Below are 114845 nucleotides of genomic sequence, written 5' to 3' on the forward strand. Positions count from 1 at the left end.
GTAAGTATAATAAAGTGTATATGCCTTGGAGCCTCAGCTTCTTCATTTCTATACAGAATGTGATAGTAATGAACTACTTTAGGTTGCTAAGAGGAAAATAAACAGTCTGATCGTAAAGGATTGGCTAAATATTAAATGCTATACAAATACCTTTGGAGTGCTATTCAGGAAGGACTCATGACCTTCTAGATAAAGTTTATTAAATTTCCAAGGGAAGAAAATAAATGAATAACAAAGCAGGCATTGCAGTTGGAAATCAGTCCCCTGATACTTTCCTGATAAGTAGACTAGTTTTCAGTCAGACTTTCCTTTTGAAGAAATGCAATCACTTTAGTAACGTGAGCTTGCAAATAGTTCTAGACTCATGAAGCAAGGGGCCATTTTTTCCAAAGAAGGAAGCTTGAGCCAGTAATATAAGTGACTTGATAAGGATCAGCAATATGGCAGGAGAGAGGGGAAACTTACATCAGCACCTGCTTCGGTAGGTAGAGTCACATACCCCATGATTCAGCCAGAGCTGCACTAAGAACACCTTCTGGAACCTAATAGGTGCTCCATGAATGTTTGTTGCTTTATAGAATGTTGTTTCCAGAATGTACAGCCTGCTAATCTGCTGTACAGTCTGCTAATCGGTGTGAAATATGCTCTGATTTCCTCTCCAGCAGATTTGTTCATGACTCTGAGTTTCATATGGGTTTGAGGACTGGATTCTGAGGTTACATCCCAGAAACATGGTGAGCAGGGACCTAAATAGAATGGCAAGCAGTCCCCTCCTGAGTGCTCCATGTTACCATTTGCAGAGTACTTATTTTTTACAAATATTTTTTGATTTGGACCATTTTTGAAGTCTTTATTGTTACAGCATTGGTTCTGTGTCATGTTTTAGTCTTTGGACCAGGAGCCGTGTGGAACCTTAGATCCCTACTCAGGGATGGAATCTGTGCCCCCTGCATTGGAAGGTGAAGGTAACCCCTGCACCCCCGGGAAGTTCCTGCAGAATACTTTTATATTCATTTTCTCTTGATTCCATGAGGTAAGGAGGGTAAGCATTTGTCCCATTCAGTTTCTCTCAAGGAGAAACTGAAACCTCACAGATTATGCCCTGACCTAATATGTTATGATTAGTACTTTGCTAGAAATTAGTTTGGCCAGAAATGAGGTCTCCTGATTCATATCTTTGTGTTCTTTTTTTCCCCTCAAAAGATCGTCTGATAAAAACAAATAAGTACATAAATAAAATTTGAGGGTCAGTCCTTTCTTAAAACTTTGGATTAAAACACTGAGAGCTTCTGTTAAGTAAAAATAAATTCCCTAGAAGAGGTCTATTATTAATACTCATAGAATATTATGTTATAGTAGCCAAAATAATAAAAATAGCAAATACTCTGCCAGACAGCCTCAAAATGCCTTACAGATATTAACTGATTTAGTCTGCACAATGACTCTGTGATGTGGGTACCACAAATACTCCTTAGTCTCACATCTATTTAATTTAGCAAGTGTGGATAGCAAAGTTGGATAACAAGGGATATTACACTGTTTAAAACAATTTGGTTCCTGATTTTCAGACGGCAGGTAGTGGGAGTTTCCATGTGTATGTGCTTGGGTGCTCAGCTGTGTCCGATTCTTTGCAACCTCATAGATTATAACTTTCCATGCTCCTTGGTCCATGGGATTTTCCAGGCAAGAATACTGGAGTGGGTTGCCAGTCCCTTCTCCAGTGCGTTTCCATAGCAAGGGACTTACTCAAATTTTTTCACTTCCTAAATTTAATTAACAAGGATGTCTATGCTATTATATCTGCTTTATACTAGAGGAAACCGAGGCCGGGAAAAGTGAAGTAACTTGCCTACGGCTATCCAGCTTCTCTTTCACTAGGACCCTTAGTTGTGTCCCAGAAATTTTAGGACCTTAAGTTTTGAATGGAAAAGAGAAGGACAAAGTTAGAACCTAGAATGTTAGAATATGGTTGTGGAGGTAGGTGGGGTGGAAGAACGGCTCTGGTGATGCAGGTGGGTGAGTTTAGGCCTAATGACATCCGCTTACCGATGATTTTACTTTGAAACCTGGCAAGCAAAAGCCTGACTTATTTCTAAAATATCTGATGTACAGAATCCTATTTATCTTAATGTTATTAGAAAAGGGATGAACTCAGCTGGAATCAGTGTTAACTCCCTTGGCTTCTTTCTATGTGTCTGTCTGGAATTGGAGGTTTGAGATACATGCTGAATAAGTTCTGCTTCGTTCAGCAAGTTATACAAGAAAAAAAAAATTATTAGTGCTCTGTTTCCTAATGATACTCACTGGGCATTATTGCCAAGAGATGTTCCCTAAGAAAACAGTTTTATAGTCAAAGAGGCTTAGAAACCACATTATACAGCACCCACAAAGTATTGCATATTAGCATCTTAAAGGCATTCAGAAGTTCTGCAGGAATGAAGTCTGTTTAATTTTGCTTAACCAAGCATTTTTTTCAGACTATCTGATCAAAAAAATTTGGAAGGGGTTTCATTGTCATTTCATTTGCATAATATCTGTTAATATTCCATGGAACAAACCTTAGGAAATCTCAAAAAAATCTTTCACCAAGGTAGATATTTTATGGAAAATCAGACCACTGCTTAGTTGAGATGATAATGTACAACCTATTTCTAGGAAGATAGAGCTACTCCCACATTTCCATGGCAACATGCTTCTGTGGGCACAAGTTTCTTTTATGCACATCACATCATTTGCCTCTTAAAACCACTGTGAGATAAAGTAGGGCAGCTAAACTTATTCCACTTGACCTAAGAATGTGGCTTGAAAATGTAGAAGTCACTCTAGCTCCTCAGATACCCAGAGCTGTGCTGATGGCTGTTGCTTTGTTCCACAAATGTGTTGAATCATTTAGGTGTGCTGGGGCTGTGAGTTTTATTTTTCATCGTGGTGATTGCTTTTGCTTGATCTAACAACCTCCTTTGCAGTGGTTCCCATTAATGGTCTTAGGAAGATGTCTGACTGATGTGGAAGGAGACATTAATGGCTATGGAACTGAAAATAGAAAAAGAAACACTCTAGGAGAAAACAGAGGTAGTCATGTGTGTTCTAGACAGTTGAAATAACACTAAAGCGTGAAAAAAATGATAGAGATTGGTCATTGTGAAGTTGTGTTTACTTTCACAAAAATTTCTGAACATGGAGCAATAACCCAGAAGCCAATGAATTTATAAACATGTTTTTCAAGCAGCCAGGATTAGTTGTTGTTTTTCAGTTGCTATGTCTTCTCCAACTCTTTGTGACCCCATGGGCTATAGCACACCAGGCCTCCCTGTATCTCACCATCTCTTGGAGTTCACCCAAGTTCTTGTCCATTGAATTGGTGATGCCATCCAACCTCTCATCCTTTGCTATCCTCTTCTCCTTTTGCCCTCAATCTTTCCCAGCATCAGGGTCTTTTCCAGTGAGTTGGTTCTAGGCTAAAATATTAGAGCTTCAGCTTCAGCATCAGTCCTTCCAGTGAATATTCAGGGTTGATTTCCTTTAGGATTGACTGGTTTGATCTCCTTGCTGTCCAAGGGACTCTCTAGAGTCTTCTCCAGCACCACAATTCAAAAGCATAAATTCTTTGGTGTTTAGCCTTCTTTATGATCCAACTCTCACATCCATACATGACTACTGGAAAAACCATAGCTTTGACTAGATGGACCTTTGTTGGCAAAGTGATGTCTCTGCTTTTTAAAATGCTGTCTAGGTTTGAATGACTGAATTAGGATTTGAGTCCAGAACCACTCAAAGCCTAGGTGCTTGACCACAAGCCAAGGAGTACTGAAGTGAACCTGACTGCTTGGGTGGAACAAGTGAGCAGAAATGTGTTAGTTGCTCAGTTGTGTCCGACTCTTTGTGACCACATGGACTATAGCCAGCCAGGCTCCTCTGTCCATGGAATTCTCCAGGCAAGAATACTGGAGTGGGTTGCCATTCCCTTTTCCAGGGGATCTTCCCAACCTAGGGATCAAACCCAGGTCTCCAGCATTGCAGGCAGATGCTTTACTGCCTGAGGCACCAGGGAATTGAGCAGAAGCATCCTGTAAATAGTCCTTTATCTGAATCAAGGATCGAATCATATTGTTAATTAAACCTGCCAGTGGAGCCATGTAGGTAGGCCCTTCAAGTTTGCCGTTTTAGGGGTGCTGTTGGTTTGTCTTGACGCTTAGACTCAAAGACATTTGCCCCAAGTTTACCCAGTTTGTTCATTCTCTCTGGAAAGCCCTAGGGGTAGCCTTATGACTCCTGAGAAGAGGGAATTGTTACTGTATACCATTATTTCTCTCTAGCCCCTTTTTGTTTTGTTAATTCAAATCTTTGCCATTGATGAGTCTGAATTTCTTGGTATAGCAGAGGGAAAAGAATGTTAACTTTGCCTTCAACATTTTTAATAATGCAACTGTGTAGATGGTAAGTACCACTTTGGAACAGTGCCTTTTTTTGTTGCATGGAGTCTCACTGTCAGTTATCACTGACTGTGACTTTATGATAGTGGATATCCGGCTGGTTTGACGTTAAACTTTGATATGACTTTGGAAGTGTGGGTCTGTGCCAAAAAGTGGTGTAAATAAGATTTCAGGTGGGAATATTTACTTATTTAAGACAACAAGCTAATAAAAAACTTAATCAGTTTGACATAAAACTTACTATGCGTACATGCCAAGTCATTACTGTCGTGTCTGACTCTTTGCGATCCTGTGGACTGTAGCCCACCAGGCTCCTCTGTCCGTGGGATTTCCCTGGTAGGAATATTGGAGTGGGTTGCCATACCCTCCTCCAGGGGATCTTCCTGGCCCAAGGATCGAACCCAGGTCTCTTATGTCTCCAGCACTGGCAGGAGGGTTCTTTACCACTAGCCTCTAAATGCTTCTTATGCAGTTTGTCTTATATATTTAAAACAGATCACTTTTATCCATTCACTGAAACTTATCCAGTTACTGTATAAATATGAAAATAAACTGTATTTCTTTCATTGGGGTATTCATTGAGCATTTAGGGGAATTGAAGTTCTGTTAACCAGCTTAACAATCTATATCAGTCTAGATTCTAATGGTATTGATGGGCTTCTATGAGGCTTGGAGCACTTTGAAGGTAACAAAACAACATCGAATATTGTTTGTAGGGAATGGGTTGGAAGGCGTGGGAGTGTTTCTAAAGGGGGTTTTCTATATCCTTTTAGTTTATACAGTTCCCTCTAAAAACTCCTTAGCCTTCTATGAAGCTGTTCCTGGTATATAAGGATGGATTTCTGCTAATTAGGTACCTTCCCTCAGGATCCTACTTATAGTTCCAAATCAAAGCTTGAGGGAAAAGTCTCAAATTACATCCTACTCAATAATGAATTTAAATCTAGATCCTTAGGTGCAAAAGAATAATGATGTTCATTTTCAAAGAGAGTATTTTTCCTATTTGTGAAGATAAGTTGAAGATGCTAAAATGTGGCCCTTTGAGTAGTCATTATTTATAGGAAGGTGAATGTTTATGAAATATCAGGGTCTGAAAGTATCTCCCATTTTAGGGATGAGGTTACAGCAGCCAATTCATTTACATAAGCCAGGGAACACTGGATTAGTCTCTGGCTTTGTTCAAGCCCATCCATCCTGGGTCAGATAATCTAGAGATGAATGCTAAGATGATCTCCTGGTAATCCCTTGCGAGCTGCAGAAATATTCTAAATGTAGTTTTTCTCTAAATTATCTCTAAATAATAATTCTCACTCTGGTAAAGTGGTAGGAAACATAGTCTTAATGATTTATTCTAGCTTTTTAGTTTAACACTTAAAAAAGCAGGTTTCAGATATAGATGCTTCTGAATAGGAAAGGAATTAAACCACCAGTAACTAGCTTTAGGTACCATAGAAAGACACTTAAACAGGGACGATACCAGTCCTTTTTGTTTCTTGATCCATTCTGCTGTGTCTATGTGCCTATGTGTGTCTGTGTGTGTGAATTTAAAATTACTCGTGCAATTAATAACTGGAATGAATTTTATTATAAATGGTGATACATAAACTGTTACTGGGAGAGGTTCCAACAAAGGGCTTTGTTTTTCTAAATAGTTAGAACTACCTTATTTGTGGAAAGAATGTAGTTGAATACTCTTAATTTGCTTTTACATTTTCTGCTAGGGCCAGTACATTGAGAGTTGTTTTCACTTTCCAATTTAAGAATGAACATTTTCCGCTAACTTCTTCTGTGAGATTTCAGGTAAATAGCCAACTTCATATGAGAACTTGATGTACTGCTTAGATGAAAGTATCAATATTAGATTATCAGTTATAAAGTTCAGTCCTGTCATTGGTTTTGTGTTGTGATACACATTTTAAAAAAATACCCAGGATTCTTTTTGTCTCAAGTAACAAACTTCAATAAAATGACTTTATCACACTATCTTAAAAGAAATATTTCCAAATTAAAAAAGTTTCAGTAGCTCAATAAACTACTTTATTATCTGAGAGAAGTCTGAAAGGGCATGTTAATCCAGACAGTGAGAAAAATGCAAATCTAACGATGTCCCTAAGGAAAGTCCAGGATACAGCCTATGAAGAATAAGCGGAAAAGTGGGCTTAGGAGAACTGTCACGTTAAATCTTCCAGAACAGTTTCCTGTCGCTCTATTTTTTAATGGCTGTAGTAAGCTCCAGAAACATTGATGTAACATCTATGTTTATTTTTCTAGCTAATTAACACAGCCAGCTTCAGATTCGTATTTTATCATTTGTTTGTCCCTATTGATTTCTGGGACTACCTTTGGAACATTTATAATTTTTTGTTGAAAAATTTGTGTTTTGGCCCATTAAGACATCTCCCTGAAGATTTCTACTTTCTTCCTGTTTGAAGTTAATTTATTTTTTCCTCTTGGTTCATACTCTTTGCAGAAATACTTAAAATCAACTTAGGCCTTGTGTGATGGGGCTCCTGTTAAAGCACACTGCTCTGAAGAGCCGTTGGGTCTGTGGCTGGCTGGGAACCTTAAATGCCCTCTTCTTCAGATTTTTTTTTTTTTTTTTTTTACTCTATTTCAAGTAAAAAGCTTACTGTGATACTTGGGATTTCCTCCTATTTCCAGTTCTGGCCAGAAGTGTCTGTCTGGTTCTTTTAACTTAATGTCCTCAAGAAGTTAATTTTATAAGCAAGTCAAAAGCATTGTGTGGTAGTAGAAAACGCATACAGTTAGGAATCAGAAAAAATAGGCCAAATTTTTTTAGTCTCTCTCTGAGCCTCAACTTTTTTTATCTGTAAAAGGGGGGCAATTATACCAACTGCATAACGTTGCAAAGTTCAGATATGAAGTAAATAATCTGGTACTTTGCATCAGTTCAGTTCAATCACTCAGTGGTGTCTGACTCTTTGAGACCCCATAGACTGTAGCACGCCAGGCTTCCCTGTCCATCACCAACTCCCAGAGTTTACTCAAACTCATGTCCATCGAGTTGGTGATGCCATCCAACCATCTCATCTTCTGTCATCCCCTTCTCCTCCTGCTCTCAATCTTTCCCAGCATCAGGGTCTTTTCAAATGAGTCAGCTCTTTGCATCAGGTGGCCAAGGATTGGAGTTTCAGCTTCAGCATCAGTCCTTCCAATGAATATTCAGGATTGATTTCCTTTAGGATTGACTGGTTTGATCTCCTTGCAGTTCAAGGGACTGTCAAGACTCTGAACAGCACTATAGTTAAAAACATCAATTCTTCAGCGCTCAGCTTTCTTTATAGTCCAACTCTCACATCCATACATGACTCTGGAAAAACTATAGCTTTGACTAGATGGACCTTTGTTGACAAAGTAATGTCTCTGCTTTTTAATATGCTGTCTAGATTGGTCATAGCTTTTCTTCCAAGAAGCAAACAGCTGTACAATAAAGGGTCAATTAATTTTAAATCATAAGAATTCTACAATTTAATGTTAAAAACTAACAGAATTTTTATGAACCGAGCTGTTTTTGTTTACTCTTTTTCCCAGGCATATGCTGACTACTGAATTTCTGCTCTTACCTAGTTTATGATGAATCCTGAGTATCTATATATCTAACAATAACTTTATGTTTTTTCATTATCTCTGTTCTGCTCAGTTTAAGAAGCAACTTTTGGAAAAATTTTTTGTTATAGTCTGCTCTCTTTCAAAGTATATGAGCCTAATAAACTTTTGACAGTTTTCAGTGTGTTTCTGTATTTAGGCAGTAGTTATTTGGCACTTCAAAATTAAGTGTCTTTCCAAATTGTTTTGCTGCAAAGCTATGCTATAAGAGGTTTTCATCCTTCAGGTTGTCTTGAAAATTTCTCTCTCTTACTTTCTCTCACTCTCTCTGAAAGACTGTTTCCAGATACTTTGCAACAAAATCTCCCATTCCACATACTCTTCTTTCAATGTAACTCTGACACTCCTCCCATTAAAACATTGGTTCTGTTACTTCTTTGTCAATTTGGTGATACTGTGTGATGTTATGTGGCTTCTAAAGCTAGGTCAGAAAAGCAATACAACTTCTGCCTGTCTCTGAATATGCTTGCCTTTGGAACCCAGCCACCATGGTGTAGGATGCCCTAACCTTTCCAGACCATGAGAGAAATACACATATACATTTTCTGGTTGACCACCAGCTCAGGGCCCAGCATCAACTCCCAGATGAAGACACCTTAAGATGATTATCACAGCCCTTAGGTGTGTGCTATGTCGCTTCAGTTGTGTCCGACTCTTTGCAACCCTGTGAACTGTAGCATGCCAGGCTCCTCTGTTGGTGGGATTCTCCAGGCAAGAATACTGGAGAGGGTTGCCATGCGCTATAGTCGTTGGCTACCTTCAAGTCTTCTCAACATCACGGATCTGTGCTCTGTATGAAGTCCTGACCCATAGAATCAGTACACATAATAAAACAGTACTTTTAAGATATTAAATTTTGAGGTGGTTTTAAATTAGCAGTAGTAGTTAGAACACTTTCCTTTCCTACTCCTCTTCCCATGGGCATGTCGATAGAACTTAATTCTGTGTTACTTACATGTTTGAGTAGATGTGAAATGATAATTTATTCAGTGCTTGCACTGTGCTGGGCACATTGGGTCCAAGCACTTTACACCTCTTGTGTGTGTGTGTGTGTGTGTGTGTGTGTGAGCATTCTTCCTGATTACTTTTTATTTGTGTTTAATTGGAGGATAACTGCTTTACAATGTTGTGTTGGTTTCTGCTGTACATGAAACAGCCATAATACTCATCTCACTTAGATACTCTAGGAGAATACTGTAATAATGCCAATGATACCATAAGAGAACCACTGTTATTATTATCTGAATTTATAAAGGAGAAAAATCCAGAGGTTATATAATTTGTCCAAGGTCAAACATCTATTAATTGTTGGCTCCAAACCTCTCATTTTACATTTAAAATTACAGAGGCAAGTGAAAGTAGTAATCATAATTCTAGGTCAGAGAGAGCTTTGCTTACTTCATAGGTACATAGATTGAAAATAATAGGTTCCAAACACACGAAAAACATTTTATTCATTTAAGACTACTTCCTTTTGAACTTTAAAGAAAATACAAGAAGTTACCTAGTCTCTGAGTAACTTAACTAGTTGCTGGGATTCAGGGAACTCTGAATTAGTAAATCTAACCCTAAAAACCAAGATTTAGCATTACCTTTTGTCTTTTACAAACACATTTCCTCTAAGATGCACATTTTTTCAGCATTTTAACAGCTTAAAAATGATAATGCTTTTACAATGGATCATGTATCATAGTTGAATTGGCAAAACTTTAAATCATTTTTAGTGTTTTATATAAAATAATGATCTTACAACAGATTGTTTTATTTTAGTAAATTGTATGTATTTTACATTTTCAACCTATGAGATGATAGAATCTGGCAAACTTTATTGTTGCAACAAGGGCATACACATACAGGAAATGGCAAATAACCCAAGAATCCTTCTAAATGATTGATGCAGTGTTAAACTGAAAAGTCAAGGATTGTCAAAAATCTATCAGGCTCTGAAATGAGGCCAGCATTAAGCCTTTCAATACTTGTCTTGCAAATACATGTATTTTTACCCAGAGAACTGTCATCGCAGATAGACACTTGGTAATCAGTATTTAATTGGGTCTATGCTGGAATAAGGTTTCATAACCAAAATTCAGCCCTTATGTGCGTGCTAAGTCGCACGCATGACTGGTTTTGATTTTCACAACCAAAATCCAGGGAAATTCCCTAGGGTACCTGCTGGTGTTGCCAAATACTTTCCTCTTCTGCAAATAAAGGCATCGTTTGCGTTCAAGAGCTCCAGTACCTCATTTCATCCTGACATTTCTCTTATCAAATTTATGTTTTATAAATCAGTTATCATACAGTTATCTTTTCTAATTTATCACAGTATGTTTGCAAGCTTTTATGTCAATTTGTATTTTTGAACTCATTGTAGTAGTAACTGGGCTAAATATTTTTTTTTTTTTGGTAACTGGGCTAAATATTGCTGGTTATTGTCACAGTATCTAATTTTCAAAGATCAGACGTGTTCCTAAAGCCTTAGTGATTTTATACACTCCAACAAACCAGTCTAAGAGCTTCATATTGATTGGAAGAATGATCACAGTGCAGTAGGAGCTGGGATTCTTGGAGAAGGTGCTTTCAAAGGAACACATTGCACTGACCAGGTTGGCAGAGCAGCTGCCTGTATTCAGGACTGGTGCGCCTGCTGTGGCCGTTGCAGATATCACCCCTGACTCAGGAACTCCAGATATGCTAGTTTCTTGATTGGGGCTATTTCTCAAATAATAGGATTTCTTGACTGCTGAGGAAGCAAGGTTTCCAGATTGGTTTCTTGGATGCTCCTCTGAGAGTTTCCTTTTGATTCAAAGGGAAAAGTAACAAGTATCTATTTTTAAATTAAATGAAACCTCTATTTTAATTCATAACATACAAATTGTAATAATTAAAGGTAAAATGACCTTTTAGGCCATTATGCTGCTTGTGATGAAATCCCTCAGAGATGTAGTGAAATCTAAGGCTCAATAGTTAGAATGGGGGTGTGTACCACTGCCATGGTTTTAAACAGCCCAGAGCAGAAGAGGCAGTAGGCAGTGCTCTGGGTTAAGATCAGAGGGATTAAAAGGAACCAGTTGAAAAGCTGAGTGAGAAGCCTGTTTCAGGCAGGAGATATGAGTTAAAATAATCTGAAATGAGAAAGAGATTCTTGGCATGAGAGAGTAATATAAGTGCCAGTTTGTGTGGACACAGCAAACAAAAGGAAGACTGGTTCAAGAGTGCTGGAGAGCAGGCTGGGAGAACAGAAATGGATCAGTAGCACCTTATAGGCCATGAATCATGGACATTGTTGCTTGCCTACTTTCCTTTTCTCCTTGTTGTGGACTAAATGTTTGCATCTCTCCAAAAATGCATGTGCTGAAATCTTAACTCCCAAATGTGATAGTATTAGAATGTGGAGATTGGTGGCGCTAGTGGTAAAGAACCCACCTGTCAATGCAGGAGACATAAGAGAACACAGGTTTTATCCCTGGGTCAGGAAGATCCCCAGGAGGAGGGCATGGCAACCTACTCCAATATTCTTGCCTGGAGAATCCCATGGAAAGATGAGTATGGTAGACTATGGTCCATGGGGTCACAAAGAGTCAGACACAACAGAAGTGACTTAACATGCATGCATGCCTCTGGGAGGTAATTAGGTCATGAGGGTGGAATCCTCATGAGTAGGTTAGTGCACTTATAAGAAGAGACCAAGAGAGTTCTTTGTCTGTCTGTCTCTCATATGTGAGAATACAAGGAGAAGACAGCTCTCTGTAGAGTGTGTGTGCATGCTTAATAGCTTCAGTTTTGTCTGACTCTTTCCAATCCTATTGACTGTAGCCTGCCAGGCTCCTCTGTCCATGGGGTTTTCACTGCAAGAATACTGGAGTGGGTTGCCATGCTCTCTTCCAGGGGATCTTCCTGACCCAGGGATCAAACCTGGGTCTCCTGCATTGTAGGAAGATTCTTTACCACTGAACCACTGGGGAAGCCCAGAGCAGGACAAGAGCCTTCACCAAAAACCCAACCATGCCTATACTCTGATCTTATATTTCTAGCCTCCAGAACTGTGAGAAATAAATGATTATTGTCACTGAGACTATGATATTCTGTTACAGCAACCCAAACTAAGACATCCTTTTTTTCTGAATGTATGAATCTTACACATCTTCATGCATTGCCCTTATTCTTCAGTGAGAAGCTGACCTCATCTCCAGCTCCATGAATGGGTCCTTGTTGGCTCAGGCCAATCAGCATTTCCCAGTCCTCTGTCTGTAGTCATTTTTGTCGGGAGTGTGTCTGTGACCCAAGACATCCAGTTAGGGGAGATCATGGACGCTTGTTCCCTCCTTTTGGACATGAACAAAAATTTTCTTATCCTAATTGTGTCTGACAGACATTTTATGAGCCATTATTGTGAGAGATTCAACACCGTAGATGGCAGAAGAAAGCAGAAAGTGGAACTTTGATGACGTTTTTGAGATGCCCTATTTCTGGATCTTCCTGGTGTGAGTCAGTGAATTCCCTTTATCATTTACGTCAATTTCAAGTGGGTTTTCTTATCTTAACATGCAGAGACATAGCCCATTGGGAAACCATTAAGTGGCTTTATGCCAGGGAGTGGTTTGCCCTTGTTCCATTTTTTTTTAAAGGTTATTCTAGATTAAGAAAGCAGATTTATTGACTTACAAAAGAAAAACTGGATCAAGAAGAATCATTCAGAAGCGACTGGAGTTGTCTATGTGAAAGGTTTATAATGAATAAACCGGAAGGGTGACACTGGAGACAGAAGAAAGATCATACGCAAAGAAATATATTTTGGCAGTACAGTCAATAGGACTTGTTGAAGGGTTAGTTGAGGGGAATGAGGAACAGGAATAGTCGTGGGTGAGTCTTCCAAAGTCATGGGAAGTTTTCGGTTTGAACCATTAAGATGGTGTTATTTACTAATAAGGAGTCTGGTGGAGAAATCAGGTCAGGAGATAAAATGTGTGAGTCATCAGTTTATCTGTGGGTTTTAAATAAATAGAATTAGATGAGATCACTTATGGGGAGATTACACATAAAAAGTAAAGAAGGTCCTTGGATGGAGCCCTTGTGCTTGCCAAGTAGGGAGGTTGATCAGAGATTTAGGGAGTACATTAGAAAAAGTTGACTAGAAAGGCAGGTAGAAAATCTGCAGTATGGAGTTACCAGTCAATTCTAAAGAAAGTCAACTCTGAATACTCATTGGAAGGACTGATGCTGAAGCTCCGACACTCTGGTCACCTGATGCAAAACGCAGACTCATTGGAAAAGACCCTGATGCGGGGAAAGACTGAGGGCAGGAGGAGAAGGGGATCACAGAGGATGAGATAGCTGGATGGCACAGAACTCAATGGACATGAGTTTGAGCAAGCTAGTGAAGGAGATAGTGAAGGATGGGGAAGCCTACGATGCTGCAGTCTACGGGGTTGCAAAAAGTCAGACACAACTAAGTGACTGAACAACAACAATAGAGAGTTGACATAACAAAAGTAGGGAAGTATTTCAAGAGAGGCTTCAGGCCTGTGGAAGCCTCCTGAGAGTTGAGCAATAGGGAGAGAAGGAACTATTTGGGTATGATGAAAATCGGAGATACTAGAAGGCTCTCAATAGTCAAAGATTAATTTTATTATTTATTTAAGACAGTTTTAAAAATCTATGTTTTGAAGATATTTCATGTATTATGAGTCATAATTAAGCAGAGTATTTGATCAAAATAATTATTCTAACTCAGATAACTCTCAGGCTGTATAGGTTCCATCCAACAAAAATAATTTAAAATTATTCCTATTTTTTACTTATACTTCTTAAAGAACATTAATGAATATTCATGCCATGACACTTCTTTTAAGTCATTTTTGTCCTCCTCTAATTATTTTAAATTTATAAGAGAGAGAGAGAAAAAAAAAAAAGGGAGAGAAAAATAGTCCCTCCTTGATATTTTCACTAAATATCCCCCAGATACTCGTCTGTGGTCCTACTCCAAGCCATATCAGGACACTCTTGCATAATTGGAAAACTCAATTACTGTATTTCTGTGAACCTTTCTTCTGGAAGTAAATGCAAGAAGTTCTTTGTAAATTTTATCTTACTCTGATTGCTTTTTCCTTGTGGAGAAAAATTAGATGAATCAAATTATCTTCCTTCTTAAATCGAATTTTCCAGTCATGCTATATAAAAAAGTTTATGAGTCAAACTATTTTGCTTTTTTGGGGAGTATTCTTTTAAATAAGTTTTCCTACTGTGACTCATTTTCAAAAGTCAAAACACCACATTTAGAGGACATAAAACATTTACTGCATTTATGAAATTAATTTTCATTCCAGTGGCCAACTCCGGCTTTTCTTGGGTTGCTGCTTTGGAGAAGGTGATGTGTTTTCCATAATGTCATCATCCATTGAAATCCATCTGTCTCCTTGCCCCTGCAGTGAGGCAGCTCTTTCAAGTTCAGCAGGGAAGCCAAATTAAATACTAACCTCCATCTTCTCAGTAAGTATAGAAAAAACAAAAGTGAAAAAAAACAGGCCTATAGGGAAGAGACAGGTATGTATACTCCTGCTCTAGAGGTGTAATGTGAAACTAATATTCTGTTAAACCCGTTGAACATTTACTCAGATTTCTTCACCAGTGCAGTTCACATTTAAGATAAAAAATGACCCTGTCATACTGTGGAAGGAACAACATAAATTACTAGAGAAAGACAACTAGATAGGCCACACTTTCGGATTCAAGTTGGGAACCTGATTAGTACCCTTTTATTAATTAGTATGTACTTACATATCAAAGAACTCTCCAAATGGGAAAAATCTGGTCAGTCCCCAATAGACCTTACCACATAGCTCCCTTCCATTCCTTTATTGACTGGGTCAGGTTTAAGCAGAAGAAAAAAGAAAGCCAGGGCTCATGACTCGTTCCCCTGCCGTCTTGCTGTCGTTTTGTAGCTCAGCTGTGTCTGACTCTACAACCCTGTGGACTGTAGCCCACCAGGCTCTTCTGTCCATGGAATCTCCTAGGCAAGAATACTGAAGTGGGTTGCCAGTTCCTTCTCCAGGGGATCTTCCTGACCCAGGGATTGAACCTGCTTATACACTGGCAGGTGGGTTCTTTACCGCTTGAGCCATCAGGGAAGCCCTCCCCCACCTCCTACAGTAGTTTAAATGCTGAGGTGTCCTAAAACTTCGGATATACTTTGGAAACTAAACTGAGGAATTTTTTTCTTATTCATTCTGGTCCAGTGCAAATATTTGTCTATTGAGAAATACATAATACATTAGACTCATAAACCCACCATCTGCCTTAAGTAAGCCAACACCCACCTGTAAGGAGACGGATACAGGCTGGCATCCTGTTCCTCTAGCTCCTAAGTGGAGGCCGCTGACGCTATGGAGCCCTGGTTTGTTTGCGCTGCCCCATGCTACGATTGCCTGATCCAGTTACAAAGGGTGTGTACTGTTTGTTGCAACCCATAAAGATTGCTTTCAGGTTCTATTAGAGAAATGTTTTTACAGGAGTGGGGTCAAACGGAGGCTAAAAAAGACCCTCAGCTTTGGGTATGTGGGTGCATTTGTGAATTCTTCAGGATAATGATTGATCATGGTGCAAGGGATAAAATCAACAAATACGTCACCTCTTGTTCTGAGTAGTAACAGGTGTGATGGCCCACATTAGCTGAGAGAAAGAGATCATCCTTGGATCCTTGGAGAGGATGACAGCAAAAAAGGACCCTCTGCTCACAGTGGTTTATCTTTTGAAATGAGCAGAAGTCCTCATTTTAACTACAGACATTTGGCTGACACTTGACCTTAAGAGTTCTTCCTGAAAAGCTTGCTCTTGCTACTTAACAATAAGCTTACAGAATCTAGAAAATGAATTTGTAGTGGAGTGGTTTTTCCTTGAAGCAGCTGCCATTGCTTTATTTTTACTATTATTTTATTGTTTTTGCATATCCTTTTTAATTGACATAGAATTGATTTAGAATATCACGTTAATTTCAGATGTACAGCACATTGCCATTGCTTTCTTAAAGAAAAGCTACCCACCTGCCCACGCCCCAGTCCCTCACCCTCTCCTGCCAGAAAACAAAAATTTCAGGATGATCACACTGCATAGTGTTCCCCTGAAGGGCTTACCTCTGAGGTTGTCCTCCTTTGGAAAAGACTCTAATACAAAATGGATACAGAAAGATGACTGATTTTTGTATTTTAGAGGTTGAAGGTTTTGAAACAAACCAACAGCCGTGTAATTTTTATGAAGGTTTTAGAGTGGTATTAGCAGGTCTGACCTAAGAAACATGATTGGCTAAGACTCCTCTGTGATATACACAAGTTATTTGCCACATCTAGGTATGAAATCAACTCTAGCTACATATATCGGCTCTTTTGGGCTGTGTTGCTTTACTCAGCATTTTTTCTTAGGATACCAGGAAGTTAGATGATGGATGTGAATGCAGTTCTTAAGTTCCTCTTAGGGCTAATGAAGTCAGAAGAGAGCGCTTCAATACAGTTTCTAGGTTTCAGGTAGACAGGTGTTCTTAATAAGTCGTTGAAACCCCTTTATTGTTAGTACCTGGAAGCACTAATGCTTCAACAGCCTCTGTTCCAGGGTTAAGGGTGGAAACGACAGGTGGGAGTACTAACCACAAACGTCTTGGGGGCGGGGAGGGGGGCGTGGCGAGAAAACGCTGGTGACGTCAGAACTGACGGAGAGCTGGTCCCGCAAGCTGCGCTCTCGGAGGTAGTGGTGCCTGGAAGGACGTCTTTAAGAATGAAGAATTCTGCCAAAAGGAAGCTGCTTTCTTGGAAAGTTTCCTGTGGGTACGGTGCAGTAATGTGATAAAGTAGGAATAGCGGGTCATTTATATCCGCCATTGTTCACAGGGTGTTGTGTTTGGGACCGGAAATCACACCGTCCTGTCCATTTCTCTTGGTTCCCTTAGATGCCCACGTTGGGAATGAATTGCAGAATCACCGAGAGCTGGTGGAAGCCAGTTCTTTGGTTTGTTGGGGGTGAAATCTCCAAGCCGAGAATAGCGGGACTGTTTCTATAAAATGTTAATTGGAATCAATGTGCATTGCCCTTCTTTTATAAAGAATACACACTACATGTTTTCCGTTATTGCACACTGTCAGTTTTGATTGAATCCTGTTTTTCACAACATAAAGCTCTAAAGCAGAATAATATGGTGGTTAAGTGTGTTGACCCTGGGGCCAAACTTGCTGGGTTTGAGCACTGGCTCTGCTAATTAGCTTTGTGAGCTTGCTTTTCTTTTCTTTTCTTTTTTTTTCATCAAGTTATTGAACATCTTCAGGCCCCAGCTAATCATAAGTAAAGTGAGGGGCACGGTATTGCACATTTGTGGTGAGGTATTAATGAGTAAGATCTCAGCTCAGTGCCCGGAACTAGAGAGTTTAGTATGTTTGCTTTAATAATAACTAAAAATACCAAATGTGGTAATCAGCTCCATCTCGGTGTGACTTTTGTTTCTGCATTAAAACCTCAGCATTAGTTTTCATATTTCATAAACCTGACTTGACCAATTATGTAAAGGTCTTTGTGTACTAAAGTAACATTTTGCTGGGCAGAAATTTGTCTGGAGGTTAGGTGCTGCTGCTGCTAAGTCGCTTCAGTCGTGTCCGACCCTGTGTGACCCCATAGACGGCAGCCCACCAGGCTCCCCCGTCCCTGGGATTCTCCAGGCAAGAACACTGGAGTGGGTTGCCATTTCCTTCTCCAATGCATGAAAGTGAAAAGTCAAAATGAAGTCGCTCAGTCATGCCCGACTCTTTGCGACCCCATGGACTGCAGCCCACCAGGCTCCTCCGTCCATGGGATTTTCCAGGCAAGAGTACTGGAATGGGGTGTCATTGCCTTCTCCGGGAGGTTAGGTGAGTAACAGGCAAATTTACAGGGAGAAATGATTTTTCAGTTGTAGGAGAAGCTTTGGTGTTTCCTTACCCCCTGACTGGGGGTGGGGGAGGGGACAGCACGTGGATTGGTTTGCTAGGGTTGTCCTGACAACCCTGACCACACACAGGCTAACTTAAAACAACAGAAACTTATCCTCTCACAGATGAAGCTAGAGTCCCAGATCAAGGTATTGGCAAGACTGGTTCTTTCTGATTGCTGTGAAGGATGATCTGTTCACTCTCATCTGGCTTCTAGCAGTTTGCTGTAACTTGCAGCATTCCTTGGCTTTGGTAGCATCACCGGGATCTCTGCCTTCCTCTTCACATGATATTCTGTCTCTGCGCATGACTCTGTGTTCAAAGTCCCCTTTTTTGTTAGAATGTCAGCCATACTGGTTTAGGGGCCCACACTCCTCCAGTCTTACCTCATCTTGGTCAATAATACCTTCAGTGACTCTATTTTCAAATAAGGTCACATTTGGAAACACTGGGGGATTTAAGACTGCAACCCCTGAATTTTGGGGGAACCCAGTACAACCTGTAACAGTATCTTGTCCTTGAAAACACTATAAGGTATTTCAAGAAGTTGCAGGAGTCAGTCACTACTCAGCAAAAATCCAGTTGCCTGATTTCAAAGCTGTGGGCAGTGGATTCATTTCATCTTTTAAGAACAAATGCTCATAAACTGATGTTCATAAAGTTCAGCACTGTAACCACAGGGGAATTACACATTTAATGGCATCGTACTCTAGGTGATTGCCACCTTCTTGCCTCCCCCTGAAGCAGTCACGATATATTTTATGAGGGTGTGTGCATGCATGGATGTGAGAGAGGCTGCTTTTCAGCAGCCAAGTGCTTTTAGTTTTGTGAAAAAATAAATGTTGCATTAGAAACAATGTTTAAAACCTAGGTGGGCAGAGGGGAGGTTATCTTTTGTTACACAGTAAGGATGTTTGTGAATACACAGATTTCCTGTTATGCTACTTTCTGTGCAGTAGTGTTCAAGGAGTGCTACTGTAGATTCTCAAGCACATCTGTCTCAGTCTTTATAGTATGTGATCCTCTGTGTTAAAGATCTTCCCGACCCAGAGAATCACGATGGTGTGATCACTGACCTAGAGCCAGATATCCTGGAATGTGAAGTTAAGTGGGCCTTAGAAAGCATCACTACAAACAAAGAACAAAGCTAGTGGAGGTGATGGAATTCCAGTTGAGCTATTCCAAATCCCAAAAGATGATACTGTGAAAGTGCTGCGCTCAATATGCCAGCACATTTGGAAAACTCAGCAGTGGCCACAGGACTGGAAAAGGTCAGTTTTCATTCCAATCCCAAAGAAAGGCAATGCCAAAGAATGCTCAAACTACCGCACAACTGCACTCATCTCACATGCTAGTAAAGTCATGCTCAAAATTCTCCAAGTCAGGCTTCAGCAATATGTGAACCGTGAACTTCCTGATGTTCAAGCTGGTTTTAGAAAAGGCAGAGGAACCAGAGATCAAATTGCCAACATCCACTGGATCATAGAAAAAGCAAGAGAGTTCCAGAAAAACATCTATTTCTGCTTTATTGACTATGCCAAAGCCTTTGACTGTGTGGATCACAATAAAGTGTGGAAAATTCTGAAAGAGATGGGAATACCAGACCACCTGACCTGCCTCTTGAGAAACCTGTATGCAGGTCAGGAAGGAACATTTAGAACTGGACATGGAACAACAGACTGGTTCCAAATAGGAAAAGGAGTTCGTCAAGGCTGTATATTGTCACCCTGCTTATTTAACTTATATGCAGAGTACATCATGAGAAACGCTGGACTGGAAGAAACACAAGCTGAAATCAAGATTGCCGGGAGAAATATCAATAACCTCAGATATGCAGATGATACCACCCTTATGGCAGAAAGTGAAGAGGAACTAAAAAGCCTCTTGATGAAAGTGAAAGTGGAGAGTGAAAAAGTTGACTTAAAGCTCACCATTCAGAAAACGAAGATCATGGCATCTGGTCCCATCACTTCATGGGAAATAGATGGGGAAACAGTGGAAACAGTGTCAGACTTTATTTTTTTGGGCTTCAAAATCACTGCAGATGGTAATTGCAGCCGTGAAATTAAAAGACGCTTACTCCTTGGAAGGAAAGTTATGACCAACCATGACAGCATATTCAAAAGCAGAGACATTACTTTGCCTACAAAGGTCCATCTAGTCAAAGCTATGGTTTTTCCTGTGGTCATGTATGGATGTGAGAGTTGGACTGTGAAGAAGGCTGAGTGCCGAAGAATTGCTGCTTTTGAACTGTGGTGTTGGAGAAGACTCTTGAGAGTTGCTTGGACTGCAAGGAGATCCAACCAGTCCATTCTAAAGGAGATCAGCCCTGGGATTTCTTTGGAAGGAATGATGCTAAAGCTGAAACTCCAGTCCTTTGGCCACCTCATGCCAAGACTTGACTCATTGGAAAAGACGCTGATGCTGGGAGGATTGGCGGCAGGTGGAGAAGGGGACGACAGAGGATGAGATGGCTGGATGGCATCACTGACTCGATGGACGTGAGTCCGAGTGAACTCCAGGAGTTGGTGATGGACAGGGAGGCCTGGCATGCTGCGATTCATGGGGTCGCAAAGAGTCGAACACGACTGAGCGACTGATCTGATCTGATCTGATGTTAAAGTTTGTCTGAAGCCTGGCACAGAATCTTAACCTAATCTAAAATTCTGAAGGACCTTACTAAGGAAACCTTGTGCACTTCTGTATTTTAAATTTAAACCAATGATGAGAATTTCTTTAGCCCCTATAATGTGCTTTATTGTTTAATCATGTGGATTTCTGTAATGGAGGGATATATTCTTGTTCAGAGATGCATGAATGCTGCATCTTGTGTGAAGCCCCACTTGGAGTCAGGGCCATCCTCATGATGGATCTTACCATTAGATTAGGAACTCTCGGGAACAGAATTGCCTTATTTTTATCTATTTTATCTTTGGATCCATAATATCAAACACAGTGTATGGCACAGAGTAGAAGCTTAATTGGGACAGATTAAGTGCTATAAAATAATTGAAATTACTTTCTGGAACTTAGAAATTGATTGACTTGAAATATAAAATAAATGTTGCAAAAAAAGAGGAATGTTGCTGTTTTCAGCAAAAAATGAGAAGGGGCAGCTTGTACAGTAACTCTAGATAGGGGTTGCCAGTGTTAGGAAATGAAAGTACAGGTCACCCAGTTAAATGTGAATTTCACATAAATGACAAATATGCTTTTAGTATAACTGTCCTACATGTTGAATAGGATATACTTTTATTTTTTAAAAAAGGTTGCTAATCTCTCATTTAAATTCAACTGGATGTTCTTTACTGACAATCCTATTCTAATCTCTTTTTGAATATGTAACTTTTAAAAACTCTTATATTTCTTTGAAATGTAAATGAAAGTTCGCTAGACTCCTCTATGAAAAAATGCCTGTACACAAGGAATTGTGCATATTGTTTCAGATAGTTAGCATAAGTAGTATAATTCTTAACACTGGGTGTATTAAAGATGGAATAAATACCTTTTTAGAGGTTAAAGGCTAAAAGTTATGGAAGTAAAGTTACATGTACACATGTGTTCTCTGCTTAGTCCTGCATTTCAAATCTGGGGCAACCACGAATGATGGAGTCTAAACCACTGAGTTTATAAAATGAAGAAATCAGAAATATCAGGTAGGATATAGAATTTTAATTGTTAGAGAAGGAGACTAAATTGGTTGCAAGATTACATTGATTATACACATTGTTTGAAAATAAGTTACATTATATGTATAGTAAATGTTCTTGTATGTGTAATTATATGCATACTTGAATTATATAATTTATATATGAAAACATATAAAGGCACGTATATTTTCATGGCAAAGAATAATCAGTTTATCATTTAGTAACATTTTTACACTACTTGAAGAAAAACAAGTGAATATTCTGCTTTATTAGTTCTTAAGACTGCAACGATCAACTGATTCCTTCTTAGTTCACTGCAAATAACCACTGACATTTTCTGCCTCTGTACTATTTATGCAACAATGAAATCAGTTATATTACTCTTCATATATTAAATTATTATAGAGAATACACATATACTTTGGTTTCTTAGAATGCATTAAAAAAACAACTCCAAACTTTGACCCAAAATAAAAATAGGATATTTAATATTCTTTTGCAAAGAGGATACATGGATATCTAATATTGATGGTTATGTAAAAAGCAGAGACATTACTTTGCCAATTAATGTCTGTCTAGTCAAAGCTATGGTTTTCCAGTAGTCATGTATGGATGTGAGAGTTGGACTATAAAGAAAGCTGAGTGCTGCAGAACTGATGCCTTTGAACTGTGGTGTTGGAGAAGACTCTTGAGAGTCCCTTGGACAGCAAGGAGATCCAACCAGTCCATCCTAAAGGAAATCAGTCCTGAATATTCATTGGAAGGACATGCTGAAGCTGAAACTCCAATACTTTGGCCACCTGATTCGAAGAACTGACTCACTGGAAAAGACCCTGATGCTGGGAAAGATTGAAGGCAGAAGGAGAAGGGCATGACAGAGGATGAGATGGTTGGATGGCATCACTGACTCAATGGGTATGAGTTTGAGCAAGCTCTGGGAGTTGGTGATGGACAGGGAAGCCTGGTATGCTACAGTCCATGGCAAAGAGTTGGACACGACTGAGCAACTGACTGAACAGTAACCTATTTATATCTAAATAGATAAGTTGCTAAAAGTCTGCTTAAAATCAACTAAATAATGATCAAGTAATATCTGAAAGAAACTTTTCTTTCTCTGACTCATGAAACATTGGAATTAATTAGATTATCAATATCATAAATATTTATCTATCTCATAAGATAGTGTACCTTTGTATCTAAAATAATTCAAGTTATTTAAATGCAGCAAAATCCTATGGATTAGGATAATTTTTGCCCATCTCAAACATTCTCACCTCTCTGAATATTAATCTCAGCTGCTTAAGAGATTTTCATCAGTAATTAGAATTACTCCAACTGATGATGGAAATTTTGTTCATAAAAAATAAGGATTTAGGGGGACTGTTATTTGAAGGAATAGAAGACATGGATATGATCCTCCAGGAGCTTCCTGTGAAGAATTAAGTTGGTGGTTGAATGTTTGATAATCTCAGAGTGTATAGATTCCTCTTCAGCTAGTTAGCTGGAGGAATTCTTTAATATTCTGGAGACAGTTTTGTTCTTCTTAAAATTATTGTGTTAAATATCCACCTAATAAAAAATATATTTATAAAGTTTTAAAATATTATTTAAATTTATTATAATTAGAGATAAAAAGTAAATGGTTAATTCTAAGAGTTGCGCTGCTAAAAGTTTAAACAATAAGTGGATAAAGATGAATCCGTTTGCTTTGGGGACATGAAGATCAGGCATGACCTAAGCTTGCATGTTCTATGTAATAGAAGGGTCAGAAATAAGATTAGATTATTTGGTGGAAGGAATGATAGATCAGAAAATAGAAACAACCAATGTAGATGCCTTTTTCTTAGGTCTCCACTGTAACCATCAGCTCATGAAAGGCTTTCTTTGCTACCAGTGCAGGCAAACCACAACATTGACTCAGGTTTTGACTTTTATTGAAATATCATTTTACCTTCATAAGAATATTCAAGCACATTAAGAATCTAAATGATAATGTTACAGAATTCATGTACCCACCCATTTAGTTTTAGTCAGTTAACCAGAAGTTTTTCTTCACGACTTTTGACCTCTTAGAGGTAATATATTATAACTCGGATTGAATAAGTTTTAATGCTTTCTTCATGTTTTCTATCACTGTAATAAAGTAAATATATATTATTAGTAAATGAGAGTATAAAATTTTATAATTAACTGTGAATCTAAAATCAACCTGTTTAACAACTATAAAGATGTGGGGATTTATCTGCAATATTAAAAACTATTATATAAATGTGTACACATAAATTTAGGGATTAGACCTTTAAGAGCTGATTAATTAACTTTACGTTAAAGAATTTTATCAGAAGGATTTGAGAGGGTATCTGTTTTGTTAACTGATTATTTTGTGTTAGTTTCATTGGATATGACAAGCATGTGTGTGTGTTGTGTGTGTTAGTCACTCAGTCGTGTCCAACTCTTTGCAACCCCATGGACTGTAGCCTGCCAGGTTCCTTTGTCCGTGGGATTCTCCAGGCAAGACTCCTGGAGTGGGTTGCCATTTCCTTCTCCATGGCAAGCATAGCTATCTTATTAAGCATAGCTGATTGATTGTGAATGTTGTTAAGAATGAAAGTCCCAAGTCAGACTGAGGAAGAGATTTAATTGTTAATCACTTTGAGGAAATCACGTATGATCTTTGATATGAGAAGAATGGACTGGCTTTCTTAAAGTGTAATTTTAATGTGTACTCTATCCTGTTTGATGGTCTTAACATTTAGTGATCACAAGGACTGTTAGAGATCCCTGTTAAAAAAATAGATTCCAAGTTGTCCCAGAAATTCTGATGTCAATTGGAGCTAAGAGTTTGCATTTTAACCACAACCACCACTGCCAATCCCAGGAACTGTGATGGGTGGGAAGCACTGTTTGAGGGAAAGTGCTGATGGAGGGCATCACTCACCCTTCTAACTGTCAAGTGTTGCTAGCATCAATGTTTAAGATAATTTGAAAATACTTACATAGTGGTAAATCCTGAGGTTCATATGTATATAATCTGTTCGAGTATCTTCCAGTTATATCAGCTCTGACTGTTAAAGAAGGATCTGCCCACAAAAAATAAGTTACTTACATATTTTTTTAAGAGTTCTGAAAATCATTCATGCCTCTAGCTCTGAAACAAACGTTAAACATGTTTACAAGCTAAATCAGTTTTCATACATGTTAATTCATGATGAGTTAATCAGAATTTCCATTTTAGTGTGCTACAGCTCTCTATCAACATAGTTTAGAGAACTGTACTGAAAGTATTTTGGGGATTGATTTAATAGCATGAGTTAATTTAAAAATAAAACTTCAATATTTATAAGTTGCAAATATAGATATAATGAGTTTGATTGTTGAACAAGAGCTGTTGTTGACTGGGTTACTAATGACTCCCCTTTAAAAGGAATAGTACTTCAAATAGTATTAAAAGGAATAGTTTCAAATGAACTAACATTTGAAAGTAAATAAAAGCAAGAAGGCTACTGATTTTGTAAATCTGATGGAAAGAGATTACACAATTACCCACAAACATGATTCTAGGCACATACTGTCCATCAGGTGATAAATTCTTATCTGTGGTCTCATGCTAGCAAAAGAAGAAAAAAAAATGTTATTGGATTGGATTGTTTTTAACAGTTGATTTAAAAATACTTTACATAAACAGGTTTTCAGTAAATTGTATATTTTATTTTATTTTATTTTTTTAATTTTATTTTGTTTTTAAACTTTACATAATTGTATTAGTTTTGTCAAATATCAAAATGTATATTTTAGCCTCTTACAATTCTATATAACATTCTATGTCCACTAATACTATATAGCTCTTTTTGCCTTTAAATAAAGACTAAAAGAGATTAAACTTTTCCATTGAATTGAAATATTAAAAAAAAATTGTAGAGATCATGTACCATGAGATTCAGCATGATGAAATTATTCTGAGCCATTTCTTGTATTTCTTTATTTTGGGCAAACACTTTTTTTAGTGCTGTGGGGAAAGATATAATGCCAGTTAGATTCATGGATTAAGATTACTTTAAAATAATGTAGCAAAATAAAGCTAGTATTTTGCATTTGTTTGCTTCTATAACTTGGATGTTAATAGTTGATTGGCCCATTGCTACTCTGTCTCTCATTGGAAAGCAATGAGGTAGGGGGGAACATCAAGGGATAATCACATTGAAATCACCAGTTTTATAATGTCACTTAATTCATTGACTCATTGGTTAAAGCATCATCTTTTCAGCCAGTTTTCCCACCTTTCTGGGGGCAGAGGATGCAGAGGGATATAAAATCCTGAAGGACACATAATATAAATATATTCAGTAGATTGCTAACAATCGTTGTAGTCAGTAAGCCCCTTAGTAAAACGGTGGTACTCCATCAGTTGTCTTTTTTTTTTTTTAATTTCGAGTGCCTTCTTAATTTTTAACTAGGTCACTTTCTTACTTCATATTGAAAATACAGTACGATCTCCAAAGCATAAATTACCTTGGCAGTACTGACAGTCCTCCAAGTGATGAATAACCATCAGTGGCTTGTTACTAAACAGAGAGAGCGTGAAATTGAGTCAAGTGATTCATTCGAGTCAAACTGTACAGGGAAATTAGATTTAAGGTTTTCATACTTTCTGTAAGACATTAAAATTCACAGGTTGACACATCACAGTGTTGTAATTTATAGTAGTGTTACTCATAAAATGACCTCAGAACTGAAGCATCAGTCTCACCAGAAACGTAGCTCATTAGAAATGTTAATTTTCTGACTCCCTCCGGGTCCGCTCAATCAGAATCTCTGGGGGTGAGGTCCAGAAATCACAGCTTAAGAAGTTGACCAGGTCATTCTTACATATACTGTAGTACAGTTAGAGTCAATTCTGTCTCCAAAGTTGAAAGGATATGAACAAGGCATTCATTTCCAGTGAACATGTGGTATAAAATTTTAGGAGAATAAAGTTTTTACTTATTTTCTTCTGTTTTTAGTTTGCAAAAAGGCTATTAATATTTGGTTATTTTTACCAACTTTCACTCTTGTCATAATTCTATAAGCAATCCCAGTGAGAGTTCCCTTCCTTTATATTTTTCAGTGTCAGTTTGATTTTCACTCTTGGAAAAAAATTTTTTTATGGTAGTTAATTGACTGCTGTTTAGACTTAGAGAAAAGTTAGATTTGGATACATAAGATGTTTTTTAATGTTTAATTTTGAGAGAATGTTGGGTCCAAAAAGAGACTAATGTAAAAATATAAATCATAAATCTTTAAAAGAACAGAGATAATTATATGAAATACACCTCAAAGAAAATAACAAACTTTGAGCTGTTAATAATTTCATTTAATCCTCCAACTTAGAATTTACATTAATTTTAGGTAAAATAAATCCTACAACTTTTAAAATTTATAACATATAAAGCTAATATTTACCAACTTCACATTTCCTTTTTTACTTGGTAGATATTCAAGCCTAAAGAAATAAAAAAGTGAGGCAACAGTAGCACCGAGGGCAAAAAATTAAGTGCTTTGTTTCTGCATCCTAGACGTCCCTCATGCCTCACCGTGATATCAGCCCTTCCATACTGCAAGAATTTAAAGAGAGAAAATTTTGCAATAGTATCTTCTAGTACCTTAATGCTTTCATCCTTATAATTAGTCTTTGTAATTTGTTTTGGTGTAAAATATGAGGTATGAATCCAAGTTTATTTTCCACATGACTCTCAAATTCTAACAATAATTGTTTTACATAGGCTGTGTCCCCTATTCCTGATTTAAAATGCTACTTTATCACATACAATTTCTGTTGTATCTGGTTTTATTTCTATTCTCTCCTTTCAGAATGTTCAGTTCATTTACCAGTAACATACTGTTTTATTGTAGTTTGGTAAAATGTTACATATTGATTAAAGGCTAGTCCCCACTGGTTTCTTTTTCAGAATGTTCCTATTTGTGTCTATGTCCCCATTTCAATTTTAGAATTATTTTTTAAACAAAAATTGTACTAATATATTGTGATTGTCTTTAAAAAATTTGAAGTATAAAGAGAATTGACATTTTTATAATGAGTCTTCCTATATAAGAACACAGAACTCTTGTCATAGGTTTGTAATTTTCTCAGTAGTACATTTAGTTCATATAGATTTTGTGCATTTTCTGTCATTTATCCTGAGATATTTTGTCTTTTTTTCCTGCTATTTAGCCATTTTAATTTTATATGCATGTGTGCTAAGTCACTTTAGTTGTGTCCGACTCTTTGTCAGCCGATGAACTGTAGCCCACCAGGCTCCTCTGTCCATGAGATTGTCCAGGCAAGAACACTGGAGTGGGTTGCCATGCCCTCCTCCAAGGGATCTTCCTGACCCAGGGATCCTACCCATGTCTCTTACGTCTCCTGAATTGGCAGGCAGGTTCTTTATCACTGGCACCACCTGGGAAGTCCTTTAATTTTATTTATATATATAAGCCTTTGGTTTCTGGGTATTAGGCTACAGTCCATGGGGTCGCAAAGAGTTGGACACAACTGAGAGACTTCACATTTAACTTAATTTTCATACTTCTGAATACTTAGAGTTGATTCTCAAGTTTCTCATGTACACAGTCAATGTCTGCACATGAAGATACTTTCACACTCTTCTTAAGTTTTTCTCATCTAATTGCATTGATTGGTGTCTTGAGAACAATGTTAGTCATTGTGGTGATTAAAGAATCCCATCAGTGGGATACTTGAATTGATTTTCCCAGTAAGCATGATACTGGGTTTTTAGGTTTGTTTTTTTGTTTTTTACTGGGATGGATATTTCTTTGTTAGGATAAATAAAAATAAATTAATATTGTTAAATAAAAGTTTAAAAAGCTCCAGTATGGATTTGGCATTATTGTAAATGCCTCTTCACCATTTATGTTGATAGGAGACACTTGTATGATTTGTGTCCTTACGAATATTAGATTATTTTAATAGATTTCTTAATCTTGAATCTTTTGGCATTCCCAAACTGAATTTCACTTTATCAGAGTATATTTTTTAAATGTTCTGCTGGCTGCTCTTTGCTAATATGTTGTTTACTTTTTGCATTTCTCTTTGATAATAAGATTATTCTGTAAACTTTTCTGTGTTTTTTGGTAATGTTTGTCCAGTGTTGAGAGTGTGTTGCTCAATTATTTGGCATCTTTCCTTTTTCTTTGAAGAGTTGAATTGAATGTTCTTTTGATATTTGATAAATATTTGGGGTGCTTTAAAAAACCTAAGTGTCTTCAGCTCTATCCCCTCAAAGTCAGTAGATCTTCAAGGATAAAAAGCATGTCACTCTTGGTCATTGAGTATAGAACAGTGCCTGGCACATAGCAGTGGGTACTCAGTAAGTACTGGACTGATTGACCATGAATGTGGATTTTAAACAAGGCTCTCTGAATTGTTCTGATAATCAGACAGCCTTAAGAAGCACTGCTGTAAACCAGGTTTCTTTTTAAGCTTGTATAATATCCAGTGTGTAAAGCTGTTTTGTATATGCAGCTTATATTCAAAAGTTTACTTGGTGGATGTTGTTTAAGTCTAAATAAGTCTTTAATAAGTCTAAATTAGACTTATTGCTGTACCATTTTGCAATATGTACAAATATCCAATCATTATTTTGTATGTCTGACACTGCTGCTAAGTCGCTTCAGTCATGTCCAACTCTATGCGACCCCCATAGACGGCAGCCACCAGGCTCTGCCGTCCCTGGGATTCTCCAGGCAAGAATATCAGAGTGGGTTGCCATTTCCTTCTCCAATGCATGAAAGTGAAGTCACTCAGTCATGTCTGACTCTTAGCGACTCCATGGACTGCAGCCTACCAGGCTCCTCCGTTCATGGGATTTTCCAGGCAAGAGTACTGGAGTGGGGTGCCATAGCCTTCTCCTACTATAATGTTAAGTCAGTTATTCCTCAGTATAAAAGCTTGGCTGGGTTATTAAAGAATTAATACAAGGATATTTAGAACTCCTGTTTATAAAAAATTCTAATAGCAACTCTTAGGTTAAACAGCACTCAGTATCAGAGAAAATTGTTACTGTGTCCTTTCAAAAGCTAACTTGCTAGTTTTTTGGCTCTCAATGATGGGGTATGTGTATCATCTGTCAAAGCTGAATGAGAGGTGTTTTACCTTTTTTGAGTATGAAAGAGACCTTCCTCATAAGTCTGCACCCAAGTGATGTCATCTCCCCACCCTAAAACAGAAGAGGGAAATCAGTGTATCAACTCAAGACCCCTGAAGAGTTCTGAAATGCGCATGTGAAATTTGGTATAGAGGATACATGATTATAACTAGATAGGAAGAGATTGTACCCTTTTACATGGAGTGCTGAGGTTTTGTAACTCTGTTTCACATCTGAACACCCATGGCCTTGAACCTAGTAAATGTTCAGTAGATGCTATTATGCTTAGTGGTGACTGGTAAGATATCTTTGGACCACACAAAAACTCTGGCTTTCAGATTGTACAGGAGAAGACTAGTTAATCTGCATGCCTTGTAAGTGGTGGTGCTAAGCTGCTTCAGTCATGTCTGACTCTTTGTGACCTGTGGACTGTAGCCTGCCATGCTCCTCTGTCCATGGGATTCTCCAGGCAAGAATACTTGGAGTGGTTTGCTGTTTTCCTCCTCCAGGGGAATCTTCCTGACCCAGGAATTGAACCCAAGTCTCTTGCATCTCCTGCATTGCCAGGTCGGTTCTTTACCACTAGCACCACCTGGGAATCCCATGCATACTTTGTAAATCTATTAGGAATATGTTGGACTGTACTCTCTAGTGTCCTTGAAGCTTGAGTACTGAGAGATGTTGATGCCTTTAAAATCAGAATACATCATGAAAAAACAGAATTTCACATTTTGCTTTTGAGTTTTAACAGGTAAAAAATTCTGCTGTGGAAATTTCATGGTTGAGAGATAAACTAATAAAACACAGTTGTTTTGGAAGCATCCAGAAGTGGAGGAGAGGGAAACCGAACACAAGGAGTAGAGAGAGAACCTGCTGCTGCTGCTGCTGCTGCTAAGTCGCTTCAGTCGTTTCTGACTCTGTGCGACCCCATAGACGGCAGCCCACCAGGCTCCCCTTGTCCCTGGGATTCTCCAGGCAAGAACACTGGAGTTGCCATTTCCTTCTCCAATGCATGAAAGTGAAAAGTAGCAGGGAAGTCGCTTAGTCGTGTCTGACTCTTAGCGACCCCATGGACTGCAGCCCAGCAGGCTCCTCCGTCCATGGGATTTTCCAGGCAAGAGTACTGGAGTGGGTGCCATCGCCCTCTCCAGAGAGAGAACCTAGTGGTCCTTAAAGAGGCGAGGGAAGGAGTTGGGGATGTATACTAGTGACTGAAGAATGACTGTCGAGGAGAATGCACAAAGTACTTCAAAGTATTTTCTGGAAATGTCTCAGTCTACAGATGGAAAAGATTAAATTAATTTGAAAATACAAATATGTGCAGTCTAGTTTGTACTCAGATTTTTTTGTATGCTTCAAGTGTGTCAGATTGGAGTTTCTTGTTTTGATATCGTGGCTTAGAAGATGGCCAGGACTTATGAAGCAGAGTTATGAAGCAAGATAAATATGATTGTATGATTTTTGTCAGGTTTTAGTTGGTTTGTTAATAGAGACTATTAAATGTAATTAATAACAGTGTAATTCATCTATAGAAAGTAGATACTTTTTTGGGTATATTTACATAGTGTGCAACCATCACCGCAATAATTAGAGAACATCTTTATCACCTGAAAAAAGAAACCCTTTACCATTCAGTTATCACCACCTAATCCTTTCATTTCCTCAACCCTAAGAAACACCGAATCCACTTTCAGTCTGTAGGTTAGCTTCTTCCAGATGGTTGTGTCTATGGAATCATATAAGATGTGATGTATTTTACGGCTGGATGCTTTCATTCGGTACAAAGTTTTCAAGGTTCATCCATGTCATTGCGTGTATTAGGACTTCATTCTTGGGCCATTCCATTGTAACACTATACCACATTTTGTTTATCCATTCATCATTTGATGAACATTTGGGTTGTTTCTACTTTTTGGATTTTATGAATACTGCTGCTGTGAACACATGGGTACAAAACTTGTGTGTGAACATATGTTTTCATCTTCCCTGGGTTTATCCCTAGAGGTGGAATTGCTGGACCAAATGGTAACTGTACCTTTACCCTTCTGGGGGCACTACCAGACTTTTTCCAAAGTGACTGCGTTATATTACTCCCTTACCAGAAATGTTGTTGGTTTGTTTTGCCTGATTATAGAAGCTGGGCATTGGAAGAACACCTTATGTTAGCTTAGTACCCCCACCTTAGCAGGAATCGTTCCTGTCTGTAGTAATCCTGAAGGATTTTCTTTGCTTGAGCATATGTAGTAACTTTATGCTATATTTAGCATTTGATAAAAGTTCCTTTGGAAACAGCCAGTGAGACTAGGCTCCTACTTAATTTTCCTATTCTGTTGCAAATACCATTCAATGCCAAAATGTCAGCAATGGGAAGAATTACTGGTCTCTGCCCTTGGTGAACTTAGTTCTGCAAACATTAGAGGAACATCTGCTATATGCCTTGCTCTACTTGGCACTGGGTGTACAAAGGTGGGGGAGTATAGTCCCTGCTGTCAAACAGTTTGTTCATAGTTTGGCAAGGTAGTCATATTGTATTATGATTGTTTTTATACACTTTACCCCACAATCACAATAGGCCAAAGGTGGTACAGAATTTAAACTGTCTTCAGGGTCTCTGTTCATTGATGTTGTTTAGTCACTCAGTCATGTCCAACTCTTTGCAACCGCATGGACAGCAGCATGCCAGGCTTCCCTGTCCTTCACCGTCTCCTGGAGTTTGCTCAAATGCATGTCCATTGAGTCGATGTTGCCATCCAACCATCTCATCCTCTTTTGCCCACTTCTCCTCCTGTGCTCAATCTTTCCCAGCATCAGGGTCTTTACCAATGAGTCAGCTCTTTGCATCAGGTAGCCAAAGTATTCGGAGAAGGCAATGGCACCCCACTCCAGTACTCTTGCCTGGAAAATCCCATGGATGGAGGAGCCTGGTAGGCTGCAGTCCATGGGGTCGCTAGGAGTCGGACACGACTGAGCGACTTCACTTTCACTTTTCACTTTCATGCGTTGGAGAAGGAAATGGCAACCCACTCCAGTGTTCTTGCCTGGAGAATCCCAGGGACAGGGGAGCCTGGTGGGCTGCTGTCTCTGGGGTCGCACAGAGTCGGACACGACTGAAGCGACTTAGCAGCAGCAGCAGCAGCCAAAGTATTAGAGCTTCAGCTTCAGCAGGAAGTTTCCCTGACTGATTCAGGGAAGGAATCAGACCTGACATATTCAGGTCTGATTTCCTTTAGGATTGACTAGGCTTATCTCCTTGCAGTCCAAGGGATTCTCGAGAGTCTTCTCCAACACCAGAGTTAGAAAGCATCGTTTGGCACTCAGCCTTCTTTATGGTCCAACTCTCACATCCATACATGACTACTGGAAAAAACATATCTTTAACTAGATGGATCTTTGTCAGCAAAGTGGTATTTCTGCTTTTTAATATCCTGTCTAGGTTTGTCACAGCTTTTCTTCCAAGGAGCAAGTGTCTTTTAATTTCATGGTGCAGTCACCATCCAGGGTGATTTTGGAGACTGAGAAAATAAAATTTGTCACCGTTTTTCCACTTTTTCCCCTTCTATTTGCCATGAAGTGATGGGACTGGATGCCATGATTTTAGTTACCATAATTCATAATTCAGTACTGGCTATGTTTACTTGTCATCTGAGATTTTATTCATCTTCAATATGTGTTTATTGAGTACTTACTGTATGCTAGGTGCTGGTTGCAGAGCAGTTCTTTTGATTCCAAAGAAAGTTAAGGTTTTGGGGTTCACTTTTATATTGACCCATTTCTTAACTTTTTCCAATTAATATTCCTTCTTCTCCCTAACAATGTCTCTGTTTAATTGGTGCTGCTCCCCACTCCAAGCAGCTCCATATGCTACTTGGTGTTACACACGGTGTTTAAATCAGCCCTCAAGGGTCTTTAAGGGCAGTGACTAGTTTGGTCTTTGGCAATTTAAGGCTAATGAGTTCATTGTTTTTGACTATTGTATGTGTATATATGGAGATAACATGATAAATTACACTTAGGAAAATATTTCCCTCTTTAATTTATTTTTCAAAAGCTTACTGATTTTTTTAGACTTTCTGTGATTTTAAACTAAAGTAGAATTAATTATTTTGGCTGAATATTGGTGAGCAGTTGGCTGGCATCCAGTACATTTATTAAGGGATAAATTAACTTGGAAAGAAAGTCAATATTTTCAAATTTGAAATTATGCTAAATTTATCTCTGTTTGTTTATTACTTAGTTCACATTGCCATTCCAACTAGTGGTCAAGTGTTTTTTTGGGTTGTGCTACTAATTTAGAATTAGCTATGTGCTGATGAATGATTTTCTTTACACTTCTGGTAGCTGGAAATGTAGGAATCAATTTTGAGAATCTTATCTATATTTCTTTACAGGTGAAGATATAATTGTTTCTTAAGCTGAAGTAAAGCAGTTGCTACAAAATAATTGTTTTCTGAACAGTGTAGCCCATGGCAAATGTAGATCATGTTGTCTAAAAATACTATAGCGGTTTCCCAGAGTCAGCATAGCAAACACTTGGTTAACCAGAATTCTTGGAGGATGGAGATAAAATAATTTTTGAGGGATCCCAGTATAAAATCATTCCAAATTATTTTCTTGCTTGAATAAGTATTGGACAGAGCACTGGAACAGATTCTACGGAAAGCCTGATTTCATTTAGGATATCAATATGACATATCAATCAATAGAATTTTCCAGAATTTTCTAGGACTCTAGTTACCAAAGTTATAGGCAATGAAACTAGTTTCCCACTATTTCTATAGATGCAGCAATTTTTTTTTTTTCATTTAATTTGGCTTGCTCTTTAAAATTAACTGATACTTTCTGGGATTCTTTCCCCCCTGTTTTCAAGTGACACACAACAAAAAATTACACTTAATTCAGTTGGTTTTATAACTAGACTGTGGGCAAGAGATGAAGAAGTTTAAAACAATCCAAATGACTGAGTTTAGAAAATAAAATGAAGTTCCAGTACCTCTTGAAAGTGTCTGAGGAGGTCTCTTTTCCTTTTTGATAGCAATGGCAAGGTTGGAAGAAACTGTGATGAATAAGAGGCAGAGGACCAGAGCTGAGTGTGACATCATCTTCTCAAGAATCCTTCAGAACCGGATGGTAAAAAATGTCAGAATCTAGTAGGTTACCTCAGGCTGTCATCAAGACATTTGTTAAGAGTTAGACCAAACTTAGGCTGACAGGTTGCTTTGCTTGTATGAGTTGACATGGTACAACCATCTAGAACTTTCACATTTTATTTGTAAATTATTGTAAAAATACAGTCAATTCAATAAAAGTCCACTTGATGAAAAGCCACAGTGTTTGGGCTTCCTGGGGGCGGTACAATGACGTTGACACCCAAATAGGCACCCAAAGCCTATTTCTGATAGCATTTGAGTGCTTACAGCGTTGCTTTAAATCTCAGATAAAATCATGTTGATTAAAGGGCTTGCCCCTGCGGAATGCAGTGGGAAGGTGACAAGTGTCATGCATAAATAATCTTTGCCTTTTGATTAAAACACCATTTTAACTTTATGCCAAGACAGTAAGATGAGGCATGAACAATTAGTGCTGAAAATGGAAATGGGAGGAAAAATGGAATATGGAGCTTCTTGTTTTTCAGTTCCTTGATAGTCATTTACCTTTATTCTCCCATCGTTTACTCAGCCTTTTGCTCTTCTGTGTGCAACCCTGCCCTATTTAAAAATCAGGCCTCTCATTTCAGGATCTTTCTCTTGCCAGTGGTGCATCCCTTCGGTTCTCTCCTGGACTGAAAATGGTTGCTTTGGTTCTATTTAAAGTATTTTCTTTCCTAATCTGGAAAGGACACACTTGTAAATTTCTTTCTATTGAGAAACCCTGTTAAACAATAATCATGATGCTGATAAGTATCCCAGTTTAAGTTCTTATAACTGGTAATACTGTAAAACATTTCAGAATGCCATCTTTTACCTTATGGATGTCATCGTGTACTGTAAAGGTTGGAACAAGGAAAGGGTAGATTTCAGTAGGGGATAAAGACAGTTGAATCTGGAACACAGGGTCCAATGTGGGGAGGGCAGGCTTTGTGGGGGTGAAAGTGGCTGTAGAGAAATGGAAGCAACCATCTAAGGCGGGGTCTTAACTTGGGTCCAGGGAGCTTCTAGACGATCTGTGATTGAGCTCCTTAAGTCTCAAAATCTCTGAATTTGACAGTAAAATTTTGTGAGCCTTTGTTCTCTTTTCTGGGGAAGAAAGCCCCCATTTGCCTTAGGATTCTTCCAGGTATCTTTAGAGCAAGGAGTTAAGAAGCAGTTAATCTGGAGGAAGCATGAGAAAAAATTCTTTATGATACAGACAGAGATAAGTAGGTAGAATCTCTATCAAAAGAAGTTATAACTTCACCTTTTGCTTAGTTTAAAGCTGCCAAATTTAAATAGGAACTGACTTTTTATTTTCAGATTTCAAGTTATTAGGTATGATTGTCAGACTGTTCTACTTAAAAAAATAAAAATATTTGTTTTCTGTTTGACATTGATAAATTGTAAAAGAGGTATTAAATATATTCTATAATGAAGACAATCAATTTATATATTACTATTTTGGATGAGTAGTAATTTCCCTGGTGAATAGAACATGAATGACTTACAGTCCTGCAGTATCAGATGCCTAATTGGGGGACACAGATGAACATGATGTGGTCATGTGCCTGGAGCAGCTCGCACTGCTCTCGGAGGCCAATAACCACATGTCTACAATTAGGTGTTATAAACACTGGCAGCATTTTCTGACAGTACTTTACTTTTCAAAAGTAATTAACATATGTCATTTACTTAAATATTTAAAAAGTCTTTGTAAAAGAAAAGAGGGAAATTTTACATTCTTTTCACAGGATATTAAAACTAGTTCCCTATGCTAAACAGTAGAACCTTGTTGTTTATCCATCCTATATATAAGTTTGCATCTGCTAACCCCAAACTTTCACTCTATCCCTCTGTTCTCTTTTCTGGGGAAGAGAGCCCCTTGAGAATATTTAAAATAAAAATGTATGTGTGTGTATATATATATATATATATATATATGTATATATTCTTTATATTCCTTACATATATATCCTTTATGACTGAATCACTTTGCTGTACAGCAGAAATTTGCATACTGTAAATCAACTATACTTCAATAAGAAAATTAAAAAAAGAAAACAGAGAGGAACAATTGTTACTTGCAGTATAATTTTTAAAGGGTTGCTTTTGATCAATGTTAATTTATTATAGTAACATTAATACACATAGAGAATAAAAGCGTCACTCCAAATTTTTGCTGTGATGAGACAAAAACCGAGGAGCCTACACTTGCCTGACAAAAGTATGAAGCCAACAAAGAAAATCTCAATTATTAAAAGAAGAAAAATTTCATTGAACTTCGCTCTGACTTACTGAAGGCCTCAGTTTTATGCAGTGAAAAGGTGATCCTTTAAATATAACTGAGCTTGACCACTGATTAAATAATCTGGAAATTTTGCTTGCTTACCTGAAATAGTCAGTGCTCTTGCTGGAAGTGTATTCTGGATGTTTCTGGTTAAAAATGGGTGTGGATTTATAGACACACACACACCTGATGTAGAGCCCCACCTGCCTTGAAACAAGAGCACAGTCCACCTGCAAACTTACAAAAATGGGCTTGTCTGAAAAATCTGTGCTGTTCTCCAGTTCTCATGCTCTCACACTAAGAAAGAAAGTGTCTTCTTTCTTTCTCTAAATTGAGATTGAGTGTCCTGATAGAATGAGGCCAAATGCCACCTTTGTACTTTTTTTTTTTCATCTACCTTTTACTTCCCAGCGTAATTTAATGTTTGGCTAGAGCTCAGCACCAGGAAAAGGTGCGGGGGCGGGGGGGGGGTGGGGGGTGGTGGGTGGCGAGCGGGGACAAACTGGTCTGAATGTCGGAACTGTGTGCACACTATTGTTCTCGATGAAAGGTCAGTGAGGCTTGAGATTAGATATAAAACAAAGAGGAATTCCTAAGGTTTACTCTCTTTACAGAACTGGAATTAATAGCTGAAGAGAGCAGATCCCCCCTTCTTTTCTGAGAAAGAGCAGAAGAGAAATATGCTGTTTTAAAATTTAACATTTTAATAATTTGACTCTGTATAAAATCCCTTACCTTACCATGCCCCACCCCCCAAAAAAAGGAAAGCAAGGAATTAGATACTATATTTATCTAATGGTTTAAAATGTTTTCTTATAATTAATCTATGATTATGGAAAAGCATTTTTAAAGTATGGAGTTGTATCAAAAAGAAAGTAAGCTTCTCTTGCCCTTCCCCAGTACTGCCTGTCTTTCTCAGTTCAGCCCCTCCCCAACAGACACATGTTACCTACCCTGCCACATCTACTTCTTGGACTTAATTATTGTTAAAGTGATCTAGGGCAGAGTCTTCAAACCTGGCCCACCTGTTTTTGTGCAGACCAAGAGCTAAGAGTGGTTTTTACATTTTAAAATGTTTTGGGGTGAAAAATCAAAAGAATCATAATTTGTGACATGTGAAAATTGTATGAAATTCAAATGTCAGTGTCTAGAAATAGAAATGACTGGATGAAGCACAACCATGTCCATTGCCTTACTATTGTCTCTGGTTACTTTTGCATTCTAACAAAGAAGTGCAGTGCTGAAACAGCGACTGTATGACCCATGAAGTCTTAAAATATTTACTCTCAGGTCTTTTATAGAAAAAGTTGGCTGATCTTTAATCTAGGTGGTTGTTCAACAAATTTTTGTCTTCCTTCCTCCTTCCCTGTCTTTCTCTCTTTTTTTTTTGATTATTCTCTATATTAATAAATGTACTGCTAAAGAGTGGAGGTGGTGGTTGTCTTCTGACATTAAAGAGTGTCCTTCTAGTATTTTAACTTTGGATATAGTACTGGCTTGATTTTATCATGTTAAGAAAGTAGTCATTGTTCCTACATCATGTCTCTTAAAGGTGGGAAGGTTCAGTTTTGTTCTATGAAGACGTATGTATGTATATGAGATAGTAAATTTATATGGTAAATGTATTGCTTTTGTATAGTAAGTTTATAGTTTTCCTGCTAAATTCTCCTTGTGATCCTAAGAGAAACCCCACTTAGCCAGGTTCTGTTATTATTTTAGTATACTTCTGATTCATGTATTCGTTTAATTGTACTTTCTTTCTTCTATAGAATCCTCAAAGGGAACCTTCTTTGGAACATGGTTTTGAAATAGAATCCTTCCTGCTGAAGATTCAGAAACCTGAGGTATAGTGTTCATTTTACATCCAGTACTTACAAGCATAGAAACAGCTGGGCAGTCATCCTTAAGTTTTCCTCTTAGTAGAGTGGGAGAGCTTTCACCTTGTTCTTGACTGGTAGTGGTTTATGGAAAAATCTTAAAACATTCTGAGGACATCGCTGTTACATGCCTCAGAGATGATCTGTTTTAATAGATAGTGAGAATAAGAAAGTCAGCTACTTGAGGAGTAACGGAATGAGGCCCCAAGGTGTGTGAGCTGATCAGTGCCATTGTTTCTTCCCTATGAGTGTGACCATGTAGTTTATCTTGTAAACTAGGACACCGTTGAGAGTAAAAGGAGGTAATAAAGGTCATTGGAATTAGGTCATTTTAGATGATATTTTGAAACATATACACGTCAGCCAAAATTGGTTTTATTGTACAGTAGATCACAAATACATAAAATGTATGTACATTATAGCAGAAATTTTAAAAATTCTTTAATAAACATTAATCAGTTTCTTAAGTATACTTGTCTCATACACCAGGTGGTTGGTATTTTTCTGAAGGTTTTTCTGGTATTATTGGTCTTTATTTTTCAGTGTGATCTTATATTTTTTCATAACATTGCCTGCAATCATCTTCAAAGTTGCCCTTATGATTAGTATATTTAGGATTGTCATCAGCTTCAACTGCTACTTCTCTGTAGACCATACTGTTTTTAAGAAAATAACTCTTTCTGTAGTTGCTTGGTTATCTGTTAAATTTGAGAAGATTTACTTTAATGGCACGTGATATTTTTAATCTTATAATTTAGTTTTGTTGAAAAATCCTAAATACCTTTTTTTAGTTTTTGTTTCAAGTCATTTCTTCACTACCATTTCATTCCATTTGGGAATAGTATATACATTTATCTAATTAAAAGACTTTTAATCAGTCAAGATAGTCTATCCTTGTTAATTCTTTTAAGGGCAGTGATCTATATTTTTACAAGATTAATAGGTCACATAAATCATAAATTGAATTTAGGATTAGGAATATCTGTCCATTTTGTGTGTGTGTGCACATGCATTTGTGTGTCTGTTTCTCGGTGTTTCAATTGTCTTTCACTGAGGATATATAAAAAATAAACAGTACAAATATATTGACAGTCGGAAGTAGGTCTCCATTTTCCATCTTCCTAGGGCAATAATTATTATCAGCTTCTTCAGCTTTTTTCTAGAAGTATTTTCTCAATATTCAAGCATGTCCCCATTCCATTTATTATCTATCATCTTTGTATATATCTATGTATTTTTTATTTTAGAACAAATATTGCCATTCTATCAATATTTCTAATTCTTTCTTTTTCATTTAATAATACTGAATACTGTGCCATATAAGAAGAGGAAGTTTTTAAACCATTCAGTTTTAAAGAGAAAAGAATCTACTGTGGAAAATGTTTATATGTCTTTATGTTCTAAATCCTGTAGAGGCAAATATTTATTTTAAAAATATTGATTTCTAGAAAAAAGCACCTTTACTTTAAAGGAATAGGTATCTCCAGAATTTGTTATTGAGCCATGTTAATTTATGTCAGACATTTAAAAGCATAGTGTGTTTATGAGCTTCTCACGGTCAGTGTCTGCAGATTCTTGCTCTGTCAAGAGCAGTTACATTTCCCAATGGAAAACAATACCCCTTTCATTTCCATTAAGCATCTCAAGTCTCTGAACTTTGAGGCTGCTACAATTAAACACTTGATAAACACGCAGTGTTTTCACAGTACAGATATAAATGGGATTTATTCTTTAGTACTTGTCCTGTGGGCTACATAAGATTAAAATTACAAAGGTTGCTTTTGCATTACAATTCAGTCCTTCAGTTAAAGCTCTTACCTGTAACCTTTGAAGGCAACCTTTTTCCTTATCATCCATAAAGATGTTCTGCTGCTGCTGCTGCTAAGTCACTTCAGTCGTGTCGGACTCTGTGCGACCCCATAGACAGCAGCCCACCAGGCTCCCCCATCCCTGGGATTCTTCAGGCAAGGACACTGGAGTGGTTTGCCTTTTCCTTCTCCAATGCATGAAAGTGAACAGTGAAAGTGAAGTTGCTCAGTCGTGTCTGACTCCTAGTGACCCCATGGACTGCAGCCCACTAGGCCCCTCCGTCCATGGGATTTTCCAGGCAAGAGTACTGGAGTGGGTTGCCATTGCCTTCTCCGCCTACAAAGAGACAACACATTTTTCCTCTGACGGAGGGAGATCTGAGACCTAGACTGGCCACTTGGGTCCCCAGATCCAGTTTGGAGAGAACCTGTTTTGGAAATTTTGGATGAAGTTAAAGTGGAATGTGCGGAATTGGGAGGCAGCCATGGCAGGACTTCAGAGGAAACTAAGAAGAGTTTTCAAATGGATGAAGAATGGATACAGAGAGTAGGAAGAAGAAAGAGGAGTGAGTGAGTCACAGACCCAGGGAAGGAGAGAAGTAACCAATGGGTCTGGGGTAGATGGGGGCAGGGCTCTTGGATCATATTAGGAGAGCTGGCTTCATTTGAAAAACTGGAGAAAGTGCAGATATGGCCTTATTATCATGAGATTAGAGGATGAAGGGTCTTAAGACAGCAAACATAATGTTTGTAATAGGATAAATAAGAGTTTCACAGCTTATGGTTTGATCTGTAAAATCTAAATTATATTTATAAGCTGCAGTGGTGAAAGCACCAAGACAAGGAATAAATTAGGTTTCTAGGGGAAGTATACCTCTTTGAGTATAACTTCAAAAGGAATTAATTGAGGTGTGTTCCCTGAAAAGGATACAGCTGATCTTCCCCTTCACATAGCCAGTTCTTGGTCACGGTTCTTAGGGCTAAATATTATACCTACAGATCCACAATGAAAATTTATATTCAAAGACAAATTTCTTTAAGGCAAGTAAATTGCATATTTTATAATAGGGACTGATATTTTGTGTGCTTGATGAGTAAACAATGTACTAGCGTCCTTAGCCCTGCTAAAGCTCTTTGTTCATCTTTCCTCTGTTTTGTTTCAGATAATACAAGATTTTAATTTTGTGTTACATTTGCTTATGTCCCTGATGACTGAGATGGTAAAGAATCTGCCTGCAATGCAGGAGACCCAGGTTTGATCCCTGGAGAAGGGAATGGCTACCCACTCCAGTATTCTTTCCAGGAGAGTTCCATGGACAGAGAAGCCTGGTGGGCTTCAGGCCATGGGGTCCCAAAGAGTTGAACGTGACTGAGCGACTAACACACATATCCCTTTTACAGGATTACTGAACTAAATACTGGTAATTGCTTACTTAAGGTTATTTTCTCTAATACAAGTCTCTTTTCTGAAAAACTTGTTAGTTCAGATATTGCCTTGGCTCTGTATGGCTATATATTTAGGAGGGGTAGACTTCACAAGTAGCCCCAAAGGGAAATCTTGATTACTCTATTCCTGTGACTTTAAACCATTGGCACTGTCTAGAGACAATTTTCATTGACACAACTAGAGAGGGTGCCTTTTCATACTGTTCATGGGGTTCTCAAGGCAAGAATATTGAAGAGGCAAGAGCACAAGCTGGAATTAAGATTTTGGGAGAAATATCAATAACCTCAGATATGCAGATGACACCACCCTTGTGGCAGAAAACGAAGAGGAACTAGAGAGTCTTTTGATGAAAGTGAAAGAGGAGAGTGAAAAAGTTGACTTAAAATTCAACATTCAAAAAACTAAGATCATGGCATCCAGTCCCATCAGTTCAGTTCAGTTCAGTCGCTCAGTCGTGTCCGACTCTTTGTGACCCCATGAATCACAGCATGCCAGGCCTCCCTGTTCATCACCAACTCCCGGAGTTCACCCAGACTCACGTCCATCGAGTCGGTGATGCCATCCAGCCATCTCATCCTCTGTCGTCCCCTTCTCCTCCTGCCCCCAATCACTTCATGGCAAATAGATGGGAAAACAATGAAAACAGTGACAGACTTTATTTTCTTGGGCTCCGAAACCACTGCAGATGGTGACTGCAGCCATGAAATTAAGACGCTTGCTCCTTGGAAGAAAAACTATGAGTAACCTAGACAGTATATTAAAAAGCAGAGACATTACTTTGCAGACAAAAATCCATTTAGTCAGAGCTATGGTTTTCTAGGAGTCATGTATGGATGTGAGAGTTGAACTATAAAGAAAGCTGAGCACCGAAGAATTGATACTTTTGGACTGTGTCTTGGAAAAGAATCTTGAGAGTCCCTTGGACTGAAAGGAGACCCAACCAGTCCATCCTAAAGGAAATCAGTCCTGAATATTCATTGGAAGGACTGATGCTGAAACTCCAACACTTTGGCCACCTGATGTGAAGAACTGACTCATTGGAAAAGACCTTGATGCTGGGAAAGATTGAAGGTGGAAGGAGAAGGGGACAACAGAGTATGAGATGGTTGGATGGCATCACTGACTCAATGGACATGAGTTTGAGCAAGCTCTGGGAGTTGGTGATGGACAGGGAAGCCTGGCATGCTGCAGTCCATGGGGTCTCAAAGAGTCGGACATTACTGAGCGGCTGAACTGAGAGGGGGTGCTGCTGGCATCTAGTGAGTAACTGCTAAAGATGATTTGAAATACCCTGTAATGCACACGATGGCTCTCACAGCAAAGACTTATCCAGCCCCAAGTGGTGAAAGTGCTGACGTTGAGAACGCCAAGTTTGTTTTAACCCAGTCATGGTGGTCCCATTCTCAACCAGCCTTGGTTTTAGCATAAACTTGTGATTCTGGCCAGAGAACTAGGAGGGGAAGTCTAAGGAAAGTTTTTTTTTCTTATTAATGATAATGAATAGATGTAAAAAAGATGTCTCCTTTTTTCACTGTATATCGTCACATTTGGATGTAATGCATGGAACTGTGGCAGCCAACTTGGTATCATGAGGGTGGTTAAGGAGGACAAGTGGCTATATCTTAAAAGAGCCTGATAGAGATGGAAAGTGTGTGTGTGTGTGTGTGTGTTTAAACATCATCATCACTGTTTTAACCAGTTTGGAGCCACTGAAATTTAGGGCTCATTCTAGATATATATATATATCTTATTGTTTAAAATAGCTGAGTCAGTGTCCTGTTACTTTTAGTCAACAGCATCCTAGTTGACAAAATTATTTAGCATTTGTTTGTTTTAAAAACTTTCAACCGTTTTTGACATTTAATTATATTGGTTTCGTTTCTTATGACATATCTCTTTTGTCATATCTTTCTCATCAGAATTCTTTGTTTCATGGTATTTTAGAGCAATGGTGTGTGGGTGATATTTACTGATCTGTGTAAATCTAAAATGTCTGTTACTCTTACGGTAATGAGAGCTTGCTTGGATGTTGAGTTATTGGTGGTTCAGTAAATTCTAGATGTAGCTGTTTAATGTTCTGCTTGTTTAGTGTACAGTATTTTCTGTTTAGTGTAGAGGAAAGATTTGAGGCCAGTCTGACTCTGTACTGTCTGACTTTATTTTTCTGTTCAAATACTTGTGCGAGTCTTTTGTTTGTTCTTAACATTGAAAAAAAAAAAAAGAGTATTATAAATTTCTACTCCCTAATTTTGCTGAGGACTTGATAAATTGGTTTAATGTAAACACCTAAGTCTGCATTGAGTTCCTAGAAGTGTTTTCTCTTGCTCTGTAGCTGGGTATTGGTTTTCATTCTGTTTACGTTTTTCTTTCCGGAAAACTTGTTTTGCACATATTGAATTTCAGATACTGTTATCCATGTGTCCTTGATGATTTTCACCTCTTTAGCCTCTTCCTCGGAGGCCTGAATTTCTCAAGATTGCTTTCTAACTTGTTGATTTGATTCCTGTCGTATTCAATTTATTATTTATTGCTTCTATTACAGTTAAAAAGTTAGCAGTCACACTTTTCAATTATAAACCTCCTTTCTGTTTTCAAAGTGTTCTGTGTATGACTGAAAATCTTGTTGCAGTGTATACAAGCCAAGATGCCTTTGCAGAGGTGTGTGCAGCCAGATACTAAACCCTGGGAATGACGTCACTTTCCGAAGTCAGTGTCTTGCCTGATTTATACTGTGAGTGCCTTTGGGGCCCCCCACTCTATGAAGACTCCATGTTTTATTGCACTTCCTAGAAACTCCAGCAAAGTTGAAAGTTACTCCCACCCACCATCCCATGACTTAGCCTTATTTTTAGGCCCTACTGCAGAGCTGCTGGAGGGGGCCCTTCCCTTCTGCCCCTGAAAGCTTTGCTTTATATGTTTTAGATTATGGGCATACCAGTCCTTTCTCACTCTGATCCTGCCTGTATTACCTTAGATTCTTTGAATTTTCAGTTTGAGTAAGTATGCCTTTCTATAGTTTGTAACAGAGGTCCTCAACCTCTGAGATCTAATGCCTGATGGTCTGAGGTGGACCTGGTGTAATAATGATAGAAATAAAGTGCACAATAAATGTGGGCTCCCCAGGTGGCGCTAGTGGTAAAGAACCTGCCTGCCACTGCAGGTAGATATAACAGATGCAGGTTCCATCCCTGAGTTGTGAAGATCCCCTGGAGGAGGGCACAGCATCCCACTCCAGTATTCTAGACTGGAGAATCCCATGAACACAGGAGCCTGGCGGGTTATGGTCCATTGGGTCGCAAAGAGTCGGACGTGAGTGAAACGACTTAGCACGCATACACAATAAATGTAATGCACTCGAATCATCCTAAAACCATACCCCCTTACCCTGGTCCATGGAAAGATTGTCTTCCACGAAACTGGTCCCTGGTGTCAAAAAGACTGGGGACTGCTGGTTTACAAGGAGGTCTAGTCTTTTCTCTACTCATTCAAAGGAGAGTTTAGAAGAATGTGGACTTACTAGGTTGCCATCTTGGGCCAAAGGCTACAGTTTACTGCACTTAAATTGAACCCAAGATAGATTCAGTGACTTGCCCAAGCTCATGGTGACAGAGCCTGGTCTCAAACTTTGATCTCTTGAATATAGATTATGTGTTTTTCCCACTCGGGGAGGCGTCATACACGGAGGTGAAGAGTGGAAGTCCTACCGAAGGAGAGGCTGGTTCTAACAGCTGGAAAGAGGGATCTCATGAGGAGGCAGAATGGGGAACTGGTTCTCCAGTGCTAACGGAGGGAAAGCAAGAACTTGAGAGGGGAATCTTATTTTTTTGATTTTTAATCATGTATTTTATAATGTGCCGTCTAACCTTGTCACATTTCCTTAACAGTTGTCATGGTTTAGTATATTACTTAGAGGAGTCACTTAAGGATCAGTGATCATGGACCCTTTGTCCTCTCCTGAACAGCTTCTAGTCGCCCTTATTCTCTAGAGACCTGGTTCACGTACTTGATTAGTAGCCAAATGAATTATTAAAGTAAATAGAAATAATGATAATGTTCATCTTACAGAGTTATGAAAATTAGAGAAAACATGAAAAGGGACAGAAAAATAGATAGTATCTTTCCAAACATGTGGCTATCAGACTTTCTTATAGTTACTGGAAATAAGACAGTATAGAGAGTTGCTTTCTTTTTCTTATTTTTAAAAATTTATTTCAATTTGGAATATAATTGCTTTACAATGTTTATTTTTGTTTTTTTTTTTTTTTTTTTTTTTTTTTTTTTTTTTTTTTGCTATACAACAGTGTGAATCTATAAGCTATCTGTGTACATAGATGCCCTTCCTCTTGAGCCTCCCTCCCACCCCCATAGTCTCACCCGCCTAGGTCATCACAGAGCTGCGAGCTGAGCTCCCTGTGCTGTGCAGCAGCTTCCCACTAGCTGTCTGTTTTATCCATGGCAGTGTATAATGTCAATGAGAGTTGCTTTTTTTTTGGAAGAAAAAATAAATATTTTAAAATGATGTTTGATGACTTCCCCATTAGTATTAGTTCCATTATTATTATAACTATATTCACCTGAGCCCACTAAGCCCAGTAACTAAGTAAGACAGTGCTTTATCAGTAGGATGAACTGATGTCATGTTTTAGGTATTTTCCAAAAATGTACACTTTTGTAAAAGGGAGGCGTCCCTCAAGAAATGGCCCATTTTAAGGATGTGTGATTCTTACAGTTTCACATACAATTGTACTTTCATTTTAAACAAGTTTAACTCTTACTCATGTTTTTCATGGCCCCACAGATGATTCTAGCAAAATCCATCTGCACAGAAGGTGAGATTGTAATCTGAAGAGCCCTGTGAATTGGGAAGCTTGGGCTGAGCTGAAGGTACTCTTTGATTCTGACGTTAGGTGTCACTACAATCAAAGAAAAACAGAGCATGCAAATGAGCAGTCAAGTGGACCTTGAACCAGCAGGAAGAAAAAAAACAAATTTCAATTGTGGTAGGAAGTACCTGGACAAGAACCTACATGTCTACATTGCCTTGGTGAAAAAGAACATCTTGATACATATATGGCAACAGCATCCATTTTCCTAAATGTTGATTAGAAACAACAAATAACTACTTGTCATATCTTGCTTTTTTCCCCCCTAAAAATGCTAAAACTGATAGGGGCCTCCAAGGGTTTTTAAAGTGAAATGATCCCAAAAGGTTACAAATGAGATTTTCACAGACTGGTTCATGGAGAGTTTAGCTCTGATGAACTTAAGCTTAAACTTTAAATATTTTTAAAATTATAGAATTTATCAGATGTTTCCCAAGTCTATTTGTTTCATAAAAATGTGAAGAATCAACAGATTCAGTGATTTTAAATTAGAAATTTATTTCATACTCGGAAAGAAGTGGTTATTTTGTTTCTTCCACATTACTGACATTTGGGTGTTAAGTGTAGTTACCAGGTGTGTTCATACGTGTTTATTTAAACAAAATATATGCAAACAGTTGGATAGCATGGTGCCCACCTCGTTTGCTTTTATTCTTAGAGCACATAGTGAGCTGTCCATCCTCCCAATGCGTTAAATGTATTTTTCCATGTATATGAATTGGCACACACTGTTGGAATAGATTCAGAGTATTTAGCAGTTGATACACCATAGTGAAAGTGAAGTCGCTTAGTCGTGTCCGACTCTTTGTGACCCATGGACTGTAGCCACTGACAAATCTAATGTGTGTATATATGTATGTATATACACATATATATACACACAAATATACAAATATAATGTGTGTGTGTGTATATATATATATATACACACACACACACATACACTCAAAGGTGATACTCAGCTAGTAGGTACTCATACAGTCACTTCAGTTGTTAAATTGTTGAAACACCTTTTCCCTTAGCTGATAAACAGGCACTCTTTCCATTGGTCAATATCAAGTCCCCTCCCACACACATATGCATTAATAACTTGGCTTATCAAGGGCCCACAAGATCTCTGGGTTAGACTCACAATACAAGTATCAAAGTTAAGTCTCATTTCTCTTTTGGTAGTGGTCCCTACTGCCTTGCATAGGAATGGCGTTAGCATTGATAAGGTTGCAATTGGGAAAAAACTGAAAGACACAGGAAGAAGCTTAGTCTATACATTTCTACAACATCATCCTTTCCCAAGTTGTGATCAAGGCCTTGATTCATCTTCTGTCATGATTCTGAAGAGCATCATGATTAAAATCTGATGTAACCATACTACCTTGATGTGCGCAGGGAGTATGCTGATATTGGGGACAGGTGCGGGATTCCATCAGTATAATATTGGTAACATGTTCATTTGTTCTAAAATGTCTTCAACACTGATCTCTTTTCTTTGTTCCACTTGGTAACTAATATACCAGCTTGTGTCATATACAAACTGTTGCATTTATATTGGATGGACAGGAAAGACTTCTGAATTTGTACAGGCTTGGTGGGCAGGCAGAAGTCATGGTGAAGGTGTTTTTGCCTCATTTGCAGTGGTGAGATTATGAGTCCACAGTAATTGTCCAATTGTTGGACAATTGGACAATCAATTTGAAAACTGATACTTTTGCTTTCTTTTGATTGTCCTTATTGGAAAAGAAATGAATGTATGACATAGACCAGTGATTTTAGTATTTAGTATTTTAGTTCTTCTGGCACTTGTATCATTATCTTGATGATTCACAAGCAAAGTTACAGCTAAAATAGCCAGTTTCCATTAATCTTTATATTAACATGACTTAAAACATAATTTTCCATAAAAGGGAGAAGTGACTTATCTCCATATGTCTCACGCTGTCTCTGCCAACCTGTTTCAACATTTATGTTCACTGCCAAAATATGGATGTGTCATACAATTTAAAAAGTATGAACCTCAACTGTGACACCATGACTCTTAGAGTTAATGATTATCATGGTGTTTGGGGACCTTGTCTCACCCACGTGCACACCTTTTGATGTCACAATAAGTGTATTTTTTTCTCTTTATGTGAAATTACTTTTAATCCCACCATTTAGCATTCTTTACCCACTTTCACTTAAGTGTTTTTCTCTAAATTTCACTGATACATGTATGATACATGTATGCTGTTTGTTCCAGTGTCTCGACAATTCCATTTCATAAGGTTGATCCCATGGTACATTTATAAATGTCACAGTGTAAGTTGGTGGTACTCTTGTCATGATGTGAAAGTGCCTTGATGCTAATGGTAGCTCAGAGCATGCTACTAGTAAACTGCTTTAGAGGTCAGAATATGAAAAGTCTCACCGACCAAATTCAGGTTCTCAGAAGCAAGGGGAAAGAGTTGGCATAAATTAACATGACTGGGATGGGAGTCAAATGGAGAGGAAGGACCACAGTATCTAAGTCTGTGCTATACAACAGCCATACCTCCTGCTTCTTTCTGCTACATCACTCTTTATCTGCTAATGGCAGGTTTATGATAACTGAAGTTGGAGATGGGCAAGGGGACTCAAGAGAATAAAGGTGCCCAGAGTCAACTTACTGTACGCAGGACGCAGGATGAAACGTCTGATCAGTAGCTCTTGCCAAATAGCAATGGCTTTATCTGTGTGAGGCGGGAAACTTGAGGGACCAGTATGAGTGTTAGCAATGGGTGACTGATGTATTGTCGCTATTAAACTGGAGGTGGCATGATTTGAACCTTGGAAATTCATGTATATATTTGCACATTTATTGAGATTAAATTTGCAAACAATTAAATGTGTCCATTTTAAGTTACACTTCAGTGATGTTCGAGGACATTATTATCGTATATAACCACCCTCAGAATTAAGATACAGAATATTTCCATCTGCCCAGAAAATTCCCTTATGCCCTTTTACAGTTGATCTCCCACCACCAGTCCCAGGCAACTACTGATCAGCTTTCTGTCACTATAGATTAGGTTCTTTTGCTAACCACCATGGTTTTGAGATTCATCCATGTTTTTGAGTACATCAGCAAATCACTCCTCGTTTTTGCTGAATATTATTCCATCATGTAGAATACCTCGATGTGTTTACCTGCTCATCTGTTGTTCAACATTTGGGTTGTTTCTAGTTTCAGGTTATTGTGAATAAAGCTGCTGTGAGTATCCAGTATCGGGCTTGCTATGGATATGTTTTTATTTCTCTTGGACAGATATCTGCAAGTGGAATTGCAGAATTATATGGATAAGAGTATGTTTAACTTAGTAAGAAACTACCAAATTGTTTTACAAAATTGTTGAACTAGTTTGCATATGCTTGTCAACACTTGTGAATCTTTAACTTTAGATGTTCCACGGATATTTAATGATGTCTCATTGTATTTTTACTTTTCATTTTTCTAATAATTATGTTAAACATCTTTTCGTGTACTTTTTTGATTGTGTGTCTTTTTTGGTGAAAAGTCTATTAAAATATTTTCTCCATTAAAAAAATTAGGTTGTTCTTAATATTGAGTTGTTAGGGGTAGTTTTATGTTCTGGATACAGCTTCTTTATCAGAGGAAATACTGTTTCCAGTGGGTAGTTGCATTTTCAGTTTCCTATGTCATACTTAGAACTGGTTTTAATTTTTGTATATTCTAATCTATTATTTAAAATTTTTTGTTTTCTGTATTTTTTTCTAAGAAATCTCATCTACTTCATTATTTCAAATTTTTTCTGTATTCTAGAAATTATATAGGTTTAACTTTTATGTTTAGGTCCATAACCGGTTTGGGTTGATTTTTGAGTTGGTGTGAGGGAAGTGTGGAGGTTTATGTTCTTTACATAGTTGTTCTAGGATCATTTGTTGAAGACTAATCTTTCTCTGTTGAATTTGGTGTGTTTGTCACAGATGGATTGACCACATAGATGCGGGTGTGTCTTTGGACCTTCCATTCTGCTCCGCTGGTCTGTATGTTTTTATACTCTTGATTGCAGTACCTATACAGTTAAGTCTTGGAATCAGGCACTGTAAATCGTATTTCTTTTCGAAGTTGTTTTGGCCTTTCTAGAAACCACCTCTCCATATAAACACCAGGTTGTCAATCTTCACACATACAAAAAAACAAAGCAAAGCAAAACTTCAAGTCAAAACAAACCTGTGGGGATTTGATTGAGAATGCCTTGAATCTACACGTCAATTTGGGAAGGATTGGCATTTAAAAAAATTGAATCTTCTAATCTAGAAACATTGTTCATCTCTGTATCTTCAAGTCTTCCTTAATTTCTCTGAGTGGTTGTTATTGATGCATATTATTCTATCATATAAAATACCTTGATGTGTTTACCTGCTCATGTTTCAGTTTTCAGTATACAGATCTTGTATGTATTTTGTTACATGTATAAAATATATCATATTTGTGGATGACATTGGAAAAACATTTTAAAAAATCAGTTCACTTTCCAATTACTTGTTGTGAGAATATGGAAATACAGTTGATTCTGGATATTGGCTTTATAACCTCGTGACCTTGCCAAATTCACTTAGTAATTTTAGTAGCTTTTTTGGTAGATAATTCAATTTATCCAGATAAATATTTGATTTATGAAAAAACAGATTTACTTATTCCTTTTCAATTTATTTCCTTTTATTTTTTATTGTGTTTGCATGGTTGTAGTGAAGGCAGATATGTTTATCTTGCTCTTTATCTAAGGTAGAATATAGTGTTTTTCATAATTAAAATGTTAGCCATAAATTTTTTATAGATGGCTTTTTATCAGATTAAGAAACTACTCTTTTATTACTAGTTCCCTGAGAACTTTTTTACATAAGGAATGAGTGTTGAAATTTTTCACATACCTTTATCTGCATCTATTGAGATGATCGTTAAGTGTTTTGTTTTTTCTTCTGTTAAATATGTGACACTGAATTTCAAATGGTAAACCAACCTTGCATTCTTAGTATGAACTCTGCTTGGTCATGATATATTATTTTTATATATTGTTGGATTCAATTTGTTAATATATTTTAAAGAATTTTTGCATCACTTATAAGATGTAATGATTAGTAATTTTGTGTTCCTTTTAGTATTGGCGTAGAGTAAAACATAGAAAAGAATCAACATATTCCCTTCTCTATTTTTTTTGAAAAAATTTGCAAACAACTGGTATTGTTTTCCTATTTTAAATATTTGGTAGGACTCACCATAAATCCTCCTGAACCTGGAACTTTTAAGTGGAAAGTTTTAAGAATGTTTCAGGGTTTTATTTTGAAGTAATTATGTATTTATGGGAAATTGCAAAGAAAGTACAGAGAGGTTCTGTGTCCTTCAGCCCATTTCGCGTAGTAGTCATGTCTTCTTACTTACAGTACAGTGTCAATACCAGGAAACTGACATGGCTTATAAAGCGTGCAGTATAGTACTGTGTGCTTTTATCACGTGTGTATATTTGTGTAATTACTACTGCAGTCAAGATACAGAAATATCCCATCAGAAGAATCTCCCTTGTGCTGCCCCTTTGTAGTCACAGAGGGCTCTCCTTGTCTGCATCCAGTCATTAATCTCCTTTTATAGCCCTTTATTCTCCTCTCCATACTTATATTAATTTAATAATTATCTTAAAAGTAAATTGAGAATTACCTCAAGGAGTTTTGTAATGTTTGTTTTAACCTTCAGATGTAACTTAGAAAACTCAGTTTAAAAGTCTTTTGAATTTAGCTGTATTCTTACTCTTGCTGTTGTTTTCTCTTCCTTCCTGATGTTCTAATATTCCTTTTTTTCTTTTAAATCATTTTTATTCTGTTTGAAGAACTTTCTTTAGCCATTCTTTTAAGGTCAGTCCACCGGCAACAAATTCTCTTACTTTGCTTTTATCTGAGGTAGTCTTGATTTCTCCTTAATTGTTGAAGGGTACGTCACTGGACACAGGATTCTTGACTAATAGTTTTCTTTTCTACCTTGAAAGATGTCCATTTCCTTCTGACTTCCATGGTTTCTGATAATAAGTCTGCTGTCATTTCAGTTTTTTTAACCTTTATGTAATGTTTTTCTCCTTTCAAGATTTTTTTCTTTGTATTTAGTTTATTTATTTGTTGACTGCTCTGGGTCTTCGTTGCCCTGTGCAGCTCTCTCTAGTTTCAGCGAGTGGAGGCTACTCTAAGTTGTGGTGCGGGGGCTTCTCATTGCAGTGATTTCTCCTGTTATAGAGCAAGGGCTCTAGAGCATGTAGGCTTTAGTAGTTGTGGTACATGGGCTTAATTGTCCCACAGTACTTGTGATCTTCCCTGACCAGGGCTCAAACCCATGTCCTCTGAATTGACAGGTGGATTCTTTTCTTTTGCTTAATATATATTTATTGGCTGAGTGAATTCATGAATTGTCATCATATAACTAATAATGAGTATTACCATTATTATCAACATATCATTGTTATTAGCAGAATTCACAGAACTCTTTGGTATTATATTCTTCAAGATGAACAGAGGATAAAATTAAAACACAATTTTGTAAAAGCAATTTTATGGAAGTCAAAATAATGTGGCATGAGAATGTAGCTTTCAGCAGTCGAGATATGAATTTCAGAACACCTAAAGGAATCAATAAAGTGCATGTTTTTGGACAACCCTTCTTAAATACGGATTTATGATGAAGCTACAAGTTGGGGTTATATTTCCTGAAAGTGGTTGCAAACAGCTCCTCTGTGTTCTTGTGAAGGATACAGCAATATGGTTTGTTTCAACTAAGCTGAGTTAGGGATTAGAACAAGGAGTCTAAAAATGAGGTATTCCTGAAAGTAAGTTTTGATACTTGCAGAGACAGGCCAAGAGATAAACCCCAGCTAGAGCCAAGATTTTTCTCTGAAAAAGATTAGGTGCCCATGTTAATATAAAGACATTTATGTGCTACAGTCCATGGAGTTGAAAAAAGTTGGACACAACTGAGTGACTGAACAGAAATATGATGTTGGCCCCATGAATAATACCTATATTACTGTATAGATTAATAGCCCTAAAAGACTTCACCTGGAAAAAATTTAAAGCAGGATACCCATACGTTCATCTGAGCCATATGACATCTTAGTAAGACTCCCAGAAAGTGAGAGAACCTTTCAGTATATTCTTATCACAAAATGTACACTTAAATAAGCAAATGAGTTAGCTTGCTAGATAGAGATGTCTTCCATAAGGAATTTAAATGTGGAGAGATGTTTATGTATTTAAAAACATTAATTTGATAAACAATGCTCTGTAGCAATTCTTCCTGAAACTGTTATATAACAGAATCAGTTGTCAATTCAAGTCAGTCATGGTTGTTGATAATAAAACTATATATCGAGCATCCAGGAGATTATCTTTTTCTAGTGCTTGGATTTGGGGATGTCATTTCACCAATCTCAACTTGAATGGGTCCTTTTTTTTTTTTCTTTTTTGAAGTGAGAGGAACCATAAAACCTCTCTGTTTTACTCCTGCCAACTATGATTTGATTCGTAAAAGCCCGTGCACACCAACCTGACTCTCAGGTACAAATAATTCCCAATAGCACACAGTGGGAAGTGACGTGTGTCTATGGTGGATGCTGTAACATGCCCCTAGATCCTCTTAAAGGCTGAAGGATTTATGCCCCTCTACTCCTGGAAGTGCTGCCCACGTTCCTGCCTCAACTGTCAGCCTCTTTGGGAATCACTGAGGCAATGTCTGCCTGGCCCAAGTGTGCAGTGACCCCCGGGCACCCCCTGCTGTGCTCTCTGCCTGTCCAAATCCAGCCAGCCCATCAGGCCCTTCTCAGATACCACCCTCTTCCAGAGGGCTCTCCAGATTCTTTCCTTTTCTGAATGACCATGCTCCCACCTCAGGCAGAGTTGCTGGATAAAATAAAGGACACCCAGTTAAATTTGAATGTCAGATGAACAGGAAATACTTTTTCATAAAGGTGTGCCCCAAATACTATACAGTATCCTTTATTATACAAATATAGGATACACTTATACTAAACAAAAGAATCCTTATTGATCTGAAGTTCAAATTCAACTGCGTGTAGCGTGTTTTTAGTTGCCAAATCTAGCATCCTTGTTGGAGAAGGAAATGGCAACCCACTCCAGTGTTCTTGTCTGGAGAATCCCAGGGACAGGGGAGCCTGGTGGGCTGCCGTCTGTGGGGTCGCACAGAGTTGGACACAACTGAAGTGACCTAGCAGCAGCATCCTTGGGGGGCTTCCCTTGTGGCTTAGCTGGTAAAGAATCCATCTGCAATGTGTGAGACTTGGATTTGATCCCTGGGTTGGAAAGATACCCTAGAGAAGGCAGAGGCTACCCACTCCAGTATTATGGCCTGGAGAATTCCATGGACTGTATAGTCCATGAGGTCACAAAGAGTTGAACACGACTGAGCAACTTTCACTTGCTTGCTTGCTAGCATCCTTATTCCCTGGCAACCAGAATCACATAACTGTTCTACACAGAGGAGTAAAGGCCCAGCCTCCTTACCCCAGTATGGGACAGAGGGGTCACCCCAGTTTCAGAGCTTCCTTTGGGAACAGCTGATGTTTTCCATTGAAGCTGTATGGGAAAACTGGCAGGCAGGTTCTTAACCACTGGACCACCAGGGAAGTCCCTGTGTAGAACTGACTACAGTATGTCTTGGGATGGATTTCTCTGGGTCTGCTATGTTTGTGGTTCACTCAATGTTATCTTGAATCTATGTCTTGACCCCTTTTGAAAAATTTCAGCCATGGTTTCTTTGAAAACCTTTCAGCCTTACTCTCTTTGTCTTCTTCTTCCAAGACTACAGTGACATGAATATTAGATCTTTTGTTATGGTCTCAGCAATCTCTTAAGCTCTGCTCATTTTTATTTTCCCAATTCATTTTCTCTTGGTATTTCAGATTAAGTAGTTACTTTTAGTCTGTCAGCAAGTTGACCGATTCTTTCCTCTTTCTCTCCAGTTTGCTCTACTAGGCTCTCCAGTTAGTTCTTACTTGCAGTACTGTAATTTTCAACTGTAGCATTTGGGTTTGGTTTTCTGTGTTCCATTTGTCTGTTGAGGCTTTCTCTTTCTTTGCTAGGTAGTTCTACTTTTTCCACTTGTTTTCTTATGCTATTGCAGTTTGAATAATTTTCAGTGCTTCAATATCATTCTCAGATAATTCTAACATCTTTGTCATCTCAGTGAAATTCAGTGATGTCTTTGGATTGTTTCAATTCAGGTTGATATTTCCCTGTTTCTGAAACTTGGATGTATTTGGTATTTGAGAACCTTCACCATATTCAATTTTCTGCTCTAGCTGTTTTTCTCTGACTCCATTCCAAAAGGGGGCAGGAGTTCAGGAATAATGCCCCTTATTTCCAGGGAAAGATGGAAGTCCAGTTTCTCCAGTTGACAACTGAGTTGAGAGGACCAGCTCTCCGTAATGCCTCCACTAACAGCATCTTGCCTGGGGAGAGTGCGAGGTCTTTGTTCCGTCTCCGCCTGTGGTTTCCAGTTATGCACCAGGGGAGATGGGCTCATCACCACCGGGTGATAGTGAATGTCCAACTATAGGCCTCTGACACTAACCCCACAGGGAGTGGGAGGAGTAGTTTATTACCACCTGGGGGGTATGGAGGTCCACACTCCCTGTGTGATATCCACCAACACTGTAGGAATGAGCCTCATTATCACTTCATGGATATCAAGATCCAGGTCCCTACTTGGCTTTCTCTAACATCACTCTGATAGGTGAGGTGAGGTACCTTTTCCCCATCTGGCATGGTTTAATTCCTCACTCAGCTTTTGTTGGTAGGAGTAGTTGTTTGTTTTTGGTTTTTTTTTTTTCCTTTTTTTCTGTGATGTTTGGCTGGAGTAAAATGGATATTTTCCCCCTAGCCAGGTTTCCCCTCTACGGCTTTTGGCTGGAGTGAACTGCTGTCTTTTGTTGAGACTCTTTTTGCTTTATACCTTTTGGTATTTTTTGCTTGCCAGCTTCTTGGGCACTAAGTCTGCGATATAAGAGGCAAAGAGACAATCCGAAAAACGTATTACCATGTCATTTCTCAGGGCCTGAGTTCATTAGCTTATTTGTTATAATATGCACAGTTTTTAGTTGTGCCTAGTGGAAATAATGGAAAAGAGTATTTCTACTCCATGTTTCCAAAAGTGGAATGTAAAGTTTTTAATTACAAAATCAGTTTTGTTTAATTGGTGTAATGTTGTTCAGGTTTTCTATCTTTTGAGTCAGTCATTGTAATTTGTGTATTTCGAGGAATGTGACCATATCATTTACATCAATTTTATTGATATATGATTCTTTGTAATTGTTATTGTTGTTCAGTCACTCAGTCGTGTCCCACACTTTGTGACCGCACGGACTGCAGCACACCAGGCTTCCTTGTCTCTTCACCATCTCCTGAACCTTGCTCACACTCATGTCCATTGAGTCAGTGATGCCCTCCAACCATCTCATCCTCTGTTGTCCCCTTCTTCTCCTGCCTTCAATCTTTCCCAGCATCAGGGTCTTTTCCATTGAGTCAGCTCTTCACATTAGGTGGCCAAAGTATTGGAGTTTCAGCTTCAGCATCAGTCCTTCCAATGATATTCAGGGTTGATTTCCTTTAGGATGGACAGGTTGTATCTCTTTGCTGTCCAAGAGAATCTCAAGAGTCTTTTCCAGCACAGTTCAAAGGCATCAATTCTTTGGTGCTCAGCCTTTCTTCCTGTCCAGCTCTCATATCTGTACATGACTACTGGAAAAATCATAGCTTTGAATTTAGACCTTTGGAGGCAAAGTAATGTCTTTGCTTTTCAGTACGCTGTCTAGGTTTGTCATTCCTTTCTTCCAAGGAGCAAGTGTCTTTTAATTTCATAGCTGCAGTCACCACCCACAGTGATTTTGAAGCCCAAGAAAATAAAGTCTTGCACTGTTTTCATTGTTTCTCCATCTATTTGCCATGAAGTGATGGGACCGGAAGCCATGATCTTCATTTTTTGAATATTGGATTTTAAGCCAGTTTTTTCACACTCTTCTTTCACAATCATCAAGAGGCTCTTCAATTCCTCTTTGATCTCTGTTGTAAGGGTGGTATTACTGCATATCTGAGGTTATTAATATTTCTCCTGGCAGTCTTGATTCTAAATTGTGCTTCATCTAGCCCAGCGTTTCTCATGATGTACTCTGCATATAAGTTAAATAAGCAGGATGACAATATACAGCCTTGTTGTACTCCTTTCTCAATTTGGAACCAGTCCATTGTTCCATGTCCGGTTCTAACTGTTGCTTCTTGACCTGCATACAGATTTCTCAGGAGGCAGGTAAGGCGGTCTGGTATTCCCACCTCTTGGAGAATTTTCCACAGTTTGCTGTGATCCACACAGTCAAAGGATTTAATGTAGTCCATGAAACAGAAGTAGATATTTTTCTAGAATTCTCTAGCTTTTTCTGTGATCCAGAGGATATCGGCAATTTGATTTCTGGTTCCTCTGCCTTTTCTAAATCCAGCTTGTACATCTGGAAGTTCTCGGGTCCCATACTCTTGAAGCCTAGCTTGAAGGATTTTGAGCATTACTTTGCTAGCATGTGAAAGTGAAGTCACTCAGCTGTGTACAACTCTTTGTGACCTCATGGACTGTAGCCTACCAGGCTCCTCCATCCATGGCATTTTCCAGGCAAGAGTACTGGAGTGGGTTGCCATTTCCTTCTCCAGGGGATCTTCCCAACCCAGGGATCGAAGCCGGGTCTCCCTCGTTGCAGGCCAATGATTTACCGCTTTACTGTCTGAGCCACCAGGGAAGGTAGCATGTGAATTGAGTGCAATTGTGTGGTACTTTGAACATTGTTTGGCATTGCCTTTCTTTGGGATTGGAATGAAAACTGACCTTTTCCAGTCTTATGGCCACTGCTGAGTTTTCCAAATTTGCTGGCATATGGAGTGCAGCACTTTCACAGCATCATCTTTGAGGATTTTAAATAGCTCAGCTGGAATGCCATCACATCTGCTAGCTTTGTTTGTAGTGATGCTTCCTAAGGCCCACTTGACTTCATGCTTCAGGATGTCTGGCTCTAGGTGAGTGATCACATCATCGTGATTAACTGGGTCATGAAGATCTTTTTTTTTTTTTTTAATATAAATTTATTTTAATTGGAGGTTAATTAGTTTACAATATTGTATTGGTTTTGCCACACATCAACATGAATCCGCCACGGGTATACATGTGTTCCCCATCCTGAACCCCCCTCCCACCTCCCTCCCTGTACCATCCCTCTGGGTCATCCCAGCGCACCAGCCCCAAGCATCCTGTATCATGCATCGAACCTGGACTGGCCGATTTGTTTCATATATGGTATTATACATGTTTCAATGCCAGTCTTCCAAATCATCCCACCCTCGCCCTCTCCCACAGAGTCCAAAAGACTGTTCTATACATCTGTGTCTCTTTTGCTGTCTCGCATACAGGGTTAGATCTTTTTGTATACTTCTTCTATGTATTCTTGCCACCTTTTAATATCTTCTGCTTCTGTTAGGTCCATACCATTTCTCTCCCTTATCATGCCCACCTTTGGGTGAAATGTTTCCTTCGTATCTCTAATTTTCTTGAAGAGATCTCTAGTCTTTCCCATTCTATTGTTTTCCTCTGTTTGCATTGATCACTAAGGAAGGCTTTCTTATCTCTCCCTTGCTATTCTTTGGAACTCTGAATTCAGATGGATATATCTTTCCTTTTCTCCTTTGCCTTTCACGTCTCGTCTTTTCTCAGCTATTTGTAAGGCCTCTTCAGACAACCATTTTGCCTTCATAATATTTCTTCCTTATCCCTAACAGCTCTGTAATGTATATATAGCACATCTTCTTTATTCATTCATCTGTTGATAGACACTTAGGTTGCTTCCATACCTTTGCAGTTTTAAGTAATGCTGCTATGAACATTGGGGTGCATGTATTCTTTTGAATGAGTGTTTTTGGAAATATACCCAGGAGTGGAATTGCTCGGTTATATGGTAGTTCTGTTTTTTTGTTTTTGGATCCCATACTGTTTTCCACAGTGGCTGCATGAATTTACATTCCCAGCAGCAGTGTATGAGAATTCCCTTTTCTCTGCCTCCTCACCAGTGTTTGTTATTTGTGCTCCTTTTGATGATCGCGGTTCTGACAGATATGGGGCAATATCTTGTGGCTTTGATTTACATTGCTGTGAAGACTAATGATGTTGAGCATCATTTCATGTGCCCCTTGGCTATTTGTGTATCTGCTTTGGAGAAATGTCTATTTATTAATATGTCTTCTGCCTATTTTTAAATTGAGTTGTTTAGTTTTTTGATGTTTTTGTATGAGCTATTTATATAGTTTGGATATTAACCCCTTATTGGTCATGTCATTTGCAAATATTTTCTCCCATTTATGGGTTGTGTTTCATTTTGTTTATTTTCTTTGCTATACGAATGTTTTTAAATTTAAGTCTCATTTAGTTTTCCTTTTATTTCCTTTGCTTTAGGAGACAGATTAAAAAAAATGCTGTGATTTATGTCAGAGAAGTTTCTGGCTATGTTTTCTTCTAGGGGTTTTATAGCATCCAGTCTTACATTCAGGCCTTTAATCCATTTTGAGTTTATTTTTGTGTATGATGCTAGAGAAGTTCTAATTTAATTCTTTTACATGTAGTTGTCCAGCTTCCCCAGCCCCACTTGTTGAATGAAGATCCTGTATTTTCTCCACTATATATTCTTTCTTCTTTTGTTATAGATTAATCGTGGGTTTATTTCTGGGCTCTCTGTTCTGTCCCATTGATCCGTGTGTATGTTTTTGTACCAGTACCGTATTGCTTTGATTACTGTGGCTTTGTTGTATGAAGTCAGGAATTATGGTTCTTTCACCTCTCTTCTTGTTTGTCAAGGTTGTTTGGGCTACTTGGAATCTTCTGTGTTTCCTACAAATTTTAAGATGGTTTTAATGCTGGGTTTTAAAATTTTTATTTATTTGTAATTGAAGGATAATTGCTTTACAATATTGTGTTGAGCTGCATGTATATTTTGGAAAATTGATCCTTCGCCAGTTGTTTCATTTGCTATTATTTTCTCCCATGCTGAGGGTTGTCTTTCCACCTTGTTTATAGTTTCCTTTGCTGTGCAAAAGCTTTAACTAGGTCCCACTTTTATATATTTGCTTATATTTCCATTACTCTAGGTCATAGAGGATCTTGGTGTGATTTATGTTGTAGAGAGTTATGCCAATGTTTTCCTCTAAGGGTTTTATAGTGTCTCATCTTATATTTAGGTTTTTAATCCATTTTAAGTTTATCTTTGTGTGTGGTATAGGGGAATGTTCTCTAATTTCATTCTTTCACATGTAGCTGTCCAGTTACCCTTAGTATTTCGTTATATATTGTATTAATCTATCATATCTCTTGATAGATTTCTCCAAGTTTACAGATGTGAGGCCGTGGAAAACTAAGATTTATTGTTAAATTGGCAAAACCCCAAAACCTAAGTCTTTCTTCCTTTTCCCTTGTCTTTTGTCTCTAATCATCTCTCTAGGGCAGCAGAGACTCTCTTCTGCTGTGTGTATCTGACCGTATACTCAGCTTCTAGATTAGTGATGGTAAATACATTGCATGAGTGCTATCCCTCCTCCATTCCATCCCCATGCACACCTTGCTCCAGGGTCACAGCCTCTATTGATGTTAGGGAGAATTCCTCTAGCTCTGAAGAGCAGCTCCATCATCAAGAAAACTGGGCTGCCTAGATCCTTTCAGCTATTCTCTCTTTTTTTTTTTTTTTTAGGTATACTAGTTTATTAACATTTATGACATTTATTAGTATTTATGAGTTATTAGCATTTATGACATTTATATATATGACATAACATTTATGACATTAACAATTATGATAATTGAAATAATATTATAATACGCAGAGCTTTTAATTGAGCAAGGGACGGGGGAGCCTGGTGGGCTGCCGTCTATGGGGTCGCACACAGTAGGACACGACTGAAGCGACTTAGCAGCAGCAGCATATTGAACATGGCAAATTACAGACAAAAACCCTGGAATTGGAAGTAAAACCCACCATTGACTGAACAGAAGTCCTTGGTTGCTGACAGAATCTCCGACTTGAGTCAGTAATGAAGAGCAGGATCGGTAAACGTGAGCAGATAGCGCAGATTCCAATCCTTAGATGGTTTTCCCGAGCAGGGTCAGCTATTCTCAAGTATTCATTGCCTTGTGCTCTTTGCATTAGCATTTCAAGGGCTCCATTATCACCAGAAGGTACTCTTGAGGTGCAATAATTCTCAAAGTCTCTATTTTAAGATTCTGATTATTTAGGATCTAAGTTATTGGGGAAGAATGTCTGTGAAAGGTACGGTAAAGTAGAACAAGGTTTCAGCTATGTTAACTTCCCTGGTGGCTCAGACAGTAAAGAATCCGCCTGCCAACACAGGAGACACAAGTTCCATCCCTGGGTTAGGAAGATCCCCTGGAGAAGGGAATGGCAACCCACTCCAGTATTCTTGCCTGGGAAATCACATGGACAGAGAACCCTGGCGGGCTACAGCCCATGGGGTCCCAAAGAGTCAGACACAACTAGGTGACTATGCAACAACAAACCCTTCCTTGTTCTGGATAAAGAGCAAGTTTTGAGCTGGAATTAAGATGTTCCCTTTACTGTTTGGATGATGCTGGCTTGTTTCATGAAGTAAATAAAAATGGTGAACTCTGAAAGCCAGAGTGGTTTCAGTATCACTATGTTACTCCAACAATTTCTGAGAAGCCAAGACTATTTACTATGAAGAATTGAAGAACTGGTTAAAATATTTCCCAAAACATTGTCACAGAGTGTTAAAATGTGTGATGTTACTTACATACACCATAGACTGTGGGTACCAAGTAGGCCAGAACCTGCTCTGTGATTCTGGAATCCTGGTGCCTTCATGAATACAACGTATGTGGATGGGGTCTGTGTCCTGATACTGAAGCTGCTGCTGCAATAGGCCCAGCCTTACCCCAGGGTTTGCTGGGATGACATGGAGTGCATCGTCATTTCCTGTGGTCTAGATGGTCTAGATATGGGCTGTACTGACTAGGGCATCTTGTGTGCATAGAGAGCTACCTGGGGAGGAGCAGAAAGGCATTGGGAGAGAAACCCAACACCTAAGGGTTGAGGAAGGAGTTGAGAGTGACCACCCAGCATGGAGAAGTACCTGCCTTAATCAAGGGAACTTCAGGGGAGAAACCACCAGTGAGGAGACTGTCAGAAGACCCTACAACCGTGTCCCTGTTAGAGAGTTAACCCTAAAATACTGCCAGACCTGCAGTATGGGAAGCCAGCTTAAAATAGTCACAGTTCAGGTGAGAGATTTCCCAGGCATTTTCTATACTTTGCTGTCACATCCTGTCCACATCCTTCTTCCTTCCCCCGACGCTCACCCACTCTCAGAAGGAAGGAGAAAACAGCTAGGAAACAGGGATATGCCCTGGGAGGAGGAAGATTCCAGCTGTACTTTCTTTCTTTCCCCAGTGTAGGATTCTCCTGGAGCTGGTCAGGGGAAGAGGGGAAGATTCTGATGTTTAATCAAAAGAGTTCTGATTAATATGTTGAACTGGAAGTTTTCATTTTTTAGATGAATCTGTTGGCACCTTCCAATGTGTGTAGAACTGTGTATTACCTAAGGGTGAGCAGAAAAGGCACAGGACTTGCTCTTTATACAGGAACAAGGAAGGGTTTGTTGTTGCATAGTCACCTAGTTGTATCTGACTCTTTGGGACCCCATGGTCTGTAGCCCGCCAGGGTTCTCTGTCCATGTGATTTCCCAGGCAAGAATACTGGAGTGGGTTGCCATTCCCTTCTCCAGGGGATCTTCCTAACCCAGGGATGGAACTTGTGTCTCCTGTGTTGGCAGGCGGATTCTTTACTGTCTGAGCCACCAGGGAAGCCCAGAGAAGGGCTGTCCCCACTGAACACACCTGAACGTGTGAGAGGAGCCCAAAAGAAAGTTGTGTTTCTGAATATAAGTTATGCTTGGTCAGCATGCCAGAAATAGTAAGGAAAGGAAGAAAGCTGCTGGACTGCGGGGCTGGTGTGGGGAGGACAGTTTGAGGGCTGAATAAATCACAAGCTGTGCTTTTGTGTGATGGGCCTCTCTAGTCCTTGTCCTTGCATTCCTCCCAAGCAATCTGTGTGATCTGTCAGGCAGAGAACGGTCTCGTCCTCAGGAAAAGCCTGAGAGAGATTGCTTGTATCTCAGATTTGTCTTGATTTGCTCCTGAAAAGGTAAAATGCCAGGGGCCAATGTTCAGTTACAGCTTCTCATAAAGGGAGTCCTTTGGTTTTTCTGTTATAACAGGAGATGAGAGGAACTATAGGCTCTGATCTAGCACACCAGGGTCCATCCCAGGCACTGGGAAGAAAACCTTACTCAATTTAGTAAAATAGTGTTCATGACCCCGAAGTGTTCTTTCTTATCCCAAGAGATGATGGTTTTAAATAGGACTGAATGGGATACGGAGGGCTGGCTTCTATATCCCCAGTTTTTTTTTTTTTTTTTTTTTTTTTGAGATTGAAGAACAAACTCTCTTGCTGTGTTAAGTTTATTTTTATCAGATAACCTTCATACATCAACACGTAGGATTTGTCTGTCAGAAAAACATGGAATCCTTATGCCTGGGTCTTGCTTGCTTTTTCTGCAGCTCTGACATTACCTGTCTAACTTTGTACTCAGAATAGTGTCTCAACAGGCAAGTTCTGGTTTTTCCCTTTCATAGTTCAGAAAAATATCTGATCGTGAAAAGGTCAAATTTTAAATATGCAAACAACCTACTTCTTCCTCTTCACTACCACGCAGGCTGTCTCATTAACTCGGCTCCTTTCTGCTCACACACTGAATAGAGTTTGCATTATTTCTGTGTTTCGGGTTGCTTTTTATGCTGAGTGTTGTTCAAGGTCTTTGTTCTCTTTGACTCAATGGGATATCACCTTTCATTCTTAATTTTCTCAAAACAGAAATGGGGTCAGACTTGTTTTAAGCTTTGAATGGATTCTGGATACAAGGAGTTAAGAGTTAAATTGCTTTATAAATGAAGTGAGTCAGGGCCATCTGTGTGTTTGGTTTAAGATGATCTGTGTTTATCTATAAACCTATCTTTGAGGTGTCTTCCCCCAGTGTTGGGAATTCTGTGGCGCCATGGCCCTATGTCACAGGGGTCAGCGTGCTTAAGGACAGCGCTTTGAAAGGATCAGACCTCATTTTGAATCCCGTTTCTGTCTCTTACAGAGACGTGTGCCTTGGGCAAAGAATATAACTTGGCTCCCCTTCAGTTTTCTCCTTTGTGAAATGGAAGTAGTAACACTCTTTCAGCTTAAGTAAGAAGCTTCTGTGAAAACCCACTAATGTGCCTACCCCTTAGAAAATACCCCATCCATGGTAGTCAATAGTAATAAAGATAATGTTACTATTATTAATAAATATACAGCTATTAATAACAGTTCACAATAATCTTAAAGTCCATAATAAAGATATTACTTAATTTTAATAAAAATAAAGATAATATTTTAAAAGGCCTTTCTATATAATTTAATTAAACTTAGGATTTTATTTATTTTTTTTATTTTTTTAAATTTTATTTTATTTTTATTTATTTTTTTTTTCATTTTAATTTATTATTTTTTTTTTTTAATTTTATTTTATTTTTAAACTTTACATAACTGTATTAGTTTTGCCAAATATCAAAATGAATCCGCCACAGGTATACATGTAAACTTAGGATTTTAGAACTTTGGAGGTGGCCCACTAATACCAAGAGTGGTAAAGCATGACAAAGACAAAAATTACTCCAAGCATGACATTGGCAAAAAATTAATAACTTATTCCAAATTTACTATTTAATAAAGGGATTAAAGAAAATGGCCATTGTCATCTTTTTAATTTCAGCAATATGTTGGCAGCGCCATCTGCTGATAGAACAAACACTTCTAGAATATTTTGCTAAGCAAGAAATGTAAGTCTTCTTTTGTATCTTTTTAAACAAGGGTGAGCCCATGTGTCATTTTCTTCACTTAGAAAATTTAATTTTATTGAAGAGATTGATGACATATAGCTATAACATTCTTTTGAAGTATCAGTCACAGTCTCTAAGAAAATGATTCTCTAATGGTGTCTTTATTAACTTCTTAATCCACTTAATGATTGACTCTTATTAGCAAGGGATTGAAGGGGGCAGAATGTGCCACTTCCAAGTTACCTCCTTGGCATAAGGATTATTTCAGCCAGGTTACTTTTAAGAAACAATGGACAACAGACAAGCCATGAAAACCATGTAGAAATTACCCTTTTGTAAGAGACAGTCAGCTGAAGCTCCAGTACTTTGGCCACCTGATGTGAAGAAGACAACTCATTGAAAAAGACCCTGATCCTGGGAAAGAATGAGGGCAGGAGGAGAAGGAGGTGACAGAGGGTGAGACGGTTGGATGGCATCACCGACTCAATGGACATGAGTTTGAACAAGCTTTGGGAGATGGTAAAGGACAGGGAGGCCTGGTGTGTTGCAGTCCATGGAGTCACAAAGAGTCGAACACAACTGGCTGAACAACAACAGGAGACATTTACAACAGTGCCTCTCTCTCTGTTCCAGGAAGAGAAGAATGCCTTTGTCTCTAGAAACACTTCTCTTTAGGGACACAGTCTTAGATCTGCATGACCACCTTACCCCGGTTGATGGTGCTTTTCCTGCTCACCTCCCATAACTGTCCCCTTCCTGCCCAAACATCTTTCTTTTGCCTTTAGCTGAAGAAGGTACTTAAGGTGAAGGTTGGGGCCATTTGGGGGCATTATTCAGTTATTCTGGGTCTCTCCCAGTGGGCATACATGTTATTAAATTTCTGTTTTTCTCCTGTTAATCTTTTATCAGAGATGGGGGTGGGGTGTCTCAGCCAAGAACCTAGAAGGGTAGAGGGAAAATGAATTTTCCTCCCCAACATGATGAATTTCTTTATTTTAAGGTATCTTGATCTTATATTAGAAATGGAAGGTCTGTGTGAACTTAAATTTTGTATGGTTTTTCCTGGTCACTCAGAGACTCGTCCAAGATCAGATTAATCTGGCCAAATAGCATTGATTCGCTTTCGACTTTTTTGTTGTCGTTACAAAACAAGCTATATGTTTACAGAAGAGTATAGACTGACAACAGATGCCCATGTGGTTGGAGTCCTGAGTCCGATTTTGAGAAGTCACACAGAGATATCTGTTTTACGTTGCACATGGGACCCTTGATAGTGAAGGAATAACCCAGCTCCAAAAGCCACTTGCAACCAGAGCCGGATTTGGAGTATCTGCCAGCATCACCATAAATTAAAGTGAATATCGATAAAATGTGGCAAATAAATGAATGTTACAAGAAATATATTTCATAATATTTTTTTAAAATTTATTTTTAATTAGAGGATATTTGCTTTATGATAATTGTGTTGGTTTCTGCCATATATCAACGTGAATAGGTATACATATGTCCCCTCCCTCTTGAACCTCCCTCTCACCCCATCTCAGCCCTCTAGGTTGTCACAGAGCACTGGATTCGAGCTTCCTGCATCATACAGCAAGTTTCCACTAGTTATCTGATTTTTTTTAAATTTAAATTTATTTATTTTAATTGGAGGCTACTTGGTAATATGTATGTTTTAATGCTGCACTTAGAGTTCATCACCCTCTATGTGTACAAGTCTGTTCTTAACGATTGTGTCTCTGTTGCTGCCCTGCAGATAGGTTCATCAGCAATCTTTTTATTGTGGCAAAATTCACATACCGTTCATCATTTTAACTATTTTAAAATGTACATTTCTGTAGCCTTTAGTACATTCACAGAGTTGTGTAACCATCCCCACTGTCAAGTTCCAGAACATTTTTATCACCCCCAAAGCAAACTTAGTGCCCATTGAGCACTTACTCCCATTTCTCCACAACCCCAAACAAGCACTAATCTGGTTTCTGTGTCTGTGGATTTCCCTACTGTGGGTGTTTCCTACAAAGGGATTCATATAATATGTGGCCTCCTGTGTCTGGCTCCTTTCACTCAACATGAATTTAGATTTATCTATGTCGCGACACGTATCGGTTCTTCTTTTTTATGGATTAATAATATTCCATCATACACATATACCAACATTTCTTTATTTGTTCATCCACTGATGGGCATTATTGTTTCTGCCTTTTGGCCATTGTGAATATAGTTTACACTGTAACCATTCATGTGTAAGTTATTGTTTGAACACCTACTTTTTAGATTCTTTTGTGTACATACCTGGGGAGTGGGGTGGCTGGGTCATATTGTAATTCTCTTTAACTTACTGAAGAATCACCAAACTATTTTTTGTGATGGTTTGTGCCATTTTAAATTCCATGAGCCATGTATGAGGGTTCCAATTTCATTACACACTTTACCTTTGAGTATAGCTGCCCTAATGGATGTGAAGCAGTACCTCATTACAGTTTTGATTTTGCATTTTTCTAATGACATGGAGCATCTTTTCAAGTGCTGACTGTTGGCCATTGGTATATTTTCTGTGAAGAAATATTAAGCCCTTTGCCCTGCATGCTCTTTTCAAAGGATGAGATTAGGGTAGAGAGAATTGCGTTTAGGTTCTGTAAGATTGTTAAGGTGAAACCTACTCTAGTCATCTCAGGCATTTTGTGGTAACTGCAAGGCAAGAAAGGAAGGAAGCCCAAGAACCAATCTCAGCAGCAATCCTGGTCTCTTGAAGAGTGAGATGCAGTTGATGACCATTCATCCATTAGGTGTTATTTGAGGGCCCCACTTCTTCCCCATGCAGGGCAATTGTAGGCACTGGGAACCTTGGAGATGTGGGACAACCTGGTCCCCAGAGTGGTGTCCACTGCTCCTCCTTCTACTCACTCTGTCCTCTTTGTTCATCAGCTCCTCTCTGTTTCCTTTCCCCCTGTTTACTCACTCCTGTTCTTTTCCTTGTAGTCTTACTGCCTTCTTGGTGTCTTGCACTCAAAACTCCCAGAGAGAGAGTCTGATTCCTTTGCTTGGTCACCATCCATAATAGTAGTGGTTAAGAACCTGTTTGCTAATGCAAGAGATGTAAGCAACTCTGGGTCAACCTGTGGGTCGGGAATATCCCCTGGAGGATGACATCACAACCCACTCCAGTGTTCTTGCCCGGAGAATCCCATGGCCTGAGGAGCCTGGTGGGCTGCGATCCATAGGTCTGCAGAGTCAGACATGACTGAGCAACTTAGCACAGCGCATCCATAATCGAGCATCTCATTGGGCGGACTCCTTACCCTGGCTTCCTTGTAGACTCGGGTCTTCTTCTGTGTAACTGTAGGTAGTCCTATCAGATGTAGTCAAGCCAGTGGACAGCTTTACCTAAGGAGCTGTCTGAGCACTGTGCTCAAAGTGGCTGAGGGTGTTTCATGGGCTGTGGACTATCATGTTTCAACTTTTCAGACATTTCCAAGTGGATCCAGTTTAGTTTTCTTGTTGCTAGGAAACTAGTGACCATACTTTCAGTGGTTTTAAACCACACACCCTTCTTATCTTACAGCTGTGGAGGTTGGAAGTCTGAGATGGGTTTTAGAGAGTCAGAATCAAGGCGCTGGAAGGGCTGGTTTCTTGGGGAGGCTCCAGGGAGAATCTGTTCTTTGGCTCATCCAGCTTCTAAGGGCTGACAGATTCACTGTCTTGAGGTCACATCACTCAGCTCTCTGCATTCATCACCAACTTGCCTTCTCCTCTACCTGAATTGCCTGTGCTCTCTTTTAAGGACCCTCGTGTTTACACTGGCCCCACGTGGGTAAGCAGCACACTGTCCTTGTCACATGACCCTTCCCTCAATCATATCTGCAAAGTTCCTATTGCCACACAAGATAATACCTGTGGGTCTGGGGATGAGGGTGGTGGGTATCTTTGGGGGACGGTTGCTATTTGGTCTACGCCAGGGTCATAATACAGAAAAACTTAGACCCCGTAGACCAAGGGGTTTTAGTCTTTTAAACAGTAAGTGGCTCCGTGTAGGCAAGTGAATGTCATTCAGTTTCTGAGATTTCTTTCAGTGCCTTATTTGACTGGGGTTTGCAAACAATACTGTTGCTGTTTTGAAAGTGGGCCAGGAAAGGTCGAGTAACTATGCTTGGCAAAATCACTGGAGTGGCTTCCTCACAGGAATTAAGCAGTTCTAAAAGCAATTAGGCCACCCCACGAGTCCTTCATACCTGTGGATTCATGAATGTTTGACAGATCTTCCTGCATGAGGCAGAGTGTCCTATTCTAGTCCAGCCTCCTCTCTTTCTGAAAGGGCGTACGTAGTCATGAGTCCCAGAAGTTACATTTGGAATGAGGGTAACTCATTTCTGAAGCAAATAATTTCCCACGTAATTTGCCTTTAAAACAACAACAACAACAACAAATAGCCCAAGCCCCTAAGCTGTGAAGAAAACAGTCAAATTATACAAATTGTATGGCATTCTGACTAGTTAGACCTTTCTACAGCCACCCTGTCTTGAAGAAATCAAGTGTAGTGTTATCTATATAAGGGAGATTAAAGCACTTTTTTTTTTTTTCTATTTGTTTTAAATATTTGCCTAGGGAGTATTAGGAAATGCATTTTACCTGAAATACCTGATAGGTTCAAAGTGTTTCTCTCAGGAAGGATTAAGTTCTTTTCTGCTTGTATATCACCCCGCCTTGACTGCCCAGAGTTACAGGATTTCTAGCCCAATAAACACTTTTAAAATATGTACACACAGAGACACACATATCACCTTTCATTTCAGTTTGGTCACCTTTGTCCTCCCTACACTTCCACCTGCCTGACTCCAGAACAGGGTGTGCAAAACTTGGCTTTCTCTTTGCTCTCGTAGGAGGAATGGGAGGGGACTTCTTTGGTCTCTAAATCCCCGTCTATTGCAAACAGAAGGGAGCCGTGGCCTTTGCCTGCAGGTAGTCTGAGCATGCCTTGTTGTAGGGCCAGCACATTCTGCTTTCCTCAGCTGAGATCCCTTCTCTAAGCAACACAGAATACAGAATGGTAGTGTGAGTCCGTCCCAAAGCTGAGTTTATATGTCCCTTTCTGGCAAATGAATCTGTTTCTGTCCTTCCTATGATCTCTTTTGATGTCTCAAGGATATTTAATCAAGAGTATAAGTTCAAGGTGCTGACTTTCTTTCCCCCGGCAATTCTGTATGACAAATGTGGGTTCTAACACACTCAGCCTGGGAATGGGAACTCAACTTGGACCTCACCACTTTCCCTCCTCCCTCTACAGTTTATAAAAGGTGATGGCGGGATGATGGAAGATGCCAAAATTTCAACTGGAAATAGGCCTAGAGAGTTGCCTCCAGTGACTGGCTCCCTGGCCAATTACACAATAGCCTCACTGTTACCATAGTTTGGGATTCTGTCTCAAGCTTTGAAGCCTTAGAAATTTGATATGACTCTCGGAGCTGGACTTTTAGGGACTGGATTACAAACAAGACTCGTGAAAGGCTCCTCTGTAAAATCAGAGTGCCAGTGTACAATTTTGCCATGAAAAAAAAGACCAAAAAACTGTCGTTTCCAGTAAGACGCGTGAAGGGAGTGGTCTCTGAAATCAGGCCAGTGGTGCCTCTGGCCTCTAGACCTTGATTTGGCCAAACGGGGATAAGCATGGTACCTGCGTAATGGGGCAGTGTGCAGAGTGATGGAGAGAAGCCGGGGAAGGGTTGGGTGGTAAATAAGGTCACCGCTATCATGTTCATGAGTTACACCATTTTACAGGAGGAGACTGAGGTGGAGAATGTTTGACTAACTCTGGAGTGACAGAGCTGAGCTGGGGACAGAATGTCCAACCACGTTTATGAAAGAGCTCTGTGGCCCTGAGTCTCACGGTGAGTGTCCTGCGAGGGTCTTCCCACTGTCCAGGGCTGTCTGTCCTCAGCTTCCTTTGCCTTACACGAAAGTGCAAATGTAACTTTCAAACCTAGTTATCCATGAGACGGGAAGACGGAATTCTGGAATTCGCATCTATGTCAATCCTCCTGCTACTAAATTTAAAGTCTCCAGGCTGGTTGCTTTTTTATAGACCAGGGTATTTATGTCTCAGGTCAGTACTGGCGATTAAAATGATGCGTAGCAATTAAGGTCTAAACTCACTGATAGAATTTCAGACCTCCCACTTCTCTCATTTACTGTCTTCCAACTCACAACTCTTCCCAGAGATGCTTCTTTAAAGTATGACTTTTGTGCATTTTATGTTTCTCTGGCTCCTTCTGATGATGGCATGTAAATAATTCAGAAAGTAAATAATCCGCTTTCCTGGGCCCACTTTTTCTTTGGAAAACTTTCATCCAAATATGTTTTCCTGTTTCTTTGGGATGCTCAGTCTCTTCAGTTTGATTCTTCTAGCAGATCATTATTTGAATGTAGAAGGTGTCGTGAGAGAATCAAAAGAAGGAAACTGGGTTAGAATGCAGGAGACTTGGTTCTCGTCCCAGCTCTAGCTTTGCCCGACCTTGGGCAAGCCACTTCCCCCTTTAATGCCAGTCATTTTACCTACTGGTTAGGAATGATGTCCTCTTTTCCTGTCTCACCACATCCCTGGGAGAAATAAATGAAGCTCTATAGTGTTTTGAAAATGATAATGTCACTGCAGATTATTTTAGAGTGAAACATATCCAGCCTGTTTCTAGCCCACGGCTTTCAGCCATGAACAAATCATTTATTTTCTCTAAATCACAGTGTCCTTAGCTCCGAGTGGGATGATGATGCATCACTTTTTTGTAAGGCTCAGATGAAAGAAAACGAGCTGGAAGTATCCTGCTGCTGCTACTGCTGCTAAGTCGTTTCAGTCGTGTCCGACTCTGTGCGACCCCATAGACGGCAGCCCACCAGGCATCCTATAAACTGCAAAACCCCACATGAATGTAAAGGTGGCCTAGAGGAGTCTATTGCTCCCTGTCCTCAGGCGAACCAGGCACTTGTTAGGCTGCCAGTTCTTTATTGGGGTCTGAGGGTACTTTTAATCAGCCATCTATTTAGAAATGTTTATATGGACATATACATATACCTTGGCATATATATGTATTTTTCTTAATGACTGCAGTGCTTCAGACTCTTGTATGATGGACATGTGTTGTGACATGCTTTTCTTTGCCTATAAGGACATTTGTTTTTAGTTGGTTCATGAAATCTTAATCTTTTGTTGATGACTTACAGAAATAATTTCCAAACAACATTCTTTGACCCTAAATTAGAAAAAAATATTCCTAAATATTGAATAAATCCTGACCTATTCAAGTTTATTCTAATTTTGTGAGGTGTGAATGGAGTGAGCTGAGGATTTGAGGCTCCAGGAGACAGTCTTGGAAGTGTTGCTTTCAAGTCAACACTCTTCATCTAAATCTACCCAGAGCCCCGGCAACAGCACCCCCCTCCCCAACCCCCAGACCAACCCAGTTGACATCTATAACCAGAGAAGGGGATGACAGTATTGTATTGCCCTTTGCAGATCATCTTCTCCAGAGCAGAGACTGCATTTTCTAGTGTTCCTGAACCTGGGTTTTGGATACTGAAAAAGAAAAAAATCATACAAGATGTCAAGTGAAAAATGTTCAAAACCTTATATGTGTCCGTATTTGGTATGAGAAATGTTATAATGAGAACATGCAATTCATCTTCTTCCTGTTGCTAGGTTGAAGTTTCTCAGGGAAGATGGGTTGTTCCCCCAGAAGTGACAGGAATGAGTTTCTGTGCCTGGATCAGTAGGAGGAGTGAGAGCCCCTCAAAGTGTCGGGCACTATACTTACTTCTGATAATACAGTGAGTGACCAGACAGTGACCAGCAGTGACCTCTGTTCACTGCTGGGACTTCTGTCTGGGACTTCAGACACTAGCAGTGATTTCTGTTCACTGGTTGAATTTTGAGAAATTCTAACAGACGGATTCTCTGAGTGAGTCTCAAAAGATATGCTTGCATTGTACAACACAGGGAGTAATAGAGTCAATATTTGGTAGTAAAATTAAAAATTGTGTAAAAAATTTTAAAAATTAAAAAAAAAAAAATTCTCCATGTAAACAACTGGTCAAAGTCTTTGACTAGAACCTTGTAATCAAGTGACGTCTCCGGAAGATTGTAAGATCCACACGGGCCACTTGGTGGTGCTCATGGCAGGGCAACCCTCTGTTCTTAAAAAAAAAAAAAAAAAAAAAAAAGACACATCTTCACAGCTGTGACATTTTAGTTCTGCTTTACCGAACAGAAAGTGGTTCAGTTCCAAAGCTGATCCTAAATTCAAAACCACAGTGTACTGTACAGCATTGAACATTCCTGAGAAAAGTTGGAGGTGGAGTTCATTTGTACTGTTCCAGAACAATCTTCCATCAACACGCTGTTCTCACGAACAAAATTAGAAATACAACCTGTGACTAAAAGGTATTTTAACACTAAGCATACTGTAGCTCAAGTTCTAATGACCTTCTCTGATTAGAAAAGTCGTCACTATTAAAAAATAAAGTTCACAAGGAAGAAAGAACATTCCCTTCCTCACTCAGTATATCTGACCGTGGCAGGGATTCAGAAATCCATAGGCAGAGTATCTCTCTTGCATGAGGTCTGTTTAAAAGCACAGAATGAGTGCAACCAAGCAGTTTTTCCAAAAACAGTTTTGATTTATTTATAAGTAAATATTGGACACCAGCATCCAGATATTATGTGTATGCATCTCTCATAACCAGAGAAACTGTTTGCCTTTTTCCATATCTTTGTATTGTATAGTTGGAGAAAATGTGAGCCCTAACCTCATGCCCTGAATATTTTCTGTCAACTCTCCATGAAAATTGAATTCCTTCCTCACAAAGAAGCAAAGTGATATTTTTGCAAAAGCAACACCAGATAAAACCCCTGTTAAATGGCTTCTCAGTGACACAATGGAGAAGGAAATGGCAACCCACTCCAGTGTTCTAGCCCAGGAAACCCCATGGTCAGAGGCGCCTGGTGGGCTATAGTCCATGGAGTCGCAAAGTCGGACACAATCGAGGGGCTAACACACACAGTGACGTAATAAAATCCACACTCCCTATCAGGCCAGTGTGGTGTGGCTTCTGCCTTTTTCTCCTCCCTGTTCTCTCTGGACCCTTCTCTTTATTCTTTGGGCTCCAGAGACCCTGGTTTTCCCAGATCCTCTGGCTGGAGGACATCAGCACATGCCCTTCTCTCTTTCTGGGAGCCCTGCCCCAGCACTTCCTCTTTCTCTTCCTCCTTCCGTTCTCAGGTAAACATCAGTGTCCTCAGAGAGGCCTTCCCCTTTACCTTATCTTCAGTGGTTTCCCTGTTGTTTTCAGATGTTTGTTTTTGTGTTTTCCCCCCTACATTTATCCTCTTAACAAAGCTTGTAATGATTTCTGTTGTTGTGTTTACTTGTTTTTTATAAGGAATTTGTCTTTGTCTGGGTTCAGTGGAGAAGGAAATGACAACCTACTCCAGTATTCTTGCTCGTAAAATCCCATGGACGGAAGAGCCTGGCTGGCTGCAGTCCATAGGGTCGCCAAGAGTCGGACATGACTGAGCAACGTCGCAATCTGGGTTCAGATTGTGGTTCTCCATATTGTGAATTGTGGGCCTTGACTAATCATGTGACTTCACTACACCTCAGTTTCCTCATCTGTGAAGTGGGTGTGATATTTACCTCATAGGGTTGTTGTGAAGCCTAAAAATGTTAATCCATGGGAAGTGTGTAGATCACCGCCTGGGATATAACAAGGCCTCTCAGTTAATACCTGTCCTTCATCGTTAGTGCTCTCACACTCACCGTCTCTGGAATATTCTTGCCCTGCTGACGGGGCTTTTCCTCTTTTCCTTCCTTCAGGGAGGGCTTCCCTGACCATCCTACATAAATTCATGCCAACCCCTCCCAGGATCCCCTTTGCTGTCCCATTGCCCTATTTGTTTTCATAGCATTTTAAAACATTACACATATTTATAACATTTTATTGATGTTATCTCTTTCTGTAGAGTTTAAGTTCCATGAAAGGAGTTTGTTCTGTTCACTGCTATGTTTCAAGGATCTAGTAGAGGTGATTCTTAGGGACTTAGTGAATAGCTGGGGCATCAGTGAATCAGTGAGAATTCATTACCATCATCTGTCTCTCTCTCTAGCAAGTAAGCAGGAATTGTGTCTGCCTTGCTTATATGTAGCTACCTGACATGAATCACAGTGCCCAGGAAAAAGTGCTCTGAAAATGTCTGGTAAAGGAATGAATTTAAAAATGTGGAAAAAGGATTTTGAGACTTTGCCAGAATCATACACACAGGAAGTCTTAGCAATAAATACATTAGTGATGATTACCCTTTTGTCTACTGGTAGTAATTGAGATGTTTTGTGGCCAAATCAGTTTTTAAAAGAACTATATTTTTAAAGTCCTATCACCTAAATTTTATTTTCTCAAATTCCTTTTCAGCCCGGTATGTGTACACAGACATTCCCTCTCTCACTTTTTTTAATGCACTTGGATGAGAAGATGACACTGTGTATATAGTACTTGCCATATCATGATCCCATCACCTTAACTTTACCAAGAATTTGATGTGGTGCACATACCTATGTCCTTTGTCTCTCTCCCACTTAGTTTTTTAAATCTCTCAACTAGATTCAGTCAAAGTAGTAAGTTCAGTCATTGGACATCTACTGAATATCAAACATTTAATTCTAAAGATTTCCTTATAAGTAACATATAATGTTTTTCATTATTCATTTTAAGGATACCACTAACACCAAACACATATGACTTCCCTCTGTCATAAAGGCTGGTAGTCCAGAAATAGAAGACCATAGAAGCCCCCTGAACGTACAAGTCTGTTGGTGGAAGTTTAGATGCTGGTCCAAAGAGTTATACGCTTCAAGATGAACATGCAAGGGGTTACGAGTGGGCAGAAAAAGTCTATGCTGTACATTCAGAAAAGGTAGAAGTTCACCAATGCTCTGGGCCAAAGGGTGCCAACCTGAGTTACCAGCATTTCCTGTTTGTGTTCTGCTCTCTGAGTCCACCAATTCTGGAGCTTTTTATAAATGAGGTGGTACTACTTTCCTCATCTGCTCTTCAAATTCCTTAGAGAATGAATGCTTTTCCTACGTTGGCTGTGTGTAGCATTTTGACTGTCCAGGCTAGTTTGGAATCTTACTTGTTAATTCCCCATCTGCTCTTTGAGATAGTCTTTCGCAGCCAGGTTTTCCTCTCTATTCTCACTGTCCCACAGAGCTGATGGTGTTCCAGAAACTTCTTTCCAGTAATTTCTTATTACCCAGTGCTCTCACCTTTATTCCAAGCCCTCTCTTGTCATCCTAAATAGGAGTTTACTTCTACCTTCCTTATTTGAAGTATTTTTTTTCCAAATCCCATCCTTTGTTTTTTCCTGATGGTCTTGATCTGACTGACATAGCCCATTTTACTGATACTAGAATGAAATATCATAAGACAATAATTCAACCATTCTCCACTGAACCCTTAGCTACAGATATAATATTGACACCCTTATTAAAGTGGATGCATGAGACAGAAGAAAGTTTTTGGAGTTTATCTTTCTTTTTCCCCCAAACCCTTCAATTCATTTAGGAATCTCAATATTAAACAGTTATTGTGTTCTGATTTTAACATTACTTTCAGAATGTGCCATGGACAGGATTTAGAATAATAATAAAAACTACCCATTGATATGACAGAAGCAAATATATTTTACATAAAATTAAAACATTTTCTAAAATGTTGTATACTGTGTATTGTTCAGTTGCGAAGTCATGTCCGACTCTTTGCAACTCAATGGACTGCAGCATGCCGGGTTTCCTTGTCTATCAGCAGCTCCAGGAGCTTGCTCAAACTCATGTCCAATATACATGTATATTTAAACTTTAAATTATTGTATTAACATTTTTTAAGGTACAGATTGGGATGGCAAATGCTTTAGGTTTCTTCTTTAATTTACTTTAATTGAATTTAACATTGGAGATGTTAAGTATTTTCTGAGTTTTTAAGTTGGTTATGAGTGTGTGTGTTAGTTACTCAGTTGTGTCCGCCTCTTTGGGACCCCATGGACTGTAGCCTGCCAAGCTCCTCTGTCCATGGGGTTTTCCAGGGAAGAATACTGGAGTGGGTTGCCATTCCCTTCTCCAGGGGAGCTTCCTGACCCAGGGATTGAATCCGGGTCTCCTGCCTGCGGGCAGATTCTCTACCATCTGAGCTACTGGGGAGGTCCTGGTTATGATTATATATGCTTGAAACAGAATGAAGAATATAATGTCTTTTGTATTTAAGTAGTACTATTCAGTGCAACGTGCTTTAAACAGTTCAGGGTGGCCATGCTTGTTTTTAGGCAGAAGGGTATTCTCTGGGTATTCTCTGCAGCTGCCTTGCTCTGACTAATGGGAGGATATTTTCCTGTGTTGTTCCCAGGGCAGAGCTGGGTAAACACAAGTTTTAGTAATGTCATTAGTTTGTGAAGGTTGTCCAGGGGGAGATAGTGATCTACATTGATAGGAAAAGGTAGCACAAGATCTGTTGTGAGTTAATTTTTGTTTGATATGACTTTCTTTTTTTTTTCTGCTCTATAGTACTCTGATTTATTTTGGAAATAAGCTAAAAATAGAGAATTCATTTCTTCTTTATTTGTCTCAGGAGGAATATGCCTTGTATTTCTCAAAAAGGGCTGGATGAGTTGGTTTCTCTGTGTGCACAATTCGGGGGAAAAAAAAGGCGGTATGACTTCTACCTTAGAAGGATGGCAAAACAAAAAAAGCAAGTAAATTAGATTAGAATTTACGTGTGTATTAGAATATTGCAAAGTCAGTGATGAGGCCAGATGAGCAAAGACACCTCAGGACGGGGAGCCGTGGAGCTTTCTACACCCTTGTTTCTGTTCTTGTGTTGCCTTTTTCTCGCTTCTCAACTTCGGGAACCAGTGTGAGGAGATCGGAATAAGTGTCCCAACTGTCCGAGCAAAGAAAGCCTCGGCTCTGTTTGCTTTGATCTGCCGACCATAAGGTTGAACAGCAACACCAAAGAACACTTCCGATCTTCTACATGGGGGCTCTTGCAGGTTTTTATCAGAGTCAGAAAACATTGTCAAAACTCGTAGACGTTTTCATGGTGCCATTTTTCTCGGATCTTAAACCAAAAGGGCAAATAGTGACTGTTCCTGGTGACGTGGGGGAAAGGCACAGAGATGGATGTACTTTTCAGCGTCTGGACCTTAGCACACCTGTGCCTCAGCTGGGGCGTGTATGTCTGCCTCTTAGGGGAACGACTGTGGGCTCGGGGGTCGGCACAGCTACTTCTTCTCTTCTGCTGCCTCTTCCCGTGCTTTCCATTCCTCTCCAGCTGCTTCTCTTTTTGACTTTCAGCTTCCTCTTTCCTTCTGGTTTCTCCTCCTAAGTGCAGTTCCTCTCTTCCCCTATCCATCATGTTCATGACTCATACTTTATTAAAATTTGAAAAAAAAAACACAAAACAATCTTTTTTGTTTCATTAGAATCCACACTTGTTAACTAGGAAGTCTAATGCTTTCAAAAGACCAGTTATTTATATATAATATTGTTGGGACACTAAAATGCTCACTCACTTTCATTAGGTTCTACCTTAAAACAACCTACCACTTTTTGCTGATACTTTTTGGACTACACCTTTAGGGGGCTTCTTGCTATTCATGCATGTTTACATTTCAGCAGCCATAAGGTCTTAAAACAAAACTCTTTTCTACTCTTTAAGGAAGAAAATCAATATATATCAACATGGTCATATAAACAAAAAATGCAGATGTTTGCTATCCTCTGGAGTATTTGTCCACCCTGGTATGTAGTTAATTGGGGCTTCACAGATGGCAATAGTGGTAAAGAATCCACCTGCCAGCGCTGGAGACAGAAGAGGTGCGGGTTCAGTCCCTGAGTTGGGAGGATCCCCTGGAGTAGCAAGTGGCAACCCACTCCAGTATTCTTGCCTGGGAAATCTCATGGACAGAGGAGCCTGGCAGGCTATAGTCTGTGGGTCTGCAAAGAGTCGGATGTGGCTGAGCACACATATAGCTAATTAATTCTCTCAATCTCTCTCCATATGTGTATATATATACATGTATATATGCAGACACTTATATACACACACACAGTCTTGCAGTCCTGAACTACCCATGTCCTCTTGGAAAATGTAACATGCCAGCTCACTTGGCAAGCAGCAAGGAATGGATTTTACTTGGTGTGTGTGTAGTTTATACTAAGGTGAAGTATTAAAGCGGAACTATGGCCTCCTAACTAGGAACTTGGCAACACTAATACTGACCGATGGTTTTTCTCCTTGCTGTCCAGGCTCATCTTAAACAAAACCTGGATCCAACACTCACTCAGTCCCGATGGGCTTCTTGAAGTTTACATTTCCACACTGGGATCTTGACTTCAAATGCCTGAGGGCACTGGAGTCAGGAGGTTGTCCAGCTGTTACTGCCACTCCTTCTGCATTGACATTAAGGGATTGTGGGCTCTTCCTGCCAGTGTTCAGTCCGTCGTGCAGCACGTGGGGTGCTCCAGGACAGTTTTCTTTTGCATCACCTGCAGTATTTAATCAGAGAAGGCGATGGTACCCCACTCCAGTACTCTTGCCTGGAAAATCCCATGGACGGAGGAACCTGGTAGGCTGCAAGGCGTCGCGAAGAGTCGGACACGACTGAGCGACTTCACTTTCACTTTTCACTTTGATGTATTGGAGAAGGAAATGGCAACCCACTCCAGTGTTCTTGCCTGGAGAATCCCAGAGACGGGGGAAGCTGGTGGGCTGCCATCTGTAGGGTCGCACAGAGTCAGACACGACTGAAGTGATTAGCAGCAGCAGCAGCAGCAGCAGTACTTAATTGTGCACATGAAGATCCAAAAACCAGTGTATCACCATGGGGAAACATGTTTAAATGCAAATACCTGGAAGTTCATTTTTAATAGTGTGGGGTTTGGAATATCTTCCCTGTAGACTGCTTTGTTACTAGGCATCCCTGGTGGTTTGAGTCACAGACCATACTTTGTCCTTTGACTTAGGAAAAAAACTTTTAGTTAAAAAATATCCATTCAGTTTTCCAGGGACTAAGGAGTCAGCAAAACAATATAAACATATATTTATAATAAAAATATAATATGGAGACCTCCTGCATATGAAAGCATTTATAAAAATTGTTACACATTTACATGCCATGAAAATAATTACATAAAGTACCAATAATGCATGTAATTGGAAGTACACATGACATGATCAGAATCAAGAATGTTCCCTGGGCTGGCTCTGATTTTTCCAACTTCCTTGTTGAGCTCAATTTTTGAAGGCTGTGGTGATGTAAATCTCAACCATGTCAAGGTTCTGCCTCTCCCAGTTGCCAGGGTCAAGCTGGCAGGTGAGGACATGTCTAGGCTACGTTTAGCCGTGCTGTATTTTCTGACAGACAGAAAACAGGAAGAAAACTCTTTATTTTGATAGGTGAAGACAGGAGTAAGAAGAATTATTTGCCTACAGTCAAGTGAACCAATCAGGTTAAAGAATAGATGACAGTTGAACACGGCTAAGTGTAGTGGGGCTGCTCGCTTATTATTTATTGAATATTGAAATTGTTGAGCACTTCCTTGCATTTTGTTGCATTGGGGTACCCCTTTCTTTTCACGTAATTTCTCATCTATATCTATCGAGGATGTCTGAGGTTTTTTGACTGTGGTGTTCTCTCTGACCCAAACTCCCTCTAGACATTCATACTAGCTAGAGCTTAATTTTGTCTATATCTGTTTGCTTCCTGTGTCCCTTGCCTTCCTCTGTTGCTGTCACTGTGTTCAGAGCAGGCAAAAAATGTGGAGTTCTATTCTAAGATGAAAGTTTCCCAGGTGAGTATCTCTGTCCCAGATTGAAACCCTTTCCATTCTGGTGTTTGAAAAGACTTCCTTACATACAGCTTGATCCCTCATCTGAGGACCCAGGCAAAGCCAGACAGTCCCAAGACATCCCTACACACTGATAAGAACTAGGGTTAAATAGAAATGCATATATTTATACTCCCAGTGAAGGAAGTCAACACATCTCAGGCAGAGGATTCTTACCAGCTACTTGGAATGCACAACCCAGGTCCTCATTCTCAAATTTGAAAAACATCCAAAATATATGAAGAATACCAACAGCATGAAAGAGAAAAACCAAGAAAAAGAAATTGAATAGCTTCTAATAGAAACTGATAATTTGATTACAGAGGATAATGGAACACCAACACAATTAAGAACCCATGAAAAACTAGAAAAACAAGCAAAAAAAAAAAAAAAGTTTTAGAAATTCAACATGTCTTGAGTGAAGAAAAATCTTCCAAACAACAGTTTGAAGATAACACCAAGGAAATGGCCTAGAAAATAAAGCAGTGACAAAAATAAAGGAATTTGGAAAAACAGATAAAACAGAAAAAATCAATCTGTTTGTTTTAACAGAGGAGATCCAGAAATGGGGAACAAAGAAAAGTGTGGGGTGGGTATTTTCAAAGAAATATGAGAGTGATTTCCCACAACTAAAGAAATAACTGAGTCTTCAGAGTAAAGGGGCTAGAGATGGCTTGAATCAGTGAAGACACTTGGATTCACACTGTGACATTTTGTTTACTAAGGAGAAAGAGGTCTTAAATTCTTCTGGAGATTTGGGGGAAAATGCTTACATATGTTAGGAAGCATCAGAACCGCCTAGAAATCACAGACACCAGAAAACAACACAGAATACCATAAAACATTTGAGAAAAAAAATACTCTGAACCTAGAATTTTATGTTCAGCCAAACCATTAATGACATATAAAGAAAACTAAAATGTCTCCAAAACACAAGGACCTAGAAAATGTGGTTTCCAGGCACCTTTATTTGTACAAAGTTGCTCAAAAAATATACTAAAGAAAAAAAGGAAAAGAAAAGGAAGAGGGAGAATTGGAAGAGGTGTGATAAACAGTGGCACCGATTGGTGTGAGTTAGTTGTAGGATCGTAGCTGTATTAGCAAGCCCGGAGAACAATAATTATACCGAGTGGATCGTATTATATTAAAGAAGAAAATGGAAACAAACATGATTTAGATGCTAGATGATATTGACATGGTGATAAAAGCATATGCTATTTTCTTCAAGAAAATAGGCCAGTTGCAGGATAAACAAAACCATGGCTCACGTGTGCAGCAAACATAAGTAGGGTGTGATACGCAGCAAGTGAAGTGAAGAAGAGAGTATACTCTTTTGAGTGGTATAGAGGTGATGACATTGACCTGTGGAGAGAAGTAACCGTACTCTTAACACGTTACTTGGTTCTTCTGTGAATTAAATATACAGAAACCCGTACCAGTCAGATTTCACTGTGGGAAAAATACTAAAGTCTTTTAAGAAGAATGGAGTTTAAGGCAGGGAGTGTGATGCTTGATAATCATTGAAAGGACAGGAGGAGTGAAAATTAAGCCACCACTGTAGAATCTTTGGTTCCACCTTGAGAAGTGGGATCAAAATGTCTGGAAGCTGCAGCTGCCCCAAGAGGGGAGAGAGCTGTGGAGAATCATCACAGAAGTTAATAGAAACTCTGCCAGTCCCCAGGGGACTGGCAGGGAACAGGGACCATGGCATCTAGTTGGCTGCTGCAAACTCCTGTTAATGCCAGCCACCACCTCTGCCAGAAAAATAGGGCTTTCTCTCCCTTTCTGCCTTCCAGCATTTCTCTCAGTGTATCTCACTCAACCACTCCAAATTGATTCTAGAACCCTCTTGGCAAGGGGGCATTGGGGGAATGTGGCTTGAGGTGTCCCACCCCTGCAATAGCAGGCAGATTTAGAACAGATTGGGAATGCATGTTAGCTAGAAGCAAAATCCCCTACCAGGGATAATATCAGTTAATTTATGTCCAGTGTTTAGAACCAGCCTATGGGCAAAATAGGAAAGATGTAAAAAATAGTGATAACACAACAAAAATACTATCAATGTTTAAGGTAATAGAATAAAAAATATTTAAAGATAACTATTAACAGATTCAGAGGTAACTAATAGAATTAAATTAAAATTCTCTTAGAGCAGAAATAGATAATGACTTAAACGTTTCCATCAAAAAGTTATGCTCTAAGCTATAAGTGGTATAGGGAACCATGACAAGTAGTAAAAACAAGCAGAAAGCAGAAATAGGAAGTGGTATGTGGGGTTGAGTGGGTAGGGGTGGGACGTGAGACTGTTGCTTTTTATTTTAAGATCTTTTTATACTGCTTGATTAAAAAATACATATATTGCTTTAATAAAACTTAAATTATAAAAGGCTCTTGTTATTAATATTATCATCATCAAATAAAGGTATTGCTTAAGATGAAAAAAAATATATATATATATTTAAGAAATTTGCCCCTCTAATGACTTTCCTACCCTGCTGGATTACTGAAGCTCCTTTGTTAAGTTTGAATCAAAGTGATCAGGATTTTGTTTTTCATTAGTTAGTTCCTCTGTCTGCCTTTTGCATCTCTGTGTTTAGCCCTCACCTGCTGCAGGGGTGTGCCTGGGTGTGCTGTGTTGCCCCTGAGCTCTGCCTCCCTTGCTATTTGGTTTCAGGAAAGCACACACACCCTGTCTGGCTCACACTGCTGTTTGGAAGAGGGTGGGACCAGGATCCAAATGGATGTGATTAGATCAGATTTTATCTGAAGGTATTCAGTGGAGGGAATTTAATCAGGAATCCTTAGTTGCAGTGTATGAGTTGAATTGTTTTACAGAGAGCATGTATTACTTTATAAAAACAGTAACAAATAATCATGGAGAAAGAAAAAAAAAAATGTGTCCACACCTGTGCTAATGTATTTAATGTTGTTTTCTTTTTAAATAAGACAGCTTTGGTTGATTTCTGGCTTCTCTACTCCAAAGAAGTGAATCTCTGCAAACCTAAGTTAGGTAGAAAAGAGCCATCTTTCTCAAAATATCCACCAGAAGAGAGCTCCAAGGTCATGCTGACTAAATGTACCTAAACAGACTTGCTTAGTGCAGGATTTCTCAGGAGTCCGTGCTATGCTCTTGAGAATATCTACCATCAAGTGTGCGGTATCCCTTATCCTTATTTCACTCTGTAGCTCATGGACTTAAGACTGTGTGAAATGTATATTTGAAATTTGGAAGTTTAAATTTGGCAGTCAGGAGAGGAGAAAAAAAGGAAAATAGTAAGGAAGAATTTGATAACATTTAGGTGGAGAAATTGCTATTTTGGAAAATAACTGAACAATTCTAAGGTTGTTGGAAAATAGTCCAGTGTCTATCTGTCTATCCATCTATCCATCCTCCATGTCTATCATTTTATTTATTTTTTGATATATGGGCTTTACAGGAGATTCACTAAATACATGTGATCCGGGTAACTAAATTCAATTTTGGAATCAGTTTTCCAAGTACATATTTCTCTATTCTTAATAAAAAGTAACCATTTAAATAACCACTTGTTATTTTAAAGGTACTTTCTTTCATCACTGATTTCAGGAATAAGATTGTAAAAACGGCACCATTTTGGCTGAAATTTAGACTAATGTATCTATAAGACTGCTGCTAAGTCACGTCAGTCGTGTCCGACTCTTAGTGACCCCATGGACTGTAGCCTACCAGGCTCCTCCATCCATGGGGTTCTCCAGGCAAGAGTACTGGAGTGGGTTGCTATTGCCTTCTGTGATCTATAAAACTAGGAGGAGATAAAAAGAAGTGTTGTTGTTTTTCAGTTGCTTAGTGGACTGCAGCACTGTAGTCCGTGTATATCACCAACTCCTGGAGCTTGCTCAGACTCATGTCCATTGAGTCAGTGATGCCATCCAACCATTTCATCCTCTGTTGTCCCCTTCTCCTCCTGGCTTCAATCTTTCCCAGCATCAGGGTCTTTTCTAATGAGTCAGCTCTTCTTATCAGGTGGCCAAAGTATTGGAGCATCAACTTCAGCATCAGTCCTTCCAATGAATATTCAGGATTGGTTTCCTTTAGGATTGACTGGTTTGATCTTGCAGTCCAAGGGACTTTCAAGAGCCTTCTCCAACACCACAGTTTGGAAGCATCAATTCTTAGATTTAAAAAAAAAAAAAGCATTAATGTTATCCAATCTAGACAGGACTGACTTTCAGTTAATTGAAAGATTTGTTGTAGGAACACGGGCAAGTCTCTGGGAAGAAAGAAAAAGGATGAAACAATGAAAATATAAAAATAAGAAAGGTCTTGGCAACATGGTTAACTTTGTCCTCTTCTCAGTGGAAGCATTTTTATCTGACAAATTCCCCAGAGCTTTCTTCACTATTTGAAGCACAATTTTATTTTATTTTTAAATGTATTTATTTATTTTAATTGGAAGATAATGACTTTACAATATTGTGATGGTTTTGCCATCAGCATGAATTGGCCATAGGTATACACGTGTCCCCCCTCTCCCCATCCTGAAGCCCCCTCCCACCTCCCTCTCCAACCTATCCCTCCAGGTTGTTACAGAGCCCTGGCTTTGGATGCCCTGTGAAGCCAAATTTTAAAGAGAAGACATAGCCTCTGGACTAATATCTACAGGATTATTTCAGTAGATGAGGCTGCAGTGGCAGCTGGTTATAGTGTGGGCAGTGGAAGGTGGAAGCATGTTTAAAACAGATACTGTGTTGTCAGGAATACACACAAGGTTATTAGTATAGACCTTGCATCCTAGAATGTCCCAGTGCCTGCTTAAGTTTCTGTCAATATATATGACTTTACACCATTGATTTCCCTGAAGGCAACTGGAGGTAAGACTGTTAGGGTGAAAATGTGGATTACTATGCCTCAATTGTATATAAGCTCATCACTTTGAATTTTCACCTAAAAAAATATATCTTCTGAGTGCAGAAATTATTGATATGAAGCTTTTTTCCACTTTGTTTAATGATTTCTTTAACTTTTGTTACTTCTTTCAAAAGAAATCCATGATATTTTATTGGCTGTCATAGAAAATACAGAAAAAATTGTAATGTGAAAGGAATATGAATTTTTAAATTTTAAAATAGTAGCCATTAATTTACTATCAAGTTGGAAAAAGGCAACATGGTTAATCTTTGGGTGTTTAATTTTCAAGATTTTATTTCTGAATAAAGTCACACATGTATATGGCAGGATACTCTGTTATTTTGTTTTATTCTCTGCCATAGGGATCTGGAGGAAATGTAAAGAACTATCTTTGTTGTGTATTATGAAGGTGGCCACATGTTGTGCTCCAAGATTCTCAGTTAGGATTTTTGTGTTGACTGGACTAAAAGCAACAGTTGGCAAATATTCAGAAAATAATCTCCATGTAAAGCTTTTGCTTTTGGGGAAACTGGGACTGAGAAAGGCAGAAGGCTACTCTTCAGAGAGAAAGTGTTCTTTGTAGATTCTGCTGATGAAAGTGAAAAAGTGAAAATCGCTTAGTCATGTCTGACTCTTTGCGACCCCGTAGACTGTACAGTCCATGGAATTCTCCAGGCCAGAATACTGGAGTGGGTAGCTGTTCCCTTCTCCAGGGGATCTTCCCAGCCTAGGGATCAAACCCAGGTCTCCCACATTACAGGCAGATTCTTTACCAGCTGAGCCACAAGGGAAGCCCAAGAATACTGTAGTGGGTAGCCTATCCCTTCTCCAGCGGATCTTCCTGACCCAGATATCAAACTGGGGTCTCCTGCATTGCAGGCAGATTCTTTACCAACTGAGCTATCAGGGAAACTCAGGGTTCTGCTGATACTTGGACTTTTTTTTTTTGCTGTGAGAGGTTATGGATCATAGGGCAGATCCTGAAGGATGGTGAGATTGCAGTGTGGAGATTGTCAACAGCTGTGGTCCTGGTCAGGGAACTCTGAGCCTTGGAGGGAGTGACCATGAGACCTTGGCCAGTGGGCATGTCTGTGGTATCTAGTATGACTGAAGACAGAGGCCCATGTCTTCTGTCAAACTAGAAGACATGTCCTCAATTGTGTTAAACATCTGAGATTCTTACAGAACCCTGAGGTGAGGGAGGCCCTCTCCCCATGCACATGTGACAATTTCTTGACAGCCAGGTAGATGAGATTTGGGGCCAGTGTATGTGATTTAGGAAGACAAAGATGACCAGCACAGCCTTCGTGTTCCTCTCAGCTTGAGTAAGTTTTAGACAGGTTTGAAGGCCTCTGACTTCATTTTCTTAGAGTAATTTATATTAGAAAATTTGCAGCTGTAAATTCTTTTCTCTGCCCGGTTGAAATATAAATTTTCTACAGTCCAGGAAAGTCTTCCTCTAGAACCTAGGAGCCATCTCTTTTTGCAGTTTAATCATGGAGAATCATGGGGCCCAATCTCTCTGTCTCTGTGAGGGGAGGCGTCTAACTTTAATAAGCATCAGTTAGCAAACACAGATGACTCATCAGTCTCCACCCTCTCTAATTTTGAACTCTCCTGTCTTCTGTTCAGTGGAGCTGCGTTCAATCTCTCTTCCCTATTGCAAGTCTTGGCCCTTAATGCAGTAGTCTGGAGTAAAGTCTGTTTAGCCATTTTAAGCAAGCTTTTCTCTTTAACAAAGAACTGCTATGTTGCTTGAAATAGATTGTTATGAATACAATCTCTGTTCTTCCCTCCTTCCCTCTGTTCTTCCTTCCTCCCTCCCCTCTTTCTCTCTCTTGTCTTCTCCATGGATAGCTGACTTTAACATTAATTCTGGGCTTGTTTTCTGCTGAAGGAGACCTGAAGTGTTACCTCTTTCCATTACCTGGACGATCAGTGAGGCCTCAGCTCCAGACTTCCCTTGCCTTTGATTAATTAACTATCTTCAGTGTTTAAATTATGGGAAGAATAATTGTACGCTCATAGTGTTTTTTTTTTTTTTTTTCATTAAATGAGATCCAAATAAGAAGGCATTATAACAGTGTCATGTAGAAATACCAATATTAGTAGCTCAAGGATACTATTTTAATCTTCATGTGAAAATGAGAAGTGAGAAGGGTCTGCATAAGAAATGGACCTAAGTTACCTTGGCAAGTTTCAGTCTCTCTGAGGCTTTTTTTGTTTATAAAATTACTATATATATATATATATATATATATATATACATGGTATATATATAACAAGGTAATATATAACCTTGTTGTGGTAGCTCTTTTGAAATAAAAAACTAACATGTATATGACAAGCAATTTTGCAAGAGGGTGACATTATTGTAATTGCTACTCTCCTCCATTACACTGGTTATTGGAACCTCAATTTTAAAATATGAAAGGAAAATAAAATAGAAAAAGTCCAGAAAACATAGTTAAAAGGAATGAGGTGGGTTAATGAATGCTCTGTAATAGATATAATCAGATATAGAGATTAAAAATTGAGATTTTTTTGTTAATATAAAAATGTGAATGAAATAATTACTTTTGAAAAGAAAAAATTAAATTATCTAAACTGCTTCAAGAAGAAATTTTAAAAACCTAAATACTCCTTTATCTATGGTACAAGAATGAAACAAATGTATATAAGGGAATTTCTGTCAAATATTTAAGGAATAGATAATTCACAAGCTATTTAATTTGTTCCAGGTGGGAAAAAAGGTAAATATCTTAAATTTTACGCAAGTCATGAATCAGTTCATTTTACCAAAGTTAAATAACAATATTTAAAAAATAGATCCTCCATGCTATTTCCCCTCAGCCAAGAAAATCACAAACCAATTTTTCTCATCAATACTGTGTAAAAAATTCTGAATAAAAAGTAAGCAAACTGAAGCACTCAGCAAATTAATTCAATCAGCGAGAGATCTTAGTTGGAACAGAAGGTATTCCAGCTTTAGCAGAGATAAAATGGCTAAATGTAGCTTACGGAGTCTCACTGGGGCAGGAGCTCTGTAGCCAGGACCGATGCTCACACCCAGGCTTGAGTCTGCTCCAGGGCAGATTCTCGGCTTCTGCTGCTGGGCTCAGAATCCAGGGCTGAGGTGCTGCTGTAGAGGATGAGGGAGCCTGGCCACTGTTGCTTCCTAAAACCGGACTTCCCAGAACCATCCTTGCCAAGTTGCAGCTTACACAATACCAGTTTCTTCATGGCACTTGCTTTAACGTTTGCTTATTCCAAGTGTATATCTGATGGACTGATCCTTGGTTATATGTTGAGACTTCTCTTTGTAAGGGAAGCAGAAGAAATGAATTTCTGGCTTCTTTAGTTGGAAATTCGTAAATTCAATGATGTGTAAAGTTCCTTTAAAGTGAGAAGATAGCACAAAAACTGGTTACTATATGAACCGCGTAGCCCAAAGTCCATTAACCCAAGGATGAATATTAGAAGAGTATGACAAAAGGCGTTGCATTAAAAAGTCACATGAGAAAAGCAACAACTATCTCAATAGGCAATTTTAAAAATTGAATGAAATGTTGAATTAAATTCAACATCATCAAATTTGAATGAAAAGTCTCAGTAAATTATGACAAATAAGTTTTTTTTTAATATAGCATGGAATATTTAGCTTAAAATAAGAGCCAAATATACCCAACAGTGAAATATCAAAACTGCTGCTGCTGCTAAGTCGCTTCAGTCGTGTCCGACTCTGTGCGACCCCATAGGCAGCCTCCTACCAGGCTCCCCCGTCCCTGGGATTCTCCAGGCAAGAACACTGGAGTGGGTTGCCATTTCCTTCTCCAATGCATGGAAGTGAAAAGTGAAAGTGAAGTCGCTCAGTCGTGTCCGACTCTCAGCGACCCCATGGACTGCAGCCTACCAGGCTCCTCCGCCCATGGGATTTTCCAGGCAAGAGTACTGGAGTGCGGTGCCATTGCCTTCTCCAATATCAATATCAAAACTACTATTTTTTAATCACCACTGTCATTTAATAACTACTAATCAAAGTATTAATGATTGGAACTTATTAAAAAATGGATCCAGAAGAAAAAAATTATCAATATTTGCATCAATGTTTTTCTTTTTTGAAAAACCAAAAAGATCAACTGGAACAAAATAACAGACAGATAAAAAGGCAAGTTGGCTGTTTAACACGACAATAAAGAAAAATGGAAAGCTCCTCAATATACAAGCAATGTATGGGAGATATTGTGGGTTGAAAAAAACCATTCAAAAAATAGAATGACTAAGAATAAACTTAAGGAGCTTATATTGTAAATCTTCACTGAGGAAAATAAAAGAGATACGCCAGATTTACTTGGATTAGGAGACTTAATTTTATTGAAGTATCAATTCTTACCAAGTTACTTCAGTTAATGTAAGACAGGATAATGTTTGGAAACCAACTGAATAATTTTAAACTTCACTTAGATGAATTAAGTTTCTGTGCTACAACTGAATATGGAATTATCACATTACTCCTGGGAATCTATTTATGATTCATCTTTATTTTTTATGTGTCATTATATTTATCAAGTGTTAAAATAATTCTTGCTGGAGGTATATCATCACTATTCATGCATTTAAAAAGCCAAAATGATTTGGACAAATAAAATACAAAAAGAAACCTACTTTTTGAGATACTACTACTGTTCTGAAACTATTGCTAAGGAGAATTTAAACATGGGTGTCTTTTTATACTCCAATAATCATGAGTATTTCATAATGGCTTTTAAATAATCTCATCAAAACATGAAATAGCATTATGAAAACAAGTCATCTTTCATATCCTCCAGATGTAAGTACTTTCTGCTCATACACTGTGATTCCTGGAATTTGTTATTTAGAAAGATTGGTAGATTGCAGCTGTCAAAAATACATCAGATATTATTTGAACTTGTACATCATCATGGACTGTATCAGAGATTATAAGAAATGAGTAATGATGATAACTGTGAAGTGATGGACTTGTCTAAAAGATCTTATCTTTTCCAAAGCTCTCATCATTTTTAATATGAATTTGATGTAAGTTTAGCATAAACATAGTGAGTTAGAGTCTGATGACCAGACATTTTAATTTTATAGTTATAGTAATGTTTTCTTTTTTAAATGTCAGATGATGTTTAGACTTAACTTTTTTTTATTACATTTTTAAACAGTCATAAGAAATCACTACCCTACTCTGTTTAACAATTGTTTATTTATATACCCTGTTTTAAAATAGTCTATAAAGAAAAAACAAGAACATACAGATTGGAACAAAAGGTAGTCACTGTATTTTCCAGATTGGAGGCTTACTTTATTGGTACATCTAACCTGGGTCTACTTAATAAATTAATTTTTTTTCAGTCTTCCTGTTTATGTTCGTTGTAGTTCCTTAGCTAAGATTAGGTGAAGTGAAATCCTTAGCATTCTAAACATATTAACTTGTATATAAACAGGAAGATTCAAAAGAGGCTAGCTGGACGAAGGGTTAGACCTACTAATGAATTATAGCCATAGATTGTAAAAGAAAACATCATTAGATCTTGTGTGTTTGCCAGAAAAATCTCTACGGCTTTATCTTTCTCAGTTTTTCTCCCATGACCATGCAAGAAGACAAAAACGTACGTCATTGAAGAACGTCCTTCTGAAGAACAGGTGTAGAATAGAATTGAATGCATGTCTCCAGAGATAAGTCAGAAGACAAGGAGAGAAAACCACATTTTCACTCTGCTAAAGCAAACTGCTATTTAAAAGACTTATTGCCGGGGCAGGCACAACATGATGAAAAATTCACAAGGTCAGTTAGTTAGGGTCAGCAAAGTCATTCTACTTCTTAAAGTTTTAAACTGTAAAGAAGTTTAAATCTAAGCCTGCAAGTGATGGTTAACTGTCCAGCCATGGCTACTGTTAATTGTTCATTTATTTGTATAAACAATATCCAAAATAGTGCTATTGAACTGACTTAAGGTGGTTTGCTTATTGTGAGAGATTATCAGTCATAGAAATGATGATTTTTCCATGTATTATTTACTTGGATAAAATGAGCAGTGTTCTGGTACTCAGTGAAATGGGATAAAATCAGAGATACCGACTGTGGCTTTGTAACAAATACTTTCTCAATAAAGTTCTCAGTGGTTGAACTTGACAGTTTACCTATGACCTTGGTTGCCAGTATGTATTATTTTAACCAACTTGTGGAGATGTGTATGTGTTTCTTCTAAAGTTATGGAAGGAATTAGATTACTCTTTCCATCCTTGGGAGCCTTTCTAGTTGCTAAGTTGTGTCCAACTCTTGTGACCCCATGGACTGTAGCCTGCCAGGCTCCTCTGTTGATGGGATTCTCCAGGTAAGAATACTGGAATGGGTTGCCATTTCCTTCTCCAGGGGATCTTCCCAACCCAGGGATCGAACACGTGTCTCCTGCATTGGCAGGCAGATTCTTCACTGCTGAACCACCAGGGAAACCCAACTACGCTCACGATGCTCTTTATTTCACTTAAATTAGGGGAGGAGAGGAGAGTTCTTATGGACAGTTTGATTGTCTAGCTCAGTGTAACCTGCATTTATGTGGGTTATATGAGCTCTATTTCCTGCTTTCTCCCCCTCTACTCCTGTTCCATGAACACCTCCTTCTAGTTAAGTAAACATAGCTTTAGTTGATTTTCTATAGCAGCAGTAGAAACAATCCCTGCAATGGTAGCAGCCCAAAAACTAAGTTGGCTACCACTCAGTTTCATTGTTTCCATTCCAAAGTACCAATGGCAGGTAAAATTGCATTCATGAAGCTTAAAAAAGAAATGGATTCCTCATCTTTGCATATTCTTCAATAGTAATATGAATTATTCTCTTTAACTTTTTGACTCGATATGGGATTCAACTTTCTGGGCCTGACCAATATCTATAACAAAATTCACTGTTTTTGAGGGCAGGTGTGTCTTCCTGATGTCTTGATTTTATAGAAAGAATGATCTGCTTCAGCCAACATTTGGATATCTTCTTAGGTATCTTACTTTTTCAGTAATCCTCATCAATGTTGAAAAATGTTTCCCTTAGCACGTGGAAGATTTTACACTGTGTCAAGCCTATAAAATCCCAGATTTTTGCTTAGCTGGTCTGTCACTGTCTTTTAGACAGTGATGCATAGTAAAACTTGCATTGCCCTTGAAACGTGGCTCTTGAACTGTAATATTAAACAAACAGCTGGGTTCACAATAAGCAGCTGTGATGGAAGAGGCATTTTCATGAATGGAGTCACTGAAAATATATAACTTCATTTCATACATTTATGGTAGCACACTGAGGCTATACAGTACATATACTGAGATGATTGTAATCCTGTCAGATGTAGTCATGGATTAGCGAATGTCCAAATTGGTTCATCCTTGTATACAGAGGAAATAACGTCTGTGTTAAAAAATACAAAACTGAATTCTAGTTAAGGTTCTGCATCAGGTCAGAAATAGTGATAGCCCTTAAGATGTTTCTTTTTAATTTCCTGTGAGAAGGATAAAAACGCACAAAGGAAACAATTGTAAGATACGAGGAGTTCCAGCAGGGAATAAGCATCTCATTCAGTGCTCTGTGTGTGCCTGTGATGGAAAATCCGGGTTCTTCTCATCTGTTCTTTCTTTCATTTCTGAGTTGGGAGGGGAGGGGGAGAAAAAGTGACCTGGGTCAAGGACAGAAATCCTCAGCATCCTTATGGGATAGCAGCACCAGGCACACAGGATTTAATGTAAAAATGGAAGAGGTTAGAAGCGCAGGTCTTTGTACATGACTTGTTTATTAGATTTTGTCTTTTGGGGGAGTTAAAGCCTCTCTTGTGATTAACTCATTTTGGACTGACTTTCTGTTTTTTCTCCCACAAAGAGGACTCTGCAGAAAACTGAGGCTTGTTTCTGTTTTAGAGGAGAAAAGTTGCTCCTTCCCTACCCCACCCCCCTGCCCCACCCGACTCCCACAGCAGCCCAGTGAGTCCAGCAGAAAGGAGACCTAGGTTACAGTGTTTTGACTACTGCCATAGCCTGAAGGGAAAATGTGCTCTTTTCTCAACGTGCTATTGTTTAAATTCTTCTTTGCTGGGTTCATCTCTCTTTCAGAATGCTCCAGTCTGGTGGGTGAAGATGTGAGTTGAGGGGAAGGGGCTGAGGGCTACTCTGCCTTTTTCTAGAGGGAAGCAGTGGGAAGCAGGTGGATGTAGCTCTGGTTACACCCTAAAGGAACACCTTGCTTCCTCAGGCTAACAAACGTGGCATGCTGTGAGTTTTAATGTTTGGCTTAAAGTCTCTTTATTAGATTTTTTTTCCTTCCAATTTTATTGAGATATAATTGACATATAGCACTGTTTAAGGTGTACAGTGAGGTCGCCTACATATGAACCTTCAAGTTGTGAACTTTAAAAGATGCAACTGTGTCTTTAAATGTCCATTCACATAGGGTAGCTCATGTGTCTGGTGTACATTGTCATGTACGTGCATCCTCTGCAAGCCGTTGTGCTTTTGTGTACTTTCCTGTTCCCAGGTTGCCAGTGCAGGAGCTGTGAGACTTGGATTTGATCCCTGGGTCAGGAAGATTGCCTGGAGGAGGGCACGGCCACTCTCCCCAGTACTCGTGTCTGGCGAATCCCATGGACAGAGGAGCCTGACATGCTACATTCGATAGGGTCACAAAGAGTCAGGTGTGACTGAAGCGACTTAGCATGTACGCACTATATAGAGTACAGTAACGTAACGTCTTTATTTCAAGCTCAGGGTGTCTGGAAGCAAGCATAAAAGCAGCAGTATATAGCCGGATTGTGTTAGTTGAATATTTAAGCTAACTTTGTTGGACTTAACGGACAAATAATTGGACTTACCAACTTGTTCTTGGAACAAAACCAATTCATATGCTTACTGTATAGCATAATGATTTGACTTACATCCACCATGAAATGATTTCCACAAGAAATTTAATGAACATTTATTATCTCTTATAGATACAAAATAAAAGGAAAAAATTTTGTTCCTTGAGATGAGAAATATTAGGATTTATTCTCTTAACAGCTTTCATATTAAACATGCAACACTGAAAATTGAACTGTGGTGTTGGAGAAGACTCTTGAGAGTCCCTTGGACTGCAAGGAGATTCAACCAGTCTGTCCTAAAGGAAGTCAGCCCTGAATATTCATTGGAAGGACTGATGGTGAAGCTGAAACTCCAATACTTTGGCCACCTGATGTGAAGAACTGACTCATTGGAAAAGACCCTGATGCTGGGAAAGATTGAAGGCGGGAGAAGAAGGGGATGACAGAGGATGAGATGGTTGGATGGCATCACCGACTCATGGACATGAGTTTGAGTAAACTCTGGGAGTTGGTGATGGACAGGGAGGCCTGGTGTGCTGCAGTCCATGGAGTCGCAGAGCTGGACACGACTGAGTGACTGAACTAAACTGATTGATAATTGTATTTATCATGTTACACATACCCTTCCCTCATAGCTCAGTTGGTAAAGAATCTGTCTGCAATGCAGGAGACCCCAGTTTGATTCCTGGGTTGGGAAGATCTGCTGGAGAAAGGATAGGCTACCCACTCCAGTGTTCTTGGGCTTCCTTTGTGGCTCAGCTGGTAAAAAATCTACCAGCAATGTGGGAGACCTGGGTTTAATCCCTGGGTTGGAAAGATCCCCTGGAGAAGGGAAAGACTGCCCACTCCAGTATTCTGGCCTGGAGAATTCCATGGACTGTACAGTCCATGGGGTCGCAAAGAGTCAGGCACAGCTGAGCGACTTTCACTCACTCACTCACATACCCTTAATACTTATTAATCTTATAACTGAAAGTTTACACCTTTTGACAGCTTTTATCTAGTTCTCTCTCGCCTCACTCGCCGCTGACTTCTGGTAACCACAAATCTGATCTCTTTCTCTCTGAGTTTGTTTTTGAAGTAAAATTGACCTGCAACACTATGTTGGTTCCTGGTGTACAGCATAGTGATTTGTTATTTCTATACATTTCAAAGTGATCACCATAATGAAGTCCAGCTACCATCTGTCACCATTTAATGACAATACTTAATTATTGACTCTGTTCCCCACACTGTAGATTTCACACCAGTGACTCATTTATTTTATAACTGTGAGTTTGTACCTCTTAAACTCACTCATCTGTATCTTTTACGCTCCTACTCTCCCTGCCTCTGGCAACCGTCTGTTTGTTCTCTGTGATTCTGTATCTGTTTTGTTAAATTTGTTTATATGTTTTGTTTTTAGATTCCACATATAAGTCAAATCACACAGTATTTGTCTTCCTGTGTTTGACTTATTTCACTTAGCATAATACCTTTTATCCATCCGTATAGTTGCATATGGTGTGATTTCGTTTTATAAGGACTGAGTAATACTCCAGCATGTGTATGTATGTGGGTGTGTATATATAATGTTTTTGACATTCTGTTTTGCATCCTTTTGTTTTCTTATCCCTTAACTACTTATTATAGATATAGATAATATTATGTTTGTCTTTTAACCTTCCTACTAACTTTCTGCATGGTTGATTTCCTGTCTTTACCTTATATTTGCCTTTACCAATGAGATTTTTTCCTTTTGTAATTTTCATATTTATAGTTGTGGTCTTTCTTTTCTGCTTAGAGAAGTCCCTTTAACATTTCTTGTAAAGCCTGTTTAGTGGTGCTGAACTCTTGGCTTTTGCTGGTCTGTAAAACTCTTTATCTTTCCTTCAAATTTGAATGGTAACGTTGCTGCACAGAGTATTCTTGGTTGTAGGCTTTTTCCTTTCATCATTTTAAATATATCATGACACTCTCTGCTGGCCTGCAGAGTTTCCGCTGAAAAGTCAGCTGATAGCCTTAGGAGCGTTCTCTTGTATGTAACTAGTTGCTTTTCCTTGGTTCTTAATATCCTCACTTTAATTTTTGTCATTTTAATTGCAAAGCGTCATGGTGTGGTCCTCTTTGAATTCATCCTGTTTGTGACTCTCTGCTTCCTAGACTTTTTCTTTCCTGTATTAGAGAAGTTTTAAGCTCTTATGTCCTCAGATATGTTCTCTACCTCTTTCTATATCTCTTCTTCTTCTGGAAAGAGATAGTAGTATGTTTGATGTTTTCCCAGCGATCTCTTAAACTGTCCTCATTAAAAAAAATTCTTTTCCTTTATTTCTGTTCATTGTGAGTCGTTTCCACCATTCTGTCCTTCAGTTCACTGATGCATTCCTCTATATCACTTAACCTACTGTTGATTCCTTCTAGTGCATTTTAAAGTGTCAGTTAATATATTCTTTAGCTGTTTGGTTCTTTATATTTTCTACCTCATTGTTAAACTTCTCACTGTGTATGTCCATTCTTCTCCCAAGTTGTTTGAGCATCTTAATGATCATTAGTGTGAACTCTTTATTGGGTAGATTGGTTATCTCCACTTAGCCATTCTTCTGGGGTTTTACCCTTTTCCTCGATTTAAAAAATATTCCACTGTCATCTCATTTTTCCCACGTGTGGTGGTAAGCCCAGGGTCTTTCTACTCTGCCATTTTGGCCATTCCCCCAAAGTTTCTGTTTTAGAATTGAATATCGTGCGCGCGCGCACACACACACACACACACACACACACACGGAGACTATTAGAAAATATGAGAGACACATTTTGGGGTGACTTAGTCTATGACAAGTACCAATAGTGGGCTCAGGAATCCTGGCCATCTCTCATCTTGGACATACTGTTAACAATTATGTAAGTCTCTCGCATAGAGCTTTGTCTGTGGCACTTAACACTTCCTTGTTTTACTCTCCAGTATTCAAGCTGGTGGCTCATTGGTAAAGAATCTGCCTGCCAATATAGGAGACCCAGGTTCAATCCCTGGGTCAGGAAAATCCCCTGGAGGAGGAAATGGCAATCCACTCCAATATTCTTGCCTGGGAAATCTCATGGACAGAGGAGCCTGGTGGGCTACAGTCCCTTTGCATAGGGTTGCAAAGATTCGGACATGACGGCACACACACACGTCTTTTTTAGGCTGAAAGCTAGTTGGGGACTGGATCTATGTTTGATTCACCTCTAATTCCCAACAGTGCTTTCCCATAATAGCAACTCAAGTACTTGTTGATTAACAAATACCATTTATATCATCATTTACACTAGCCCTGAGGAAATAATTCAAAATAAATTGATAACTGGTTCTTTGATAGAGCATGTTTGATTGGATACCTATAGAGTTACAGATTAGAATTAATGTCCAGGTAGCACCTGCATTTTTCTTTTCTTTTTTTTTTTTTGTGATTTTTTTTTTAAATTTTATTTTATTTTTAAACTTTTCATAACTGTATTAGTTTTGCCAAATATCATAATGAATCCGCCACAGGTATACATGTGTTCCCCATCCTGAACCCTCCTCCCTCCTCCCTCCCCATTCCATCCCTCTAGGTCGTCCCAGTGCACCAGCCCCAAGCATCCAGTATCGTGCATCGAACCTGGACTGGCAACTCATTTCATACATGATATTTTACATGTTTCAATGCCATTCTCCCACATCTTCCCACCCTCTCCCTCTCCCACAGAGTCCATAAGACTGTTCTATACATCAGTGTCTCTTTTGCTGTCTCGTACACAGGGTTATTGTTACCATCTTTCTAAATTCCATATATATGCGTTAGTATACTGTATTGGTGTTTTTCTTTCTGGCTTACTTCACTCTGTATAATAGGCTCCAGTTTCATCCACCTCATTAGAACTGATTCAAATGTATTCTTTTTAATGGCTGAATAATACTCCATTGTGTATATGTACCACAGCTTTCTTATCCATTCATCTGCTGATGGACATCTAGGTTGCTTCCATGTCCTGGCTATTATAAACAGTGCTGCGATGAACATTGGGGTACTCGTGTCTCTTTCCCTTCTGGTTTCCTCAGTGTGTATGCCCAGCAGTGGGATTGCTGGATCATAAGGCAGGTCTATTTCCAGTTTTTTAAGGAGTCTCCACACTGTTCTCCATAGTGGCTGTACTAGTTTGCATTCCCACCAACAATGTAAGAGGGTTCCCTTTTCTCCACACCCTCTCCAGTATTTATTACTTGTAGACTTTTGGATCGCAGCCATTCTGACTGGTGTGAAATGGTACCTCATAGTGGTTTTGATTTGCATTTCTCTGATAATGAGTGATGTTGAGCATCTTTTCATGTGTTTGTTAGCCATCTGTATGTCTTCTTTGGAGAAATGTCTATTTAGTTCTTTGGCCCATTTTTTGATTGGGTCATTTATTTTTCTGGAGTTGAGCTGTAGGAGTTGCTTGTACATTCTCGAGATTAGTTGTTTGTCAGTTGCTTCATTTGCTATTATCTTCTCCCATTCTGAAGGCTGTCTTTTCACCTTGCTAATAGTTTCCTTTGATGTGCAGAAGCTTTTAAGGTTAATTAGGTCCCATTTGTTTATTTTTGCTTTTATTTCCAATATTCTGGGAGGTGGGTCATACAGGATCCTGCTGTGATGTATGTCAGAGAGTGTTTTGCCTATGTTCTCCTCTAGGAGTTTTATATTTTCTGGTCTTACGTTGAGATCTTTAATCCATTTTAAGTTTATTTTTGTGTATGGTGTTAGAAAGTGTTCTGTTTCATTCTTTTACATGTGGTTGACCAGAGTTCCCAGCACCACTTGTTAAAGAGATTGTCTTTAATCCATTGTATATTCTTGCCTCCTTTGTCAAAGATAAGGTGTCCATATGTGTGTGGATTTATCTCTGGGCTTTCTATTTTGTTCCATTGATCTATATTTCTGTCTTTGTGCCAGTACCATACTGTCTTGATAACTGTGGCTTTGTAGTAGAGCCTGAAGTCAGGTAGGTTGATTCCTCCAGTTCCATTCTTCTTTCTCAAGATCGCTTTGGCTATTCGAGGTTTTTTGTTTTTCCATACAAATTGTGAAATTATTTGTTCTAGCTCTGTGAAGAATGCTGTTGGTAGCTTGATAGGGATTGCATTGAATCTATAGATTGCTTTAGGTAGTATACTCATTTTCACTATATTGATTCTTCCAATCCATGAACATGGTATATTTCTCCATCTGTTAGTGTCCTCTTTGATTTCTTTCACTAGTGTTTTATAGTTTTCTATATATAGGTCTTTAGATTCTTTAGGTAGATATATTCCTAAGTATTTTATTCTTTCCGTTGCAATGGTGAATGGAATTGTTTCCTTAATTTCTCTTTCTGTTTTCTCATTATTAGTGTATAGGAATGCAAGGGATTTCTGTGTGTTGATTTTATATCCTGCAACTTTACTATAGTCATTGATTAGTTCTAGTAATTTTCTGGTGGAGTCTTTAGGGTTTTCTATGTAGAGGATCATGTCATCTGCAAACAGTGAGAGCTTGACTTCTTCTTTTCCAATTTGGATTCCTTTTATTTCTTTTTCTGCTCTGATTGCTGTGGCCAAAACTTCCAAAACTATGTTGAATAGTAATGGTGAAAGTGGGCACCCTTGTCTTGTTCCTGACTTTAGAGGAAATGCTTTCAATTTTTCACCATTGAGGATAATGTTTGCTGTGGGTTTGTCATATATAGCTTTGATTATGTTGAGGTATGTTCCTTCTATTCCTGCTTTCTGGAGAGTTTTGATCATAAATGGATGTTGAATTTTGTCAAAGGCTTTCTCTGCATCTATTGAGATAATCATATGGTTTTTATTTTTCAATTTGTTAATGTGGTGTATTACATTGATTGATTTGCAGATATTGAAGAATCCTTGCATCCCTGGGATAAAGCCCACTTGGTCATGGTGTATGATCTTTTTAATGTGTTGTTGGATTCTGATTGCTAGAATTTTGTTAAGGATTTTTGCATCTATGTTCATCAGTGATATTGGCCTGTAGTTTTCTTTTTTTGTGGGATCTTTGTCAGGTTTTGGTATTAGGGTGATGGTGGCCTCATAGAATGAGTTTGGAAGTTTACCATCTTCTGCAATTTTCTGGAAGAGTTTGAGCAGGATAGGTGTTAGCTCTTCTCTAAATTTTTGGTAGAATTCAGCTGTGAAGCCGTCTGGACCTGGGCTTTTGTTTGCTGGAAGATTTTTGATTACAGTTTCAATTTCCGTGCTTGTGATGGGTCTGTTAAGATTTTCTATTTCTTCCTGATCGAGTTTTGGAAAGTTGTACTTTTCTAAGAAGTTGTCCATTTCTTCCTCGTTGTCCATTTTATTGGCATATAATTGTTGATAGTAGTCTCTTATGATCCTTTGTATTTCTGTGTTGTCTGTTGTGATCTCTCCATTTTCATTTCTAATTTTATTGATTTGATTTTTCTCCCTTTGTTTCTTGATGAGTCTGGCTAATGGTTTGTCAATTTTATTTATCCTTTCAAAGAACCAGCTTTTGGTTTTGTTGATTTTTGCTATGGTCTCTTTTGTTTCTTTGCATTTATTTCTGCTCTAATTTTTAAGATTTCTTTCCTTCTACTAACCCTGGGGTTCTTCATTTCTTCCTTTTCTAGTTGCTTTAGGTGTAGAGTTAGGTTATTTATTTGACTTTTTTCTTGTTTCTTGAGGTGTGCCTGTATTGCTATGAACTTTCCCCTTAGGACTGCTTTTACCGTGTCCCACAGGTTTTGGGTTGTTGTGTTTTCATTTTCATTCGTTTCTATGCAAATTTTGATTTCTTTTTTGATTTCTTCTGTGATTTGTTGGTTATTCAGCAGCGTGTTGTTCAGCCTCCATATGTTGTATTTTTTAATAGTTTTTCTGCTGTAATTGAGATCTAATCTTACTGCATTGTGGTCAGAAAAGATGCTTGGAATGATTTCTATTTTTTTGAATTTACCAAGGCTAGCTTTATGGCCCAGGATGTGATCTATCCTGGAGAAGGTTCCATGTGCGCTTGAGAAGAAGGTGAAATTCATTGTTTTGGGATGAAATGTCCTATAGATATCAATTAGGTCTAACTGGTCTATTGTATCGTTTAAAGTTTGTGTTTCCTTGTTAATTTTCTGTTTAGTTGATCTATCCATAGGTGTGAGTGGGGTATTAAAGTCTCCCACTATTATTGTGTTATTGTTAATTTCTCCTTTCATACTTGTTAGCATTTGTCTTACATACTGCGGTGCTCCCGTGTTGGGTGCATATATATTTATAATTGTTATATCTTCTTCTTGGATTGATCCTTTGATCATTATGTAGTGACCATCTTTGTCTCTTTTCACAGTCTTTGTTTTAAAGTCTATTTTATCTGATATGAGTATTGCTACTCCTGCTTTCTTTTGGTCCCTATTTGCATGGAAAATCTTTTTCCAGCCCTTCACTTTCAGTCTGTATGTGTCCCCTGTTTTGAGGTGGGTCTCTTGTAGACAACATATGTAGGGGTCTTGTTTTTGTATCCATTCAGCCAGTCTTTGTCTTTTGGTTGGGGCATTCAACCCATTTACGTTTAAGGTAATTACTGATAAGTATGACCCCGTTGCCATTTACTTTATTGTTTTGGGATCGAATTTATACACAATTTTTGTGTTTCCTGTCTAGAGAATATCCTTTAGTATTTGTTGGAGAGCTGGTTTGGTGGTGCAGAATTCTCTCAGCTTTTGCTTGTCTGAAAAGCTTTTGATTTCTCCTTCATATTGAATGAGATCCTTGCTGGGTACAATAATCTGGGCTGTAGGTTATTTTCTTTCATCATTTTAAGTATGTCTTGCCATTCCCTCCTGGCTTGAAGAGTTTCTATTGAAAGATCAGCTGTTATCCTTATGGGTATTCCCTTGTGTGTTATTTGTTGTTTTTCCCTTGCTGCTTTTAATATTTGTTCTTTGTGTTTGATCTTTGTTAATTTGATTAATATGTGTCTTGGGGTGTTTCGCCTTGGGTTTATCCTGTTTGGGACTCTCTGGGTTTCTTGGACTTGGGTGATTATTTGCTTCCCCATTTTAGGGAAGTTTTCAACTATTATCTCCTTAAGTATTTTCTCATGGTCTTTCTTTTTGTCTTCTTCTTCTGGGACCCCTATGATTCGAATGTTGTAGCGTTTAATATTGTCCTGGAGGTCTCTGAGATTGTCCTCATTTCTTTTAATTTGTTTTTCTTTTATCCTCTCTGATTCATTTATTTCTACCATTCTATCTTCTAATTCACTAATCCTATCTTCTGCCTCTGTTATTCTACTATTTGTTGCCTCCAGAGTGTTTTTAATTTCACTTATTGCATTATTCATTATATATTGACTCTTTTTTATTTCTTCTAAGTCCTTGTTAAACCTTTCTTGCATCTTCTCAATCCTTGCCTCCAGGCTATTTATCTGTGATTCCATTTTAATTTCAAGATTTTGGATCAATTTCACTATCATTATTTGGAATTCTTTATCAGGTAGATTCCCTATCTCTTCCTCTTTTGTTTGGTTTGGTGGGCATTTATCCTGTTCCTTTATCTGCTGGCTATTCCTCTGTCTCTTCATCTTTTTTAAATTGCTGAGTTTGGGGTGTCCTTTCTGTATTCTGGCAGTTTGTGGAGTTCTCTTTATTGTGGCGTTTCCTCGCTGTGTGTGGGTTTGTACAGGTGGCTTGTCAAGGTTTCCTGGTTAGGGAAGCTTGTGTCGATGTTCTGGTGGATGGAGCTGTATTTCTTCTCTCTGGAGTGTAATGAAATGTCCAGTAATGAGTTATGAGATGTCTATGGTTTTGGGGTGACTTTGGGCAGCCTGTATCTTGAAGCTCAGGGCTGTGTTCCTTTGTTGCTGGAGAATTTACTTGTTATGTCTTTCCCTGGAACTTGTTGGCCCTTGTGTGGTGCTTGGTTTCAGTGTCGGTATGGAGGCGTTTGATGAGCTCCTGTCAATTAATGTTCCTTGGAGTCAGGAGTTCCCTGGAGTCAGGGTTTGGACTTAAGCCTCCTACTTCCAGTTATTGGTCTTAATTTTACAGTAGTTTCAAAACTTCTCCTTCTATACAGCACCACTGATAAAACATCTACGTTAAAGATGAAAAGTTTCTCTACTGTGAGGGTCACTCAGAGAGGTTCACAGCGTTACATGGAGAAGAGAAGAGGGAGGAGGGAGTTAGAGGTGACCCAAATGAGATGAGGTGGAATCAATAGTGGAGAGAGTGGGCTAGCCAGTAGTCACTTCCTTATGTGCACTCCACAACTGGACCGCTCAGAGATGTTCACGGAGTTATACAGGGAAGAGAAGAAGGAGGCAGGGGACAGAGGTGGCCAGAAGGATAAAAGGGGGAAATGAAAAGGAGGGAGACAGATCCAGCCAGTAATCAGTTCCTTAAGTGTTCTCCACCGTCTGGAACACACAGAAATTCACAGAGTTGGGTAGAGTAGAGAGGGGTTAGGGAGGAGATACAGGTGACCTGGTGGAGAAAATGGAGAGTCCAAAGGGGGAGAGAGCAGTCAAGCCAGTAATCTCGTACACTAGTGAAAAATGGGTCCTGAAGATTGGGTTCTTAAAGGTACAAAATTGGTAACAAATACATAAAAGCAAAAATTAGAAATCTAGAGTAGAGTTTGGAATTTCAAAAATGCGATGTTAATGAAAAGAAGAAGGAAAAGAAAGAGAGAAAAAATGAACAAAGAAAAACAAACAAGGTCGTGAAAATTATAAAGAAACTACAGGTACAAAATTGATAACTAATACCAAAAAGCAAAAATTAAAAATCTAGAGTAGAGTTTGGAATTTCAAAAATACAACGTTAAAAAAAAAAAAGAAGAAAAATAAAGAGAGAAAACAAACAACAAAAACAATGTCGCAAAAATTATAAAGAAAATACAGGTACAAAATTGATATCAAATACCAAAAAGCATAAATTAAAAATCTTGAGTAGAGTTTGGAATTGCAGATATATGATGTTATATAAAAGAAGAAGAGAAAGAAACAGAGGAAAAAAAAAGTCACAGAAATTATGAAAAAAACTATAGGTACAAAACTGATAACATATATCAAAAGGCTAAAATTAAAAATCTAGAGTAGAGTTTGGAATTTCAAAAATACAATGTTAAAGAAAAGAAGAAAAAGAAAAAAGAAAAAAAAAAACACGGTCAAAAAATTATAAAATATATATATATGAAGTTTGCTGAAGAAGGAAAAAAAAGTACGGTCTTTTTTTTTTTTTTGCAAAGTAATAGTTATAAAAGTGAAAATTAAAGGACAATAGAGGACTTAAAAAATTTTTTTTAATTAAAAAAAAAAAGAAAGAAAGATTGATCGTAAAAATAGTAAAAATATATCTAGGTCTTTCTCTGGTTTTGTTGTGAGTATTGTGGGTTCAGTTCATTTTTGGCAGTTCCTTAGTCCGACTTATATTTCTCAAGATCTATAGGCCCCTTCCTATGTAATCCGTAGTAACCACAGGGTTTTAATCTATGGCCTGTAGCTTCCAAGGCGTTTCCCTCTGTTATAGCTTCTTCTGTTTGCTGGTCTCTTCAGTGTCTGGTTCCCGCCCTGACACAAAGGGGATGGTTGAGGACACTATTTATTTATTTTTTTTTTAATTTAGGCTCACTTGTTCAGCCGCGCTGTGGGGAGGGAGGGAGGGATGCTGCAAACAGATAACACTGGTGTGCGCTCGCAGTGCCTCAGCCACACTGGGTCTGCCCCCGCTCACTACGTGTGTAGCCTCCCTGCCCACACTGCTCCGGCTCTAGGTTGTTCCGCCGGGAACAATCAGAGGCCGGCCCTGGGCTGAGCTCCCAGGTCCAAGCCGCTCAGGTTCAGGCACTCGGGTAGTCCTCAGAGGCGCAGACTCGGTTGGGCCTGCGTTTTGTGTTCTTCCCAGGTCCGAGCAGCTCAGGTGATGAGGTGTTTGGCGGGCGCCAATGCTGCGACTTATCGCCTCCCCGCCACTCGGTTATCTGGGTGTAAAACCGGCGCACCTTCTCAGGCAGATGTTGACCGTCCAGACCCCCAAGAAGTTTTAGTTAGCAAAGAAGCCTGCTTACAGTTTTATAGATAGTGTCTCTCTGGGGCTGCGATTGCCCCCTTCCGGCTCTGGCTGCCTGTCACCGGAGGGGGAAGGTCTGCAGCCGGCTATCTGTTCAGTCCTTTGTTCTGTGCGCGGGCCTGGCGGTGTCTTAGGTTAGGGCTGGCTTTTCGCGTGGTAGATATCCCACAGTCTGGTTTGCTAGCCCAAATTATTTCGCTCAGATAGCGCTCAGGACATTTGGCCGATTCTTACTCTAAGGGACACAGCCCGCACTGCACTTCCCTGCCCAGCCCCCGCTTGCTAATGCCATGTGCAGGCGTCTGCGCTGCTTCTCCGCTGGGGGAGTTACCATAGGGCTCACAATCCGCGATTTTTAATTGTTTATTTTTTTTTCCCCTCCCTTTTATGTTGCCCTCTGTGCTTCCAAAGCTCGGCACAGATTCGGCAGTGAGAGGGTTTCCTGGTGTTTGGAAACTTCTCTCTTTTTAAGACTCCCTTCCCGGGACGGAACTCTGTCCCTCCCTCTTTTGTCTCCTTTTTTGTCTTTTATATTTCTTCCTACCTCCTTTCGAAGAGTTGGGCTGCTTTTCTGAGTGCCTGATGTCCTCTGCCGGCATTCAGAAGTTGTTTTGTGGAATTTACTTGACGTTTAAATGCTCTTTTGATGAATTTGTGGGGGAGAAAGTGTTCTCCCCGTCCTACTCCTCCGCCATCTTGGCTCCTCCTCCTGCATTTTTCAAAAAAGCAATTTATTATAGAAAATTAGGTGCACACAAAAGTAAATTGAAGAGTATGAGCAGCTTAATTTACTCATCACTGAGCTTCAGTAGTGATCCCCATGTGAACAATCTCATTTCCTCTTTACGCCTACCCAGCCTTCCCGAAAACAGTCAGATTACTCTGAAACAATCCAAACATCATTTTATTTCAGCTACAAATACTTTATAATACTGAATATATTTTAAATACTATATTGCATGACTTTTTAGATTCTCTTATTCTGAGAGAATAAATATTATTGTAGTATGCTTTGGGGTGTTTATGGAGCCAAATTGGGTAAATTTCATAGAGTTGAGTTTTGAACCATCTGAGGCTCACCGTGAGTCCCGTGGTGAGGTGGTTAGAGTTGCAATGACCTGGCTGTACAAGATGACTTGATAGAAGAGCTTAAAATAAAGTGAAGTGCATGTGTTCTTTGTCACTGTGACTGAAGGACTAACTTTCCAAAGTAGAATCAGTTTTTCCAGACAAAGCTCAATTTTAGTGATAAGTTGTTGTGGTCAACACACCAAGTGGCACCTAGTCTTGGCTCTGCCATAGACACCACCTTGAACATCTGGGATGGTTAAAGCATGACCCCCGCTCCCACCCCTGAAATCACAGGGAAAATCCAAGTGGAGGGGGGATCCTACACCCTGTTGTCCTCGTGTGTATCAGTCTCCCAGTCACTTACAGCTGGGTTTCCTGTGACTCAGCTTGCTGGAATCACCATCATTTCTAAGCAACTCCTGAGAATTCTGCTAAAAATCATTGTGGGCATCATGTTTGTATCTCCACAACAGACCTAGTACTGTGTCTCTAGGTGCTTGATAAGTACCTGAAATCTTTTCCTCAATTTTCCTCAAGTGGTGAGTAGAAATAGAATGGCACTTAGAAATCAGAGCAGCAATGGGCACATTGAAGCTTTTCATGAAATATGGCTTAACTGTTTCTTTTTAGGAAATTCAGCAGAGATGTATTTTTGGCATGTGGCAAATCATCAAAATGATGGATGACTGTGTTGTAATTTTATATGGTCAAAATATCTGTCTATATAGATATATACACACATACTTTGGATAAATTTGTATAAAACAGGTGTATTTGAGATGTGTAATGGGTACATAGTGGCAGGTGGAGAATGGTTCCTAAGTGGTCAGAGGGAATGTGTTAATGGAATCTTTCCAGCAGAGGCACCGATAAAAATAGATTCCCTCTGGGAAATTTTTCTTGGCAGAGAGCATTAAGCAGTCATATTATCTTTTACAGTATTGTAATGGGAGAAAAATAGGGAAAGAGTTTGACACGGGTTTGTGATACAGAAAAGTTCTCTGGGCTCATGGTAATTCCCAGGGCACTTATTTAAATTATCTGTCTATGTATTTTTATTGTCTTCAGAATTAATGAGTTATTATGACAGTTATTAGGGCTGATGGCAGAGGGTGTTGACATATTTGATGCATGTAAATGACTGCTGCCTACCAATTACTTTTCTTCCACATGGGCTAGGAAGGGATTACGTGATGAGTAACTGGAGCAAAATCCCTTCTTGCAAAATACAACTCAGGTCAAAGACCAAATTAGGGTATATGACTTAGTTTATTTATTTTGGATGGTATTTTATTTTATTTTATTTTTATATAGTAGGGTCTCATGAATTGTCTATTTTATACATAGTATAAATCAAATCATTCGCTCAGTCATGTCCGACTCTTTGCGACCCCATGAATTGCAGCACACCAGGCCTCCCTGTCCATCACCAACTCCCAGAGTTCACTGAGACTCACGTCCATCGAGTCAGTGATGCCATCCAGCCATGTCATCCTCTGTCATCCCCTTCTCCTCTTGCCCCCAATTCCTCCCAGCATCAGAGTCCTTTCCAATGAGTCAACTCTTCGCATGAGGTGGCCAAAGTACTGGAGTTTCAGCTTTAGCATCATTCCTTCCAAAGAAATCCCAGGGCTGATCTCCTTCAGAATGGACTGGTTGGATCTCCTTGCAGTCCAAGGGACTCTCAAGAGTCTTCTCCAACACCACAGTTCAAAAGCATCAATTCTTGAGCGCTCAGCCTTCTTCATAGTGCAACTCTCACATCCATACATGACCACAGGAAAAATCATAGCCTTGACTAGATGAACCTTTGTTGGCAAAGTAATGTCTCTGCTTTTGAATATGCTATCTAGGTTGGTCATAACTTTCCTTCCAAGGAGTAAGCGTCTTTTAATTTCATGGCTGCAGTCACCATCTGTAGTGATTTTGGAGCCCAGAAAAATAACATCTGACACTGTTTCCACTGTTTCCCTATCTATTTCCCAGGAAGTGATGGGACCAGATGCCATGATCTTCGTTTTCTGAATGATGAGCTTTAAGTCAACTTTTTCACTCTCCACTTTCACTTTCATCAAGAGGCTTTTTAGTTCCTCTTCACTTTCTGCCATAAGGGTGGTGTCATCTGCATATCTGAGGTTATTGATATTTCTCCCGGCAATCTTGATCCCAGCTTGTGCTTCATCCAGTCCAGCATTTCTCATGATGTACTCTGAATATAAGTTAAATAAACAGGGTGACAATATACAGCCTTGACGAACTCCTTTTCCTATTTGGAACCAGTCTGTTGTTCCATGTCCAGTTCTAACTGTTGCTTCCTGACCTGCATACAGGTTTCTCAAGAGGCAGGTCAGGTGGTCTGGTATTCCCATCTCTTTCAGAATTTTCCACACTTTATTGTGATCCACACAGTCAAAGGCTTTGGCATATCAATAAAGCAGAACTAGATGTTTTTCTGGAACTCTCTTGCTTTTTCCATGATCCAGCGGATGTTGGCAATTTGATCTCTGGTTCCTCTACCTTTTCTAAAACCAGCTTGAACATCAGGAAGTTCACAGTTCACATATTGCTGAAGCCTGGCTTGGAGAATTTTGAGCATTACTTTCCTAGCGTGTGAGATGAGTGCAATTATGCAGTAGTTTGAGCATTCTTTGGCATTGCCTTTCTTTGGGATTGGAATGAAAACTGACCTTTTCCAGTCCTGTGGCCACTGCTGAGTTTTCCAAAGTTGCTGGCATATTGAGTGCAGCACTTTCACAGCATCATCTTTCAGGATTTGGAATAGCTCAACTGGAATTCCATCACCTCCACTAGCTTTGCTCGTAGTGATGCTTTCTAAGGCCCACTTGACTTCACATTCCAGAATGTCTGGCTCTAGGTCAATTATCACACCATCGTGATTATCTGGGTCGTAGAGATCTTTTTTGTACAGTTCTTCTGTGTATTCTTGCCACCTCTTCTTAATATCTTCTGCTTCTGTTAGGTCCATACCATTTCTGTCCTTTATCAAGCCCATCTTTGCATGAAATGTTCTTTTGGTATCTCTGATTTTCTTGAAGAGATCCCTAGTCTTTCCCATTCTGTTGTTTTCCTCTATTTCTTTCCATTGATCGCTGAAGAAGGCTTTCTTATCTCTTCTTGCTGTTCTTTGGAACTCTGCATTCAGATGCTTATATCTTTCCTTTTCTCCTTTGCTTTTTGCTTCTCTTCTTTTCACAGCTATTTGTAAGGCCTCCCCAGACAGCCATTTTGCTTTTTTGCATTTCTTTTCCATGGGGATGGTCTTGATCCCTGTCTCCTGTACAATGTCACGAACCTCAGTCCATAGTTCATCAGGCACTCTATCTATCAGATCTAGGCCCTTAAATCTATTTCTCACTTCCACTGTATAATCATAAGGGATTTGATTTAGGTCATACCTGAATGGTCTACTGGTTTTCCCTACTTTCTTCAATTTAAGTCTGAATTTGGCAATAAGGAGTTCATGATCTGAGCCACAGTCAGCTCCTGGTCTTGTTTTTGCTGACTGTATAGAGCTTCTCCATCTTTGGCTGCAAAGAATATAATCCATCTGATTTCAGTGTTGACCATCTGGTCATGATGTCCATGTATAGAGTCTTCTCTTGTGTTGTTGGAAGAGGGTGTTTGTTATGACCAGTGCATTTTCTTGGCAAAACTCTATTAGTCTTTGCCCTGCTTCATTCCGTATTCCAAGGCCAAATTTGCCTGTTACTCCAGGTGTTTCTTGACTTCCTACTTTTGCATTCCAGTCCCCTATAATGAAAAGGACATCTTTTTTTGGGTGTTAGTTCTAAAAGGTCTTGTAGGTCTTCATAGAACCATTCAACTTCAGCTTCTTCAGTGTTACTGGTTGGGGCACAGACTTGGATTACTGTGATATTGAACAGAGTTCATTCTGTCATTTTTGAGATTGTATCCAAGTACTGCATTTCAGACTCTTTTGTTGACCATGATGGCCACTCCATTTCTTCTGAGGGATTCCTGCCCGCAGTAGTAGATATAATGGTCATCTGAGTTAAATTCACCCATTCCAGTCCATTTCAGTTCCCTGATTCCTAGAATGTCGACATTCACTCTTGCCATCTCCTGTTTGACCACTTCCAATTTGCCTTGATTCATGGACCTGACATTCCAGGTTCCTATGCAATATTGCTCTTTACAGCATCGGACCTTGCTTCTATCACCAGTCACATCCACAGCTGGGTATTGTTTTTGCTTTGGCTCCATCCCTTCATTCTTTTTGGAGTTATTTCTCCACTGATCTCCAGTAGCATATTGGGCACCTACTGACCTGGGGAGTTTCTCTTTCAGTATCCTATCATTTTGCCTTTTCATACTGTTCATGGGGTTCTCAAAGCAAGAATATTGAAGTGGTTTGCCATTCCCTTCTCCAGTGAACCACATTCTGTCAGATCTCTCCACCATGACCCGCCCATCTTGGGTTGCCCCACGGGCATGGCTTAGTTTCATTGAGTTAGACAAGGCTGTGGTCCTAGTGTGATTAGATTGACTAGTTTTCTGTGAGTATGGTTTCCGTGTGTTTGCCCTCTGATGCCCTCTTGCAACACCTACCATCTTACTTGGGTTTCTCTTACCTTGGGCGTGGGGTATCTCCTCACTGCCGCCCTTCCTGACTTTCAACGTGGCGTATTATCAGTCCCAATCTCCCAATTCATCTCACCTCCACCTTTGCCCTCTTGGTATCCATACACTTGTTCTCTACATCTGTGTCTCTATTTCTGCTTTATGAATAAGATTGTCTATACCATTTTTTTTTCAGATTCCACATATATGCCTTAATGTATGATATTTGTTTTTCTCTCTTTCTGACTTACTTCACTCTCTATGACAGTATGATTTAGTTGAGAGGTTCAAGTTAAACTTCCTCTTCCATCCACCCTTCTTCCTCTCCCTTCTAAAACTTGGGACTCATATGTTTAGGTGTGCTCTGGGACAGAGAGAGATGGGACAGCCCTGGATGGGGCTGTATGACATCTGGGAGTGAGGGTAGACACAGGCCACCAAATGGATATTCCAGCTGAGCTCTTCAATTCTGCTACAAGGGAAAGCAAGAGGAGTTTCAGAAGGGCATGATTCATAGGTCCTTGCCTTGTGAGGCATAGCCATCCTGCCCAAGAGGCACCATGACCCATCAGTACGTCCGTTTCTGACCAATCTGATGAGCACCTCCTCCTGTTTGGCATAGGGCAGCTAGGAGGGAAATGGGCAGAGACAGAAAGGGTATATGATGGTAGCTTCCCTTTTGTTATTTATTAGTGGCTAATAGTTAGACCACATTAAAGCATTGCCTGTCATGTTTCTGCAGACTCACCAGAGAAATAAGGTCACTGCACATCTAGATTTTGTTGGTTTAATACTTAGATCCATTAACGCAGAAACTCCATTGCCCCGAGCATTACCTCCAGGTAGTTCCGGATGCAGCAAAATCACGTGGGCATCATTTCTGTACTAGTTTTCTACTTTGTTTTGGGCTCAAAGAGACCTTGCATCAGCTTTTTTTTCAGGCGCAATCCCCCTTTGGTGATCCTTGTATTCTAAAGGTATCACAATTTCCCGGTAGTCTGTGGTGGAGTAAGGCAAGAAGGCCCTTTTCTGTTAGATTCACACTGTATGACAGGCCCCAGTCAGTGTTGCTTGGAGTCACATGATGAGTAAAACTAGTCTTGTGTTGTTCTTGGAAACCCTTTGTTACACTAGGAATCAAACACGTGTTCAGGCTCAGCTACCTATCAGTTGAAGTACCAGACATCTTTGTGGTACTCATAATCACTTTACCCCTTGTGACAGTCTTCTCTTGTGGCTCAGCTGATAAAGAATCCGCCTGCAGAGTGGGAGACCTGGGTTAGATCCCTGGGTTGGGAAGATCCCCCAGAGAAGGGAAAGGCTACCTACTCTAGTATTCTGGCCTGGAGAATTTCCATGGGGTCGCAAAGAGTCAGACACAACTGTCAACTTGCACTTTCACTTTCTGTCTTGTGACAGTCAGTTTTTGTTACTGGTTAATAGCTACTGGCAGGGGCTCTGGGTGCACAGACCTGGGTATGGCATAAGCCCTCTAGGAGGAGGTTGTCATTAACTCCACCAAAGAGCTGCCAGAACTTACACAGGATCAGGGAAACAGAAGTTTGGAGGGCACAAGCAAAACCTTGTGTGTACCAGGACCCAGGAGACGGGAGCAGTGACCCCACAAGAGCCTGACCCAGACTTTTCCGTGTGTCCAGGAGTCTGTGGCCGAGGCATGGGTTGGTGGTGACCCATTGCAGGGTAGGGGGCACCGAGTGCAGCCATGTAGGACCACCAAGACAGACGGGTCATGGTAGAGAGATCTGACAAAACGTGGTCCACTGGAGAAGGGAATGGCAAACCACTTCAGCATTCTTGCCTTGAGAACCCCATGAACAGTATGAAAAGGCAAAAAGATAGGACACTGAAAGATGAACTTCCCAGATCTGTAGGTGCCCAATATGCTACTGGAGAAGAATGGAGAAATAACTGCAGAAGGAATGAAGAGATGGAACCAAAGCAAAAACAACACCCGGTTGTGGATGTGACTGGTGATGGAAGTAAGTCTGATGCTGTAAAGAGAAATCTTGCAAAGGAACCTGGAATGTTAGGTTAGGTCCTAAAATGTCAGGTCCATGAATTGGACCTCGTAAGGTAAATTGGACGAGATCAAATAGGAGATGGCAAGAGTGAACATTGACATTTTAGAAACAGTGAACTAAAATGGACAGGAATGGGTGAATTTAACTCAGATGACCATTATATCTACTACTGTGGGC

General features: G+C 39.1%; 1 protein-coding gene and 1 long non-coding RNA gene across 3 annotated transcripts; one reads left to right on the plus strand and one right to left on the minus strand.

The window, feature by feature from the left end:
• Window positions 1–16673: 16673 nt before the first annotated feature.
• On the plus strand, window positions 16674–48823 carry LOC102401975. Of its 2 annotated transcripts, none has more exons than XR_006552678.2 (5): window positions 16674–16870; window positions 34825–34928; window positions 38978–39052; window positions 44970–45071; window positions 47139–48823. It is a non-coding gene; the product is annotated as an uncharacterized LOC102401975 (long non-coding RNA). The 2 variants fall into 2 exon arrangements; XR_326277.4 differs by having other exon boundaries at window positions 16684–16870; window positions 34825–34919.
• On the minus strand, window positions 23569–34898 carry AGR3 (anterior gradient 3, protein disulphide isomerase family member). The gene is made up of 7 exons (XM_006043726.4): window positions 34783–34898; window positions 29801–29864; window positions 26161–26213; window positions 25581–25657; window positions 25195–25258; window positions 24648–24731; window positions 23569–23784 (listed from the first exon to the last, which is right to left on the minus strand). The coding sequence occupies exons 1-7, from the start codon at window positions 34889–34891 to the stop codon at window positions 23735–23737; spliced, it is 501 nt and encodes a 166-aa protein (XP_006043788.1). The 5' UTR covers window positions 34892–34898; the 3' UTR covers window positions 23569–23734.
• Window positions 48824–114845: the final 66022 nt, after the last annotated feature.

This window comes from Bubalus bubalis, chromosome 8 (assembly GCF_019923935.1).
Source record: "Bubalus bubalis isolate 160015118507 breed Murrah chromosome 8, NDDB_SH_1, whole genome shotgun sequence".
Taxonomy (NCBI): Eukaryota; Metazoa; Chordata; class Mammalia; order Artiodactyla; family Bovidae; genus Bubalus; species Bubalus bubalis.

What these genes read in the sequence shown, in the direction of transcription:
- AGR3 (XM_006043726.4), bottom strand. Translation starts at nt 34,891, where the DNA reads ATGATGTCACACTCAGCTCTGGTCCTCTGCCTCTTATTCATCACAGTT. An exon ending in CTCTTTCATACTCAAAAAAG is followed by an intron (nt 26,214 to 29,800) that starts GTAAAACACCTC and finishes CTCTCTGTTTAG; the next exon opens with TAACAAGCCACTGATGGTTA. An exon ending in GCCTAGAATCATGTTTGTGG is followed by an intron (nt 24,732 to 25,194) that starts GTAATTGTGTAA and finishes TTTTGTGGGCAG; the next exon opens with ATCCTTCTTTAACAGTCAGA.